This window comes from Syngnathoides biaculeatus, chromosome 14 (genome assembly GCF_019802595.1).
Source record: "Syngnathoides biaculeatus isolate LvHL_M chromosome 14, ASM1980259v1, whole genome shotgun sequence".
Taxonomy (NCBI): Eukaryota; Metazoa; Chordata; class Actinopteri; order Syngnathiformes; family Syngnathidae; genus Syngnathoides; species Syngnathoides biaculeatus.
This window is the reverse complement of record NC_084653.1, coordinates 9094604-9232279: the sequence shown is the minus strand read 5'-3', so window position 1 is coordinate 9232279 and position 137676 is coordinate 9094604. Positions and strand designations below refer to the sequence as shown.

Genomic DNA, 137676 nt, shown 5'->3' with positions numbered 1-137676 from the left:
ACTGTAAGTGGCTGTGGTTTTAGAACTTTGAGAGTGACTTAAAACCTCACTGGCAACCAACACTGTTGAGCCTGCAAGAATTTACCAGAAGGACAGGAATACTGTAAATAGTTCTCCACATTTCAGTTATGCCATAAGGTTAATTTTACGTCAATATGTTTTTACTCTAATATCTTAACTATTTGTGATCATTTTGACAGACTTATTACACAAGGGAGTAATTCTTTTAATTTTTTCTCGTGTTTTTTGAAGGTGCAATACTAACAATTTTCCTCAGATAGTGGATTCCTCTCAAATAGTATATAATAATAATCATCATCATCATCATCATCACCATTACCATCATCATAATACAATTGAAGAAAGTATTTTGCAGTCCGATTATATTATGGTGTCATCTTTCCGAACCAGAAGAAAAAGATCAATTTAGGTCCTTGAGCCAGAACACCATGTACATTGTTTTCAGTGTCAGTAAAACAATGTTCATCTGTTCCCAATGAAAGTCATTGTTCATCATCCTCTTCTCACGGTAAACATTTACACTCTGGACTCAAATAGGCACCATGTATACAGAAGTGTCATAATCAGAGGATGTTCTGTTGATGCATCCCTGTCAACATGTTGACATGTGACTTATGTGTGCTCAGCCTATGTTGTATTGACCTGCCATTGATTGTTAGCTGTGATTGGTTTAATTTGTTCCTCAGTTTAGACAGCAACTATAACTTTCTTCACAAGACATCTGCAGCATTCCAGTGATGTGTGTGTGTGTGTTTATCCCAATATGTGGTTGGTTAGAGATTAACATGATCGCAGGAATCTGGATGGGCCTTGAGCAAAGTCAATGCGGATTCCTGGCAGTCTGTGTGTTTTGAATACTTCACCATCAGAGCTCCAATAAATCATGCTAAATTCAATATGGTAATGAAAAACAACTCATTTGTTAGTCTCAACATATGCATTTGATGCCTTCAGCAAGCAGAATAAAAAATGAATCACAGCAGATTCCAGATGAATATTTAGCAATAATTGCATGGACATTATTGTATAATGAAGAAAAATTTTTTATTTCAAATGGGTTTTTTTCCAATCAAAAAGAAATCACACACAGTAAACTTTCTTCCTCATTCCATGATATGAGATGGCTTTTGCAACTTTACCTTTATCCTTAAGTAGACTGCAAGCAATAAAGCTGCCCTTACAACTTCACTGACAAATAGCATAATCCTGAACTGTATGATCAGGAATGCAATTAATTGCTTTAAAAGCTTCCTCCCTTTTAGAACAAAATGACAGACTGTTAGAATGCTGTATCTGGCGTGACAAAAGAGGGCAACCTTGCTTGAGAGAATGAGGAGGATGATGTTGGCAGAGAAGAAGAAAGGGAGGGATGGCGTTTCAGAGTGAGTTGTCAGACTTGCAACTGAGTTCTTTGACCTGGCAGCCCTAGAATGGCTCCAAAGTAGCCAGAAGTGAGGGAGGGATATTGAAGAGGAATGAGAGAGCGAGAGAGAGAGTGAGAGAGAGAGTGAGAGAGAGAGAGAGAGAGAGAGAGAGAGAGAGAGAGAGAGAGAGAGAGAGAGACAGAGAGAGACAGAGAGACAGAGACACAGAGACAGAGGTCATATCAGGAAGAAAAACAAGAGATGCTTCCAACTTTTATTCAACTGAAAAAGTGAATGGAATATTTTTGTCCATATACTGTGATTCAGACATGGTGCATTTTTTCCCCTCAAAAGGTGAATACAAGAAGCTGCTGGACTGCTCTGACAGTGCAGCAATTTTAAATCACATTCAGTTAAGGTCCAAGTCACTAACCACCAAATTGCACCAGTCTCGCACCCTCTTTATGCATTCCTAATTTTTTCGTTGTTATTGTTTTGTAATCACTGTTAGCATGCAAAAGACACACACAAATATCAACATCGGTGATTATCATGCCATGAATCGGACCCCTCTAACTGAAATAAATTTAAAGAAAACTCAAAAATCCCTGTAAAAAATGTAACTCAAAGTTTTAGTCAGGGTTGCAATTAGTTGAACATTGGTGATTAAAAATATACACCTAAAAGTCACTGAAACTGGCAAAGAAGTTGCCAAATTGTTACTGTCAAAAATATATTTCACTGTTATTTTAAAAAAATTGATAGTGTACTGTAATCTAATATTCCAATTCCCACTCAGTGATGCTGTGGATATTGGTGTGAAAGGTTATCGGTCTCTTGATGCCCTGTGTAGCGAGTACTTAGAATGTACTTTACCTTTCTCCAGAAATCTTTATTGTGAAGCTTTCTGTAAATCTCACTAGCAGCTATACATCCCAGACTAGGGATGATGCTTGCAAATCCCTTTTATGAGCCTGAATAATTCCCAATTTCACTATGTGGGGCAACCAGCAGGAGGCAAACTTGCAAACTGCCTAAATAGCTTTTTTCTGCAGAAATCAAAACAGAAAGTAAACAGGATGGCAAAGGTTTGCCGGAGGACTACTTTTAACAATAACGAGGAGGAAACAAAGTATGATGTAAATTTTGCAATAGCATACATCCCTTTTGGTGGAACGTGTATCAGGTGATTTTCCCCATCTTGACCTCAACTTCGGGACATTCACTGAGCTTTTTTTAGCTGCTCCGCAGACAACTTAATGACTTTCACATGTTGACATATTTATATTGTATTTCTGAACAAGAATCTATAGGTTGGAGTTCTGTATTTTTTAGTTTGCCTGTACATAAAGTGGGGTGTAAACGAATTAGGAGGATGGAGGGTTCACGAACAAATTTAAGTCACTAGTGTTTTTTCACCAGTTTATTTTGTATTTAATAAGGGCACCCACTAACGTTCATTCCATTTCTCTTACACTTATAGAAACCTTTCCATCTGAAACTATTGTGCAAGTTTTAAGGGAATGAGAGGAGCTGCTTTGATTAGACTTAGATTTAAGTCACTTGTGGTGACAACCAGACCAGTGCAGACATCCCATTTTAAACGCACTGGGAGTACGCCAGTCCACAAAATTACCAAAAACTGGGTCAAACCCACCTCCTTGCAGATTTATGTCACCCGCACTGTTGGATTTGCACTATTTGACTTTTCTTTTATATGGACATTTAATGCTTGATTGTCAAGACAATTGTTGGAATACAGTTCATTTTTCTTTTCTGTAGTATTTTGATTAAGACATACTGTATCAAAAACAAACCACTAATGTAGTTCAGATCATTGTCATTTTCCTGACCATCAATTAGGCAAATTTGTTTTAACGCTGATCCATAATTAAAAAAAAACATTCTGCAAATGATAAACATTCGGTCTGTCTTTTGCAAACTTTTTTTGTGACGGATAGGCTAAAGTGAGCAAAGAAGTAAAGTGTCTTTATGTGTGAGTGCCAGTCCTAATTAGACACTCCACTGACCTGAAATAATAACTTGAGAAAGGCAACAATAATTTTGTTCATTTTTGTGCAGAATAGTGAAGAAGAACGAGGGTGCTTTGCTGAAGTCGTCCATCGATCAACAAATAACTTTAACACATTAGATTAATATTAGACATTTCATCTCTCACTTGTGTCAATTTTTTATGTACAGTACCAAAGTTTTTAGTAACACTAAAGCCAATAAATAAAAGGAAAAAAAAACATCATCTAGGTAAAGGATGGCGTGATGCTACGTGTGTGTGTCAGTGAAATTGTGCCACTGGGCCTGTGTCACAATGTTTTAGAGTTTGGATAGTCTAACGAGCACACGCATGTATATTGGTTGGATGTACACGCAAGCCCTGCTCCCTAAGGCCAGTTTGATATATTGTTGACGTACATTTATTATGATTAAACAAGAATTTCTGACTGTATGTTTGTGTTTCATTCTCAGTTACGATAGTCTGTGTCACCAATGATGGAACATTACACTCTCAAATCAACGACTAAGCTAGCTAATACTACCAGTCGATACCATCTTTTAAGTTCCTTTCCTCTCCTTGATTGAAAAATTTATTTTAATAATGGTGGTGGAATATGTTTAAATAATGCTTTTGACCACATTGTAACTGATGCAGAGCAGTAATAGTTTAATTGATTATTGAATTTTGAGAGGCAGCAGTCCAACTACACACATGTATATGAACAACATAGGATCGGAAAATTCCAACCCCTCACTCTGAAATGAACGCTCTGAACTCTTCTTGTACTGCTGGATGCCTACGCATGCGGCTTATCAACCACAGACGCGCAACAAAGCGATGCAAAAATATCCATTAATTGGGCACAGTTGCAGGAATATTTGTGTTTGTTTGTGCCTAGCAATTAGCCACATTTCAACTGCCGGTTGCACTCTATTATGAGGAGTACACACAGAATTTCACTTGCAGTCTATCGAAATCTATTTGTTACCATGGATCAGATGTCAAACATCTCCTCATTGGCAGATGATATATGAAAAGAAGTATTTTATACTTTATCTAAAATGTGATAACATACCTGTCATAAGATGGATTATGTATCATTAGTGGAGCAAAGATGCTGACAATGCAAAACCTTGATGTTACAATTATTCTGAATGTGATGGAAAGCCAACTGGCTATCCATAGTTGTTAGATGAGAGTTGTTTCCTCTGTATTTTAAACATACAATATGCATGCACAAGATAACGGGAAGCTGCTTAGGAGTCAAGGCGATGTTCACCCCTTTATGACCGAACCACGCACATTCATCACTCTATAGATTCCTTCAGTGATTTAGGGATATTTTAGCATATCAGCACTTTCCCACACCGGCTCCAGCAAAAAGATTGTTAGCTACATGCTAATGAAGACCAATGCAGGTAATCCCTCTGTGCACAGGATAAATCCAGCATCAGAAAGAAAGAGACTATAATAAAAATGTTGATTAAAGACAGTGACAGGTCTGTACGAGTTTTTATTTTTCAACCACACAACACACATTTTGCACCAATCAAACAATACAAAGGCCAAACGGCAACACAAAAGATCGCAGCTCATGATGCTAACTCCCTTTGCAGACAGTTAAGCTGCTCTCTCTTTATTAACCCGGAGACAAGACAGGAAGAGCACGAGACAGACATTCCTCACATGGAAGATGTGATGACGGAAAAGGCTTTTGACTGCTCACTTGCTGCTGATTGTGATGGAAACGTGCTCACATTCTAAAATTGAACAAAATAGAAAAGGTTCAGGGATCATTATGGATTTTTATTAGAGTCAAACTTGAATAATTAAAAGCTGGTGGTCATCATAATGATAGTCGAAGTCTAAAAGTATCAGTTGAAAACTAATTCTTCCACTGTACTTGATCCTTATTTATTGCCAGGCTTCATGTGCACAGTATATAAACAAACAAAAAAAGTTGTTTTTTTCGTTAACTCCCGCTGAATTCTGTACCTCTCTTACTTTGACATGACAGCATATTATTTTGAATGGACAAGGTTATTTACGACTGCGTACACGTAACACAGCTTCCAAGAAGTACACATCATTGTTTGATTGCTCAGATCTTAGCCCTCACCAATGTAGCATTTGTATTTTGAGTTTATTGGTCAAGTTCATTGTGCTTGGCATTAGCCAGGTCAACTAAACTTTCTGTATCTATAAATCTTTCTAATTGTCGTTTAGTGTGATGTAAAGATGTGTCACTGCGCTTGAAACTCACAATATTACTAATATGAAATCAGTGTTTATTTTTCCCCAGTTTTTTAATTAATTTCAGCGTTTACAACTATAACCACAACACTTTTTTTTTAACATCGCAAATTAAGTGGCGGCACAGTGAAGCAACGCTTAGAGCACTGGTCGAACAGTTCTGAAGACTGGGGTTCAAATCCTATCCCTGTTTGTGTGGAGTTTGCATGTTCTCCCCGTTCCTGGATGGGTTTTCTCAGGGCAATCCCCAAAACATGCATTCTAAATTGCCCCTAGGTGTGATTGTTAGTGCAACTGTTGTCTGTCTCCATGTGCCCTACGATTGGCTGGCAACTGTCACGAACCATCGGAACGGAGGTAGGACCCAAATGCAGGAGTACATGGGAGCCGCAGAGGGAATTCGGGAAAAACGTTTTGTTGTTCCACGGTCGGGGATCAGGCAGGCATTCAGGTGCAGCAGCGGTAGTCGGGACGTCGGGCGTAGAGAGCAGGTCAGCGGGCAGGCAGGAGTTGGTACACGGGAGATCGATCAAGGAAGGCAGAAGTGTCAAAGGAGTCAGGCTTACGGGGTCAGTCGGAGAACAGGCAGAGGTCGGTACACACAGGAAAACGATCAGAGATACGGGAGTGCGGGAACAGGGCATGAACCGCAATGATCTGGCACCGGACCAGTCGTCCCCATGGTCCTATATACACCGGGGCCAATCAGCCAGCATGAGGCGCAGGTGTGTGCCTCCCAATCAGCGCGACCGTGCAGGCACCCTCGCAGACAGGGCTGGACCTGCAAGATCATGACAGCAACCGGTTCAGGGTGTACCCTGCCTCCTGCCCAATGTCAGCTAGGATTGGCTCCAGCACTCCCGTGACCCTCGTGAGGATAAGCGGCTCAGAAAATGGCTGGATGGATGGAAATGTTAAGTCTAATTATCTAACTTTATATTAAAGACTTGACTAATCAAAAATACTTATTGACAGTGTTCTCTAGTTAGCAGAAGCTTTGATGTCTCATGGGTAGAAAGCTTTGTCAAGTAACGTTTGCCTTATAAACTCTTTATATATTGTGACACAATGTTTACTTTTAATTTGCATAATTGCATGTAAGCACATTGGAGAGTGCTTCCACAAACTTCTTTCAAAAGACAAGGGACTCTCACAGCTAAAACAAATTGACTGTCCATAATATATTTCATTTTTGATAAACCCACACTAACAATTGAAATATTATCCTACACTTCTTCTTAAAAGCCTTTAAAAGTTGTTTTAACTAAATAGACTGATCAATACAAATGTAACTTTGCTACTACAATTCAAGAAGATTTAGTGGTATCTTCTTAATTGTGGTGATATACAGCAAACTTTATGTTTTGAAGAAATGTTGACCCAAACCCAGAAATAGATTGATATGTACAAATGTATTGATACACCACTAGTCGCACAGCTTTAAATGTACACAAAGTCAACTTGCCTCATGTTACCTTTAGTGTTTAATCCTCTACTTCAGATGACAACAGTTTTGGGGGTCACGGGTAGGGGTTAGGGGTTAGAGGTGAGGTTTAGGGTGCACTCTTGCTTGAAATAAGTTGTGAAAAAGGTCACAAACATTCAAAGAAAACCAAGACAAGGTGAGTTCTCCTGAAGGTTGTACACATCTCACAAACTGTTTTGCACAAGCTGAATATTAATTATAGTAATATTAATTTGTGAACGTTATCCATGTAGCGTAGATTAGCAAGACCGATTCATTGACTGCTTTATAGTTATATAGTGCTGGTTTGCATTTTTTGTTGTTTTTTTAGTCTTCCTCGTTCATTTTACTGTTTGTTTCTCCTTTTCAAATAGAGTTTGTGCAGTCCAGACGGAATTGATTTGACTTCGCACTTATTACACCACTTGTAGTAGTTATTAACTATCTTGCCTTTGTACATTATACATCACATAAATACTCCAAAAATGTGTTTTCCAGCAGACCCTAAATACTGCATGTGTGGCTTTCAAAGGACATTCCCAAACTATTCATAGCTCCACAGGCAAGACCGAAACCGGAGAGAAAAGTTTACAACTGTAGGAAAAGTATATAACAATTAAAATATTTGTTTGAGGTACAGTTCTGTTCCTGATCTAGTTTCTTAAAGTTGTCATTATTACTTGTTTTAACACTTTCTCGCTTGTTTAACGTCATCTGTCAGCTGAACGCATTAATCTTAATGTTGTGTGTTTGCATCATAGCCATATGTTTCTCATTCACAAATAAATCAACCCCGTACCCCTAATGAGAACACTCTGTCTAGGTCTAGAGAGCACAACTGCATAGGTAGGTGTTGAAATGATCATATTAATGTAATATCATAAGTAGTTGGTCATTTGCGCGAGAGTTGGGAGGCATGTGATGCTTCAGCTGCACGATTGCTCGACTGTATGTTGCTCACGTAACAGCTATGATTAATGGATTTTGCGACCCCACATTAATAGCTTTGGCAGAGAGCAGGCAACAAGTGTTTGTTGTGAGTGCTTATGTACAGAATGTTTCCTGACTCTGGTGTCATTCTGTTTATCCAAGAGCATAACATAAAAGTCGCTATCAAAGTGCCAAACTTAGTTTCAGAGCACGTTTAAATGGGCTCGTGAAAGTGAGCATGTACAAATCTTAGTCATGCAATGAAATGAAAAGGTTAACACTTGTGTTCCTACGTAGGTGTAAGTCTGAAGATAAAAAAGTCTGGACAACAGTGATGTACTAGATTTGACTCATTTAGAATCATTCTTTCACACCTATGTTCTGTTCATGCATTAACACACGTGCACAGAAAGACAGCACTATAGCGCCAACTCTCCATCATGTTTATAATCAGTATGCTCTTCTCCTGAAAATTTGACTTCAGAGTCACTGCAACAGTGTAGCAACGGAACTAATGAGTGAAAGCAATTTAAACGTATCCCGGCACGCGAACCGATCTTCTCACACAGACTGTTGACTGTATGTAATTATCCAATAGTATTTGACTTGACTTTTACAGGATGCGTGTAGCTTTGAAGTCCAATTGAATTAGGAGAAAGAAAAGGAGAACATTGAGCATTTATGAATGACTGTGTGTTGGACTTTTTGTGCAACTCCTCAAGACATAACCAAGACATAAAAAAGAAAAAAATGTTTTTTCCTCCCCAAATAAACATTTTTGTGGTTTACTTTTGTTTAGTCAGCCTCCACAAAATAAGTGCTCTTACAATTGTTTGGTGGGTTTTTTAAATCAAAATTCATATCCTGCCACCTTGTTGATCCCATCAGGTAATAGAAATAGTAAAATTGTACTTGTAAGTAAAATAAAAATAAAAACTATGGCCAGAATTGGGTTTGTATGGCCGTGTGTCACTGATCAGACAATTTTCTTGTTCATGAAGAAGTGATTGTTAAACATAAAATGTTCTAACATTTTGTGGCACAGAACAGTTCTTTCCTGACCTTGATGACAAAACAAGAATCTTTTATCTGCATTTTTAAGATGTGAATTTGCGCCACAATTTCTGAACAGATACCGCTACTTCATAAAATGTACTGAAAATCAATAATGTACTTATGTAAACTAAAAATATAGCACAAAGAGAAAATAAATAAAATACACCCAACTTGGGAATGGTGATCCAAATAATAGATATCCCTTTACTCGAGGAAATGTATTATGCATATTCCTAGAAGAATACAAAGGTAAACCACATCAAGATGTAACTGTTATATATTGGGAACAGTGCTAACTTTTTTCCCATTTTGTAAAAATAATCCTCAAACAGCTCACCTCCTTTCACCTAACATTCATCCATCCAATTTCTGAGCCACTTATCCTCACAAGGGTCACGGGTGGGACCGTGAGGGCCTGTCTCAGCTATTATTGGGCAGGAGGCAGGGTACACCCTCAACTGGTCGCCAGGCAATCGCTGGGCACATAGAGACAAACAACACTCGCACTCACAATCACAGGACAATTTAGATTCTTCAATTAATGTCACATGTTTTTGGGACGTGTGAGGAAGCCACAGTCCACTGAGAAAACCTACACAGGCACTCCTCGAACATGCCATACCTTCTTGTTATTATTATTCCCACCAGCCACCTCCCACCGCTCCATATGATTGACACAACGCTAACTGGACGTAGAACGACAGTGATTTGTTTGTCAGGGGATCAAGCCCTGAATCTGTGTGTTGTCAAAGATTAGTCCTTCAGCACAATACTCTACGTGAAGTGTAAACCAATTAATCAGTGCTATAACCAGAGGGGCTTTTGGTTCTTTTGTGTAAACGACAGAAAATCAAACACACTCTTCAAAGATAAGAAAACATGTACCTCATATGACAGTGACATTCCGAGTCCTGCAGTAAAAGTTCTGTTGGGAAGCAACTATTTCAAAAAGCGGCACCAACGTTCACTGCTTTGACACTTGGTTATGTTGTGGGACTCCTCTTGGGAAATAAATTCTATTGTCTGGAATACACATCATAGCTTGCAAGTGTATTTGGTTGTAATTTGTTCTACTTGCTTCCTAGGAAAGTCCAATACAATCATAGTATTGCTTCTTTTGAGGAGAAAGGGTTGCAGAAATATTAATACATTTACTATTTTGAGGATTATGATTTTATTGAAGACCCATAATCATGGTAATATTTGGGCCATTTATTTATATACATCTTCAAAGGGACACTATTTATAAATGGCTATTTTCATAGAATGGTGAGGTAATCAGAATTTACAATCTAAATTTCCAGTGGAATTTTGGAAGAAAATGAAAGGACTGAAGTATTGGCAACAATAAAAGCCATGAAAAGCGTCACTAGTGAGATGTTTGGTATCGTGGGATTGTGTTCCATGCCAGCAGCCTGCGAGGCTTTCCTCCCTCAGTATGCTAGGAGTATGAAGGAATGTGCTGCCCGAGAACCACAGGGAGGAAGAAAGCACTGACGGCGAGCAGGAAACCCGGCCAGCTCGTCTTTGTTTGTTGGCGTGTTACCGTGTAACACTGTCAGGCTTTGGCTGCTTCGAAGCCGTTCGAAGCACTCTATAGCTGCGGCAAGACACATAGGGATTTACATCGCGGCTCTGAATCAATATTTGCTTCCATTTAAGACTGGATTGTTCCACTGGCAAAAGTTCAAGTGTGGTCAGTATTTGTGGAGAAAAGGTGGGGAAAATGGAGGTCATTGGACGAAAAAAAAATTGCAAATCTCTGTGGTCGCCATTTATCTTTCGACTGCTGTGGGTCCTCATTCCAGTTAAAGTGAACATTAATTACAAACACTTACACATTGAATGTTGTCCAAGAAAATGATGGAATCAGATCTGACTGAAACCACCAATCTTCCATCTATGTTGTCACAAATATCTGTCATGAGCAAGCGGCACAGGGCGGACGCAAATGCAGAACTCTGAGGCAAGGGCATGATATTAAAATGTAACACAACTGTGTGACAGCTGTCAGAGGTGGCACCGCCCAGGGCAGTGGCCTGGCCATTGCCCACACAAGGAAGCACTGCCCACGCAGAAAAAAAAAAAAAAAAAAAACAGGACCAGTGGAGGGCGGAAGGGGGCACAAACTCCCCACCCCTGTCTATTTGGTGGCCATCCAGGCCATCCAGGCCACCCAAATCGAGGAGTCTGCCCAAGCAGGTTTAGAGGTGACTCAGGTGGACGTCTTCGAGGAGGAACACAAAGGCATAGGAGGAACCAGACAGGAGCAGTTGACCTAAGACGCTGGTAGAGGATCGCCATGGCTTGGGCGAAAGGCTGCCGTGGGTTGGTCGCCGCTGAGACACGGACGTGAGGCAGCCGAGGATCGGTCACCATCGAGGCATAGTCCTCAGGCTGCCGAGGATCGGTCGCCGCCGAAGCTTGGTCATCAGGCGGCCGTGGATGGGTCGCTGGCAAATCAGGACCAGAAGGTTCCCAAGGGTCAGTTGCCATCAAGGCGTGGTCCTCAGGGTGCCGAGGATCGGTTGCCATCGAGGCGTGGTCCTCAGGGTGGTAAGAATAGGTCGCCGCCGAGGCGGGGTGGTGAGGCGTCGATGCGTTGCCGATGAAACAGGAGGAGGAGGCAGCTGTGGATCATTCACGGAGGGTGGCCGAGAAACCGGCTTGGTTCCCACAAATGCATGGATGAGCATCAGTTGCGAATCTGTCGCCGGAGAAAAAACAAGGGGACTCAGCCAGTACTCTAATTCATGCTAACCTGGTCCATGAGGACTGCAGTTTCAGCACTCCTCCACTCCAATTGATCCTGTATATGGCGGAAGAAGGCATTATAGACCTTGGTCCGCTACACCTCAAGGGCTGTGGAATCATTGTCCCTCTGGGCCAGAAGCTTCGAAATCGACTCAGTGTCTGCTGGATTTGTTGTCGGCGAAGCGTTAGCCCAAGTCGGCTGAGGCTCGGTCACCGATGAGACGTGGATGGACGCATGCAGCTTGGCCGTCGCTGGAGTGGAAGCGGGATTCCGCTGTGGCTCGGTTGCTAGCGAGACGTGTATGGACTTCAGCTGTGGCTTGGTCGCCACTTGGGCGGAAGCGATAGTCCGCTGCGTCTTGGTTGCCGGTGAGGCGTGGGTGGAAATCAACTTCGGTTCGGTCGCCGGTAAGGCGTGGACGGATATCGCCTGTGGCTTGGTCATTGCTGGGGCAAAAACGATAGTCCACTGCGGCTTGGTCGCCGCTGAGGCATGGGGGGAAATCAGCTGTGGGTTGGTCGCTGGCAAGGTGTGGATGGACGTCAGCTGCGGCTTGGTCAGAGAGCAGTGGGAGGCACAAGGCAGCACCCGACTTGGGGTCTCCTTTTGCCGCTACGCGGAGGGCCGGGCTAAATGGCCACACAAGTCCCCCAGAAAGGATCGTAGGAAGAGGACTTGGACGCACAGGGCAAAGGTAATCGGGGGCTGGAAGCATAGTGCGGAAAAATAAACTGACCTGGACTGAACACCGGGAGGGAAAAACTGTAAGGTTCACCAACCAGACATTCATTAAACAGGACAAAAAAGGAAGCAAACACACCAGTTCAAGTCTCGCGAGGAAAGAGGAGAGAAACTGTGTTGTACAATTCACCACTGCACTCTCTGATTATCCTTTCCTCAGCACCTTATTTAGTTTTAAGATGCCCCTTATTTACATGAATGTTACAAAAAGAAGAGGACAAGCAAAACAGTTGGAAACAAGATGTACATGTTTGTTCATGTGTGTGTGCATGTGTGGAAGATTGTTGAATACATGCATGGTCATCATTTCTTTAACAGGCAGCAGTTCCAACAGTTCTGATGATTAGATGATTTTGTTCTTGCTATCTCCTGCTAGGAGGCTGCCACGTTATCTAGAGCAGAGCAAAGCATTTCTTTATTGGAAGCAGGTGTATGATAATTATGATCACAATTATTCCTACATTTCCCCCCTGTTTAACTGACATTTGCTACCACATTTTCTAGAGCAGAGCAAAGCATTCTTCATTGCAGGCAGAGCAAAGCATTCTTCATTGCTGACAGAGCAGTAACTAAATTGTAGCAGAGCAAAGCATTTCTTCATTGCTGTCAGAAGCTGTTACTTAATACTATTTGCAATTATTTCTACATTATCCTCCTGTTTATCCTACATTTGCTCAAATCCTTAAATCATCTAATAGATCACCCGTTCGGCTTACACTCGGAGGAACATATAGCACTAATTACTTGTAATCGTCTGGATCAGAGAACAGTCATAACGTCATCATCGTGGTCAACAATATCACTGTCATTACTCTGTTGTGCCAATATTGGATATATTTTTGCCAATTTTGAATTTGTCGGGGCAATAGCAGTGGTTATAAGTTGGTTAAGTGATGTTTTTATTCAGGGAATACAACAACATCCACACAATGCAAGAATAGCTGCAAACACCTATAGAAACCAGGACAGAGAACACCAAATTTTTAGATTTGCTAAACATTTTTTCCCCACCACTCAGACCTGGCTGATGTGTGTGAGGTTGCAGCTGGTTGTTCCCTTATGGCAATAAAGCCTCCTTCCGTATAATTACCCAGTTTCTGTACATTGTAATGTATGTAGTTGATTCTTTCAACGTTTTTATTCAGAGTTATCCATAACAAGATGGCTTCCCATCCTGCAGCAATCTCGTTAACCAACTTATACTCATCTGGTATGCAGTTGGGATGCCATTTGCATCAATGTATGTCAGATCTCCATCTTTCCAAGAGGACCTCCGCCTTCGGGAGAACCCAAGGGGAGGTCCAAAGATGGATGCGGCCAATTGTATATACTCTGCTTTGGATGGAAATACAGTCATAGATAAAAGCAGTGATACCAGTGTACACGTTCCTGCTGCATTTATCAGTGTGTCATACAACTTTTGACCAACACACCACCACAACAAATCGCTGCATGGGAGCAGTGGGGCAGTTTGCAGATGGATATCATGACACCATGTTTTGTTGAGACTTCCCACCTTAAAATATGTCCCTGTAAAGCTAACACAGGCGAAATTAGCCAATGCAACATTAGTACAAAATATCAGTTTATCATTTACTGCCTTAGTTGTTGGATAAACATTTTTCCATTTCTGACAAGTGGTGTTAGGAGTTGTTTTAGTCATTACCTCCAGGGTACATTGTGTTGGGATTTCTGTTGGAATGACGCGCATTAGTGGCCCAGGGCCCATGCATGTGATGTAACTATAGTTTACCTTGTTAGCTGCATTCTACATTAATAACAACCAGTTTTGTTTCCTATTTGTAAAAAAGATAATCATAATAATGAAAAAATTTTCCTCAGGCTTTTTCGGTTAAAATACTCCCCCATAGTATACGTACTCTTTTGTATGGCATTCGGGTTTAAGGTAGCATTAAATTGGCAAATGGTGAGAAGAAAGTGGGGATAAGCCCAAAGATGGAATCCCCAGCAATTAGAGTCTGCCAAGGAATTGAAAAAGTGCTGAACTGATTCACTGGGAGGCACACATGGAGTCCTCCTCTCATGCCTTGGTGACTCCCGCATAGTTGTTTACCAATGTTATTTGAAATGAGAAGTCTTTATCTTATGTGTGGTAGGCATAGTTGACTGAGTATAATTATTGGTTCTGTTGTTATGTATTTTTATCAGCTTTACCGGTGTCCAAAAGTAGCATATGAACAAAAATATCATTACGGCTGTCAACGTTGCAGCCCAACATGCTATCATATTATTTAGCCATTTTGAAGTCATGTCGACCAAGTCACCCCTAAATGAGTCAAGTGTCTTTTAAATCTTCACCAGCCTTCAGGTATTTTCAGATACTATAAATATGCACCCACCGTATGCTGGACTTTGCTCACCTTTCCCCTTGAGTGACTCAGCTGAGATGACCTTTTACAGTGTGTAAGGTGTATCTACGTGTTTCTTCCTGGTGTTATGTCCATGTCATTCAGCTCTTGCTCAGTCTATGCCAGTGTTTGGGTAAAACTGCATGTACAGTAGATGTTAATTCATAAACAGACATAGGATGAATAGACAAATGGCAGTAATAATGTTATTAAAGCACAGTAATTTGTTACATTTTTTTTTCTGATGGTGTAGTGCAGGGATGTCAAACTCATCTCTCTTGCGGGCCGCGTTGTAGTTCGCGTTTCTCTCAGAGGGACATTTCGAGTGAAGGCAGCATGGGATCGATTCCCGCTAAGTGATGGTGTCAACATCTGCACTGCGACTGGCTGGCGACCAGTTCAGGGTGTAGTCTGCTGATGCGCGAAGTTAGCTGGGATTGGCTCCAGCTCTCTCTCCGAATAAATGCAAAAGGGTTGCATCAGGAAAGGTATCCGGCATAAAAAAATCAAAAAGTACCACCATGTCAATGGCACAAAAATGGCTTCTGTTTGTTTGTTTCTAGTCCTATCAAATTGATGCATGTGAAATTTCCTAGTGACACGCCAATAGAAAACAATGTTTTTTTTTTGTTTTTCAAAAGAAGTTAATGGATACACAGAATCCCCCAACTTTTTTTTTTTTTTTTTGCATTCATTATCAATTAATAGCATTGGTATTATCTCTGGATCTGTGCAAACAACACACTCTTTTGGACACGTTTTTTGTATGTAGTTATCCAATTTGTTTTGTTTTTATTTTATTTTATTTATTTTTTTGGGGTGGGACCTTGAGTGGTTCCCACAGGTACCACTCAAACAGAAAAATGAAAATAACGGGTAGCGTTTTCATCCAACACCCAACAACAAAATTTAACTGTTTAGTCACCATTATGACAGCAGTCTCACTCCCATGTATAAGCGACCTTGGCAGTGGGAACGAGAACAGCTATCTTACAAGTGGCCAATAAAAACAAAATAGTTTTGTTTGTGTTAACAATGGTTTCAAAAGCAATAACTTTCCTACAATCAACAAATGAACTCAAGTACCCCTTTTTGCATTTTTTTAAACTGTTTGGGGTTGTTAATAACTCCTGAAAGGGACCCACTTGTGAGTTTTTGTTTTTTTCCCTTCATCATTCATCTTTCTCTCATTGTGTGGAAATTATTGGTAATTTGTATGGTCTCCCAAACAGTGTTTTGAATGGAATGAGATCCTTACGTGGTTGTAATGTATGTATAGTTAGACTAAATCTATCATTGTGTCCAAATTGCCCCGACGTGTGATTGTGAGTGTGGCTGTTTGTCTCCATGTGACCTGCAATTGGCTGGCAACCGGGTCAGGGTGTACCTTGCCTCCTGCCCGTTGACAGCTGGGATAGGCTCCAGCCCTCACCGCAACCCTTGTGAGGATAAGCGGCTAAGAAAATGGGTGGAGGGATGATTGGATGTGTAGCTTGAGGAAACTGACCACGTTTTGGATTCACATTCCCTTGTGGATTATGTTGCACACAGATCAAACAAGCCCTACAAAAAAAAGTTTTTTTGCATAGAAGTTAAATCCATGGATCATGTAATGCCTTTGTACCAGGGCTACCATTCCCCCTGTTGAGACCTGAGACTTCCCATGGCTCAAGATTGCCGCCCACTTAAATAAAATTATCTGTAAATGTTATTTAAATAGGGGGCAAGCTGGATCTGCTGTAAAGTGTTGGCCTCACAATTGTGTGGAGTTTGCATATTCGCCCCTGGCCTGTGTGGGTTTTCTCCGGGCACTCCGGTTTCCTCCCAAATCACAAACACATGCATTAATTGGACACACTAAATTGCCCATTGGTGTGATTATAAGTGCAACTGTTGTCTGTCTCCATGTGCCATGTGATTGGCTGGCAACCACTTCAAGGTGTACTCTGCCTCCTGCCCGATGACAGCTGGGACAGGCTCCAGCACTCCTGTGACGGTGAGGTGGATGGATGGATGTTAAACACATAACTGTATTGGATTTGGTCTGAGGGCAGTAGGAGGAGGTTCTGTATTAATAGTCTTTCCTTGTGCACAGTATACAGTAGTTTTTGTTTATCCATTCATAGCATTAGCCTGACCTTATCCAAGCTGACTTTGGGCAAGTGGTAGAGTACATGCCAAACCAGTCGCCAATTGATTGGCAGTGTAACTGTTAGAACGGCAGTATGTTTCACTTTCAAATGCAAAGCATGTTTTCATGATGGCGACTAAATACAATGTGACTATAAGACAATAGAAGGTAATTAAAGGAAGACTCTCCCAAAAATTCATATGTACAATAAAATAAATAATAATGTGAAGTAATATTATTACATGTTTTGGACATTAATTGAAAAAAAATGAAAATAAAGAACATTTTTGAAATCCAAGTAAAATCTGAATATGTGCCAGCTTTCACAGACAGACGCAGGAGAAACGTCCGTGACCTCGCCCCTGACGTCACTAGTGCTTAGCATTACAGACCATTTGTTCTAGCTAGGCCAAGATGCTGACGTGTTGTGCACCTGATTGCAACAAAACTTAGAAAACTCACCCAAATGTGTCCTTCTTCAACCTCTCGTGGGGTCACCATGACAGAATAAAGCTGTTGCTGTCACAGTTGAGGCTCTTTCATCAGCCGGGGAAATTTGCACGCAACAAACCATTACTGGTTATTAGCCACTTACTGTACAGAATCTATAGCCTCTCGTGCCGGTACTCTATAAGTAACAACATACTTAACGAGGCGGCATGGTGGAGTGGCGGTAAAGCGTTGACCTCACAGTTATGAGGATTCGGGTTCACGGACCTCCCTGTGTGGAGTTTGCGTGTTCTACCCATGTCTGCGTGGTTGTAACCTGCCTCCTGCCTGTTCACAGCTGGGATAAGCTCCAGCACTCCCGGATCCTCGTGGAGCTAAGCGGCTAAGAAAATGGATGGATGGATATATACATGTAATCACTTTAGGGAAGTCACATTTTTTTTGCATTTTATATTCCAAATATACTGTAAATAAACCAACAAACAAGTTTGTATCTATTATCTAGTATGTAGTATATATGTTATGCAGTAATATCTATGTTATGCAGACATGACACACACTCACGACAACACTGGCACAGTTGACATTAGGTCACAAAGAGAACACAAACACCAGTCTTTTGAAACGAGCGTGTCTGGAACATCTCTGAGGTCCATGTTATGTGAGAGTTGTGCTCCTTTGTCAGCGTCATGCCACCTCTCCAACATGTCAAGTTCCGCCTATGTGTATTCTGGTTCAAATGTTAGAACAGTGTACATTGTTATTTTTGTACTGTTTGTTCAATGGCGGGAGTAGTAATAACACGCAACATCGACTTGCTGTTATACTCGCTTTATTGGCTCTTAGCACACAACACTTCCCGGCTCCTATTTACAGCAATGCACGCGCGCACCGTCCCCCCACACCCCGCAGCCAGTCGTAAAAAAGTCTGCCCACCCCTGCTGTATATTCTGTCCACTTAAACCAAGTCCTCAGAAAAGCCGTTGTTTGTTTATAATTATGTTTCACAAAAATCGGTGACAAAAAGCCAGATAGTGGATGTTCTCATGAGCAATGGGGGGTCAGAACAGAAAGCACTGCAGGTGTAGCAAACGCTGATTGGCTGTTAGTTTTCCAGATGGGCTCATTGGAATGTCTGAGTGAGAGAGGAATTTTGATAATACTTTTCCAATTTAGAGATGTTTCTTGGTCAAATCCGTTGATAACTCTGGCATTAAAAGAAACACTCATCTACTAACGTTTAACGTGTACTCCCATTCCTATTACTTTGACAAAGTCTTCCTTTAAGTTTGTTATAACTTCTGAAATGTCCTACACAAAATGTTTGTACTATGTATAAAAACTGTTGCGAAGATGTTTTATTGTGAAGGTGGATGGTCACATGAACCTGGTTTAGTTCAAAGCAGTGTGGAACTGAAGGTAAGAAGCAGGGAGACATTAACGACAGGTGTGGAAGCAAGAACCTTGTACTATACATTTAGACTGTGTTCAGGATGTCCACACGGTAATTGTACCTTTGCTTGTTTGTTCGAAATATGGTCTAGGCATAAAGAACATTTTATGTTTCATTAATTTAATGTGTACTATTTTAACATTAGCCTCATTCGGATTTTTGTTTACCCATAGTTTTCACGTTGTTCCATAATTTTGAGACATCATCGATGAAGGAGAAGTAATTGAGAAAATCTGTCAGTATGAAGCATGTAGCTACAGGCAGAATGAATGAAATAATCAAAATAAACTCTACTTTCAAAACTACCAAAAAAGTCACATGTGTTTCCATTGAATCTTCTTCCATTAAATCTGAAGAGTTGCCCTTTGACACCATCAATCCTAACTACTCAGCAGCCTCCTCCACCTGTTTATGTATAAAGGGTCTGCCTACAAGACAAAAAAAAACAACTATCCAAACTCCATTCCATTTTCTTCGCCGATTATCCTCACAAGGGACACGGGGAGAGCTGGAGCCTATCCCGGCTGTCAAAGGACAGGAGGCGGCGTACACCCTGAACTGGTTACTAGTCAATCGCAGGGCACATGGAGACAAACAGCCGCACTCACAATCACACCTAGTGGCAATTTAAAGTGTCCAATTAATGTTGCATATTTTTAGGATGTGGGAAGAAACCGGAGTGCCCGGAGGAAACCCACATAGGCATGGGGAGAACAGGAAAACTCCACACAGGTGGGTCCGGGATTGAACCCTGGACCTCAGAACTGTGAGGCCAACGCTTTACCAGCTGAACCACCTGTTGCCTCCAAACAACTCATAATAGATATTTGTAACCTTCTTGTATGTTTTGAATATCATGCGACGATGATATCATCACAACTCTCATTTATACGTTTATACACTCTATTATTAATATGTATTTATTTTTAAGCAAAAGACCCATGTGCCTTGCCTCAACATGGTGCAACCCTGGGCACATTTTCTACAAACAGTGTTGTGTTATAGTCCATTACTTGTTTGTAAGTTCTTTCTTGAAAATCTACATCGATATGCCCACACCACTGTTGCATACAAAACAAAATTTTTGGTTCCCCTTTATTGGTAACCTCACATATGAATGTTTTTATACATGGTTTGTACAAAACAGTTGGTTGGTGCTCAACAAGTATGGAGCAATCCCAAGACGTGACGCCATGTTGGTGAGTTTTAATCAAAAAATAAACCTTGGTCTATTTGATTCGGATGACACTTCCGTGACATGTTTATTTTAATGTTGTTTAATGTTTTAAAGAATTATTTACAATGATGACTGATACTTGCTGATACTCGCATTCAAATCTGCTGTAAGTCTACATGCCAAAATTATAATGTGGCAAGAGACTCCTTCACATTGCTCCTCATTGTTTCAATCGACAGCCCAAAACTCATAGATACCTTTACAGAATGCAGTGTACTCTCCATCCATCCATCCATCCATCTATTTTCGTTGCTGCTTATCCTCACGAGGGTTATGGGGAGTGCTGGAGCCTATCCTAGTTGTCAATGGGCAGGAGGCAGGGTACACCCTGAACTGGTTGCCAGCCAATGGCTGGGCACATAGAGACAAACAGCCACACTCACAATCACACCTCGGGGCAATTTAGAGTGTCCAATTAACGTTACATGTTTTTGGGATGTGGGAGGAAACCGGAGTGCCCGGAGAAAACCCACACAGGCACAGGGAGAACAATCAAACTCTACACAGGCCAGGATCGAACCCTGGGTCCTCAGAACTGTGAGGCCAATGCTTTACCAGCTGACCCACCGTGCCGCCTGCAGTATACTACTAGTCCTGTATTCAAAACACGTTTTAACACAATAAACCACATAACTCATTCATTTTTATGATCTGAAAACAGGTTCTGTCTCCTCTTCAATGGCAGGAGATGTACCAACAATGTTATGATTTACAGTACAAAAAGGAAAATAATAAGCGGAACTTTACACTGTAAAACACTGGATTTGAACAAAGTTTCTCTCCCTATTCCGAACTGGGAAGAAAAAAAAAGTTTCTCATCTGTCATAGTAATGTGAGTCAATATCAGATATGACATGCTGATGAAAACAGGGATTGAACTGTGAATGCAGCAGAGCCCACTGTTAGCAGAGTCACACCATCAGGAGAGGCAAAGCAGGCCCTCCCTGAAAAAGAAATGTCATGTGAGGAGCCCCTAATAGCATACATATGCATATACAGTCCCCTGTATATGTATAAAAAAAATGCTGTTAAATTAAACACATTCCAAAAAATGAAAGCATCATATTCAAATACCATTCATTCCGGCCAGTCCAGAAATTTCAAGAATTTACTTGACATCCTCATGACATCAACATAACTTCAAAGACTGCCTGTGAGAAATCACAAACACAGACTAATGTGCAACATGTTTGTTTTGATTTAACCAATATTTTTGTTAAATGGTGACTTTGAGACATTGTATGAGGTCTGGATCAAGGAATAAAGCTATTTAGATGCAGAAACCGTTTCCAAGAATCCGACAGAGCAGCTACGTTGTTAGTTGCTGTCTCCTCTAACTTTCCTCACGCGTCAAATGCCTTTGCAGCCTTCAACCCCCACCACAACAGCTGGTGTCTCAGCACGGACCCCGACGTTACACTGTCAGTGCAGCCTCTTGCTGCGGATCAAGTCTGTTAGTGTCAGGGGCCCCTAATGGCCCTCGGAGAAACATCCACACAAGCAGGATAAAATATCCCTCAATGGCCAACGAGTTGGCCTTCAATTGTAAATTGGATGTGTCCTCTTCAACCACCAATGTTTGCTCCAACTCACTAAATTTGATTTGCAATGTGTTAAACCAATGAAATGTTTCAATATCCCTTTCTGTCTCTTGCCGTGAAACTACCCAATCGGAATCTTTTAGTCCTGAAGTTCGAGTGCCTCTTTTTTTTAACGTGATAACACTTTGTAATGCCAAAGGAAGATTCAAGACTAAGACAAATCATACAAAACCGCAACATGACAAACTTACATGGCTTTTCCATATTTTTGGGTGTGTTATGTTTATTGCTTGAGGTCCAAATCAATTCAAGACTGATGCTTATGTTGCCCATTTTCAACTCAATCAACTTCAATTCGAACATTTGAACTTCGGAAATAAAAACTGTCAAATACAGGAATATTCATCGACTACAGACAGGAAGACTGGTAATTTTTCTCTTAACATCATACATGTGTCGTTAAGCCAATTTAACCTTCTGATTGCTGTTTATTGTTTTTGTTAACCTTACTATAATGCGACTCAATATTATTCCTTAAGTTACCCTTATTGCTATTTGTGCCTTCAATGGATTGCAGTCAACCAGCCTTATTTGCGTTTAGTATTTGATCCAAGAAACAAGCATAACCCCATGTTCACCAAAAAAAACGTTTTCTTTTTTACATAGGCCGACATTTTTCTCTATGGTTTGTCCAATTGCAACAGGTCACTTTAGTCACTGAAAGTTTCAGAAACCCGAACAGACTGTTGAGAAAACACCACTCAGGCTGAAAACTCCAGTTTTTACTTTTGGTATTGAAGGGAAAGAAAAACTGGATTTTTTTTTTCAGAGTAAGATCTTTGTACATACACAGACACACACACACACACATGCACGCAAACATGTTGTAAATAGTGTCATGTGTATATACATAAACATTTACATATCTTGTAAAGGAGAAAGAAAACTTGTAAGTCAAAAATATAAATATAAATATATACACATCTAATGAATGTGGTCTGGGCAAAAATGAGCCAACTCAATATTTTATTGTTCATTCATTTGAGACAATCACTGCCCATTGTGATTTTTGTAACTCCAGGACTCTTCTGCAGTTATTTTGATCCACTCCTTGAGAGCAAAGTGCCCTAGCTATACTGGGTTTGAAGGATGTCTTCTCCTGACTCCATGTTTCAGTGCTTTCCACAGATGTTCAGTATGATTTGGATTGGGGCTGCTTGAGTTCTCTCTGTATAAACTTGTTCCTCTCCCTTTTGGAGCATTTTTACCTACTGGAGTACCAATGATACATATCTGATACCAAGCTTTTGGACACTGGGCCGCATATTTTGCTCCAGAATGCCTAGGTCGTCTGACATTTTATTGTCGCATGCATGCCCTAATTCAAGAAACACCCCCGGAACATAGCCCGGTTTTCTTAGGGGTTACAATTTTCTTTGTACTTCATTTTTCGTAAATGTAGTGCTTATGTAACCTGCAGAAAAAACTTAGATATTGTTTCATTTGTCCAAAAGTCATTCTCACAAAAGCTTTGGGGCTTATCAATACAGGCAAACACACAAACAAACAGACAAATAGAACAAACCATATCCTCGATGAACGAATGTTTGATCCCTCCATTGAGGAACTGCGGGAACAAGAAAACGCCCGCTGCAACCAGCGAGTGTTAACTGCCCATGACTGGATAACATCTGCTGAGTACGAGAACTTGTTGGTGATAGTACAAGCGTGGCTTTGTGGTCTTTAAGGATTCCCTGTACAGTATACCCTCTTCCCTTTCTTCCCTTTTCAGATATTGTTGTTTACTGTGTAACGCACGCCATGGTTTATGTTCACCATGGTTACCATTAACCTAAAATGGCCACCACAACGTAGTTTGTAAAGCGTACACTACTTTATGTGTGTGTTGTACAGTGATTTGCAAGTGTGTGGTGTAAAGTCTTCAAAATCAACTGTTTTCACTTCCCTCTATTTTTAACTGTATACTGTATACACCTGAATGGATTGCTTACATTTCCATTCATCTCAATGGGAACCGTGACCACAATTGATAAACGGTTTTGTTTACGATCTGAGTAACAAAATGGGGTCCATTTGTGAACAGAGGTTGCACTGTATTAATTGCACAGGTGGCGGAAACATCTTCTTCGGCTTCATTTTTAATTTTTTTTTAATTTTTTGTCTGATGACGTTTTGAAACGTGCATAACTGCCATCTGTTGGAGCAATATGTTCAACTGTAAGCTCTCAAGTTGCGGATTTTTCTGTACAACGAATAAACCTTCAGCCTAACTTTACAACAAATGCAAATAAAACAATGCTGTGTGACATATAAATGAGAAAAAAAATCTTGTAAAATTTCAGTTCAAGACACCGTGAGGAAAATTACAACAAAAAGCAACAATTTCAACGACAATAGTTTTGAATTCTGTCTTGCCATACTTTGGAATATTTTGCTTTTACTGCATAACTGATGAGTTTAATTTGTGTATCGTTTCTTTTTGCTCTTTGCAATAAAATCCCAACAATCGTCTCTCTTGCAGTACAATAGTTTGATAAATGCAAATGAGATATGTGATTTTTGGTTCGGTGTCAACCTTTATTATTGAGTTAGGGTTAGCATATACGTTAGCATATAGGCACATATGTTTTTGCATATTTCCACGACAATAAACTCTTACGAAGGTTGCAGACCCCTTGATCTAGACTGGTGAATTAGAGCAGCCCTTTTCTCTCCTCTCCTCCTCCCTCTCGCTTTTATTTCTGACTCTGTAGGACCCAGCGGAAAAGCGGCTGAGCTAGCGGAGTGGGAGAGAGCTGCGCTCATAGAAGAAGCTCTCAGACCAGTCAGTGTCTTCATGGAGTTATGCACCTCTGATGCGCCGCTATGGATTGCAATTCGCGATCGCAGCTTTTCGTTTTGACTCTTTTGCTGTGTCTCGTGCTTCCAGCTTTCGCCATTGTCTACCCACCGAATGAAGGTAAGCAAAGTCTGCCTCGTTTTATGTGCGTCCACGTGCTCGCAAGTGTGTGCGTGCGTGCGTTTGATCCGCCGGTTTTGTGCGCTCGTGTCCGAATTACTCAAATAATTGTATTTCAGAGCAAAAAAAAAAAAAAACACTTCCATATTGACATGAGTAAACTCCACGTATGTCATATAGAATGTTACAAATTATATATTTTGATCCAGTTTGAGACCACACAAAAACATGACAATAGACACAAGCACGCCAGACTGGAGTTCCGTGATTTCGGATTATCGCTCAAATAAGGATTAAGTGTTTGAATGGAGAAAGAATGTTTGGATTGACGACTAGACATGCCAGACACGTCCCCAAAAACATCGCACAGTTGTACCGTGGTGGGGAAAAAAAACCCTCCAAAGTTACTATAGAAGGTTCGCCGTTCTGTGGTGGACCACAAAAATCCGATTTTTGAGTCGCTGACATTTTTAGGCAGGAACAATCCAAGCGGGGGCACGTGCGTAAACGGAAAATCTGTTGTACAGGTTTTGACAAGGATCACTCGAAATGTTTGCTTGGTGGTTTTGGAACGCCTTGCCGAGTCTTAAAATATGAGTTGCAACTCAGTGCATGAAAAAATGACGTCGCATATGCTTCTAAATGAGGCGCTTGTTATTATTATTATTTTATTTTTGTTTTTACACCCAATCTTTGGCGTTGATTTGTGGGGTGGTTGTAAGGCTACAGGAGGAGAATACACCAGTAGACATAAAGTCACCTGTTTAAACACTTGAAACTGCCCTGGAATGAAAAAAAAAAAAAGTGAAAGTCGCACATGTCCTTCATACACAACGTATTTTAAAAGCTTGTTTTTTTTTCGTAGTGGACGCCACGGGCAGCTATTGTTTGACAAAGTGTTTTACAAATAGCTCAACATAACCAAACGAGTGCGCATGCTGGATTTCATCTGTCACTGTATGTGTGCGTCGAGCCTTCAAAGTTCACAAATTTGCATGGAATCGTGTCAGGGTGTCTACTGTACCATGATTTTGGATCACAATTCCCCTTTTTTATCTTTAGTATTGCCGATCATGTCCTGCTGTGTCTGCGTTTAGTCTCCTTTTTTGAATGTATTTGAAACGGGGCGGTCAACCGTTGCTTGTGAGAGTTATTAACAGCCGTCTGCAGTTTCATATTTTAAGATCATTTCTAACAATATGCTTTAAAAAAAAAACAAGTACAGCAACTTTGTCGATCAGGAAGAAGACTAACGCGACTTGCTGAAAGTTGTAAACGTTGACAATTTGAACAATGTCTTTTATCCAAATGAGGGCAAATATATATAAATAAAATAAAACATAAACGCGAATCAAGACGTTCTTCTAGCAGACATACCTCCTGAGAAATAGCACTTTTGGTAACTTTTGATAGTTTTTATTTTATTGTTAGTGTGACACCGAAACTGTGGTTAACAACTGTAGAGACAAAACAAAACTTTCAAAACTTTTTTTTTTCTTTTTTCTGAATGTCTGGTTAGTGTTTAGAGTGGATTATTTTATTTACAGTGTGATCTGTCACTGTTAAAAGGTTGTAATACATTTAAAATAAATGTGGAAAAGATGGTGAATATACAAAATTATATTTTATAGATTTTATTTCCAATACAAGACACAGCCAAGCTAAATAAGAGGCACATGATGGATACACTGAGAAACGATCTTTTAGAATAGGTCATTGTAATATGCCGTGTATCTGTAATGCGTGTGTGTTTGTGTGTATGAGACTGTGTGCGTGCGCGTGCGCGTGCTTGAGAGTGTGTATCGGGGTGGGTGTGTTCGAACGCGCGGCACGCTTGTGTGTGCGTGTTCCAAAACTGAACAGGAATTTGGAGGCCCCCCAAAAATAAATAAATAAATACATAAAAAATAAACAAATAATCACTTTGTTGTGACAAAAGAGTTCGCTGTGTGAAGGCTGCGTGTCAAGCAGTTTATGAAGTTAATGATTCGCAACACATAATAGTTAAACTTGTATTTTTCTACCTCTCCCATAGTTAATGATATGATATACCAGTATGATCTTTAGGAATATTTATTAGTGATATACAGATAGAGGGGAGTTGTAAATGTCCTAGCATGGTTGAGAACGCGTGGAACTCCTAAATACGAAGCAAAATATTACTTTTATTTATTTTATTGGATTTTTTCTATCGTGACATCAAACAATAATCGCTGCCAATCTAGTTGTATGCATGAAAAACTCAAATCTCTTTATTACCATAAGGATGCCTAACAAGCTATTCATTCTGATTTGTTTTAGTTTTAACCAACCTTTTAAAAGAAAAATTCAAAGTGTAGCACTTGTTTGATTCCTCCTTAAAATGTTTGGAATGAGTGGAATTAAGAGCAAAGCGCTGTATTTTGGATTATATTTGTATTTACTTATTTGAATATTTTCTTGAACACCGAGTCATATTATTGGGTACAGTGAATATATTGGAGCAGTGCGATATTGGGACCTCCGCTGCTGGGTGGCGCGAGGCCTGGGGCCAGCTATTTTTAGGCGGCCGGTGGGAAGCTTTGGCCCCGCGAGCCCCGGGAACGTTCTCCACTGGGGAGGATCAAGGTTTATGATCGATTGTACCTTTTTGAGAGATGCTGAAAACGGGCACAAACATACCTCTTTGAAAAATATATTTTCCCCCAAAACACGCAACACCACGTGTGACAACCAATCACTGACCTGTGTATAGATACAGTATATATTTGGTGAACGTATAGGTGTATAATAAGTAAAGGGCGAGTGACTATAAAATAAAAAAAGGAAAGAAAGAAGAACGGGGCCAGAGGGGTTGTGCACGCAGCAGCAACATCAGACAGAGCGACTCCGCACTTGAATTATTCATAATGGGAGGTGAACACTTCATCCTTTAACACAGACACAAGTCACATTGCCTTGCCTGCACTGCAGCCTGCCAACCTTCACATGCACGCAGGCATGGCAAGACAAAGCCCTTTGACTTTGAGTGCATACCATTCATATTCTATTCTATTCTATTCTATTCTATTCTATTCTATTCTATTCTATTCTATTCTATTCTATTCTTCTTCCATCAATTTTTTGAACCGTTTATGCTCACAAGGGACACAGGAGAGCTGGAGTTTATACCAGCTATTCTATTCTATTCTATTCTATTCTATTCTATTCTATTCTATTCTATTCTATTCTTCTTCCATCAATTTTCTGAGCCACCTATGCTCACAAGGGACGCAGGAGAGCTGGAGTTATACCAGCAATTCTATTCTATTCTATTCTATTCTATTCTATTCTATTCTATTCTATTCTGACCTAAAACCAGCTCTGTTCATTATTTTGTTAGGTGGCACAAAATGAGGGACAGTTTTGAGACAGGCACATTAGAATTGCTGCTAAGGTTATTAACTTAAAAATGTACACACGTAGATGTACATAGATTACAATGATTTCTGCTCAAAAAGCATTGACCATTTCAAAATAAAACGTGTGTTTGTGGGGTCGGGATGGGGGGGGATAGTTTGATTGCCAGTGGCATTGATGATTTCATGATCACACTCAACCTATCTGGAATATCGATTTACCTTTTTCCAACTCTGGCACATTTGACATCCAGTCTGGCTCAGTTTTCTAAAAATACTACCATTACCCTCCCTCACACGGGCAGGGGGCTATGCTGCTATTGCTAGCATGCCTAATGTTGTGTACATCAACGAGGGGCCTGTACTCTGTATGCTCACGTCGAGGTCTTTGTTTGTCTTTTTTACATTGTCGAGTGTTTTTCGCCGGCGGAATACATGATATAAACAAATATGTTTTGAAGTGAGTCTACTTTGATGAGGACTTTAGTGCGAAAATGTGTATTTTTCTAGACCTCTGCTTCAGTTGAGTGTTTATATGTGTGTGAGTATTGGGGCTGAATTCTCGACAGAGTGCAGCTGGAGTGAGCTTTTTTTCCCCCGCTCGCGATATGAGAGCTGTTTAATTTTCTGCTCTCAAATTCCCCCGCTTGGCTCAATTTGAGTGGTGGGCTCGCCTCATTGAGAAATGTAAATTGGAAGCAATGGCCCTGGATGCTGAGCTCCTATTATCTGACATGAACAGATAGCTTCATTAGACTCTAATAGGAATGTGTCTGCCGCCACTCAAGCGGCTGATTGGGCCAAGGAGGCGACAGTTCAGGTGGACCCAAATTCAGTTTTGTACACCTTGAGACAGATTTATCTTTCACCTATTGTGAAACAACAAAATGAGCTCATAGGGAGTTATAGGGTTTTTTATAGCGCTGCATAGGGGAAATCTTTTTTGGACTAAATTTGACAAATCCTGTACCACCTTTAGCAAAAATTTCAATTTCATACAAAAGTTTTGAATTGTCTAGGTCTGGCCTCAATTCTTTATTTGTATTTTTTGTTCATGCTCAGTCATATGTGCAAAGTTATTCCAATTGTTCATGTGTTACGAAATAATAGATATGTTATGTTGAAATTAAACAATTTTCATGTGCCAATGTCGGCCCCCTACATACAGACAAAAACCCACAGCGAGGCATCCACACAAATGGTTGAGTCTGGCAGAAACACACTTTGTCAACACAGCAGACATGCTGTGCTGACAAGATATCTTGGAGCAAAAAGCATAATCTTTTGCCATTTTTTCGAAAGTGTTGCAATTAGGGAATTAGGGTTAGAATACATTCAAAAGAAAAAGGACAGCATATATCAACATCTCATCAGGGACATTTTCCCTTCACGTTTGGGTTTGGAGCGACTAAGGCAAAATATTTTTTCCCCTCACTTTAGTTGCTCATGCATTATTTACATTATTTGTCATTTATTTGATTGTGAATGATCAGAAAAATTAGATGAATCCAAAGTGAGTCTTGCAACAACACACAACTTTTTCTGTTATCAAACAGGAACTAAATAACATCATTTACCTCAATAGATTCAAGTTTCAGGTACAACTACAAGTGATTTTATCCATCAGCTCAAAGGCAGAGTTTCTGGATAGTACTGCTTCCGACTGCTTTTACTGGCACTCATCAATACCGAAATTAAAATTATACCGCACACTATGATGACAGCTCTAGTATAGAACTTGTGTCAGGTTTTGTCGGAATACCTCCAGCCAACACATTTTAAAAATGCATACCCTTGAAATGGCATATATGTCAAGATTGTCTACTTTATTCAAATCATGTCTGAGAAACCTGAGAAAACACTGACGCTGCGTCAATGCAAATTTATTTCCCTGGCTCACTTGAACATTTTTCCATTTGTGTAAATACAAATTAGAAAGAAAATGCTTGCTACATAATCACTGCAAATGAAAATTGGTCTGCAGGCAGGTTTGATCCACCCCACTTTGCCAATAGTGCTGACAGCACTGACTGTTTTCCAGCCAAGAAACTGCTAGTCACATCTCTCCGTCAACATGGGATGAATAATCAAAATCAAAGTTCTGGAACTGAAACTCACCCACACTATTTTTTTCCCATGTGCTTGCTTTGTCAAGTAGAGTGCATGTCCTTCTGGGAAGAGAACCCTCAATGCCAACTTACTTACTTTGGGAAATTATTCATTATCTGTTTTGTAACAATAGATGTTCTTCACCTTTAGGACTTTGTTCTTTTTTCACCACTGCTAAACAGAATCTTGCTACTAAGACTGTGTCAGTGTATCTCAACTGAAATACCTTTGCATTCTTTACCCTACTTGTTGCGGGTGGCAGTGGCAGTTGATTTACAACACACCAATGCTTTACTTCAAAATGGAGTTTTTCATAGATTTTGCATTCCGACCTAAATCGAGCCAATAAACGAAGCTAGCACAATACATGATGTAGATTTAGATTTATATTTCCTGTTGTGTGGCCTTGTCATTACCTGAAACTAGCAATTGTAGAGTTGTGACTCTGCAAGTTTGCCCCTTTTCCTTTCAAAATGTGTAACATTCTTGGTGTTGGCTTGAAGACAGCCAAAAAGGTCACAATCTCTCATCAGGGAAAATGGGCTTTTTTTTTCTTTGGCAGATGTTTTCTTTTCTGATATCTACGCCTAGCAACTTTTGCATGTATGCTCTATGCGACACTAGGAACTCTGTCGTTACTGTTGCCAAGCATAGAATATGTGTATTGTGTGGCAGCTGAGTAAACAGTGGCCTGATCAGCGCTAGAGTCCTTGAGGTCGGGCTCTCTCCTGTGGGATTAGATAAGAGCTAATTGGGGCTAACAAGGACTAGACACTCATATGTTCTTTGTTTTCTCTCTTTCCCCCAACAGTGAACCTGTTAGATTCTAAGGCAAGCCAAGGAGAGTTAGGATGGATTTCCTACCCGTCACATGGGGTGAGTATCCACTGTCTGTAGTTAAAGTAGGCATGTGATCTTATTGACATTGCGGCGCTACTGTCATTTTCTCCATGACGATATTTCATGTCGAGTGTTATTGGTTTATCATTGTCGATGGACTCTCTCTGGCTTTGTAATGTCAGACAAATAAGCCAAGTAGATTAACCCACTTCTCTTTTGGTCCATTCTCCATATCAAAGGTTAAAGGTTAAACATTCAGCACTCGCCATATGGTTGAGATGGTTAAGAGAAAACATTTGTATTGGCGTTTATTTGTTTGTGTGTGTGTGGTAAAGGACAGATTAGGGCATTAAAGGATTTCAGGTGGTTTGGACAAAAGCATCCTTGCCTGAATTTTGAATAAGCTTAACCTCTTTTCATCAGAATACACATTTAAAATTGAGCCGATGTTTCGGCTCTATTTTATGAAAACACTATACTGTAATTAAATTGTCATGGTTATTCTTGGTAAACCATGCTCGAGGATATTCCAAAATTCTTTCCTACCATATTTTTGCACAGGGTTCTGAAGCATATTCTCTAACCCAGAAAAATTAATTATAAAAAACTCTTTGTCATTATGACTTATGATAAAAGCTCATGTGTTTCTTTTCAGCATTGAAATAAAAAGAGACACAAGATTAAAAACAAAAGTTCAGTAAAAGAATGTACCTGTTCAATAATTATGTCCTGCTCCTTTTTGCTTGAAAATTACTCAAGAATTTGATCATTTTTACTTAATCTTGGATAGCATACAATGTGTCACACGTTGATGGACCCTCAAGGATTGTAAGGGACAAAACTAAATCGTGTGTCTATTCCTACAACATCGCCAAAACGGATAAACAATGATGGTTGCATGTGTCCAATGAAAACTTTTTTTTTTAAACCACAACAAAAAATTAAAAATTTTCATTATGCTAATTTCACACTTTAGTGTGCTTTTTAAAACGAACTGGCACAACAACGTTTTGGGGAAAGAAACAATTCTGCTTGCTCATCTTTCAGCCTTTTCCACTACAAAGTCAATGCAGTGGGTTCTCGCTCAGAGTTTATTTGGGTAACTGGTTAGACTACTGTGCCTCAGGGCTGGCCAGCACACACACACACACACACACACACACACACATACACACACATACACGCACACACACACACACACACACATACACACGAGCATTACCTTTTTTTTTTATTCTTTCTTTTCAGCTTTGACCAAAAATAATTATCATTTGCGCACATATGGAACTGGCACCATCTAAAACCTTTTAACTTTGTTATGTATTGATTACATTAAACATGTACCAATATAGCATGAGGTGAAAAAAAACACGCGAGGCAAAAAGGAGTAAGGTGGGAAAGTGGCATGTTCCACAGAGGTGATCTAACTGGCCTTTTGGTTGATAACATTAAAACAGAATCAAAGTTAGTAAACAACCCAGGCTCCAGACAAATACTGTACGTCCCATAGATATTCTTACAGTGGATAGATACACTTGGGTAGGTAAAAAAATAAAAACAAGGGAACTGGGAATAAACTTTCAGACGTAAAATTATATATCAATTCAGTTTCGGTGTTGTTTATCCTCACGAGGGTCGCAAGCATGCCCAACAGTATCCCAACTGTCAACGGACAGGACGCAGGGTACACCCAAAACTGGTTGCCAGCCAATCGCAGGGCACATAGAGACAGACAACAGTCGCACTCACAATCACACCTAGGGGAAATTTAGAATGTCCAATTAATGTTGCAGGTTTTTGGAATGTGGGAGGAAACCGGAGTGCCCAGAAAAAACCCACACAAGCACGGGGAAGCAAACTCTACACAGGCGGGGCTGGATTTGAACCGCGGTCTACAGAACTGTGAGGCCATTGCTCTATAGCTGTTCCACCGTGGTTCCTAAAAAAATACATTTTGGGTCTTTTTTTTAATTGATAGCACACGCTTTATCAATGACAGGGGGAAAAAGACCTAATGGAAATCATTTGAATTTATTCCAGTTATGTTTTTGTCAATTTCAATGTCCCCTTATTTCCTTTGATGGGAACGTCAACCTCCCCAAGCATGAACGCACAGAGGCACATTACACTGATGTGGTGTGTTGGCATATCTAGTCAACATATCTATAATACATCTAACTTACTTTTTAACAGGCCATATAGGGATGACTATTTTGCTTTGTTCTCCCCATTTCAGGCATTTACATCAACAAACGAAACAACACATTTCTTTGGATTTCTCTTTGTTGTGACCAGTAGCTAAGATGATTTGGGAAAATGTATCAATGGATACATTTTACAGAAGAAATATAGTGGAGTACAAGTGAAAGAAAAATATGAGAAAATTCTACTTAAGCTCAGTTTTTAAGTATTTGTACTATGTTATAATACAAAAGTAGTACTGACACAATTTAGAGATTAAATAAGAGGCAGAGGTGCAAATGCTGGAATGTCCATATTTAATGTGACAAACAAAAGACAGGAATTGATCGATACGAGATGCCAAAAAAAGTAAAAAAAAAAAGAGAATGACAGGATGAGAGACAGATTGAGAGGGGAAAGAATGCTGATGATGAAGTCCTCAAGGTGAATCATCTGTAATTACTCACGTCATCTAGTGACTTGCTCCGATAAGCAACCTGCCCTGGGACACCGCTGTGCACAAATGATTTTTCATAATGTGGCACCGAGCCCTGACACACACACGCACACGCAATCACATTGATGAGGAGGCTGTAGCTATTGGCCCACTGAGACACAACCAAGTCCGGTCGGAGCAAATTAAAGAGTTCAACCTCCCAGGATGTTCACTGTGTAGACAGGCTGAAATGATGAGTGTCTGTGTGTTAGGATACGCCAGTGTGTGCGATCCAGATATACTCTTATCTGTTTGGGAGGCAAGCTGATGGCTGAGCAGTGTCCTGGGAGCTTAGCTGCCCACAAGACTAAAGAGAGTTACAGATTACATTCTTGAGTGCTCTGAAAGCATTCTTCAGCAACAAACCAACACCCCAGACCCTCTCAGGACATGCAAATAAAATTAATGGGCACACGCAACGTTAAGTCTATTTTTCATTGGAAGCACTGGAGAATACAATTGCATTGTGGCGTTGGCTCAAAACTTCCTGTGATTATAAACTTGAGCAAAGGATTATGAACAAAATGTAAACTATAGGAAAAAAAATCCAAATGATTAACTTTAAAAGTTAATGGGAATGTGTCAGTACACATGTGCAGCCTGTGTGACTCGGTGAGTGAATGTGAGTGTGTATTATGTTTGTCTTGATGTGTGACTGAGCAGCCGAACAGTCCTGGGTGCAAAGATACGCTGAGGCTTCCCTCTAACCCTGAATAGGATAAGCGGGAGAAACAAGTGATAATGCAAATTTTACATTGAGAATATGGAGAAAAGAAATTCCATGTAACTTGAAGGATTTTCTCTCTTCTTTATTTGCTGTAAACTGCTTTAGCACCCCCCCTCAAAAAAAAAATCAGTAATTGGAAAGATGTTCTGTTCTGATAAAATTAATCGAAAAAATATTTTAAAAAAAATTACATCATTACCTCACTGTATCGTGATTCATCTTTTGTATCCCCCCTCAATCACATTTTTAAAGTGATCTTTTTACAGGGTTTAACAGTATACATGTGTGTAAAATGTGCGGGAGGAGTAAAATTATTAAACGATACTTTTTACATAGTCTCCCTACTTCATAAACCTTCACCTATTGCAGGTGGGCCTGGAACCTATTCCCTGCGATAAACAGGTTCATGTATTGTAAACATCCTAGTTTGCTTAAATATGTAAAAAACATTTCAAAGTCTCTCATCAAAGTTTCCGTCAATGTTTTCTCTGCCCTGCAAACTATTTGGGAGGTTGGCATCAATATAAAGCAGTGCTGTGTCAATGTGACTGCTAAATAAAAAGAACATCCTTGTAATTGTGTCTATAGCTCCACAAGACTGCCAAAAAGTGCCATTTCCCATCACATCATAGAAGTTGCATACGGTAATAATTACCACGTGTATACAACCTTGCCTGAATTGACACTGGCATGGTTCTATTTACATCCGCTCATCTGTGTTGTGAACAATAAACACATTCACATCTTTCCTTGTTTAAAAATCACCCCGAAATCAGTTGGTTTTGTCATGTAGTTTTCATCAAGATCAGCAGGAAAGGCAAGTAGAGGAAGCATGAAATGCATGCACCTTTTGGATAATAGAGGCTGAAGAAATCCCCTTTGACTGATATGGAGCAGTTGTCGTGTCTGTGACCCCAGAGTCCCCCCGAGTGTAAGATGGCTCCACATGTGTTGTGGACAGCCTTGTCCTACTGTGTAGGCAAAACCATTCAGTGCACAAACCATTAACTGTTCGTGTACCACCATTAGTATATTCAAATGTTTGAAAGAAAAACATTGTTCATTTATGTAATTAATCAGTTTTTTTAAAAAAAAGAGTCATATTCAGAACGGGGCATCACAAGCTTTACAGTGACCCAGGAGGTTCATCCTTGATTATGGTTGAATTCATTCAGAATGCTCAAATTCCACCTTGTTTCTTACAGTCTTGGGCTAAAAGCATTGTTACCTTATACTGGCCTGTTAACTCTCATTGACCTTTCTTTGAAGCGGGTGGACCGGTGAACTGCTGAGACGCGCCCGTTGCCATAGTTGTAATTTCTTTAAGTGTTCATGTTACTGCACTCTCATTTTACTGTCCCTTAAGTTGCTTCACCTACAGCAAAGATCAGAGAAACTGGGACAAGATCACACCAAACAGTGGCCCAGCTGTGACCAAGGAGGTCGAGGGGGCAGAGGTCGCAAGGACTGGTGTAGCGTCCTAGTGTTGTTGTATGACAATTAGGAGCCAAGGGGAGGGTATTTTCACCCACTTGGTGATAAAAGACTTGTTCGCTTGTTGCTTTTAATTATTTAGACATGTTTGGGACACAAATGTCTGTATTCACAGTTGGAGCTTCCTCTGCTGTGGGATGAGCTTCAAAGTGACCATCTAAACCTTCAATTGTACATATTCAATCTTTTTTAGGTTATAAATCATTGGCCTTTTCTTATAATGAATACAGAAAAGACAGAAGGAAACTGTTTGATTAATTTGTATAATGGTGATAAAAGCACGAGTCCTACACACTTGGCTTTGTAACAGCAGTCCATTTATGTGCAAATCTATTTTATAGGTATCGTGAATTGACAAAATACTTATAAAGTAAAAAGTACAATTCCCTCAATGAAAGCAAGTGTTTTGATGCAAAAGACAGAACATATGTCCCAATGGATACAGTACCAAGCAAATGCAAAGTGAAGTCCATTTTTTTTTCACAGATAACGACAGGAACACTGACAAAAGGAGTGGACAATTGCACAAACAATAATGATCCGTAGCAACTGAACTACAAACAGGGAACTAAAGAGACTTATTACACAATGAGAAGCTGGGAGCTGATTGGCTTAAACAAGAGAAGCAAGCCAGGAACGATGTGGAAGTGAAACTAATAACGGCGGCACTGGCATCAGCCAACTATCCATTTTCTGTATGGATGATCTTCACTAGGGTCAAAGTAAAAATATAAAATGATAACATGTTTGAATTAAAAAAAAAAAAAATATATATATATATATATATATATGAACAAAGTCTGTCCATGTATGCAATCCCTACTTCGTATCTTGGTCGGCCTCACAGGTGAGTTGTAGCCTGCCCCATCTGATTTATGGAGAGTGTCTGACTGCATTCTGGACTTGTTGTTAATTAATCCATGGATACCGATACACAAATTCACTCCTATGGGTAATGTAGTCTTCAGTGCACCGACCATGCATGTTTTTGGCATGTGTGAGAAAACTGGAATACCTGGAGAAAACCCATGCAAGCAAGGGGAGGATAAGAAAACACCACAAAGGCGGGGCTCAATTTTTACTTGGGTCCACACAAATGTGAGGCAGCCAGCTAGCTGCCAGTATTTTAAACATTTTCATAAAATTAGATATTCTTATTTTAATGAGAAGGTTTTTTTTTTTTTTACCCCAGAGGTATTTAAGGGGCTGGGTTCGAAGGTCTGGGTTAGATGTGCTCACCAGGCATCCACAGGCACAATGGTAACAATTATTTTTACTTTTTCTTCTGTAAAACAAATCTAATTATACACTTTGCAACATTGTTATATTTCTAAGTCTCGCAATTAATATGAGAGTGATTTGTTTTATATATACTGTATGTTTATACACACACACAAGCTCGCACAAATGCACGTGGAGATCTGGAGAATGAGAATGTTCAATGTTAAATGTTCAACATGGTCACTTTTGGCAGGTCCCGTCCTCACCCTAATTTCTGCTAGCATGTCTGCCAAATATTTAATATTATGATGTAGAATACAGCGTTTAACGTTTGTGTTTAAAGTCTACAAAAATAGCCCAGAGCGAAGTTAAATGTTCACGTTATTTAGCCAGAGCACTCAAGTATGTACAGTTTTGCCTGTTTTTGTGAGACCTATGTAGAGCTTAGACTACACTGATGAATGAGGTGATGTTTTGAAACAGTGACAGTTGAAGATAAACACCAACGGAATTTCAAGGGGCCATTTTTTGTAGCTTATGATGCTCCCTCGTTCTTCCATCACGCTACTTATTTGTGCCATTTCCACTCAAGCTAAGGTTCTCTCCTCAGCCCTCCTGGCATTCACTCATGGTCTTTTACAAAAAAGATGAAAACCAAGTGGCCATCCTTGAGGCTGAGAGGTCCTCGAACACTGAAAAGATATGATTTGTACCCACACAATCGCAACAAAATTTGTAATGGAGAGCAGAAGCATTCATTTATCGTCATGCTGGGTTCACGCTTTAAAGCACCTGCTGGGGACCAAAATGTCACAGGAGCCACGTATATGTGAATGCACATACAGTACAGCATGTGTCCGGAGGGGTTTAAGTTTCAAGTAACACTTGTCCAAAAGTGCCAATAATTCCGTTTCCACTTATCAAGTCTGTGTCTCTCTCTTTGCCACTCAGAAGTGCTGCTCATCCAGGCCTCCATCCATTCTTTCTTTCACCAAAAGAGAACAAAGCAACCATTTAGACCCAATTATTCTAATTCCCGTCAATTTAGCCACAATGAACCCAATGTTTTCAGGTGTTTGTCCATTCATCATCTGATTCGCTGTTGATTTTCCTCAACTGCGAAGCCAAAGCGCATCATCAGTGAGTCTTCACACTGTGTTGAATTCAAAAGGAATGACCCCGCTTTCTTGTCTCCTTTCCTCTCTCATCGCTTTCTTCCAGTGGAGGGAAAATGTAAGATAGCCATGAACGTTACCGGTATACACTGAAATCTCTCCATACTTTGTAGCCTCTTTTTTTTTCGTAGTAGTGACCGCACGTTTCTATTCATAGCTTTACTATGACGTAGCTAGCCAACGACTGCAGTCCTCACTTGTAGATCAACTCTTAGTATAAAGGGGTGGAAAAATCACTACAAGATTTATTTACATCATTAATGAACAGCCCAAAAAGTCTAATCATTTAAATCCTACAGTTTTTTATTGTTGTTGTCATTTCTACAACATTTTATCTAATTCATTTCAATGCAGTGTTCTATTAGAGATCTGGTAGTGGCATTTTTCACCCTTAAGTGTTTAGATTTCAGCATGAATGTGTCTGAATCTAAATAACTTGACTGTAAATGCTTACAGAATGGAGATAACTTTATTTTTCCTCTCTATTATCCTTCCCTATTTTCCCTTACTTCTACTTCTCTGATGCTTTCCTTCTTTCTTCTTCTGTTTACCCAAAATACTTTTCTTGGAATATCTTATTCTGTCTCAACTGTCTCCTGATCTTTTTCTGGATTCTACCTGTAATTACTTTCCCTTTCTTACTTTCTCTGCCTTTCCTCCAAATTTTCTCCCATATTTACCTCTTGGGCTTTCCTATCTGTTGCTTCTGTCGTCTTTCCCTACTTCTGTCCTCTTTCCCTTTCCATTTTTTTCCCAGTGGGAGGAGATCAGTGGAGTGGATGAGCACTATACGCCCATCAGGACTTTCCAGGTGTGCAATGTGATGGAGTACAGCCAGAACAATTGGCTTCGCACCAACTGGATCCCTCGTCAGTCAGCCCAGAAGATCTATGTCGAACTGAAATTTACACTGAGGGACTGCAACTCCATCCCATTAGTCTTGGGGACTTGCAAAGAGACCTTCAACCTACTCTACCTGGAGACGGATGAAGACCAAGGTAGTCACTTCCGAGAACACCAGTTCTCCAAAATTGACACCATTGCTGCAGATGAAAGCTTCACTCAAATGGACCTTGGCGACCGCATTCTGAAACTTAACACTGAAGTTCGTGAAGTGGGCCCCATGACCAAGAAAGGCTTCTACCTGGCATTCCAGGACGTGGGTGCCTGTGTAGCTTTAGTCTCTGTGAGGGTTTATTTTAAAAAGTGCCCAAACACAGTGAGGAATCTGGCCTCCTTTCCTGATACAGTCCCCATCGACTCCCACTCACTGGTTGAGGTGAAAGGTTTATGTGTCAATAACTCGAAAGAGGAGGAGCCTCCGCGAATGTACTGCAGCACAGAGGGCGAGTGGCTTGTGCCTATTGGAAAATGTCTGTGCAATCCAGGCTATGAAGAAAGGAGCAACACCTGTCAAAGTAAGAATAAACATTTTTTTTAATCTTGCATGCATTCATCACTCATTGTTTCATTGCGTCTGTCAGTACTATTTATTTTCTTTTATAAATTCTTCAACCCATCTTTATGACACACACAGTGCCTTACCGGTATATCATGGAAATATTGAATGTCATTTGAGGGACTTTTACCACATATTCAGATGTGTTTGATGTGCATATTTTCACTCCCCACATCTGTCAACGTATAACCTTTATGACATAAAATGTGCAATCTTTGTTTTAAGTTGATCCATGTGCATCTTGTGTGTGTTGAGTCTTCAAAAGAACCCAAGAAAACCATAGTAGGGGTGGATGAATCAGAAGTCAGTCACATGCTTATTTTTCCATTAATGCATGATGTGTTATCCAGGTCTTGGCTGTAGTGTTCAGTGCACGGTAGTTTGATAGTAAGCCACTCTGTGTCACATCATTAACTTTGAGGAGATCTGAACCAGAAGACCAAGAATGGAAGTGATAATGCAGATGAGAGGAGAGGGTTGGAGTGTGGATGGTAAAATATGAAATAGCTGTGGTGGTGGTTGTGGGTGTCTGTGGGGACATGAGTGAGTCGGCATTAAATCAAGTCTGGAGATATTCACTTTTGCTGCGAAATATATTGACATCCTGGAATTGGTTACCAACTATCCTGCTGCATAATTTTTGGTCTAAGGTTTGCTTAGGTCATGATCATACACATTATGCAGAAGATTGATTGTTGTTGTCATTTGGTCGCAGTAGAAAAAGTACACAATGAGCCCTGGTAATTTTTTGTAATGGTTCTGTCTGTATATATTCATTTTAACCCAGTGTCTATTTCACATTTCCCCATCTTTCCAAACCCAGAACCTCTTTATATGATGCAGATATGCTAACCAACATTACATTTTACAAATACTGAAAATATGAATCTCTTTGTAATCGTCCCATCATGACCAAACAACCAAGAGAATTCAGTGGATCCGAAATGTACTGACGATGTTATGACATCTTATTCACCAACTTTAAATCTAATGTCTTGTCTCATTTTAAAGTACAATGTTAAAAAAAACCCATTGCCGAAAAAATATATCATAATAATGAACAGGAACACATGCATTTTGTCCAGAAACATGTACTATTGTATCAAGTTCAAACTACTGTGAGTACCATAATGCATGCATCTCTTATTTAGAGTCAGCTGCTCACAAGATATCCCTGATCTGACGTCTAAAACATTTAAACAACAGTTACTGGGTATTTTGACATCTTGAAACAAAATTAAAGCTTCATATCAATTAATGTCAATTTTTTCAGCGCTAACACAACGTTTGAAACCCAATGATGATCTTACGCCCATTCATCACTCGTGTCTCCAATCTCACTATTTACAAAGGCCTTGATATCTACTTTTCCCATAATAGTTTTGGAGATTTTGAGATTACACATATCTTGCAACTTCTTGTTTAATTCATGCTCCTCCGGTTGATGCATGTGTTTACATTTTTTTTTTTTTTTTTAATGAAAGCCAAAAGTGCTTGCAGATGCAGCATGCGCTATAAAACCCTAAGCTGTCTTCGATGTGGCTGGCAGCAGTGGTTTATGTCATTCTATATGTTCTGCTCCAGAATATTAATGTGTTCCAAGCAGATGCTTGTGCATTAGCTTGTCCTCCATGACTGTTAATGTTCATCTTGTACGGCGAGAAAATCACAGCTTTTTCATCATATCTGGTTGCAAATGCTTGCACATGTTTATGCACTTTCTGCTTACCAGAACCAGGCTCGTTGTTAATTAAAGATCAAAGACAGTGTCACGGGTTGAAACCCTGCTGGTGAGGCAGAGGGAACTTCTTTTCTGTGACGGCGGACTCAGTCCTCATGGTTTATTATCACTATCATTAGGGTATCCTGTATTAACAAAATGTCAAAAGATAAAGAAAACAAATGTATGCTTGTTCTCTTCTGATAAATGAAGATTATCTTGAGTTGCTGATGACGTTTAGAAAACAGACATTGACCCACCAAACACATTAATCTTTGACCTTGGTTATGACCTACGACTGCTGAAATATGATTAGAACACTTCTAATAGTATGCCTGCTCTAACAACATACATTGATGTACAGTAATAGCAAATGTTAATAGTGCAAGGTACATAACATGCTTAGGATACTTCGACTTTTTCCCATCTATATAAATGTGTATTTAAATGCTTTATGCTAACAAACACCGTCTTGTAGCCAAAGGCAACCCCTTGAGCCAATCAGCCTTCTTTCACTTCCGAACTCTCTGAGTTGTGTGAATGTTTGGATGTACTGGACAATCTCTTATTGAATTCAGAGTGCTCTAATGGACTCTAATAAGGTCTTATGTTACTCTGGAGTGGGACAGCTGCATCAACAGGCCCCTGCATCCCCCACGTGCAGCCACCACGGGCCCCAGAGCACAGCTCACTGCCCAGAACCTCTGTGTTAACAGACAGATGGGTGTATGGGGTTAGGTCACCTTACAGACTGATAACAGGGACGGAGGACACATATTTACCAATGCAGCAGAAAGCTAAAACTGATAAATCCAAGCATGTGTACACCATATATTATCCACAGACAGTATTAGTGCCAGTATCAAAAGCAAAGGCTGGAGCAACCAAACACTAGCAGCAAGTGGCTACAGCGAAAGACTGGCAAAGCCTCCCCAGGGAGGGAATGCCGATTTTGTCAGGCAGTCAGTGGTGAAACGATTTTTCACCCAAGTATTGATAATTAACTGTCAGTTAAAATTGTAAACCGATAACTTTTTCCAAGTATTTCGAGTATTTACACATCTTATAGATTGGAATTTAACACAACGTGACGGTAGTAATGCTAGTAATCTTTTTGTGAAACAACTTAAATCAAAACTGAAAGTCCACACTTGATTCATATTGATATTATCTTATTTCAAATCAATGTAGCAGTGTGTGAAGTCAGAATCCTGAAAAAACAAATTGAAATACTTTTGTAAACCTTCGTGCAGTCTTATCTTGCACCCGCACAAACAAAAGTTCAGCTAAGAGCTCAACTGTGTAACTGGGTCATTATTGAATTGTAAAGATTTCTGTCACAGACTGTTGCATGTGAATGGTTTTTTGTGTTGGTGAGTCAAACAACTCTTTTTTTGAATATTACATGTTTTGTTTTTCATCAGGGCTGTTGCATTAATGCAGTATCTTCCATCAACCAACACCTCTGGTGTGGTGAGAGAGGGGCCAAGTGAGAACATTAGAGGGGTTTTCTGTGTTTACACAGACACAAAAGTGTTTTAAGGGACTCAGTAGAGTATGCTTGTGTTATAATCTTGTATGTGTGTGCAAATTTCTATGGCTAGTGTGAACTGTTTATGGAAACAAGATTTTTTTTTCCTGCGGTGCCATTACAAATGAGCGTTATCCACTGAAATAGAACACCATGAGCAGTCTACAATTATCAGAATGTGTGCGCAAGCATGTTTCTCCATGTGTGACCAGTGGTACAGAATAGAGGCTGAATGGTGCGAGTGGATTTTGATATTTCATCATTCGTATCACAGATGACGATCTCTTGGGATCGTAGCATGTGAGCGGACGCGACGGTGGTCGTCAGATTACTGTATGTTTTGAGAATAGCCTTTCCATGGAGAATGTGGAGCCAGATCTAATCGACCTTAGTCAGTCTTTCATCTGTCATTAGAACAAAATGCAGCAGGTGAAGCGACTCCTGTCTACCATCACTGTGAAATTCCTCTGACTTTAATTTGATCCTAAAACAGCAAACGGATGTCTGTAAGTAGTGTGTGTGTGTGTGTGTGTGTCTGTGCATGCTCATGTATATGCACTTTGCAAATGCAAGCAGCTGCCCGGTCGCATGTTGATGAGAGGACAGAGTTTACGTTAAGATACATAATACCTAAACCAGGCAGCTCTGCTATTCAGGCTTATAACAAACAACATCAATACAGTAAAAATAAATCATTAAATAAAACAGAAAAGTTTGTAATACAACAATCAATTATTGACTTGGTAGAGTGAAGGTACACGTTTCGTTAGTATTCTGGTACGGTAAGTATAATGTTTATTTCTTGTTGTCACTACGATAATTTTCTGTTTCACGCTGTAATTTTAATCTAAAACCCAAAAATCGTAATCTTCACATTTTCCTGTTTTGATGTAGATCAGTGGGCTTGATCAAATTGTAGCGGCATTGGGGAAGCGACACATTTAGAGATTATTTTGCTCCACTTGGTTTATTAATGCTGCTGTCCGTTGACAGCTGGGATAGGCTCCAGCACTCCCCGCGACCCTCGTGAGGATAAGTGGCGAAGAAAATGGATGGATGAGTATATATATATATATATATATATATATATATATATATATATATATATATATATACATATATATAAAATCACATAGCATGGATATTTTCTCTCTGGTGACTCTATTATTAATAGTCATTGTGCTGCTTAAATGAAGGACATCAGAGCATTCTGATGAGTTTTATGGCCTGATTTATTCTACTAAGTTCCCAAACAGGAGGCGCTAAATTGGATGTGAGCTCACTCTACCATATTGGGTGCGCTGTTGGCAACAGGTGTAAAAGTGATGAAGATGGCTATATTTTAAAGAGGGTTTTGTGTTTTACCAAGGCAAATTTGGGAGAGTAACGCAAGCTCAAAATTAAGTTTGAAGAGATGGAATTGAAACTGGTAAAAACTCTGTTTTGTTTGATTTAACTTGTGCCCATCCTGCGTAGCATTGCATTTAAACTTGAAACAACTCACCTGAAAAAGCCCTCTGGGAGAGGCCAGTAGCAGAAAATTACTACAGAGCACTGAAATGACCCAGACACATGCAAATCCTGACTTGAAAATTTTCCAATCCAATTCAGCCCTCAGGGATACTCAACATTTTTTGGAACTGAGAGCTACTGCTCTGCTATTGATGAATATGAATGGGTACCAGTGTGATGCACACAAAGTAGTATATTGGTACAAATGGCCTTAAAATATTGTCCATCTGTCCATTTTTTGAGCCGCTTATCCTCACAAGGATCACTGGAGTGCTGGAGCCTTTCCCAGCTATGATCGGGCAGGAGCCGGGGTACACCCTGAACTACAGTAGTTGCCAGCTAATCGCAGGGCACTTAGAGACAGACAGCAGTCGCACTCAGAATAACACGTAGGGCCAATTTGGAATGTCAAATTAATTTTGCATGTTTTTGGGATGTAGGAGGAAACCGGAGTGCCCTGATAAAGCCCACGCAGGTACGGGTAGAACACACTAACTCCACACGGCCTGGGTGGGGATGTGAAATCCTGTCTTCAGAACTGTGAGGCCAACACTCTAACCAGTTGCATCCCCAAGCCGCACCTTAAACTATTATGTATATTATTCATATTATATGTAGTGAATAAATATAACCTGACATGACATTTATTTGCCTCTGATTTTCATGTGATAATCTCCAAATTTAAAAACAATTCTAATTATAATAACACCAATTCTACAAGAATAACCACAGCTACTACTACTAATACTACTACTAATACTAATAACATGTAAATTGAAACCCATGTCATCTTTATTTTTCCAAAACAGCTTGCCAGCTAAACAATTGTGTCTGGTTTCTATAAAATCACATTATTGTCCCTTCTTTATTCCCCTAGAAAGTCTGGCTTTGTTTGTATTGACCGTTATATAACCGCTCGCCCCTCGAGAACATGTCATCTCTGCTCACACATGAGTGTGCATCTGTAGAGTTACATATCTGTGTTGTAGCCTTTATTTTTATACCTTCGCTGAATAAACTGAGCAATTGTTCCCTGTTCCAGCAGCACTCAGCTACACATGATACTTTTACTACTGGTAATGTTTTTTTTACTGTTTGCTGACCAGGCTGAGCTGTTTTGCTCTATGTGGTTGAATGCAGCGTTATTTAATACTACCCGTTGACATCCAGCAGAGTGCATACATATTTTCAACATAGTCATTCATATCAAATCATCAAATTGCACTGTATATGGCTTTTTGTTTTTGTAAATGAAGTGCTATCCATGATATGGCTGTGTTCTAGGATCGTCTTCCATTGCATCCGTCTTCTCCTGCCCTGTCACTTTAGTTTAGGATGAAGGCTTTCTCTGGTGCAGCCTTTTGGCTGGTTACTCCCTGGAATGTAGCCACTTTGGAACTAAGAAAGCGAAGAAGAGGTGAGAAGAAAGGACATACTTGGTATTGTGTGCTCCAGTTAGAGAGGTTTTGTATCATGATGTTATCACTGCATTGTGAAACACTTAAAAAAATGTATAAAACAAAGCAGGAAAGTGAGCATGTAACGGATTGAGGATTATTTTTCATATGAAGCAAACACAAAGAAGAGTAAGCCGAAATAGATTCTCACGACTACAAACTTCTCGCTCTAACAGAGTGAACCCCTCCTGCTTTCATTTGACTTTTCAGGACTCCTACATAGGCTTGATGTATACAAAAAGCTAATTACAAAGCCTGGTGAGGGGCCTGCAGTAATCATACCACTCCATTTCACAGCAGCCTGGAGGAAAGTCTGACTGGGGAGGGGAAGCAAAAAAAAAAAAAAAAAAGCGAAGAAGGAAAAGAAGGGATTGTGGAAAACGTAAAAAGAGAGAAACAAGATGATGAGTGTGTAGTTAATTAGGGACACTATTAATTGAAAACAGCAATTGAATAAGCAAGGCAACTCAGCAATAATTGTGACCGCTGTAGCATGGACAGATATTTGTGCGTGTGTGTGTTCTTGTGTGTCTGCATGCATGCGAGCCTGCGTATTTGTGTGTGGTGGAGAACGAGAGGGCCAGAAAGTTAACATAAAACATACATTCATATGCTCATCGTTGGTGGAGTTAAACATTGCCTGATTATAAGAGTCCTTATAATATGGGAATGGACCCATACCATGTTCAGTGTTCTGCTATAACTAAGTTGATCATTCGCAAGACCGCTACACAGCGGAACAGAGTAGAGGGAATATATGCCTGTGTGTGTAGTTGTATCCTGTCTGTGTGCATCGCTGCTCAGTGTGTGTTCAAGTAGTAGATGTTTAAAGGTTTAAAATCACCACAGCTATGCTAGTTTCCGTTAGCCCATCTGTGGCTTCTCACATTCTATCTTCTTCTTCTATGTTAACATGAAGCTTAACATATTATGTTGTTATATGAAATTACATGGTTTGATTGAATATTTAACCTCTAATGTTTGATAGGCTATTTGTTTTATGTGTAGGGTTAGGTTAAGGGTTAGTGAGTTAGTGAGTGAAAAATAATTTGCTTGGAGCAAGTAGGTTTAATATTGGCTCGAGAGACTGAGAACAGGTTCTAAGGAATATTTTGAAAAGTATAATTTAATTAATTTATGTTTTGCTAAAATGTAAGTGTGTGATGGGGCAAATCTATGAAAAAAATACATAAATATGAACGATTTTTTAATATTTTGGGTTTTTTTTTTCCCTATTGCTGTTGGATCTGGAAAGTGTCCCCGTTTGTAAGGCGGCCAATGAGGAAGCCGTCGCCACGGATGCAAGGAGTGTTTGTCCATTTGTGGCATGATTGCCTGTTGTGGTCATCTTTATGGGGCTTCCACTGCAAGGAGGGGGTGACGGGTAAGCCTGTCACCCTGGGGCCCGAGTAATGTTGGGACTTCAAAGGTGCTGGTAACCACAGGTTCAGGAATTCAACTTAACTCACGGGAACAAACACACACAAATGGACACATGTTCGTATATACACGCACACACATACACATTGAAAGCACAGATACTGTTGATGTGGGGTGTTTATTTGTTGAAGAGGCCTGGCCGGTTAACAGGACCACTTCCCAGTGGTCATTCTTCGTGTGCAAGCGTGTGTGTACAAGGACTCGATGCATGTGGTTTGGTGTCTTTTGCAGATTCAAGAAAAGATACGAAATAAGACACTGTTTTGTGTATGAATGTTGGGATGTAAACCACATATGCAATTGATGGGTGTGGAACTTTTCCTGACTTGGATTTTAGAGTGTGTGTGAACAAATATCTTGTGTGTGTTTGCAGTATATCTGGGTGGCCTTGCAGTGACAGCAGGATGAGCAGCAGATTGTGGGAAATGTGTGTTTACTGACACTGGATGTTTGGAAACACATGTAATGTAACAGAGAAGTCAATCCATTACTTTGTGACAGTAATAAGGAAGGAGGGAGAGGGTGTCATATGGAGAGAAAGATCAATAGTTAAAAGACCACTAGTGAAACTCCCAAAAGCATGTTTTAACACTTCTGCTGTTAGGTCAGCAGATAGTGACATGCAGTATTATACTTTAAAATGATTGTTCCTTTGTTTTTCTCAAACACCCTATATTGTCTTTAGATGTAGATTTAATAAAATACAATACAATGAAATAAATATTCACCACGAAAGTCCCAGGATATTTTCCCCTCGAGATTAGGGTATGCTATTGTAGTTGCGCTGTATAGTATATTGCTTTTTGATGGTTCTATATAATAGATAATATAAAAAGATGAAATTAAATAGCTGCCTGAAGAGATATATATGGATAGATGAGATTACCCACTTGTTTGATAAAACATGTTATTTCTTCATCTATAGAATGCCATAGATTAAGCCAAAAAATGCCGCTGTGAATGCACTTCATTTTGTACCCAGTACACATAGAGTCTGTAAAAATAATGTTATCTTTGCCGCACTGGCAATATGTCATTATATTGCTTTCTACTACCATATAAATATGCTAGTTTTGTTTGATACTTTTCTGAAGAGATGTTTCTTTCACTTGCACTATTCCTTTAAATAATGTGACCAATATTTTAGAAAACAACATTCTCTACAACAGCTTGACAACTACACAACCACAATAACAAACATACTTGCCAAGTGATCAAATAATATCTGACTTCCTCAAAGCACATTTTGAAAAAAATAGTACTTGTGCTTAATCTCATTAGATTGTGTGGGTTTCCTATGCAGTGACCAGTGTGTACGTAGAAAAAACTCATTACTTAAATAGTCATCCTGTGTAAAGCACATTATCCTTCAGATTCATCTGGGTGCCGCATCTGTCAAGTATTTTACGAATCTAAACAGCTCCTTTCGACATATATGGTAACATTGTGAGTAAATGTCAGGAGCGCATGTCAGTGTACAGCTGCAATTCTGTGAAGGTAGCTGCCAGCCACATACCGTAAATGTCTGTTTGCACCAGACGTCTAATCTCACTGCGCTGCTTTGTCACAGATGCAAGCGTGACAAGAATTTCCACAAACTCTTCAATGACAGCCAAGCATCTGTTTTCACTGGAAATAATTGCTATTGCTCAGCTCCATCTCTTTCTCTTTTTCCCATATTAAAGCAAAAGAAATGACAACAGCTCTACTTATCTCTCCTGACGACTTACACCAGCAGTTTCAATACATTTCTTTATGATGTCACACTTTGTAACGCAGACTCTCGCTATCACAATGTCACAGCATGTCACTTGTCTGGGCCAAGTAGCATGCTTTCATTCTGGGAAGGCAGGAACAGTGTAGGAGTGTTTGGTCTGGCTGAAGTTTTTGCTTTATTCTTTCAGTCATGTTTGGTTTATTGAAGACTCTAAGTTGACCGTAGGTATGAATATGACCGGCGTCGCCACGCCTCTCGGTCCTCGTCAGCTGGGATAGGCTCCAGCAAACCTCCGCGCTCTCGTGAGGATAGGTGACACAGAAGATGGATCGGTGGTCGATCAGAACTCATTCTTGTCTTAGTCAGCTGCACGTCTTTCACTCATGTTATATGATTTCATTAGAGAAACAAAGTTGTTTTTATGGGATTTTTTTCCTCACTGATGTACTGAAGCAGGGCTGATGTAAATCAATCAAATATCATTGCCATTTATATACTGTATCAATTCTAATATTATACATGTACTATTGCACTTATTAAATCAGTTGTAGCACAGCTCACTCCATTTTGTGACCACAGGCTGCAACTTGCAACTTTTTGATGTATGCAAAATAGGAAAGTGTTTACATTGAACAGTTTATGAACAGCCAAATAGTCTTTTGGTTCCACTTTACCATTGCAAGTGTATCTGCTGTACCTGATATTTCACCCTTGCGTTTATTGTTTATGTTTCATTGATTAATTTGTGTCATCATCTTACACTCAGGGTGATCTGTATCTACATGGTATTGTACTACTGGTATGCATACTTCATGCATTTGCTCCCACGATGGGTTGTGCAGGACTACCTAATATTATGGTTTGTGATATACTCCTTTTACTGTGCGTATGTGAGCCAGAAGAGGGATCTCAGTACTGTTAGCCCTGGCAGAGCTAAATTTAACATCAATCTGGCATTTCCACCAATTTATCCTAGTTACTTGTGCCGTTCTTTGTGCCGGCACTGTCTCAATTTAGGGGCTAAAATTATCTTTTTGTTCTTTCAAGAAACTTTTTTTTTTCTCTCAACGATCAGCCTGTGGGATTGATGTAACATCCAAAAGACTGAAGATTGACTTAAATTGAGCCTGTACACTATCAGAAATCTTACTTGCTGATCAAATTCAAGTCTTAGCTTGGTCCATTGTCTCTCCAAAGTTTATGATCTTTTAAAAGCGCTTCTGCACTGTCATCCCTGAGCTGGACAGGATAATGTCTTCTATTTTATTTCTTTTTTTTAAACTTCTTTTTCATACTTTTTCAAGACAATCAGAATATTTACTGTTAAAACTGCTCAAAGGAAAATATTCCACCACTTATTTGTGTGGTCAAGCCGGTGAAAGACAGAGAGAGAGAATATAAAGGCACAGTTTAAGTGGAAGCGACACATCTGTCAATATACTGCATTCAAGTCATTAGTAAAGTAGTGGTGGTGAGGACAAGAAGACAATGTGCTTATCTCTCCACGAAGGAATTTGCAACACCTACATACACTGACACACACATTCTGTGGTTGTGTATTTTTTTTGACAGCAACAAGTGAGGGTGTTGTGCACATTTTCTTACCAATTTGTGATATCTGTTGGTTAGTGAGTGACACACAATTTCACAGACTCTTCTTGCAAAATAGCACGTGCTGGTTTTAACAGTTTTGAATGGGATTCCAGTTTGTTTTTAAGGGGCCTTTCAGACAACTTGACTGTTGTGGCACATTTTCAGTCAAGTTAACTGAAAACTGACACTTTGGAAATGAGTCACCGGTCTCTATACTATGTATACGTGAGAGATGTGCAGGGAGAACATTTGGGCTCAGTTAAGCTTTCTGGTTTGGGAAGTGACCCAAGTAGATCCTGGGGCATGAAATGTCTCAAAAGAACATACTGTGATTCAGAAACCTAATACCACCTAATACTGTGTTTGGATTTGAGAAAATGGTGAGTTAGGAACCATGTTGATCACATTTTAAGTTTTTTGTCTGCTCTGTTTTAATGCAATATTAGCTATTACTGCTATTATACCGGTCTAAAAGTAAAGAATAACCCTTACACTTGCCTTGTGTATTGCATTGCGCACGGCAAGAAGTTTTGGTCACACCTACTACAGTCGTTCTCTTTCTTGGGTTGAAAACAAGTTAGGTATTGTTAAATATGGTTTCATACCATAAAAAATGATGTGCTGATGGAGCAGTTTGTTACTAGAAGACATTTTGGGAGGAATACAGTGTGTTGTTTTTTTTTTTTTTTTTGCTATCAACAAAACCAACAATTAATTTTCTGTACAGCTTATCCTCATTTGGATCTTGTGAGTTGGAGCAAAAAAAAAGATGTATATATATATATATATATATATATATATATATATATATATATATATATATATATATATATATAGCTAATGAAGTCCTAATGCAGAAAAATTCTACTCAAGCTGAAAAGTGTCTAAATGATCCCTACGCTTTGCACTTACTAAAGATTGAAGGAAAAGCTCCCTGCCCACTGGTTTCTTACACACCTCACACGTCTCTGTCCACTTGTAAGAGGCTGAGCAGTGACATTTACCCTCAGCCGTAGCGCTTGACTTGGAAATGGTGTCTGATGGAATGACGTGCCCTCTAGTGTGTGTCTTTGCGTGCACAACTGTGGTAGTGGGTCACTTGCGTGCGAGCTACATCGTGCTCTATATGCATATAAGTCCATGTGAGTTTGTGTGTGCTGATTAAAAGCGGTCAGGCCTCAGCGATCAGGCCTTTAACTGCCCCGCAGTCTGAATGCCAAACACAACCGAGCATGCTCAGTGCAGCCAAGCATGGTGACTGGAACATGGACGACCTTAAAGGCCTGCAGCTGTGTGGATGTTTGGGTGTGCGTCTTTCCTCATCTCTGGCTTGGCCTTTAGTCTCCCCTTTGACCATGCACCGCATTCTTAAGCATTTATGTTTGTCTTGAAATTGCTCCTTACTGATTGCTATCAACTATACAAAACACACCAGTGACTGTAATGTTACCTAATGCACTTCCGGAATTATGAATAAATCAAAGCTCACTTAGATGTGTGCGCTTGCCAATATTTTGCAATGGAATGTATAGTTCAGGTACATGCATGAGCATTAGCATCAGATATGTGGGATATTAAGTGTTATATCTATCCATCCATCCTTTCATCAATCCATCATCCATCCATTTTCTGAGCCACCTATCCTCACAAATGTAACAAGGGTGCTGGAGCCAATCCTAGCTGTCAATGGGCAGGAGGCAGGGTACACCCTGATCTCGTTGCCAGCCAACCGCAGGGCACATGGAGACAGACAACAGTTGCACTCATAATCACATCTAGGGATGATTTAGAGTCTCCAATGAATGCCTCCTTTGGGGATGTGCCTGGAGAAAACCCACACATCTATGTTTCAATTCCACGTGATATACTCACACTACCTTTGCGATTGACCACTAGACCGTGATCAACGTATTGGGCACACCTGAATCAAATGACGGACGGGATGGTTGATAGGTTGATGTCTTTTTTCTTTTTTTTTACGCCGTCATGCAATCAACCAATACTCGCAATCGACACATTGAGCACCCCTGGTCTAGAGGTTCTGGGTTTGCATCTCGGCTGAGGATATTTGTAGGTGCAGTTTGCATGTTCACTCTCTCCTTATGTGGGTTTTCTCTGGATACTTTGTGTCAATGGTCTGCCAGTAAGTTCTCACCGCTCTCTCAATGGACAATGTATCTGGTTATAGAGCCACACACACAGATTTAGAATTCATATAACAAGAAATTAATTGACCACAAATTAGAGTTAAGTGGTGTGAATGTGAGTGTAAATTGTTGTTTTTTGATAGATGTGCACTGCAATTGAATGGCAACCAGTCCAGTGTGTATTCTACTACTACTACTACTTGTACTCTGAGGACAAGTGGTAACGAAAAGGAAAGTATAGATAGATCACTTTAAAGACTCAAATCAAGATGTGAATGGCTAACATCTTTTGAATTGTATCCATTTTGTTTTCAATTCATTGTCTCCGCAAACAAACTCTTTATAAGAGAGATCGTCATTCAAAGGGGTTTGTATTACTTGCAAATACCACCGTTACATGTCATCAAAGAATGTGTACAATCACAAATGCACAGCTGCTAACATTGCGCTGTCTTCTTCTTCTTCTTCTGCTAACATTGCGCTGTATTTGTGTGAATGCGCTTCCTGTCAGATAATAGTGCATTACTTATACCAGGACAAAAGATGTAACCTTTAAAGGTTCTGGGACACAGAGCAGATGAGCACTGACCTTTCTTACAAATTACACACACTCACGCACGTATTTTCCCTCCCAGAAACGCAGACACACACACACACATACTTGCATGGGAGAAATCTGGAGAAGAAAGGACAAAAAAGGCAGACAGCAGTGTCCAACAAAATTACTTTACTCATCATCCACAGATTTCCCACCTCCAATTCATTTCCACTCATTTCTCCCTGTTCAGATACATGGCAGCAGGTATTTGTCAAGGTGAAGGGAGCATGACCCACGGCCGTGATGCACGCGACCGGTTTTCCATTCCTTCCACTCTGCTTGTCTTTTTTTTTTTATGGTTCCAATTTCAACACAGGAAGGTAATGCCAAAGTGGAATTTTTTTTCCAAACTTTGGAGGCACTTCTCTTACTAATGATGATGATGATGATAATAAGAATTCTTCTTTTCCTTTTGGCTTGTCCCGTTCGGGATCGCCACAGCTTGTCATCTTAGATGAATGCATATTTTGTTTGGCACAGTTTTACACTGGATGCCCTTCCTGATGCAACCCCTGTGCATTTTAGCTGGGGAGAGAAGCTTACAGCACCCGGTATTCCCAGGCGGTCTCCCATCCAAGTACTATCCAGGGCCAAAGCCGCTTAGCTTCCGAGATCTGACATTCTCAGATGATGATGATAATAACCTTTGTAGGTTGCCAAGTCAATTCTATTTTAGATAAATAGATTTAAGGCGGTTGTGGCACAGTCACACGACTGAGGTTCAAATCATGAACCCGCCTGTGTAGAGTTTGCATGTTCTTCCCGTGCCTGCGTGGTTTTTCTCAGGGCACCCCAAGAAGGGTTGCGTCAGGAAAAGCATCCAGCGTAAAAACTGTGCCAAACAAATATGAGCGTTCATCTGAGATGTTACGCTGTGGCGACCCTGAACGGGACAAGCTGAAAGAAGCTTCACTCTGGTTTCCTCCCACATCCAAAAAACATGTGTGGTAGGTTGATGGAAGACTCTAAATTGCCCTTCGCTGTGATTGTGAGTTCAGATGGATTGGCTGGCAACCAGTTCCGGGTTCCACCTCCTGCCTGTAGACAGCTGGGAGAGCCTCCAGCACTCCCATGACCCTTGTGAGGACAAGCGGTCAGTTAACGGATGGACAGCATTTAAAAGTGTTAATTAAAATGATGATTATTATCATGAGTTCCACATTTCTGATGTAGCTGATGTGTGTTTTTGATGACATCCCAAATCTAATGAACTTTGGCCATTTAATCCATTGATTTACATGTAAATGGATCGTGAAAGATTACTATGACTTCCATGTGCATGTATTTACCATGCTAATGTTGCATGTAGTGACACACACACACACACGCAAACACACACACACACGCACACACACGAGTGATTTAGTGGTTGCTAGACGAGATGCATGTGAGATGAAGGGAGACATGGCTGTTTGCTGCCTCCTCGATTGCACTGCATTATTATCAGCATTTTATTATCAGCAAAACAAGGTGTTAATTACAATGCCCACGTGTTGATGAGGACGTAGAGACCTTTTGATTATCAGGTGGACATCTTGCATCTATTCTGTCAATCACACTTGTCGTAAGTCATATCTTTATTCTGATTCCATCCACCCCAAACTGTTATGCTCCTGACATCCTGCCCAGGCTGGACGTGGCATGCCAATTAGTCGGCACACACCTGCACCTTGTTTCGGCTGATTACACCCGGTACTTATAGGACCCGGTGACGACTGGTCCTCCGCCAGATCGTTGTGGTTCATGCCCCGTTCCAGCACTCCTGTATCTCTGATCATATTCCCGTGTGTACCGACCTCCGCCTGTCCTCCGACCAACCCCGTAAGCCTGACTCCTTTGACACTTCTGCCTTCCTTGATCGATCTCCCGTGTGCCGACTCCTTCCTGCCAGATGACCTGCTCTCCACGCTCAACGTCCTGACTACCGCTGCTGCATCTAACTGCCGACCCGATCCTCGACCTTGGAATAATAAACGTTTTTCCCAAATTACCTCTGCATCTCCCGTGTGCTCCTGCATTTGGGTCGTGACAAAAACTCAACTTATAAAGGGAGCCTGTTACAATTATTACAGTGTCATATTCATTCTTGGAAAAAGAATGACTTTTTTTTTTTGTCACAATAGGAAAATGTAACATTACAGGATTCTGCCATTGGTCTGTTAAATGACTGTGGTTAAGCGTTAATTTCTAACATGCTTTAGTTTTCCTAAGTTAAAATTGTCCCCATGTGGTGAAAGAATTGACTTCATTTTACTTTTCTGCGAGTCAACTAATTGTGTTTGCATGTATGAGATTGTGTCTCATTCAGATGAGAGGAGTCACATTTGTTACATTTTGTTACAGTTTGTTCCATTGGTGTTTTTGTTTTATTTGTGTGTGTAAATTTATTATACTGTAGATCCATACAATTCAATGTGCATGAACTTCTATGTTTTATTTTACCTTCTTGAGCACAGGTGTGTTAAAATGTCAAAACCTCGCCAAAATTTCCGTTAAGTGGGATATGCCACTCTATAATAGTGCCATCAATCATGACAATTTTGTCGACATCCCTCTCCATGTCTGTGGCCTCGTTCATTTAGCTTACCATTTACGAGTTTAAGAAAACGCTGAAGTGAAAAAAGAGGATGACGAAGCCTTAGGAGATGCTTGCAGTGCATGGGAATGATGAGGTCTGTGAAGTTCCATGCACCACACCACATCACTTTGAATTAATTGCACTGGATTCTTAACGTCTGGTTAACATTGAAATGTGTTTTCTTATACACAGTGTGTTTCTGGATATATCACAGATCGCCTGTTCAGTAATTAAGATCATAGGGGATTTTAAGGCAAGTCATGCTTACTGCTAATTAGGAATGAAGGAAACTAAATCTGTATGTCTTCTCAAATACAGACTGATTCAAACTTATGATGTATTCACACAGTAGAGGCAATGCCTTACCTCATAATATTTATAGTTAGGTGATAATGCATGTCTTACATTTTATATTCTATTCTAAAAGATTTAAAATTCAGAAAAAAAATGTAGCCTGTCTCATAACACTTATATTACCTTGCAGTTAAAATACATTCACGTTTGTTTAAACAACAAGATCAATACGGTGCATACACTGTGTAAGCTATTCCTTTATGGCCATATGTGATATGTTGGCTCGGAATGATGGTGAGATACACCAGCCCTCTAAGTTGACACTCAAATATTTCACATAAAGGGTCGGGTGAAGTTTTCGGGACAAATAATGATTTGGCTTCAAATGTTTGTTATTGTGGTTTCTAAAATACACTGTCAATTTGGATGAACGAAAAATAGCGGTTGCACACTGGAAATATTGCTTTCCCCCACTACTTTCAAAACCAGTTTTGACCCATTTAACATCTGTTATGGAAAAGACCACTGTGTTTACTGACACACTCTTGCTTTATAGCAACATTTGTATTTGTATATTTTATCTTGAGCTAATCATTGGCTAATGGAGACATTCAGAAAACAATAAGTAAGAAGAAATGGAGCTGTTTTGGCTATCCATCTCCTATCTCTAAAGGGTTTGAATATTATCTACATAAAAATAACAACTCAAGCATCAAGCATTAAGCAGGACATAAAGTGTGATATCTGAAGCTTACAAGCAAATACTGTATGTCAATCACAGCTATCTGCCTGTCTGTGGGGAAATGCAGTGTGACGCATATCAGAAGTGATGACATGAAATTATGTTGTGGTTGATTTTGGCTTTGGGGTGTAAAATGTGATTGTGGGAAAAAATAAAAAATAAAAAATATGGGTGCATAACAGCCAGGACTGTTTTGCTTTGATTTTGCTCTGACTTCTCATACTCTTTTGGCGTAGTAGCATGTTTTTTATTACATCAGACTCTGCCACAAAGGTGTTCATTAATCTAGATTAAAGTCTTGTAGCAGCCAAGATGGAGTATATAACACACACTATTGGATAAGCTTTATTAGGCTATAACATGTGCCTGTTGCCTTCTGTGTGGCTCAAAATGGAGGCCGCATGGCGCTTAGAGTGGTACTCAAGTGCACTTTGGGGCTGCTAATGTGTGTGTTTGAGAAGGATTATTTTTGCAGGTGAAAATGCCATATGACTATTCGCTGAACATAATCCTTGGCATTGATTGGTTTTAGAATTGAGCATTTTAAAAAGCATCCAGATGATTCATTCGTTCTAATTGCAAAAAGACAAATTACATAATCTTAGCATCTTGAAAAAGCTAAGATATAATAACTAATAAGCACTGTAATTTAAACAGTACAGTTTGGTTCAGTTGTAGTTAAAAGTTGGGGTGTTTCCATTATTAAAAGCTAAAACCAACATGATCATAGTATGAACATGAAAATTATACAACAGCTCTACCTTTCATTGGGGTACCAGCCACAGTTGTTAGGTTCTCCATTGTTAGTTGACAGGCCAAGGGTCCCGTGGTGCACATTGGTGCATCTTGCTCAACACACCAGATCAAAATTCTGCCATTCTAAATGCCAGCGTGGAGTCTTAAACTGATCTGCAGCACTCAGTGGAAATGTGGCTAAAGATTATAAACTCAAGCATCTCCTCTGTTTGCCAACATGATGTATTTGTCTGCAATCAGAACTCTTTGCCAGATTTGGTTTTAATGACAGAGTGTTCTTGGTGGAGGTTATCACCCTTCTGCAAAGCGAAATACCATGTGTGCACCCAGCGGGGGGACATTCCTACTAGCCCCATGATTTCCTCTGGTCATTCATGCGGGCTTCATCCCCACTGTAACAGTATTGTCTTGGGGCTCAGCCCGCCCTGACAGGCCCCCCCACACTTCAGGCTTTGGCCACCCTGACAACGTTGCCCTTCAACTTTGTGTCAACCACATTGACACTGAGACAGAGGATGGGACAGGGGCAGGTAACAAAGATAAGATTTTTGTTGGGGTTTATCCAGTGAATTATTTGAAATAAGAGGATTATACAGTATTTCCGGCTTTAGTCAATAATCTTTTTTTAAAAAGTAACAAACATGAACATCTTTTCTGAAGGGATCTTACTTGCTTTCAAACATTAGCTGCATATGTTTTCTGATATTTGTCAGTACTGACAGTAGACATCCACATACTAGGGAATATACATTTGAGGGTTCCATGAAATGTCGACAGTGACTTTGACGGTCACACAGCAAATCAAAAGGAAAACAAATCTTCTGTTTGCTAACTAAATTAGAGTTTCACCATTTCTTTCAAGCTTTTGCTCATTGGTAAAGAAATGTGAGAATACGGCTGTGTGAGCAAAGCAAGGGAAACACAATGCTTTCTACTAAGTCAATCAGCTACACTAACAATGTGGATCCATGCAGTGAAAGCCGAAAGCAGGACAGAGGGCATCTGCCTCGACTTGTGAACCCCACAAAGGGCATTCAGCTTTTCTTTCTTGGGCCTTCATCCTTTCCTTTCCTCACTCTCACTGCATTCTGCAAGTGTAAAAGGCGGCTGTACATCATCAATTAAGGAGGAAGCTGATTAAAGGTGATTAGGCCCTGCCCATCTATCACTCTCGCTTTTCAGCCTGTCACTGGCCCCAAATTAAGGCGGGAGCTATTGTATTTGTGTAGATGCGTGTGCTGAAAAGAGAAAGAATAAATGCTCACCTAGCTAGTTAAAGATTGCATCATTACACTTATTTTTGACAATTATTTTTAAAATAGAGAGCCGCATCAGATAAGATACAAAATATAAAAAAAACAATACAAAACTGTACTGGGATTACCTAAATGAGACACAGCGGTCCATTGTCTTCAGGACTGTTGCAACATTGTTTTTGGAAATCAAATGATTGATGCTCACAATTTGCCAGTGAAAGCCGTGTATTTCATTAGAAGTCTTTTATTGTGCAAGAAGCTGTATTCGGTTACACGTTATGGGAACCAAATGATATGTCCTGGTTTTGCACAAATAAACAAATCATTTCAAGGGTTATGTGCATATAATAAGATAAAACCATAAAATGAAAACTGGTAATGATTCAATAAAATATAAGAGGACAAACATAATCCTGCAATGCACTCCAGTACATTTTTGGAGATCAATTTCATTTAGTTTGTAAAAATATTTCAACATGGATTAAACACATGGTAAGGCTAAAAAGCCAACTAATAATATGAAATAAGACCGATTTTACTTGCATAATACTGTTATTCTAAATTAAACTCTTATGTCAACAGAAAGCACTGCACCCATCCAATTATGTCCCTGACATATTTTCAACAGTGGTGCTCTTCCAAGATTGAAACAGCATTTAAACTATCACATGACACTTAAACACACGAATGCATTTAATTGCACGTTTTACACAGTGTTGAGTTACATTTCACTAACTTGGGGTGTGCAGAGGAAACTGTGTAGGACGGACTGGCCACTGTCTGATTTCAATTAACAAGCCTAAACCAACTCCATGACATGAGTCAGCCTTGGTTTTTGCAGCACAGAGGCGGAGAAGTGGTTTGGGCTTGTGTCCCTGCGTGCGTAACTTGTGTATCATCATGGTTCAATGACAAACATTGTATCTTCAGCTTTCTGCTTGGAAAGATCATAGCAGTACTAATGAAAGCTCATACTTACAACAGTTCTGGTAAAAACCATTTAGGCTCTACAACAAATAAAGCAACAACGACAATACACTACTTTGGCCTCCATTGACTCACTATTTAAGAAACCTTTTTGCTCAAAATGCTCTTCTCTGAGGATCTCAACACTATCGCCACCAAACCCTGTGTTGCACTATACTCCTAGGACAAAGACTTTAGATGAAAATTTGGAATTCAATGACTGTACAAATGTACTTCATGAATGTGATTACCCAACGTATTTACCTGGTCAACGTCCTCTGAACATTTCAATCGTTCTATTTTTCAGCGTTCTTAAACGTGGATGACACATGTGGCGTGTGATTAACGTGTGTCTAACGCATGACTTAAAGTACGTCTAACACACGAAAAGGATGTAACAGCGACCAAATAAGATACCCCTAAAAACCATTAGCGTGTGCAAATGTGTCATTGGGGCGCGGCGAGCGATTTGTCAACGTAAGATGAGTGTGTTGAGCGTGTGACCAATGGGTGAATCATGACAGAAAAGCATTTTGCTAGTGTGTAATTTTTACAGTGGAACCGGCACGAAAACGTTGGAAAGTTCATTGTCACTTCAGTTGTTATCGTGAGTTAGAACAGTGAGCATCGTGCCGCCAAGAAGAAGAAAAGTTAGGGCGCGGACTTCAGCAACTAGCATTGCTAGTAAGAAAGCTAAGCCTCTTTCATCACGAGCAATGTGTTTGGAGGAAAAACAACAGCAGGAGGAAGAGCACGTCCCTGAAGTCACGCACCATGTGACACCCCCTGGGGACCCTAAACGCCTTGCAAACCCCAGTGAGGACGGTCCGACAAAGAGACAAAAGAAGCAGAGAAAGGATTGCAGGATCCTGGACCGGGATGTTGAGGATAGTCTGGTGGAGTTTTTCCGCGAAAACGAACTGCTGCTTTCTGGATCTTCCATAGTAGGTGCTCTCTACTGTAGCTTAATATTAAATGGACCTTGCTTACAAAGCATCGGTTTATATACCCATATCCATGGAAGTTCAGGAAACGCTCGAATGATGCTCAATGGACATTTTGGTTACACGCTGTGTGCACTAGGGGATTGTTCAGTGGGCGTTGGTAGGTTGCCAGTGAGTTGTTCACTGCAAAGCAAACGATTAAGTAACAACCAAGTAAAGCTAGAGTTACGACTGACTAACGATAGGAAAACGCGTGCAACGCTCGGCGAACCTTGGTAAAACGTTCCACGGATGTTCTTGAACATTCTGCTGCGTTTAAAATTAAATGTTGATGAACGCAGGTCTCGGTGAGAACTTTTATGCATGTTCAAAACTTTTTTTCCGGACCGGCGTTCTCCGACGATTCCCAGCGATCATTGACGTTCACTGGCGTGGAAACAGCGCTACTCTGGAGCTATCCCGGCGACCATGGGCGACAACCAATGTTTCCTCAAACGCTATAGGACGCTGGCCAGAACGTCATGGTGTGACGGGGCCATTAAGTACATTGGTAAAAAACAATTACCAAAAATGAAGTGGAACCAGTCTTTGCCATCCAACAGCAGTAACGTCTAAGATCACAACCGTTTTTCTGAATAAACTGATAAATCCCATTATGGATACACAAATGTTTTATAAAGTCGCTGTTGTGGGGACATAAAATAACCCCTAGGTGCAATTTTTAAGTGGCTGATACTTTTATTATGTCGATTGAAAGATAGCTTTTTATGAGCCTTCCTTGTGCCCTGGAACAAAGGTTGAAAAAGTCCAACACCTCAATGGCAAAGTGGGCCATAGTCATATGATATCTGTCGCGCATGGACCCTGAATGCTGCAGCCATCCTGCCATCCAGAATCCCGAGTTACTTTTGCGGAAGGTTGCAATCTCAAATGACATCCCGCAAGAGGCGGGCCACGTCTGGACAGCTCACCGGTTAAATCACATGGCTGTCATGTGCAGATAGACTATCCATTCACACTCACAGTCACAACCAACAAGTGGATTCTAAGTAACTATCGCCTGATCTCCTAATGTGTTTGCTTTATGAGAGGAAACAAGACCACCTGGAGGAAACTGATACCAGCGCGAGGGAAAGGCAACAAAGAAAGGCACCGGCAATATTTTATGTCCAACTCTCTTTCATCTATATATTATGCTCAGGAGTGTCCATCATAGTGGAAAAGTCTTTGGATCTTAATTGGACCCTGGAGAGTTGTTTCACTGAGCTCTTATGAATCACCACAGGATTCTTTGACAGTGTGATTTGTGTTTGTGTGAGATCCAAGTTTAGACCGAGGAGAGTGTTTGGAGAAGATCCTTACAAATACCGACCATTCTGGTGTCCATCAGCACTGGCACCATTGTGAGCCTGGGATCTTATGTTCTGTGTGTATACACGTGCCTTTGATTTACTTGGGGCAGGTGTGCATTTTTGCAAAGATATGTACGATTGTGTGCTAAAACATCACAAAATCGGCGTGAAACTCAAATTAGTTCTGTAATATAAAACACTCAAGTGACAAAGACTTAATTTTTATCAACCTTGGTGTGTGTGTCTGTGGGGATGATGATGTCTGGGTGCATGAAACGTGCAACAGGAGGAAAACGTGTGTAACAAAATGTACAGGTGAAAAGCCGTAGTAGTGTTTTGGTGAGAGGGGAGCAAGGGTAAGAGGAGAATATTGATGTTATCATAATGCAGTGACTGTACAGCCATTGATACTGTGCAAGAAAACCAATACTACCAACACACGTAACACTGTATCTACTGGAAGAAATTACATCACAGTCGACAGAGACAATCATTTTATTGTTAATAACACTCTCTCACAAAATAATACACATATACACACATATCTATCTTTTTTACATACATTTGAGAAAACAGAAAATTAAATTAAGAACACTATATGTAAAAATACACATTTCCATTGTGAGATTTCAAAGAGAATATTATGCCTGTATGATAGTTATGCTTTAACTAAATTAAATGTTATTAGAAACATTGGTACATGGATGGTGGCTGGGGCATCACAAGAGATGAAGGCAACTGCCATTCGATAGTGGCCACTGAGTCCACATGCACAAAAACACATTTGAGGGCATTGTGTTGTGCACACACATACTATACTGTACATACAAGCACACACACACACACACACACACACACACACACACACACACACAAACACACACACAAGAGTGTGTAAGAGCCACTCGGATCACAAGTTGCTGATATATGGAAAGGTTTATCCTTCTCTCTGTGACCCACTAACCACAGCCCCTGGGTGTCTCTCTCTGCTTGTGTCCAGCAACACATGGCGATGCACCCTGTGGTGAGCTATGTCAGTTGTGGAGTGATTTAGCGTTGCTCTGCCCCAACCAGCTGACACACCTGCCTCAATACATTCCAAGTGGACTCCCAGACACGCACATATAGTTTTATGACTCAGACTTGGGTTTGAAAGTGTGAAAAGGATTCACACTCAGGATTAATTAGACAACCGCACCACTGTACATGCAAAGCCATCTAGTTTTAAATGACTATTCTGTGCCCATAACCTACATGTTATTTTTTCAAAAGATGCCAGCAGGCCCTGAGTTTCTTGAGGCTAAATGCAACTTTTAGTAATCCTGCAGACAATACGTACATTTACTTAAAACTAATTTTTTTTGCGAGGGTTCCTGAAGCAATATATTCAAAACAGCTTAAGTTACACAAATATAACATTTTTTATCTTGAAATCTGACCTGGAACTACTTCCAAAGGCAGTTTCATTATTTCTAGTGTATGTTTCGATAACTATCCCAATAATAATCCCATCATTGGTGCTGCACCCTCCCCCCCCAAAAAACAAAAACAAAGCAACAATGATTTTTGCAAAGATGTGAACTTTGATAAGCTTGGGGAATGTGTTAGCTTCACTTGTCTTCTTTTACTGAAATTGTCCAGTATTACATTTTGGTAGTATTAGTATGGAACATTAGAAGGTCAAAGTAATGTGAGTCACTCAACAAGAAATGGAAAAAATGTAAGGTGAAGGATAACACCGCCATTGAATATCTAATGATGTTATTTGAAAAAATCTAATGTTTGTAATGTTATATGTTGCTCAAGACGAGATATTGACTGAAAAAGTTGGAAATATTAAAGTTTGGATTAGAGCAAATGAAATAAAAAGTACATGTATTATGGTCATTATTTTACAGGAACATCAAAACCGTTTATTGAGTCTCAAATATGTAAATGTTTCATTTCCACTTTTACAGTCCAGTGCACCGCTAGACATTTATATTGTACATCTTGTACAGGAGTTGTAGTGAATGCAACTCTGTTGAAGGGCCAAATAACATCTAATAAAGGAAATGAAACCTAGATAAAATTATGGATGGACTGGCTTTTTTCATGTATTTATTTATTTATTTATTATTTATTTATTTATTTATTGTTATTTCCCCATAGCTGATGCAAACCAGATGATAAAATATTAGAGCTATTTTAGCTTTTGAAACAATAAACCCCTGTACCCAAGAATAATTTAAAGACAGGAGCAGTTAAAACAAAAAGTTTTTTTTTTTTTTTTAGCAGTCTAAACGAAACTATATTTACACAGGAGATTGAAGGAGATCAGAGATTTCTGAAGAACATTAAATGATGTGGGCCATTGCTTATATATGCCATGTCATGTCATTATCAAAGCCACTTATCTCACAAGGGTTGCGGGAAAGCTGGAGTATATCCCAGCTAGCTTTGAACAAAAGGCAGACGACACCCTGAACTGGTCGCCAGCCAGTCGCAGGGAAGATATTGACATCAACACTGAGCATGAATCGATCCCACGCTGCCCACACCAAAGGCAGGCGTGTGTACCACTAAAACATCAGCGACTGTGCTTCTATATATTTTCTATTAAATAGCTAAACATGTACCTACAAAATTGAAATCTGCAAGCAATGAAGGAAGCAGTTGGAAGTTGTCCTGAACCTGATTAATCAAAACCTGGAGCACTGCAAACCAAGCTAACATTTTTCATGTGCTTATTCTCAACTGTACGAGTAAGTGTGCACCATGGTGACGAAGAGCTTGGTTTCTTTCATTGGTCCTGACATCCATTTTTGGTTTGCGCAGAGTACCACTGTGGGGAATAGGCTCATGCTGTCTGAAGTAAGGGGACTCTTGGGGCTCTTTAGCATATGGCGTTGGGCACTTACTGAGGAGTGTGTGTAGATGTCTGTCAGTGTGTCTTGGTGCATGGTGTATGTGTGTGCCCTTCAGTCGTCCTCAGGTGCTCCAGAAGTGAACATAGTATTCCCCGTTGGAGTTTTCTAGTTTTATGCAGGCAAAGGAGCATCTCCTTCACTGGGATTTAATGTCAGCAGCTATGTGGACCGCTATTTATCTGAAGTGTGATAAAGACTAGGAAGACTTTGACTCTTAAAGTAATCATCATGGGTGGAAAAAAAAATGATTAAGGGGTAATGACAGAGTTTTAAGCAGTCCGATAATGTGTGAAAACATCAAACTGTATCATATGTGAATCCAAACTTAGTTACTCATTTGTCCAGTCTTGCAAACTACTAGATACTGTAGTTGTCAGTGAGACAACTATTTGACTAGAAATTGTGATATGGTTGCTGTTGGCTACAATTGTGACTATCCCGATTTTACTACAATAGCGTGTCTCTCTAAATCACCAAGATGATGACAGCTAGTGTGTTTATGTGAGTTTGGTGTGCAAGGATGGCTACCAGTGTACAAAGAAGCAGAATAGTTTTCAAGACTGAATGAAGGCAAATCCCTTGAAATGTTTGACTGTGTGTTTCCAGGGAAAGGAATGCGGAATGTGTGATTGTGTGTATGGCCAAGTGTGAGGGCATTAAAGCGTTAGTGTCATACGACACAATTCACACTTAACCATGCTGATACAGAACCTGTGTGGTGGTTTACAAGCGTTGACTTGCTCCTGTGTGCTGGTTGTCCTGGATTTCCTCAGTGACCCGGTTAATCTCTAGAGTGTAGAGTGCTTATAAAACGGTTATTGCGTCCTTGATGGATACAGCGGGGACTTGATCCATACCTACCGGTGTGTGCGGTTTGTTGGACTTTTTCCCTTCTTTTTTGGCCTACTTATTGTCCTTCAAACAACAGTTGTTTTACATAAGCACACACACATACACACACATATGCATGCATATACAATTTAGAATATTTAAAACACAAGCGCAGTTCTTTTTGAAACAGAAGCGGTAAAGCTACTTCTACAGAGGGAGAACATTTGAACTTCAAACAGAAAATTTTGAGCCAATATTTGAACCAAGAATGCTTGCCTGTGTGACTGACATCCTAGCCTTATCCTTCAATGTGCCACTCAACATTTATGCCTTTGCAAAAATGAATCCGAGTATCACACGAACCTGTTCCATCAGTGAATGTGAGGGTGAATGGTTGTGTGTCTCGTTATGTGCCCAGTGATTGATTTACGAACTAGTCCAGGGCGCAGTCTGCCTTTTGCCCGATAATGGGACATATATGATGATGTATGTTGTGTGGACACTATTTAACGCATATGACTGTTCATGTCCTATGTTTTCAGATGAAACCTTATGCAAAAGTAAGTCATTTTTCCTTGTTGATTTGAGGCATTTACATTTAAAAGACACCCTATTCAAATCAACATGAGTGCAAAATATACACAGATATTGTATAAATAACAAAGAAGGGGAGTTCACAATGACCTCTGGTTATAATTAGCAGAGACACAATATACAATATGTGTTCAAAATTTGATTTCATTAACATAATTCAGGGTGTATATTTTGATTGGAATTAACATTTATTAACACCGTGTGCTTAATTAACGGAAAATAGTGAATTAATTAGAAAAGAGTAAATTAGGTTGACCTTATAATGAACACACACAAACACATCCACACCTACATGCACCACGTGAAACATCCTCAAACAAGTAAATAGTAAAATGACACTATGTGAGAAAATACGGAATGTTCGAAAATATATTCATTACACCCATAGCCACAATTACTAATGAGGACAATGAGGTCATGACCTTTGTATTTATTCCCACGTGGAAAAAAATTGTTTCCACACCAAGTAGAGTTGTTTGTCAGCAGTTATCACCTTCTGTCTAATTATCTCTGTGGGTCAGGAAATTTCTATGACAAAATACCTTGGATTCAGAAAAGTAGATGTACATGAATGATAGTACATGAAATATCAATTAATGGATTTTACATGGTAAACTCAAAATCACAGAATTAGAGAATGACAGGATAAGGTAGACCTGTGTATGAAGAGAGGTGAATGATTAGTACCAAGAGGAGGTTGCACCCTTTCTTCTTTTTTTTTTCCTTTTTTTTGTAGACAGGATGATAAATGTGCCAGAGATAGTATGCAAACAGGAAATCAATACCTGAGTTGTCGCAGTGCTCCACTGCTGTTGGTCGCCTGACTGGACTAATGTTTGAGTCGTGTGATTATCAAGAGAGGAATGATGACTTGGAATGCAGCTTGTATTTGGGCCATTGGGTCAAGGGTAGCGATACTTTCCCACATTCTCACTGGGACACCAATCAATGTGAAAGGAACGAAATGTAGATCAGAGTTGAACAGTAAAGGAAATGGAACAAGTTATTTGTTCCTTGTAATTTCTCAATACTCACTGTGTTTTCCAACCAGGGTTTATCCTAATGATGAGGAAAAGTTAATTTTTTTTAAATATAAAACAAAGATTTGATTAAAATACTGAAGAAAATGTAATGACAAACATCCAAACTAAAAAAAACAATGTATTACAAAGTGTAACGGTCTTTTCACTTGACTGTACTTTAGGTGTTTGAATACATCTGTACTTCACACAATCTACATTATGTGTATTTATCACGACAGCCTAAAGTGGAATTTTTTTATGGGACATATTGCACATTAAATGTCTCTGTAATTGACAGTTTTACCATATTGTACCTTTTAAAAAAAAATTAAACTCACTATTTATAAAAAACACCACACAATCCCAACTTGATTCAGGACAAATAAATCTCTCTTGAAATGTCCACCAAGATATAAATGCTTCTTTTTTTTCAAACTTCTTGTCAATGAAGGACTAGTATGGACCATCACTCAGAACCCATATTAATTATTGATGAGCCCTGACCTGGGCTATCGACTGAGCAAATTACAACCTTAGTTATTCATCCAAGCCACATATCCCATGTCAGCTGCAGCGTGCGTGTGCATCCTTACACGTGAAAGACGGGATTGTGTTTCAGGCGACATTTTGTCAACACCAGCCCGGCACTGTGATATACTCTCATGAGAGTAGTAGTTCCATGTTTTTTTTATAGTATTTGTTGATTTTTTTTACATAGATATTCAGACTTTATAAGAGACATTTCAAGAATCTTTCCAAAGGCTGTAGTATGGAGTTAATGAAAGACAATCAAGCTCTGCCTGCGATGTTGAGTTGGTCCAATCATCATTCTTATGCATGCAAAATCAAAAAAAAATTGGCTCTGTGGCCATTCCGGTGGCCAGCATATTAGCGGAATAGCTATTCCCTCCCTCTTTCAGAGTTGGTAACTTAGTCCATAAGATTTAAAATGGGTTCTGGCAGTTGAAGAGGTGCTGGGTTTGTAACTGCACATATGCTATCACAATCTGTGTGCACGCCCCACCACACACTGCTGGTGAACGTCAGTGGAACACATGTTGATTTTCTTCTCAATGAGGAGTTAGCTCCTTTGAGTGGAATCTGATTTTGCCATTGCCCTGTTTCAGAATCCGCCCCCACCACCCCCACTCCCCTTTCTGTCCTGGCAGACCCACAAAAAAACAGGACTTTTATTATTCAATTCCAGCTGTTAGGAAAATATTTCTACAGTTGGGGATAAGAAAACACAACACATTACCACTGTCACATGAAAACTTCATAAGTGTATGTCGAGATATTAATTCTCGCACTAAAAGTGTTATGAGACCCTCCCAGTGCTACAGTATATCCTTCTCATGGTAATGTCACAAGTATACTTTTGCGATAAAGCATTATGAAACAAGGTTGATGCATTTTTTTTCAAATCTTAACTTCAATATCAATATTCCCCATTAGAATATGTTCCAATATATACCAATATATACCAATATTGCACAAATTAACACGCTGTTCTGTGTTTAATTTGTCTGGAACACACTTGTTTTATATAAATACGAACACAGAATTTCAGAAATGCCATTTTTAATTCAATGCTGGAATTTATGCAATTAGGCCCAACCAGGATACCGTGAGATATTATCTGATTCTACTTAATTTATGTAGTTATAACTTTTAATTACATTTTTTTAGATTAATGCCAGAGTTGTTCAGTAAAAAAAGGGAGAAAATTAAATGCTCACCAATTATTCACACCAAGTACATCAATTTAAGAGTACATTTTGACTTAAAGCTTCATTTTTTCACTATTTTTGTTTAGTGGTCCGCAGTGAGATCATTATTTCAATTAAGGTTGGCTGGTTTAATGGCTTGGTTGGCTTTCGATTGAAGATACAGTGTGTGTACCACAGTAGGTTAAAATCCATGTTCATAGTATTATATTACAAGTTTGTATGTCCAGAAATGGTAACTGATCCAGTTGGACTCAAGCCAAGTGTTCAACTGCCCAATGAATGTAATAAAATCATCTTCCCTTGGTATCCAGATGTTAACTGTTCTGAGCATCAGTGCATCGACAAAGGGCAATTTATGGATAACAGGATCAGCTAAAGGCACCATGATGCAATTAATTTATTTTACCTGTTGTCTCTATATGGTTTATAGTCCTTGCTGGTTTCTGCTGAGCCAGCGATTATCCCAATGCTTCTTTTCAGTAAATGGTTGGGCCTTCTGGTTGTCAAGTCTAATTTCCTGGCGTATCATCCTGGAGGCGATGGGGAGGTTCTGTTTTCTGGGTGTGTCCGCAATAATTGGAGTTGTCATTCTTGTAGTAGGCTCATATTTGGTCATTGAAACCTGCATTTGACACACGTAACTACACATAAGCACCCACATGTACTGTCTAGATTGGATTTAGAGGTGTATTTACTGCAGCAGGGAGACCTTGATGTGCCAATGTTAGTGATGGATAAGGCAGTAGCAGCATGGGCTGTGTCATTGGCTTTTTTGTATGAGTGTGTTGTTCTGCTACGCCAAAATATTCTGCTACCTTTTCTGCAGTGGCTCTTACTGTTGTGCTTCTGACAGGTTTGTAGGTGTGTAATCGTGACAGTTTCAGTGTATTTCATTTGGACTGAATATTTTTGGGGGGTCTTACAATATTATTTTTGTATTTGGTATCATATTAAGACAAATTTGGGAACATGTAAAAGTGTAGGATGAATGCAATTTTCAACTCAATTTGTTATTATTGTATTGCTTTAAATAGGTTCAACATTACATAACTATTTCAACTGCACCGTTTTAAGAAGGGGCCAAATTGTACAACAATATTAAACAGTAGAACTCCAAACTTTGCAGCAGAAAAAGGCTGAATGCAGTTACATTGACACACTTGACAATGAACTTTACAGAAAACAACCTTTATTTCTTCTGAGTGTGCTTTTTGCTTTATTCATGCTGTGCTTTCTAAAAAACGAAGACACATTTAATTGAGGCAATGCAGGGATTATTTATTCCATGGAGTTTAATGGGTTACAGCTACATTAATAAAGGATTTATATTGTGCCTTAATGTGAATGCTCCGACTGTTTGTGAGTGTGCATGTGTGTTTTTGATGCCAGAAAACCTTCATGCATCACACTTCAGTTACTGTGAAGGAGACTGTATTTCTTAAATTGCTTGTAATACGCTCCTTCTGCATGTGACTAACGTCTCTGTCTCTTTATTTCATCCCCAGTGTGCAGGGCTGGCTTTTACAAATCCACACTTGGAAACATGGAGTGTTCCAAATGTCCGCCTTATAGTTATGCTCACCATGAAGGGTCATTGCATTGTGAATGTGAGAAAAACTATTTCCGTGCGGATGGAGACCCAGCCTCCATGGCCTGCACACGTAAGTATCCATGCTTGCAAATATTTTTTACGAGATGCAGGTTTTCATCATCTTATTATTAATTGGTCCCCCCCGAATATCTGACAGGAGAACAACTATGTTGCAGTGTGGGAGGAGTTTTTAGTTTGCAACAAAACTTAAGATAAAACAAGCTTCTTTTCGCCCCTAGGAGCTAATTATCCCCCTTTATTTCAGCTATCACTGCACTTTAGTGTTACATGATACCCTAAATGCTTCAAGATCTTTCTCACTGAGTTACGATGCATGATTTTTCAACATCCAATCATAGAAGGAGGAAAATTGCATGATTAATTTGTGAGAACAAAACATCATATGATAAATTGATTGAGAATCAGCAAAACTTGCAGGAGTTATCCAAAGATTTACAAACTAAACTAAAAATAACAGTTAAGGGCATTGTTACAAAGTTAACGGATTACATTTTAAAGGCGCATCAGAACACAGTGAAACTAAATTTGCCAGCCAATATGGAGTGACAGACTTGGCTTGACATTACATATTCAGACCCTGCATTTGCTTTTAAATAAATGCCAACATTGTGTTAAGATTAGATAAATATTCTTCCTCCAGATTTGGGGGAATTTTCTTCTTATTATGTATGTCATCAATGTGTAAATTCTCTCCAAGTCTGCTGAAAACATCGCTGGTAAACATTTACCTAACGTAAAAAAAAGAAAATTCAAGTTGATTGATTAAGAGCCATTGAGACAAAACCACATCAAGTAAACTTCTATGGCAGCTGTAATTCATTCACAAATCATTGACGTTCCGAATATTTATTGGTCTGATCCACCCTTTCTCATGCTGACATGATTCCGTTTGCCTTCCTCTGATGCAAATTGATTGCAGATTCGTCTTCCAAGCTTTCTAAAAGTCCCTGAAACTATACATCAGCCCCTTCCATGATGTCTGATTACGTAATAATTTATTAGCAAAGGACTAAGAGAGTAAAGTCATTTATCAAGTTTCACCAATTGCAGGAGAACAGTCGAACATGTAAATGGATGCCCTTAGTAATGGACAGAGTCTAAATTAGAAGAACTGTCATGACACGACCTCAAAACCATCTGGTCAGCTGGCCAGATTTCCTCTCTTTAGGGGCAGACGAAGATAAAAGAGCCACAACTAAAAATCAAAACAAAACAAAAAAAGAAACCCTAATAATTATTTAAAAAGGCGTGGTAGGGGAATTTTAGATTTGGCATTGGTATTTGAAAATATACATGCCAGAGATGAAAGGAGGCAAGAAGGCAAATGTTGCGTTTGACATGTAACCTCTCATAAATCCGCCACCCTTGTTCTTAATGGTCCTTTACTCAAATGGAATAATTAGAGGGGAAAGTTGAAACACAATAATCGATAATTGGCAAAATATCAGTCAGAATAATAATTGTTGTAAAGCGCTGCAACAGAAACCATGCTAGTCTTTTACACCAGGAATAAACATTAGGGATTATGACCTTTTCTGTTGTTGCCAACACAAACTGTAAAAATCCAAGCCTTGTAAAAGTAGAATTCAAAACTGCTGAGCTGATGTATTGGCTTACATCTCAGTCATAAAATGGCTGTGAGTGGATTTGCCATTAAATGTCATTTTCATTGCGCAGTTCCCCCTTTTTTCCCATCATTTCATGACTTCATTTTCCCTTCTACTTTTGCTTCCCTTTCTCATCCTGTTTATCCAATGTCCTAGTAGTCTTCCCACGTCCACCTCACGCCTTGTTCTCTGACCACCAGGCCCTCCCTCAGCTCCTCGTAACGTCATCTCCTCCATCAACGAGACCTCCGTTATCCTAGACTGGAGCTGGCCAGAGGACACGGGTGGCCGCAGGGACCTCACCTTTACTGTCCTCTGCAAGCGATGCCGCGTCGGAGCTGCAAACGGAAGCAATGGTGGCAGCCCCAGATGTGAGCCCTGCCGAAGCAACGTACGCTTTCTTCCAAGAGCCACGGGCCTCCAAAACACAACCGTGACAGTGGGAGACCTACTAGCTCACACCAACTACACGTTCGAGATTGAGGCACAGAATGGAGTCTCGTCACTGGCGCCAATGATGAGGCAGTATGCCGCTGTTACCATCACCACCAATCAAGCCGGTGAGATGTTACAACAGATGGTAGATAATATCAATCAAATATTCTGTCCCCACCACAGCCATGTGCGCTGGGGTGCATGTCACAAGCACACCAAATGTGCTTCCCTGTGCCTTTTAAAACACTTTAGAAGAAACATTTGCCCAAGCACATTAGACAGCTTTGTTTTTCAAAAACCCAAAAGGAGTCAATGTATGCAACATATGACTGCTTCACTTTACTGTCTTTACATGCAGTATCAGGTGTATTACATGCACTTGACTGTTGACAAACCAGTTTTCTTATAAAGTGTATTAAGAGCAGAAAATCACCCATACTAGTCAAAGACCACACGAGGCTGAGAAAAGGCAAAGAATTTGACACCAAGATCATAGCACAAAAGTAAAGTATGTGTCTAAAGAAAGCACTTCATCATGTGCGCCAGGAATACCAGAATCATACTTTACTTAAAGAGAATACATGAAACAAATGACAAAAGTAACCCTTGGTCAAAAAAAAAAAAAAAAAAACAGCAACGCAATGATATAAAGCAGGCATTAAAACTATTGCAATTTTTCCAGCTATTCACAGGATTTACTAAAGGTCTGGCAATCCTTCTTGAAGGCTTGTCTGGAATGACATTTTTTTACCCAAAGGAGCTGGACTTCACCAAAACAATTCCGTTTTAACTAACTCACTGGGAGAAGCAACATTTTACTTAGCACTATAGACAAATAAATGGTTGTACAGTATTTCACTTACATCCAAAAATTAGTTAGGGACACAACTGTCTATCTCGAAATTTTACCAAAACACCCACATGTACCATCACCGTCTCTGCTGTAGATGGTGGGTTGTGTGCGTTATTAGTCTTCCTGGATGTCATTTAGAAGTAGCAAGACGTATGAGAACATAAGCGTTGAAAATTTGAGGGGATATGGGTGCAACTTTCCCAATGATTCAAACAGGAAACTTGCTGCCCAATAGAAACACCAATTAAGACTCATTCAGAGAGAAGATACAGCAGTTTAATGATCGCAGCTCAAAGAGTACAAGGGTGGGCTAACTTAATCAGTTTACATTAGCTTATTTATTTTAAATTTGTGTCTATTCCTCCGAGTGTCAAAATTGGGTTTTAGTGGTGTTGGATCCAAAGCAGGTGTTTCAAAAAGTTATTTAAAAAAAAAAAAAAAAGCCCAACAAGGATAATTGAAACAAACTCCAAATACATACTAAATACAAACGAAGTGATGGGACAACCTGAAGCAACTGGACAAGATACACGTGTCTTGGAAGAGCTGATTGGTAGTCACTAGAAACAGGGTTGATGATAACAGGTCGAAACAAAAACCTAACAAGCAGGACAAGACAAAATAAAAACAAGGAATGTAAAGTGGAGCAGTGTTAATGACAACCCTAACATAAAATTTGATATAAATCTAATCAAAACAAAGTCCACAAATACACGGCTCATGACACGGAGACTCATAAGATATACATAAAGTGAAAGGGCACAAAGAGGGAGGAAGTAAAGGATGATGCTACCTCATAACAATGCACTGGCATTTCTTTGGGACTGTAAAATTATGATCTCAAAGAATGAGTGCAGTAGGAAAACTGCTGTTTTTAGTCAGGCATGCGTACCAAACATTGCTTTTTGATGTTTGTAGTTTTGGCTGCAACTGCTGTGGAGATGATATTGCTTAGCTATTACAGGGCCAGTTTAATTTCTTTTGCAAGATATTCTTTTTTTGTGGGACACAAATGGTGCCCATTGCTCTTTCATTTATTATTATTTTTGCTGTTGATTCAATTCTGAGACCAGGCAACCCAAAGGGGCTCCAGGATGGCCTGTCTAAACAAATATTTTATATTTACAGCAGTGTGACTTGATCCTTTTAAATATCATAGGTGCCAAAAAGTGTATACTGTACTCCCATCTTTCTCTGGTCCTCCAGAAATTCTCTCCTTACTTTGCGATGACACACTAGGATAGATATCTGGGTCAAGAGCAGCAGGGCACAGGAAGGATACTGCAAGGAGTCACGAGACACACAGGAACCTTAACAAACTGCACGCGATCTCAGTAGCGTGAGGACTGAACACTGTCTCGACTCAGCCCTTCTGGATATGGCACGACCTGGTTGACATTTGAAGTGATAACTTGTGACAGAGGAACAAAGAAAAATACTTAAGCGTGTTATCATCACAGCTGCTACACGGGACCGTATTTCTCTCCCATTTTATTTAATGCTTCAGCCTGCAATTTAATTTTCATATTCAAATATACTCACACGCATCATAAATGTGTTATATTTACAAGTCAAGCCCATGCTACAATGTAATCATGTTCACTGACGGGAGCCTGACATCTGAGAAATGAAAATGTCATCCGTTTTATGGGCAACCTTAGAAGAACAATGGGCTCCTAAAAATTGCCATCCATTTTAAAAAAAATATCTGACCGACAGCCCTCGCAAGATCAAGAAGGCAACGAGTGGTCATGCTTCCGTATCGCAAGTGTAAAATAGACAATACGAAAAGCAGGAATTTTGCTATTCATGCGCAAAGTTTGGCCTTTGATGTAACTGGGTTTCTTTATATTGTCTTAGACTAATGTGTCTTTTTTGATTACCTTACAATTTCATCTCTCACAGCTTTTGTCTCTCTCAAAAGGCTGTTTACAGGTTTAGGCGAGTCATTATACTTGCAATATATTTCCTGTGCACACTATGTGGACAAAAGTATTGGGACATTTGTTCTTTAAACCTGCAGGAACCCTCAGATTGAATTAGATATACATTTTATTTTCCCATGGCAGAAAAAGCAGCTTGAGTGCTCAACTCGAGTGTATCATGAAAATATTTGGCCTATTATCTGGGATATTTGTTTGGTCAATGGACACTGAGGTTTAAAAAAATGTTCGAGTTTAGCCCAGAGCTCAACGGGTTGAGGTTTGGGCTTTTAAGTTCTTGCAGACCACAGTCATCCAACCATGCGTTTATGAAGCCTACTATCTGATCATAGACTAGAGGCAGGCAACAACCTTGACTAATCCCTAGTCAATCTCATTGCACAAATAGACAATTTCTGGGTCTTCATTTAACCTAACATGCATTTTTTTGGGACAGTTTATGAATAATATTTAATTTACTTCTCTGCACCACATTGCTGGCGGACACAACCTACACCAACCCACATGAGGCAAACACATTGCGTGATTAAGGTTTATTCGTTCGTGTGGTAGCACTGAAATTGTGAGTGCAAAGCATTTGTATGAATGTTTGTTATAATTAGATTGCATGGTCCCAGCTGGCTTATAAACGAACCAGACGTACTCAATTTTAAATTAAAGGATTAGTGGCACATATAAGTTCTGCTTTTGTATGTTTCTTCATTTATGTATGACTTGAGTGAAAAGGAGTGAGCGACTGAAATTTACAACAGCACATTTTTGACTGTGTGGTTGAGCAGGGCTTTATTATTATAAGTATTACAATCTGTGTGGATAGGAGTATTTTTTATCTGAATATATATTTGACTTGAACATAGCTTATCAATGGTAAGGGTAAAGCGTGCACTGAATACTAAGAACTGTCTGTGAGTCATCGCCAGTTGAGATGGAGCTTTCAACATTGTTGATGATCATACAAAGATGCAGGCAGAGAGTCACACTTTGAAGCTAAAATACACAATGCACACTTCACTTGACTACACCCCCACATAGTGTATGTGCATGTCTCTGAGTCTGAAGAATATCTCCGCCTCCAGCTGTACACTCTCCGTTGGCCCTGGGAGTTAACAAGGATTAAGATGTCGGTACGCCAGCCCTACCTGATCTACTCGCACATAGAGATGCCAAAGCTGTTAAAAGATGGATTAAGTGTTTCCCTGGGTAGTAGCAGTGTGCCTGGGCGGTACTGTCAGAAAGATTTCCTCCTCTCATCTCTTTGCCCTCCAACTCATGGTCATCGCGATGTTGACTAAGTCTGCGATCTACAATTAAAGCAGTTTCCTCAAAAGTAACCTTCTGAACTCCTCCTGTGCTTGACAGAGGGAGAAATCACTTACTATACTTAATATACAGACAGTAAACATAGAGGCCACTTTCACTCATTTACGTCAGACATAAATAATCAATTTCTGTCAAGACTTTTTGCGTCGATTAAATCAGGGAAAGATTTAGCCTTTCATACAGATTTAAATGAGAGTATTTTCACATTGTGGGAAAATGAGGGCATTTGGACATGCTTGCTTCTTGGAAGGGCTGTGCAAAAAAAAAAAAAAAATCAAACTGATTTCTAGAGGGAGGGGTGGCACATTGTGCTGTTCGAGAACCCATTACAGTTTGCTGAGAGCCAAGTACAGGTGTAGATGCAATCATATATTTTCACTGGAATTGAGATCAAGTAGGGGAGTGACCAATCAGATCCAACAGATAGAGCAGTTTGTGTAATGCTTGATTGGAAGAGTATAGCCTGACGCATAGTGATTTTTCAATCAGAAAAGTCAAATGGACAACTTTTGTATTTTTTGACTGTTCAATATGTTCGATATTTGAGGTCTACTGTATTGAGGTTCACAAGTAGTGCAGTTTCTTTGCCATATAATAGAAAATGACAATGGTAATAATTGTGGTATATACTTTTAAATTATTATTTCAGTTTTTTATGAGGCTTTCATTTCTTTTTAGTAATGACTTACGCACATTAGGTATATACGAGTTACAATGTGCTCCCTGTCTAATGGTCCTACAGTGTGGTAAGTATTCCCTTAAGTTCTCCTTAAAAGACGTATTAATCACACCACACGGCCAGTTTTTAAACCATTATTGCCCTAGCTTGGAACCCAAGTCATAAAGTCACACTATCAGCAAAATCAAGAGACAACTAATTAAACATTTTGCAACAGACAAGTCTAAAGAGAGAGGTAACAATAAAAGGAGATCCAAAACAAAGACACAAGGAACTTGAAGTTGTCCTAAAGCTGCTCAAACAGACAAAATCATTACCGCCATAAACCACAGTGCCATTAAAAAAGCACGGCCTCACCCCGCTATCAGAACCAGGGGGCGAGGAGGACTGGGTGCTCTGGAAACAGATTCCCCCCATCTGGATTTGCTATAGAAAAAAAAAAAAGCAGAAATACACATGGGTATATGCATGGGAAGACAAAAACACACACCCATGCCCACAAAGGCACACTCTGTGGCTTTACAATACCAATCAACCAAACATTTCAAAGACAAACATGTTTTTTCCTGTGGTCTAATAAAATTAAAAGTCAATGCCTCAAATAGAGAGTGGGCCCCAAAGCTGCCTGGCAATTAGAGAGTAGTAAAAAAAAAAGAGAGAAATGAGTATCTAAGTGTAGAAAGACTGAAAAGGATGTGTGGAAGAAAGAAAATAACTATATTAGGTGAATGATGAATGGAGAATGGAGACAAAATTTAATTAAAAAAATAATATACGAGCTAACGAGCCAGAAAGTGAGTTGAATCATTGTCTTTCAAATTACTGCAACAGCAATGTTATGTAATCTACAAATCGTGTATAGGCACGGCAGCCTAGAGCTGGGGTACCTTTCAGACTTTACACTGTCGAGAGAAAAGACATAAATCTTTTGAGCACTTCATCAAAAGGATTGACTAGAACAACACCATCTTAAACTACAGTTGGTGTGACTAGAACTAAATAGATTATGATAATCAGAATCAGAATCAGCTTCATTAGCCAAGTGTGGAAAAACACAGAAGGATTTTTTTCTCAGGCAATCAGTGCTGCCCTGGTACGACATTCAGAACAAAGAACAACAAAGTAACAAGAACAATGAACACGAGACATTTCTGTTAATAGGAACTACTCCTTATAAGTGTCACAGATGTGCAAGATGTAAACTCTTCTTCATTTAGAACAGGTAAGAGATAAGAGTGTGTCAACGTCCCACATTGTGTTAAGTTTGTGCAGAGTGCCTTTTCCCATTTGCGGTTCCCGTTATAGACCAGTGCAATGACAATTCTGCAAAGGGAGCAGTTTAAAGTGACGGATCATGCGATAGTCTACAAAGTATATTACGAATACTAATATTGATTAGACCAGCAGGATGTGAGGGTGTGTCCCAACAATGGCACGAGGCGAAAAAAATAGGTTTGCTGAGCAAGTGATTTATTGAGTTAATTGCCAGAGGGAAAAAAAAAAAAAACAGTTCGAATGCCTGTGAGTTTTGACTTATATTGTTCGGTAGCGCTTTCCCGATGAAAGGAGTTGGAAGAGCTGGTGCGCAGGATGTGGAGGGTTCGAAAGGATCCTGCCCGCTCTGGACCTAGTTCATGTTGCGTGCAAGTCTTCAATAGTGGGTAGAGTGGTATCGACAACCCGTTCAGCGGTTTTGATTGTCCGTTGCAGTTGCAGTTTGTCCTTTTTTTGTGGTGCCCCCAAACCAGACTGTGATGGAACTACACAGTACTGATTTGATGTCCACTGTTTAGAACTGTTTCAGCAGCTCTTGTCACAGGCCTTGCTTCCTCAGAAGCTGCAAGAAGTACATCATTTGCTGGGCTTTTTTTTGAGGATGGAGTTGATGTTCATCTCCCACTTTAGGTCTTCTGAGACTGTAATTCCCAATAATTTAAGGTCTTGGTGGTTGTCACAAGACAGTTGGACAGCGTTAGGGGCAGCTTTGGTGAAGGATGCTTCCTTAAGTCCACAATCATCTCTACAGTCTTTAGAGTGTTCAACTCCAGGTTGTGTTGACCACACCAAAGTTTCAATCTCGCCACTTCCTGTCCATAAACAAACTCATCGCCATCTTTGATGAGGCCGATGACCGTGGAGTTTGACAATCGGATGCCTCAAGGTGCAGTCATTTGTGTAGAGGGGGAAGAGCAGAGGGGAGAGGACACAACTTTGGGGTGCCATGGTGCTGATAGTGCGCGTGGATGAGGTGGTGTCCCCGAGCCTCACCTGCTGTGTCCTGCCCATCAGGAAATTGTACATCCACCGGGAGATTATAAATTAGGCCCTCTCATCAGGATTACAAAACATTGACTTTACAAAGGTTAGTCTTGTTGAGTCAACCCAGACAATCAGTTACGACTCAACATCATTTCCCATTATCATTATCTGTCGGTGTAATGTCCAGGTATCCAACAGATATTTTTTGGTGATGTGTAGCTGGCCACAAGTATTTCTTGATGTTTTTTTTTTTTTTTTTTAAATACATGTTTCTATACAGGAAGCTGGTAAAATGTTGGCCTCACAGTTCTGAGGTCCCGGTTTCAGTCCCGGAACCGCTTATGTGGAGTTTGGATGTTCTGCCCGTGGCTGCGTGGGTTTTTCCGGGCACTCCTCCCACATTCCAAAAACATGTAACATTAATTGGACACTCTAAATTGCCCCTAGGTGTGATTGTGAGTGCAGCTGTTCGTCTCTATGTGCCCTGCGATTGGCTGGCAACCAATTCAGGGTGTACCTAACCTCCTGCCCGTTGACAGCTGGGATAGGCTCCAGCACTCCCCACGACCCTCATAAGGATAAGCAGTAAAGAAAATGGATGGATGGATGTTTCTATACATTGAACTTTTCAAATAATGGCCATATTTGTAAAGACAAAAGAAAACAAATAGTGAGAGAGGAGCCCCAGAGGAACATGATTTGAGCCGTTCAGGAGTGAGAATGAATTACTGATTGTCTGATACTCTGTTTTTGTCAGCCTTGGCTAAGTGATGACTTTTATGTAAATATGGAATATTAAGAGTAACAAAAATCTTGAGGACCACTGCCAGCTACTATTCACAGCTATGAGATGCTTCAAAAACATTATTCTTTCTCGTGCCCATACTCCTTGAGTGTGCTCAGGCACACATGATCTATGCTTAGAGGATTGGCAGAGGCATCGTATGTGTGTTTTGGGAGGGGGATATGTTAGTCGTATACACAAGTTGCATTGAATTATGATATCTTAGCAGTCTGCTCCAGTGACTATTTCCCTGCTTTTGCACGAGAATTCTGTGTTTGCATTTGTTACTTTGTGTAAATCATCTCCTGTATATGTTGTACAATTCCTCAATCCAAGCCTATTCGCTTTAATGTGGCTCCACAGGTCAGAAAACAGAATTAGCCTTACAGGAACTATAGACAATTACCAGGATGTAACACCAGCACCTGAACTTCCATTGAACCTCTAATAGAAGAGCTCACTGTCTCACGTGCACTATTTTTCTCTTGCTCTGTTTCCTATCCAGCTCCCTCTCCAGTAATAGTGATCAAAAAGGAGAAGACGTCACGGAACAGCGTTTCCTTGTCATGGTTGGAGCCGGAGCGACCGAATGGTATTATCCTCGACTACGAGATCAAATACTATGAAAAGGTTGGTACTTATTGGATCGCATGGTTGTGTTCTTGCTTCTGTACTAAGTGACCCCCCCCCCCCAAAAAAAAAAAAAAGACAATGCACAAACAGAGTTAATCCTTTGTAGCTGGCTAAACTGAGCTCTTGCAATTTATTGCGTCTGGTGTGCTATGAGACATGATGATGGTTCAACCCTCTGGATTAAATAGAACTTTAAAGGCAAAACTGTAAAGAAATTGCAGGGTTTAAAGTAAGACTCTATGACATTTTTTTAAATTTCACACTTTTGTGCAGTATACTCTTGACCCGGGTTAACCCCAACTCTTATACTAAAATGTGGAACAGTATTTATTTTTCTTTAAGTTATTTTTTCCATACAGTCTAAAATAGTAACTAAAAATTGTCGCTTGTCACATTATGAACATTAAATTACCATTTACTGTACATACCCATTGACGGATTGCAGGAAAATCCACCCTAACCCATCTGAAATTGGACGAGGGCTGGAGTTATCCTCATTAAATAGTTGGATTTATTAGTGCTATTAGTGCTTTTGTAAAAAATATTATTTTTGACAGAAGAGCGTCTGATCCATCAGAAACATCATTACTCCTAATAAAGAAAAGGGCACTTAAAATACCTGTGTAATCTGACTAAAAAGTAAGGTTCTTGGGTATCCTAGACAGGAGAATGAAAGTTAAATGTGATATGGAAACATGGTGAAGTACGATGGTATCTTAATGTAAACCATTAATACACATTTAAACGGTTCTTGTGTTTCGGAAAATTGCATGATTTTATCAAAGATATCCAATTAAAATGAGCCCCGAATTTATTCAACTTCCCCACCTGCTTTTGTCACCACCGAACCATTCGAATCAACTTTTCATTCCTCATCTTGTCATCTTTATCATGTTTGTCTTTGCCTTTTCACACCAGCTTGGTAATATCTCTCCCCTTTACTTATTCTCACCTTTTTCCCCTCATGTTTCATGCTCTGCCTCTCATCTTGTCCTCCCCTCTTCTTAATGGAGTTTTATATTTTATGGCAGACAGTAAACGGGGTCGTTCATTCCTCTGAGAGGGAAATTTGTGCAGGAAGAATTGCACCGGCTTTCAGCGCCAATGCTGCTCTGCGGCTTAAATTTGATGGTGAAATTAGCCGTAGATGTAAGTTTAGTCACTCTAGCAGATTCATTGCGTGTGGGAGAAAGAAAAAAGAAGAGAGAGGGGGGTGCAATGCTGTGTCTGAGAGCAAGGAAGAAAGTAAAATTCACACGTGTGTCCCCAGATCACAGTTTGCTTCAGTGCCAACCCTGGCCCCTAATCTCTTGATTAGTAGGCAGACAGAAGTCTCCTCTCTAAACTCCGTTCCCTGCTCAGCCACCCTTACCTAAGATGCTAATACACGTCTGGAAAACACCAAGGGGAAAAGTTAATGACTGATACTGGGCTTTTTCATACACACACACTTGCGCACACCACTAAAACACAACATGTTAATTCATTACAAGACGAGGAAATGAATAGGTGGGTTTTAAAACAGCGTAAAGCACAGGCCCTTTGCATAAATCCTTGTTAGTCATATCCAGGGACACTTAAGAACATCTACACAAACCCGAACAGGATCTACAGGATTCTACACAGCGACCAGTGAGTTGTAACTTCAGACACAGGGGTCTTCCATGCATGTGAGTGAACAAGGACACCAGTGGGAGACCCCCATAAAAACGCAATATTCAGGATCTGGCTTTTTCCGGTGGCTGGTTTAGGTGAAACAGAATGCTAAAGCTGAAGGCCACATTGGCACAAACAATTTTGTGAAAGACATAAGTACAAAGCCACACTTTCAAAAAAAAAAAAAAAAAATGACGGTGAGACAGGCAGACTGCCAGATAGACTAGGATGAAAAGGCAGATTTTTCAATAAGAAGATGATGAGCTGTGCTGGATAAAGCCTTGGTTCCCCTTCTTTGTTTTGTGGTTTTCTTCATCGTAAGACACATTAAAAAGAAACTCATATTGTATGTACCATCCCTGTAGCACAAGGATTTCACTTACTTTGACAGATGTGGACATACTAAGTTTAAGTTTTCCAATCCAATGCCCTGTCCTTAAATGACCCATTTATAATTTAATATTTTTTTCTTCTTTTAATATACATTTTAAGTAGATTTTTTTTCTGAAGCAATAAGTTATCATATACATGCAAAGTTCAACTCAGTTTTTGAAAGGGTTTTAGTGTTGTTTGTATTTAACAATGTTCTACAGAATATGAACAGTGCACAAGCCGGGAGAGCAAGCAGGCCAGCAAATAGTGACACTATTTTTATATTGAACCCACTTGACAGTAGTTATCTAGCTAAGTGTTATCTAGCTGGAATAAGCAGGGATAGCCATAAAAAGGCATCCTCTGGGTTGCAGCACATTGCTGGGAAAGCTGGAAGTGCTTTTCAGTATTAATGGTACTTTCGCAGATGTGCAAGTTGCCCAAGATGCCACGAGCACTAAGACACTCAATGTATCATCAAAGATTTTCAGCTTCAAGCTGGTAAAAAATCTGGATGTTCTTTTCCTCCTAGCCTGGAGGACACAATTGTCCATGATGTTCAAAGGCAGCGTGGAATGAAGGCTCATTACACATCAGCACATTTAAGGAGGATTCTGTTTGGTTGCTTACTCCTGGAATGGTTTAATCGGTATCATATAAGAAGATGCACTTTATCACATCTAAAGCTTTCCATAGATATATGGTTCGTATGGCACGTGAGCCTTTGAACAGACCCTTAATCAACTTTGACACAGAGATTCATATCTAGCCAAATGGTTCTTGTATGTTGGAATTCCCAAACTTTTAGCTACTAGGAGGTGGAGCCATGTTATATGTAGTAAAGAAAGAAGAACATGATGCAAGCTTCATCAAAACAAAAGTTGAACTAATTGTGAACCCCAGCTGTATGAAAGTGAAATAATATTAATGACACTGTCTTCATTTGTGTTATATGGTCCTTGTGAATTTAACCAGTGTGACTTTCATGATGCTCTATCAAAGGTGTCCTTCAAGTTGTTGAGTAGTTGATTCAAAATCTAACATCTATGATACATATTATACAATTAACCAAAAACAGCCTGCAATGGCCTTGACACATTTCCATGTTCTGTAAAAAGCACTTGTGACCCAACACTGTGCATTTCTTGCGTGTGTTATCAATGTCATCTGTCAAGTACATAGACCTTCACATGCACAAGTTGAGTGTTTATTTGGATTTACATGGAAGGAATCCTGTTTAGATTTGTGTGTGTAAGTGTACACAAGCATTCACTTTCAATCGCTTTGTTTGGATTGCCAAAGCAGCAATTCCGCTATGGTGGTGATCAAGAGTGTAGTTCTATGGTGAGACACACACATGGACAGGCCATAATCACACAGCTTGCCAATGCTATGCTTTGCCCTTTCACATACACACAGACACAGGTCATCTTACCACACCTGTGTGTGATTTTAAAAGGGATCCCATGCTGTCCTGACCATTGAATGGTGACAAGCCGTGAGTGGATTTATAGTCGCGATGAAGAGTTATCCTGATGCAGGCCTGCTGTATCAGTTACCTTCTCACACACATACCAGTTTAAAAAGCTTTGTGCTCTATAAAACTCTAATCCCCCCATTACCGGGCGTGAAGTCTTTTCATATTGCCCTGTGGATGTGTGTTGCCTTTTGCAATGAAGGTCTGTAAATAAACCAGACTTTAGAATGAGGATTCAACTCTGTCTTGACATGGTTTAGCCTTTTATGTGCTTGCCTTAGTTGAGAAAGACAAGGCTCATTTTCAGGATTGTAAAATTAATCCCAAATAGGTTGTTTAACCTTGTTTATCTCCGTTGTTCATCAGCCGTTTTTTTTTCCCCTTGGTAAATTGGTCCAATACTGCTTGTAAGAAAGTTTTAAGATGAGGGACAAGGATAGAGAAAATATATATAGGATCCATACTAACTCCTCTCAATGACATTTTATTACAACTGCTTGTGCGCGCTTGTGGGTAGGAGGAGGCAAACTGAGTATGGCTTCTGCATTCCATTGAGAAATCTCAAATGATTGATTAATTGATAAATGGTGAATAAAACCTAAAAATAATACAAGGACATTTATCATTGGCTTCCCGAATTACTATATAATGATATGTGTGCAGAGAGATTTGTGATTGTCTTGCAGTCCCCTCGTAGGCTCCCTCTAGTGCTACATGAATAAAACAGCCAAAGTTCAGTTCAATTGTATTTACCTTTGTTGCATTCAATCTTTAAGAATTGTTAGTTCATATTTAGGTACAATTTCTGTTTAACTTTTTTGTGCTTTGCATTATAATGAAATCATGATTTTCTTCTAAAGTTTAAATGCTGAAGTTCAAAGTGTCCATAGTGTTAATGTGGCTCTCAGTAATAAGACATATACCCTTTTGAAATGAAACCACTCTCATTTTGAAAACTTCTGCACTACTGAATTTTAATGTTAGTCTTTGTGGTTGTATTTGATCAGCAAAGTTGTATTTTTTACGTGTTACTCGCTGTAAAACATTTGGAAACCACTGTACTAGACCAATGTGTAGTAGGGCCAAATATATTAGATAAGGTTAGATTTTGCTGTATAGAGTGTGAAAACAAAGTTTTTAAAAAGTTATTTGAGTGAGTGAAATTTGAGTGGAGTTGCAACAACTTGAATGGACAAGCCGTAAGTTACAATTTGTTCATGAATATAAGCTTCTCCCCTCAACCTAATGACAATGTTAATATACTGGTAAAGCTATAGTATTGTCTGGAAATGTCACAGCACAGTACGAGGATTAAAGTGTGATTTTCTCTCATACAAGATTCCACATCTGGCTGCAAGGTGAAGACTCGGTTTTCTTGCATTTCTTTATCAGCATAGATCAGCAGGAGAGAAGTAGTAAAATTGAGAGGCCATAATTCATCAGATAAGGCAACACTGTCAAACTGTCTGCATTGTTTTGGTGTGTGTGCTTATATGACAGCCCACACTCTCTGGTGACACATTGCACATGTTGTATTCATTAATATAAAGACCCAAGGCTGTGTATTTAATTCCTCTGTATGTATTTCTGCTTCGTCTGCTAGGAGGAGCAGGAGACCAGCTACACAATCCTTCGGGCCCGGGGTTGTAATGTGACTCTGAACGGTCTCAAGCCCAACACTGCCTACCTGCTGCAGATCAGAGCCCGCACAGCAGCAGGATATGGAGCCAGCAGTCCCAGTTTCCAGTTTGAGACCAGTCCTGACTGTAAGTGGTGCACAAAATATAAAATGTGGTGTTAGTAATATAGTTTGTAAACCATCCACCGATCCATTTTCTGAGCCGTTTATCCTCATTGCGGTTGCCTATCCCATCTATCTTCGGGCAGGATGCCGGATACACTCTGAACTAGTTGCCAACCAATTGAAGGGCACATAGAAACAAAGAACCATTCACACTCAAAATCACAACTAAGTGCCATTTAGGGTCTCCAATTAATGCATGTTTTTGGGATGGGTGAGGAAACTGGAGAAAACCCACGCAGGCACAGGGAGAACATGGGAACTCCACAAAAGCTGGGCTAGGATTTGAACCCTGGGCCTCAGAACTGTGATGCAGATGGTCCAACGATTTTGCCGCTGTTTGTAAAATAACTATTCCAAAAGATGTTGTGTCCATTCTTTGGAAATAACTTTGTATCTATTGTATGATAGCTGGGATAGGCTCCAGCACTGCACGGACCATTGTGAGGATAAGTGGGTCAGAAAATGGATGGACGTATTGTAGAATTGCTGACAACCAACACAAAGCTCACAAAAATGTCGCCGTGTCTTTCAGCAGCCTTCTCCATCTCCAGTGAGAGTAGCCAGGTTGTTGTGATCGCCATTTCATCAGCAGTGGCCATCATCCTGCTCACTGTGCTGCTCTACGTCTTGATTGGCAGGTCTGTCCACATGTCGCAACGGCATGTTGTACATATCTTCTTTGGCACAATCCTCTTGCTCTCCTCCAACAACAAGATTCTGTAGATTTGACATTGCCATCACTAGAAACACCAGCCTTTTGTATTGATAACACTGGTCAACAACAAATTTGTTGTTTGTTGTTGTTGTTTTTTCCGATTTAACCCAATTGTGATGTGTTGAAACCAAATATTAGTTTTCCCCAATCAGATCAACTTTGTGAACTATGGCCACCTTTTTTATTTTATTCTTGCAGTTTTTTATTTATTTATTTATTTTGATTTTGCTGGAGACCCACACATAAAGATGAAAAATCTGACATCCAACAGTTTTGTTGTCATGTCTGCGTTGTTGTCAAAAAATTGCAGCACAGCGAAAAACACTCGTAAATATTCTGTTGTACTGCCAATCTCAAAGTCTTGCATGATTACGCGTGACCTCACAAAACTGAAGAAGAAACACTTCCTGCTGTTCCGAGACCCTAAAATGGCAATGTGCTCAATAAATTATTTTCTTTGGAAAATATTTCTTGCCATCTGAGGAACCCACGTTTTTACATGAAATGACATTGGGGAACATATATGTTCGTATTGGTCAATTTTGGCTGCTTTACTGTTTGGCTACATTCCATCTCACGTCAACATTCTCTGCATCATGACTTTGGAAAAGTTGGCCTTCCCCACACACATGCTGATTTTTTGTTGTTAATATTTAACATGTATATTATTTAAGATTGTTGGTGCTGACCCTAATATCAGAAAAAAATCCACTCTAACACTCGTCAGACCTAATACAATGTCATAGGCTAATTTTATAAGACGGCCGTTTTATGTGCTTGTTTGAGAAAGGGAACAATCAGCACAAAAACCAAGTTCATGGGGAAGGCATTAATGTTAGTATATAGCTGATATCGGCAGTCCATTTTGGTAAAAAAAAAAAAAAAAAAAAAAGATAAGTTTACAGATTATCCCGTCATTCATAAACACTGTTAATTTGCACTCATATATACTCCTACATCCACCCCACATGCACACATGCACCCCCACACACACACACACCGTACTGGGCCAATGGGTGAAGCCTTTTTTGACGTGGCGCAGCTTCTGACCTTCTGTATTTGGATTGGCAGGTTTTGTTGCCACAGCAAATCCAAACACCCTGATGAGAAAAGACTCCACTTTGGCAATGGCCACTGTAAGTACTGGATTGTTTTTCTTCTTCAATCTTTCCTGTCTCCACTTTACAGTCACTGAACTACAATTAGTTGGTTGAATTATAAATTGCTTGAATGTTTTATTCCTGTAGATATTTCTTTCTCACATTTTTTAAACAAGCAATTGATCCATAGGAAAATTACCAAAGCTTGGCATTTTTGCATTGTTCATTGCAGTCTTTCCCAACCCTCAAGGCTCATAATTTATATTTGAAAAAATTAACGGGACATCACCTTACAAAAATGCATACTGGAATAAGGATGACTTCCTGATAGTGCAAGGGCATTTTATTGTTTAGCCTGTCATACTTTGCTGGCATAGATATATGAACAAATATACATTGTTGACAGTAAAATCATTTTCAGACCAGGTCAAATTGGATAATATCCCACCACATACCGAATGATCGCTTACAACTGACAAATGTGCCATTGTACAGCGGTTGGGGAGAGGAAATCGCTTCATGTAATTTTAGTGAGTTGTGTGGGGAGAATTTGGGAAAGGGAATACCGTAATAAATGACTTATTTTTGCATGCTTTGAAGCAGAACTCATTTTCATTTTGGACTCTTTTAACCAATGCAAGCAAAGAGAGGTAATGCAGAGCAAATGATAAATGTCCTAACAGAAAAGAAAAACATGTACTGTGCATACTCAAAATTATTGGGACAGTGGATTGCAAAATATTTCCCCTTGAGTGTATGCCATTTCCTTCAGTGACTGTAAAGCAATAAAATGCAGTTTTTATTGCTGTTTTTGTTTTCTTCCTTTCCATTTTTGTCAGTCTAAAAGCAGCACTAAATGCTGTGAAACCTCTAGCCCTTGTCTTACTAAACCCTAGCATGAATTTTGGCTGTGGTTAAAGTACTAAGATTTCGTCTCACTAGGAATAACTGAGCCCTGATGGAACGCTAAATCTAAGCTTTTGCAATGTGAAAAATATGCGATAATTCTGTCATCCCTTCCTCTGTCTCCCACTGAAGCTCAGCTGACACAATGTAACACAAATGAACACCAGCAAAGTTATTTGCATCTGGTTCTGAATGGACCAAGGTTTTCCCTAAACTGATCAACTTAGTTTTTCATTATTTTTTCTTACTTGGATATATGCCATTCTTATCATCATTTAGAAACATCTGTAAGGCTCTTGTAACATGTGTTCAAGTATATTAACTGGCTTCTGCAGAGTATTCTCATGTATCCTGACATGTTGGAAACTCAGATTACATCACCTTTAAAGTTGAAAACGACAGATCGATTTTTTTTCTTTTGTTTTGATTAAATCAGGGCACTCCAAGGAATGAATGTTTAAATGTAGTAAGTGTTTATTTAAGAAGTGACAGCTCTTGAATGACCATGTGCTGGGACCTGCCTGCTCTCTCCTGCTCCAGTGCGTCTGCCCGGTATTAAGACCTATGTCGACCCCCACACATACGAGGACCCAAGCCAGGCTGTGCATGAGTTCGCTAAGGAGCTGGATGCTTCCTGTATAGCCATTGACAAAGTGGTGGGAGCAGGTAAGATACCCAAAACTGCCAATACAAGTATAAACCTAAATAGCAATTAATTAAATTAAGTATATTGCGCTGATTAAAAAAATAATATATATATATATATATATAAACATGTCTACATTAAATTAAACAAAGTGCACTTAAAAAAAATAAATATTGAGCACATGCAAAGCTCTTGGGTTTAAGTGCAACGGCAGGTTATGTTAAGTGTTTGCCATAAAATGTGCTACTGGGAATGATAATTCATTTTAATGGAGGACACCGAATGATAAATAAATGGCAAGGTCTTTGTAGTTGATTCATCTCATCTGATTTCCTCCTTCTGTAATGTTCCACTTCAAGTATACAGTCTTATGTTTGATAATTATGATAGTCAACATCTCTAAAACACATAGTTTGATCTGTTTCAGTTTGTTGAAGGCTTAAATCTGTACGATGTTCCCAAACTAAATATAAATATCTTGATTAAAAAAAAAAAGACCAATGGGGATGAAAATTTGGATGTGAACTTCTTCTCTTAACAGTACACAGTAGACAGTAAACAGTAACTCACAATAAAACACAATTTAGCAACTAATGCTGTAACTATGGTTTCATATCTTTAAAAATTGTTAGTTTGTCAATGTGTTAAGACTTGATCAAGCCATTTGTTAATGATGATTAATAGTGTGCTAAAATTTGCCCTGCTGTCACAGAAGCAATACCTTATTAATCATTAATAATGCTGTTATAGCTGTTATATCCTGTAAGTTATTTCCAACATTTGTTGACGAGAGTTAATGTCAGTTAAGTCTTAACTACACCCCATTTAACAATCTTACCATAATATATGGTAACATAATCTTATTGTATTCTTTTTTATCATGTTTGGAATGCACTCTATAAATGACCCCCAAATGATAATTGTAACAAGACAGTATATGGTATATACAGAATGTTTGATCAATGAATACTTTATATATACAATAAACAAAGTGTCATTTGTGGAGGGGCCCTTTAAATTTTCTTCCGTCTCAGTCAGGCGAACCAGACTGATCCTTCTGCAAACTGGTGGTGTGTTAAAAGGGAGAGCACTTTTTTTTTTTTTTTTTAAACATGGGACTTTCCCATCAAAGTGATACCCGGCTACACTTAAAACAGGAAGTGAACGAGTGTCCCTAATCAAGCCTTATTTAAAGGAGATCTCCACTCTCTGGGGGTGACCACAAAAAGAGCTCCTTTACCCTGTCTGGTCTGCTCACTGCTGGACAGAGCAGAGCAGGAAAGAACAGGCACGATGTTGGTATTTAGACACGTTGTAATTATTCCGGCCTAAATTCTTCCAGACCTCATTTCTTCACGTCCAGATTTTGACCCATGCTCTGTGTTCCAGAGTCACGCTGGAAAATTATAGTGTGGGCCAGAGGAAGCGCGAGCTCTACAAATGTCTTCGCTCTGACATCACCTTGCGCGCCATATGCATATACATTGTCAAGTACACATTCTTGATCCACTTGTCTAAAGCCGGGCCAAATCCCTGTAGCCAGCTGCAGCGTTGATGGTTGCATTTGAAGCATGCAGTCTGCCTGCACCACTTACCGTACATTGTGCAAAACACACACACACACACTGGCACAGGATGAAGTAAACACGCACACATCTCCTCACCAGCAAGGAATTCTAATCTGAGCATATTGAATCACCTTGCATCCAGTTGTACTAACAGACAATAAGACTGTGTCAGTGAGAATGGAATTTTCTCCATTAGGCTTTTTTAGTTGTATTAATCAAGGAAAATACTTCAGCGTTAGATCACCAGACATAAGTCACAGTTTCCATGCATTTAACTTTTTAAGCAAATGCCAAACACGTAATTATGTATTTATTTATTTATTGTTACTGGTTTAATCTGAGAGCTCTTTAAAAGACCACAGTACCTAAGAAGCACTCATTCATCTTCATGTTTGATAAGTACTGAAACCAGAGCCCGATATGTGCACGGTAAATTTCAACAAGTGTCATCTCTGCAAAACAATTAATGAATAAGACTAAGGAAGATATAAAAATAAAAAAACAATTCCTATTTGTGTTTCTATACAACTGTTATGATTTGACCTTCAGGTGAGTTTGGTGAGGTATGCAGCGGTCGTCTGAAGCTGCCCAGTAAGAAGGAGATCTGCGTGGCCATCAAAACTCTTAAAGGAGGATACACAGACAAACAGAGGCGGGACTTCCTTTCTGAAGCGTCAATCATGGGACAGTTTGACCATCCCAACATCATAAGGCTGGAGGGTGTGGTGACTCGCAGTAAGTCAACCGTGTTCTTCATGATACAAAGCCATTTTACATCTGTCGACTTGATCTCCATATCAAGACTTCATTTTCAAAGTAACATTTGTTTCTTGACAGGTTTATTAACATGTTTGATGCTGTTGAAGAATACACAAAGAAAGATCATATATATATAGATAGATAGATAGATAGATAGATAGATAGATAGATAGATAGATAGATAGATAGATAGATAGATAGATAGATAGATAGATAGATAGATAGATAGATAGATAGATAGATGATAGATAGATAGATAGATAGATAGATAGATAGATAGATATAGATATTTGGATTCACATTCCTGGAGAGTTCTGTCCTCCCTGGAGTCTTTTTACCGACTTGATCTTAAAATGTCTGACAAATGGCCATAAAGTGGCCGGCACCTTCGTGAAAATTGCTGCAGTTTTATCGTGTTGGCATAGTGTAAATCTCTGCAGATCAATGTACTCTGATCAAAGCTGTGTCCTTAGTGAGCATAAATCCATATTTCTTGCATGAGGCCCTCTGGGTCTCTTTATAGGACTATCATCGCAGCACAGGAGGAGTCTTTAAAAGGGAATGACGACAAAAAAACAAAATAATGAGTCTGAACTTTGTGGCTGAGAAACATGCCTGGCCTCTATCTTTCCCTGAGGCACCAACCTTGTTAAGAAGCACTGCAATATAGTGACTGAAACTCTGAGAGCCTCTGCTCACTTAATTGTCCTCAATTTTTGCTTTCCCTCGTTTAATCTCCCTCATTCGAATTCTCTTATTCTCTTGTGTGATCTCACTGTCTAAATTGCTCCATGCCCCTTTTTAATTCACTTCATCTGGATGCTTTACTTAATTCCTCAAGAAGTCAATGTCAGGCCTAAACCCAACAAATACAAATTCATTATATGAACAGAGTTCAGTTTTTTTTGTTCATGTTTATGCCACGCTTGATTTTTATATATTGTGATTTATATTATTTGAAATGGTAAACCAAGTCTTTGATGAACATGCCCATAAACATGTCCATAAACCACCGTAGGAGAATGTATGTACTTTATGTTGATAAATCACTCCGTTCTTCTAGCTGCCTGCGTGCCCATTATTGCTCGTATGTGCAAGAAACATAGTGTGAACATTTGGAGGGATACCCTGAACATATGTTTGTGCATAAACTGAAGCAGCCCAGGAGCAGGGCACAGTTTTGGGTTCACACGCTGTGCGTACGTACATACCACACACACACACGCACATCCACATGCACACCGATGTGGGTGATTTATTAAACTGCTCCTGTTAATTCTTAATCCTGAGACTTTCACACCCCATTTACCTTGCTGCTTTGGGGTGATCCACAGGCTGCATATTTTCAGACACACACATGCATGTTTGACGCTCACACACACACCACACACACACACACACACACATTCAGTCAACCACATGAGCAGAGTAACACAACAAAGGGACTACAGGGCCTTTATCTTTGCTTCCAATGCGAACGGAGAGAAGGATAGAAGTGAAGAGGCTTGAAGACACAAGGGAGGAAGCAGTGTGTGTGTTCCACTCAGTTGCAATAAAATCGTTCTCTAATGAACTCAGCCATCCATCACCAGGCTGTAGGAGTTTAAGCAGAGATGTATAAACTTTACTTGTAAAAGGAAGATTTGTGATTTTTTTCGAGACAAGCTATGTTGAATTTGACCATTTTTTGAGACGACTCAAGAGAACCGAAAACAGAAAATGTTTAATAAAAAGGGCGATTACGTTCCTGTCTGGCCCTGTTCTTCATTGTAATGCACTTCTTTCAAACTTTTTTTGTGTCAATGTACAAAAATCCTCCCGGTATGCTTTAAGACTTATCTTTGATTCCTGTTGCTGAATGGGTTTACTTTCATCCTTAAAATACCATTTTAGCTCAAACCATCTTTCTCTTTCCATAAGTACCCGAAATACTACTGACAGGATATATAACATGGACAACAAAATGCTCGCATAAATCACAATGAATTTGTAATAGTAACGTTCATGTCTTCTTGTGCCTAAACCTAACTGAAAGTACTCTCAAGATGTGTAAAATGTCCGTTTCTATCAATATACATTGATTTGTAGATAAACACATCACAAAATTAAAAGCAGCCAATGTTGTGTGGTTTATATGGTTTAGGGTGAAATATTAGATGGCATGCTGCTCAAACAGTAATTGATATCATCTATTTGGTTGCAGCCTGGTTTGACTTAATTAAAGTGATCAATCCTGACTGGGATGGGAATGTTATTTCTTTCATCGGGGGTGATAGATTTGTTACACTTAAGATATAGTACTATCACTGGTGCCACATCCAATCCAGATGTGAGGACACTTTGTTCACACATGATGTGGAAAGGGAGGAGGGGCATATTCATCAGGATAAAATGGAGATTGAGCATATGGCTGGTGGCAAGTCAAGAGTGAAGCAGTGACAACAAAGCCATCTGGGCCACAACAAGTCTCGACGCCAGGCCTGTTGACTTAACAATACCTGGTTTCAAAGTTGCATAAAGTGATTTTGTCCCCCTCCCCTTGTGTAATAAACCGCATGCTGCCTGCAGTTTGAAACTAAGATGTTACTCTTGATTGCTGACCTTCTGGAGCCACTAAACTAAGTTTTGGGAACTGAAAACTTCTTTAATGGTTTGAATTGATTGCAATTTAGTTCTTATTTTAGCTGCGGGGAAAGACATAGAAATCATGGTATAAAGAAAATATCATCCTCTTTTTCAGGTAAGCCTGTTATGATTGTGACAGAATACATGGAGAATGGCTCACTGGACAGCTTTTTAAGGGTGAGTGCTCTCATATGCGAAACCGCCCTCATAGATGGAAAGATTACATGCTGCTTGCTACCAAAGGTCACTGTCATAATTTTTCAGAAAAAGGGGATTACCACAATTTAAGCAGTAAGTTATCTTAACTTTAGTGGTGTTGTAAAGCTACAATCTGGTGTTTTGATTGAATGAGTTTGTTACTAATACGTTTTGTATGTACTCCCTACAGCCATAAATATTTTTAGGTGCTCAGAATGTTATATAATTGTCTTTTAACAAATATCAGGGTCGCGCAGCTAAAATATTGCCTGATAAGTGCGTGAGGAATCCCAAAAGGTCAGTCATCTTATGACAAGTTCCACGTTAAGAAACATACTATACTCATATAAGCCTCTTTAACCTCAGCATTTGTCTCTGTCAAATAAATCTTTTAACTTTTACTCTTTATTTGGATGTATCTCAGCATCTACAAATAAAATTTTACATTGCAAGAATGAGGGGAGCCATGGAACAAAAAGAAAAACAAATCGTATAATTTTGTGCTCATACTTCTCACATCTGTCAATTCAAACTATGAGTCAGACTACACAATGCCTTTTTTAGTCAAAGTGAAATGGTCCGCGCACAATAAAAAGAATCGCAGTCATGGTGTCATAGCAACCTATAACGACAGTAACCACATGACAATTGCAGCCTCTCCAGGCACCGGTAACTTTGCTTATGGAACGGCTCATAAGCTATGCGGCTCCCTTTCATAATTCAGGAAGCACGCACAAACAGTGATGCTGACATGATTATCCCTTTTCCAGAAATACTGGAAATTCTGCTGAATACAAAATAAATATTCCACGCCCCCTTTTGGCTTTTCCCATCTAAAGTTACCACAGTGACAGAAAGAGATTTTTCTGTTGAAACCCATCTAATTGGCACTGGCCAATGGCAGGAGGTCACACCTGGAAAGATATGTTGTAATCAGTGTTATTGTCAACGAGCTTGTTTTTCCGGTTCTGGTTCAGGTTCAGTTCTCTAGATTGTGTACCCATGACATACTCACAATAATCATGCTGGGAGGGACTTTTTTATTTTCTTATATTTTTACCATGTCTCTGCTGCTTAAAAAGGAGTGACCCGCCTCACTGAAATTAGTCAAAGCATGAGAGCCAAGTCATAACACTGACATCAAAGCATGCAGACTCATGTTTTAACCCTTTTCCAGTCTGCACTGCATCAAAGTTCATCCTGGAGGAGTAGCTGTTTGTTGGCATGTTGCCCCGGGCCTGCACTTCATCTCTGTAGATGTGTCATATGCGCGCACACAAACACACCCAAACTCATAGTGTATGCATTATAGCATATGTCAGATTCGGAAAGGCTTTGAAGAGACAATTCCAGGTGGTCTGGCCACTAACTGCTGCTGTCGAAATGAGATGGTCAAGTCGGGTTCATAAACAAAGTAAAACAACAAAAATGACTCATCCTGAAAATGATGTGATGTGAAGAGATCCCATTTCCGCTGACATAATCGCCGTTTAGTCACTTGTGTTAAATTGACTCACAGGCTGCTTTACATCCTGCATTTGTATTCCTCCCCTATCAGTAGCATATGACGGAGAAGCATAGAACTGCTCATAAACCACTTTAAACACTTCACCCTGCAACGCCAAGCCAGTGAACGTGTATTTATTTTGTCCATTTATTGTGCTGCCTTTGCAAAGGTTGTATAGACTATGTGCCTCGGAACGCTCAATCAATTAAACTGGATAAATCCCCAGTGTTCCACCTGAATCTCATGAGAACATACAAATATATTTTGGACAAGTACAACTTCCTGGGAGCTGTTTATGGAATGACCATTTCTATTTCAACTGGCAATGTCACAGTACACAGAGACGGTTCAGTGAAGTGTTTTTGAATGAGTTTCATGTAGAGAAACTCAAGAGCCTCAACTCCATCAACCACTCTTGGGGTGAACTAGAATAGAATTTGTGATGACTGACTTCACAGATCAGAATTCTCTCCAAATGCATCATATATTGTACAAAGTCTCCCGTTTCATTATATTCTCGTATTTTTTTTATTAAAGGTACAATAAGTGTTCATGCTGAATATATTGTTTATTTTTTATTACACAAAGAACGGTCACTTGGTTAAACTACATTTAGATACTGATTAGAAAGTATCAATAAGTATGAGTATAGAGATCTTGTCCTTGCTATTTATGTTTGGAGCGCTATGGGACGTCCAAGATCTCACCTTTGACTTTAAATGTGGACCAAAAATGTCGCAGGTGCTCCTTAAAAGATAAATTATAAAGCGGTGGTCATTTTTTTCTCTATAAGATTCATTTTACGCAAATAACCTGTAAGGGCAGGGTTGTGATTCCAATCAGAACAAATTTAGTGTGTGACATTAACTTGTACATGTGTTGAAATTCCTTACATTTTTTTTTTTTTTTTTTAGAAACACGACGCCCAGTTCACCGGAATTCAGTTGGTTGGTATGCTTCGTGGCATCGCCTCAGGCATGAAGTATCTGTCAGACATGGGCTACGTTCACAGAGACCTTGCTGCTCGAAACATCTTAGTCAACAGCAACCTGGTGTGTAAAGTGTCAGACTTCGGCTTGTCAAGGGTCCTGGAGGATGACCCCGAAGCTGCTTACACAACAAGGGTGAGCTGAAACACAAACCTGACAATGCAATAATTATTCAGTAAAACTTTCTGGGACTAACAATTCTAATTGCACATTTTATCAAGGAATCTTGCAAAGATCTATCTTTTAATATCGGCAAACTGAAGATAAATAATTCTCCATGCTGCAAAATGTCAAAGGATTGTTAAGATTTTTAGTGTAGCTTGAAATAATTCTATGCCAAGCACCGGCTGACTGAGTGGCATTCCACTTACAGTAACAGGCAGCCTGCATGCTGCGGAATTACAAATGCGTTATTTTGCAGAATGTGTGTGGTCATTCACAGGATAAAACGGTCTAGACTATGCACCCAGCTCCTTTAAACATGCTGCAATTGGCTGACCAAAGATTGCTTGTCAAATAAACAGCCTGGCTGCCATTTGCCTGTCTCCCAGAAATACTGTATGAAATGTGGAATGACAAAACACAATAATAAACACACTCATGTTGCAGCAATCAACAATAGTTGACCTAGGAATTTTCTTTCCTGATTAGGCAAAATATTTGTAGTCCATATGTTGTTTTTAGGGACAACATATGAACAAGGGAAGGAGGTTGTCACATACACGTAGACGAGTCATTTTTTTTTATCTGTGTCCCAAGTCTGTTTGCATTGCAATTCTGTCTACACCTCAGTCAAACATCAAATATTATAAAGCACACATGTATGCATTTTTTTTTCTGTAATATACATCTCTGTGTTTCCCTGAAACTGTGAGAGTGTGTTGTTGTAGAGGGGCGTGTGTGACTGCACACCACCATGCATGAACTGATGAGACTTGGCCGAAAACTTTTGTTAGTTTTGGCTGCCATCAGTATCCCTCCCTCAGCATCATGTCTCTCATTTGTCCAGTTTCGCAGCTAAAATGACAAATGGAGATGCTCCAGTAAGAAATGTTGCTGGAAATTTTGGGTTAGATTTGAAAGATATGTTATTTTTGGAAAATGTCTCTTTTGTTTTTGTAATGAATAAATGCCAATGTGGGGAATCCAATTAATCTAGAATGTTCTTTTAAATGTCAACATATAATAGCTTAATATTTAATAGCTTCTTGGGGGCCCACATTGGTTTCATTGCAAGTCTAAACTATCTTTCTATATGGACCAGGGTGTCAATTGTCACACATCACTTAATGCAAAATTGGGGGGACTCAGGACTCAAGAGTTTCCCAATCTTTATTAATTATTATATAAATACACATAGACACGTTTATGAGTTCAGCTTTTTGGAATAAGTTTGAGGTAGGACCTTCTTTTTTAAATGTGCTATGTTCATAAAGCAAGGTCCATTAAATCCATGGTTACATGAGTCTCATGTGGAAGAGCTTGACGGGCCCCAACAGAACCTCAGTACCCTTCAATCAATTTTTTTCAATTTTTATCTCTTCATTTATTTATTTCATTTTGCATTTTCAGTTCCCCTACGATGGTCCAAGTCCAAAAACATTTTGTGTGACCATGCCATATCCAATCCATCCAGACATAATTCAGCTAGCTCTAACGTCCTCTTGAACTTCATTGTCATTGTTTAAGTTGTTTTCTTTTTTATTTCATGGATTTAGCCACGAGCTCAATTGACAAACCTCTGTCTTTTGATTTATTTTTCCCTTACTACCGGTCTCTCAGGGAGGTAAGATCCCTATTCGGTGGACAGCTCCAGAAGCAATTGCATACAGGAAGTTTACATCATCAAGTGATGCTTGGAGTTATGGCATCGTGCTCTGGGAAGTAATGTCATATGGGGAACGGCCTTACTGGGAGATGTCCAATCAAGATGTGAGTACATTCAGTAAAAGTCTATTTGCAGGCACACAGATACTTGATTGGCAACAAACATCTATTGCAGTAATATCAATCTTTAATCAATACTTCCATTTTTCTTCTTATATCAAGGTAATAAAGGCTGTAGATGAGGGTTACCGCCTTCCCCCACCCATGGACTGCCCAGCTACACTTTACCAGCTGATGCTGGACTGCTGGCAGAAAGAAAGGAACAACCGGCCCAAGTTTGAACAGATAGTCAGCATCCTGGACAAACTTATACGCAACCCTGGTAGTCTGAAAATTACAGCCAACACCACATCAAGGTAGAGATATACTGCATATGGATTTTTAACAACTCCATGTGTGTGTTCTATTTTGTGTTCAGTTCCATAATTTTACACCCTTGAGATTTCTAGAAGCACCTCTTTCTAAACAAAACAAAACAAAAGACACTTTATATATCGTATTTACAGAAATAAATTGACCTCTATTGTGACATACTTTTGCTCATTAGTAATTTCACAGCCCTAGATGACGGATGACCATTCTAGCTCATGAACAAACATCTAACATTGTCTCCAGAAAGGACAGGAAAAGGTGAAAAGTATATTTAGATGGGAAAATAACTTTTGAACTGGGTTCATTATTGATTTTCAAAGACTACTTTCTTTGCTCTAGGTGCTTGATATTATGCCTTTCTTCATTTAGTCACCAAAAGTGTCCGTTGCATTATTTTTGTCTGATTCCATTCATGTGTCTATCCTTTTGTCCTGGAGAGCCCTTGCACAATTGTCATTTTAGGCAGGAAGCAAGACTGGCAATGGGGTCTGGAGCAGCCGCATGTGGTATTATAGAGACGTCAAAGCTCATAACATTGACTAATGATTTCTTAAGAAAGTGAAAATAGGTCCCTTGGAGTTTGCATGTAATTTTCCTGATTGGCTTTTAACACTGGGTGAGCACTGGCTTGCCGACAGAGTCTAGCGTGCTGATTTATGGGAAGTTTGTGTGTGTGTGTGTGTGTGTGTGTGTGTGTGTGTGTGTGTGTGTGTGTGTGTGTGTGTGTGTGTGGCGGCAGTTCCGCAGTGGGAGCAGCTGCACTCAACTCTGCACACCTCGTTTGTCACAAAGCTGTCCCGGCTAGCTAATGGAGCACCCCCTCTTCTCCACACCCAGACAAGAGCCTGAGACCAGAGTATAGCATCTGGAGGGTTCAGGGGTGGGACCCAACCAGAGTTTTACTGTCTCTGCATGGCGAGGTTCTGGGGTCAGAGGGTCAAGGTTGCTGTCAGAGACTAATTATAGGCCAACAACAGTCCAAGCAGGGCTGGAGGGTATTGTCTATCATGCTGGCTATACAGTGGTACCAACGTAGAGATTTCAGAATTATATCACTGAATAATGGATGTGTGTGCTCCACAAATTATGTTAATTAGCCAAACCAAGCTATTTTGTCGATCGGCGCTAGCATTCTAGATACTATATCGTTACACATGTACAGTATTTGGGCATTTGCACATGACATACCAAATTTATAATAAAAAAAAATATTTTATGTTTTTAAAAGATTTTTTTGTATACCGTTGATGAAAATAATAGATATAACAAAAAACTAAAATGAATAAATCAATATAAAATAAATAATAATAAATAATACATAATAATAAATGGATTAGAATCTTTCCAATAACCCACTGTCTGATAGATCTCCTAGTAACAAAGAGTCCAAATAATCAAACGGACATCAAGTGACTTTGCTTTTTATGAAAAGGACCACGTGCAAATTTTTGTTCCATTCTGATCACGTTTCTGTTCAGTGGTGGAAATAATTAATGATTAATAGTGTTGGGTGGAAACTACATTTGCATCATTAGCTTTATGTAGTTTAAATTCTTCAATATAGTTAACCAAAGACAAAATTAAAATGTGTACCTGTGGACTTTCCGTCATGATGGAATTTTGACAACATGCATTAAAATAAGACAAAAGTGATTTATGTTATCATCTGTAGAACCATTGTACTTCGGAGCAAAATATTTAGAGTTGTTCATTCAAAGGCTCATAATTAAATACATCAATATTAGTAAAGTAAGTAAAAATATCATATACGTCCAATCTTCTTACAGCACATAATATTAATCAAATATTTAGTGCAACAATCTTGCATGCAAAAAAAAAATCAAAATGTCACACCTGAAGTATTTCAGGTTAATGGCTTCCCTCAGACCACCTGAGTAGTACTGATTAACGCTACACCACATCCATCAAATCCAACAGCAGCAGATCAGAAATTCAATTTAAAGGGCCAACGCTGACTCTCTGGATCAGCCTCTCCTCTCTGAGAGACTCCATGGGTATTGTCCCAGTTGGACCGCAAGAGATGAATTGCTCGGTCACTGTCTTGCCCTCATGTGTCTGCACAAGTTCTTGTATCTGCCTCCTCTTCTCCCTTAAGCTCACAAAAAAAAGAAAAAAAAGTGTTACACAGCTTTGGTTATCTGAAGGTCAATAGAATGACAAATATTATGGAAGGGAGGGAAATAAAAATGTGAAGGAGGCATCATGTTTATTGTTGGAAAACAGAACTTTTACATCTGTCTAGTGTTTTCTTTACTTTGACAGTGTTAAGATCTGCAAAGGGGATTTAAAATTCCCTTTGCCGTCTTGCTCAGATCGCCCTGTTTCTTCACTCGTAATCCTGCTTTGGGTTTCTGTGAGATGCAGCTGAAAATGCAACAAGAGAGCAAACAAAGACAATGATAAGGCACGGAAAACAAGGTCATTCGCAGTTTACATCTCAGAGGAAAGTCAAGGAGAAGGCAGATGATGAAGAGAAAAAGAGATCAGAGAAGAAAGAGAGCGAGTGAAACGCGCAAATATACTGGGATGATCAATACGCCATTAAAACAAACATTTCCAAACAGCCAGCACTTTTAATTATTTGGCATTTTTTAATTGGTTTTAAGTAATGCCTGATGTAAAAGTGACCATATCTGCCTCTGTGAAGCCCCAGTACAAATAATTTTTTTGTCTTTCTACTTCCTCCTTTGGGCCGTTTGCTATTTTGACATGCCTTTGCTCTGGCAGGAAAAGATTATTTTAATGTGCCAACCACTCACAGCCTTAAACACATTTTCCTCTTTTCCCTTCTCCATTTGAGATGTCATTTCCCCTGTCCTCTCAGTTTAGCTTCTTTTTTTTCATCAATAATGCTGGATAACATCTTAATCGTTTCTTTTGTGGTAATATTTAGGTGATGTTCAAACGTATTTTACAACCCACTAAAATAGCCAACACTTTGCAGAATAATTGCATGCATTTACAAATTTACAGTGTAATCTCCAAAGTTATTCATTAAAATACACATAATATGTATTACTCATACGTGTGACTGTGATGAATAATACATCCTCCAACTTGTTAAAAATTCATTAAATATGATACAAAACTTGACATCCAATATAAAGTTACTTATTTTCTATTGCTGACACTATTCCTTTTGTTATGCCAACATCTTACATAACAGCACAAGAAGGCACTGAGATTGAATTTTGATTTAGCAGAAGTCTACGTTTTTTTTTTTCATCTTCAGTTTCTCTAGAAGAACAGAGGACATTCAGTTGGAGAAACACACATTCACTCTTGTTATATCATATCTGCAGTCACCATATCACCATAAGCTTTACCTTTGGTCCCTGTGTAATTTAAACCCACCAGAGCCGTTTCATTCTCCTTAACAACTATAAATCAAGGCTTTTCAAATAGTTCAAGGATGGTTTGAAAAAAAAAATATGGAGGTACTGTGCATAGAAACAGATTGTAGAGGGTTTTCTAAGCTAAAGCTTTTGAGACAGCAGTCTCTTCTCAACATTTCCTATTGTTTGTCTGTTCTTTCTTCTTCTCTGTTCTCTCCAAAAAAGCAAAGTACTTGTTGGGAGTTGATAGATAAGAGGCAAGCTTCGAATATCAATTTTGTTTATAGTTACACCTGAGAAAGGAGCCGTTTTGAAAAGCATTTGGAAGCTGCAATAATGAGTAAAGTAAAATAAAGAAAGAGTTTGGATTGACAAGGAAAAAAAACACAAAGCTCTCTCCTGAATTCAAGCATTGTCATACTCGAGAATTTATCTATTCATATTTGTATATTTCAGGAAGTAGGGTTAAATGCAATAAAGCATGTCTCCATGAATGTTATATTGATCTCAAAACAAAAGGCAGGCACTTTCAAGAGGTTAGCATTTATAACAAGAAATATTTGATGCTTATCCAAGTAAATATTTTTCCTATGCATTCTTAGTGTCATTCTATTTATGATCATTGTTAATGGTAAGAGCACCAGTCTTTAGTGGGAGGTTTCCCAGCAGGGCCCCTTTGCTTACTCCAATCCCCCTTTAATGTCGCTGTCCCTCTCTTTGAACTTTTTATCCATTTTCAAAATTAGAATAAAAATAAAAAAAAAACACATTTATTGTACCTACTTATTTTTGCATATAAAGTTCCTCAAGTACATTTTCCCTTCTGTCTTTTTTTTTTTTTTTGCTTCCACTCTCTCTCGCAGGCCGGCCAACTTGTTGTTGGATAGAAGTAGTTCAGAGGTTCCCTCAATGGGGACGATGGGTGACTGGATGGATGGAATGAGGACCTTGCCCTGCAATGAGGCCTTCTCTGGGGTCAGCTACAGCTCTTGTGATACCCTGGCTAAGGCTTCCACAGAGTAAGACACAAACACACTAGGCTACTCTGCCTATTCATGTCAACAGTCTTTACATGGCCCAAATTGTGAGGCAAGCATACTGGGAATTCATAGTCCTTTGATAAAGAACACACAATCCATCTCTCTTTTTCATGAAAAGATGAAAAAAGCTATGGAGCCATTCCTAAAGGTCTAATGGTAACTCATCATGACAGGCATTTCGCCATGCTCTCACTGTATCTAGTATGACTGTGAAGGTAGACGATGAGGGTGTGAAAAGAAGTGATAAATAGAGAAACAGAACTCGAGATTGAGGGATATACAACCGTGGGGAATTGTGAGCTCCAATAGGGGGATTTTGGAAAAAAAAAAAATTCATGGATGGAAGGATGTGGAAAAAAAGCACCAATGGAGGCCTTTGCGAGAGAAAATGCAGGCATGGTTGTCAGATTGGTATGCAATCCACATTTTGTATAATCTGTATTATGATAAAATCCAAATAAAACATCAAGAATTTTTTTGTGTAAAAGTTACATGGAGACCAAACTAAAGGAGATTTTTTAATTGTGCACCACTAGGAATATAATACTGAATTATATTGCCTCAATGACCAATAAGTTCATTTAAAAACAGAACGCAACATATGGTTAAATAAAAGCCCTCACTCCCATTTACTGTCTGCTAGATATTGCACAAAATATGTACTGTATATATTCTATGCATTTCATCAACCAGATATTTATCATGTCTTTTCTATAAATAGGTACACTATGATTAATCAATGAAAAGTTATCTCCAGTCGACAACCCAAGGAAGAGCTTACTCTGCAGACTCGTGGATGACAAAACACACCACACAAGACTAATCTCACACAAACTAAATCCCATTGCCCTACACTTTTTCCCCCTGTGGCTAGATGCTAAATTGGATCATTTCAGTATTAATCCTCTGAAAGATGAGGCTATAGCAACCAAGGCCAACACCACCATAGCTACAAGACTAGCAGCCTTGACTGGGACCATGCATTCCTCTATATAGATTACTCTATTGATTCGTACAGACTTAATCTAGTTCTTGATAGTCAGCACAAGTGTTTGCAAGGCCCTGACCTCCAACAAACAGTAATCGTAATGGGCTACAGAGTGCTGACTCATCTGCTGGTGTAATTTAAGTCCAGTATGGAGGGATTGGTGGCCCCATTTTAAAATCAAAGAAATCTTAAACTGGCACTAAGATCGCCCAAAAAATGGCATGCAAATTGGACACACCACAAAGAAGAGTTATGTTAATAAGCCTGTCAAATTTGAACGAACAAAACAAATCGTATATAAAGTATAAAAAAAAATCGGGTTTCAAAACTTGAATAATAAGGGCCACCTCTCAACTCTCAGATGGTGTTGGTGTTTCAAACAGCTTTCCCGAAAGGAGTCAACCATGCTGAGGGGGTTGCTATATTGTAAAATCATGATAGAAGGCTCAACTTCAAAACTGAATGATTGTTCTGGACAGTAATCATATATGTGAGCACACAACTTCATTTGCCCTCCTTGTTGGTGCCATAATGTAAATGTTGAACATGGCACCCGACAACAGCGGAACAGTTGGAGGAAGCCCAAATAGTTTTGACAGTTGGCAGTGCCCCGTTCTCATGCATCAAGTTACCCACAAAGCCTTGTTGTCTCTGATGGAAGTTTGTCAAACTATCTGTTGTAAAACGTACACTACAGAGTCGTGTTGATAGTCAGCTCGCCATTCGTGTATTTTTAAAAAGTCAATCCATCGCATTTGTTGAAATTGTTGACAACTTTAGAATGTCACATTTCTTGCTTTGATTCCATGCGAGTGGACGGATATATTTTAGAAAATGAAGTTGGGAAAATACATGTCTACATATGGATAGTCTTATGTCCAAGTTTCCTGCCACACATGCTTTGTGCAAATCTGGAAAAGCCTTCAAACCCTCCAAGGACAAATGATAATAGCTCTAATCTAGCGTAGCCTTTAGATCAGTTGTCCCCAACCACCGGGGCCACGGACCCATATATTACTGGGCCAACCCTACCAAAAAAAAAAAGAAAGAAAACTGCCCACCTCGCCAATGATTAATATCCAATCCACACACTCTGTTTCCCTCTCCCAAAGATGATTAAATTCTGACTCAGTTGCCAACACGTCAATCAGTTTTCAATGGAGAAGGTCCATCAACACAAAAGTGGCCCTCTCTTGTAAAGTTTGGCTTTCTTATCTGAAAAGTACAATCAGGTTTATAGACAGCAGTCGGTGGACTACACATTATGCTGTTGTCAAATTTAATTATTTGAAACAAAAATGCCCTAAAGAGGTATTATACTGGGGTCAAGGAATGACTGCACCAACACTTCAGAACGAAACATTTGACAGCTATTTTCTTCGAGATACTAATCTCAGAATGTGTAATCCAACCCCTAAGGTTTATACATTTTCTGATCATCACATTGTTCTGGCAATGCTGCCTGTTTTTGAGCTCATTCCGTTTGGCTATACTGACAAGAAAATAACAAACAGGCCTGGCTAATTAAGATGAGGTGGAGGGAAAGGTAACATGTGGCTCTTGAGATCACCATTTTGGATTTAAAGAAAAAAATAGACCACATACATTAACTCACAAGGCAACACATGATCCTTATTGGTAAGGTTTGGTGTTTCAGATATCCTATATTCTGAATGAATTGTCTTAAAATGCTCGTGTGAGTTTATCTTTTCTGTTGAGTGATATATGACAGTTTAACCATGTTGGAGCGTTGTTTCATGTGTACGTACAAAAATGTGTGTCATATTGTACATGTCTTAGATTACCTTTCAGTATAAAACGATATTGAAAATAAAAAGAAAACAGGCAGGACATGACAAATATTCCATTTGTTAACATTGCTGGGCGTGGCTGTGTCTCAGTAGAGTGATTCTGACAGAGGTCCACGTCACACCAGCTACTTGCCCAGAATGGGAGCCGTCCATGGGGATCACCACTCTCTAACACGCAGTTCCTCTCCTTTTGATTCCTTGGACTCTGGATGGTGGGTGGTGCAGCACAGCCAAGGCCCTCCTCGGGAGCTGAACATGAACTGTAGAACTTCTCATTGGCCTTCCCTTCTGGGTTACAAGGGGATAGTTAGTGATAATGTGATAGCTATGTTTCTATTCCACAATACATGCATCACATATAGCCTGTTCCCATTAAAAACATGCATGTCCACTTTATTAAAAACTTCACAATATTTTAGCTATGCTAACTGATGCTGATCCATGCTAACGGAGGTATCGATTTGTCTTGTTCAAGCACACAAATGGGCGGCTACATTTGGCTTTAACTTTTCAATCTAAAAGAGAATATAATTTCTTGAAGAGGAAACTTGTATAAGGAACCTAAACAGGTGATTTTGTAAGTATTTACTGACACAGATAAAATTGATTTAATCTGTCTAATAGTCATTTTTTTTAGTGGTTGGGCATGCATGTTTTTGGTTAGATGATAATGATTTAAATTTTAAAAATTGGAGCAAAATTTGTGATAAATGCCAATACAAATTTACATATTTCAATGTTAAATATTGTGACTCAGTATTTCCATCATGTGGATGGAAACTAAGCTATCATCTCCTTTTTGCAAACTAATGCTGCTTGTTCCTGCAAGTCCTTTATTTGTATTGTTTGTTTGTTTTTTACTACAATTCTGATACACTTAACATGTAACCTGCCCCTTTGTGTTGAAGCACGGATTGAACCAATGTCTTCTCTTAAAGTCTGCTGCTTTGCAAAACCGATCTCCTGTTTCCATAATGAACTATTTCTCGTTACACTTACCAAACTAAAAAAAAAGAAAAAAGCTAAAAGAGGTTTTGTAGTGTCATCACTTGGACTGCTACTTATCAGCTTCTACTAATATTTTATTAAAATGTATGCACCTGATTAGTGAGTTCTCAAATGAGTTTGTAATTTCACAGACACCATTGTATCTGCGCTGCTGATGCATACCCAAGGTTGAACTGAAGCGGTAGCTCTTAACGTGCAATTTTTCTTCCCAATTGAATAGTCTTTTTTTAATTGCATGTTTAATTATAAATCATGTACCAGTTGTGCTCCTTTCCCAATACCCCTACCTGTCTGTTGGATAAAATTCAGTGCAGGGAACCAGACCATTGCATGTGATTGTTTCTTCCAATGGCAGGTCATAACTGCAACTGTCAGTGTATTGCCAAAGGCTTATGTTTTTGATTATTAGTGATGGCGAGTCGAGGCATATCCTCATTCAGAGCAGTGGCAGCTGACTGGCCTTCTGGGAAATGCAGTTCAGTATGAATGGCAGCTGCATGGGAAAGTGAAGGGAGCCGTGCTGGGAGCATGTCATTAAATGTCACAAAGATGTCACATCCTTCATCACTAATACACACTTTCTATCTCTTTTTCTCCCAATCTTTTCCTCTGTCATGTCCTGGCCCGTCATTGTGTCTGGTAAATGACCCCTTCTGTCCTTTTTTCTCTCTTCCCCGTTTCTTTCTTTTTCTCTTACATTTCCTCCTCACTAGGGATTTGAAAAAGGTTGGAGTGACAATTGCAGGACCACAGAAGAAGATCGTGAGCAGCCTCAAAGCCCTAGAATCTCACACCAAGAACATCCCTGTACCTGTTTAAAAGCTGAAGTCAACAGAGGAAAATCACCAGGAGCATGGCAGCATATTACTTGCTAATACACACAGTGTATACAAAGTGATAATGGCAGATAACTGATAGGGAATTTAAAAATTATGGGCTTTTGTTGAACACATTAAGTCCTGCCAGAGAAATAGAAAGAGCCCAGTGCAACAAACCAGTTAACTGGCTGACTCTTGACTTTGATCCATTCTCAAATTGAGATGCCTTATAGACACAAAGAGTGGCGCTGGGTTGGGTTTAAAGATGCACATTGTGAACTAACACAGCCGAACAGAACTGGTCAGGGATAAAGCCATGTTGGCTGGACTGGATTGCGAGGAGGAACAGAGGCCAAAGCTGCAGCCCTCAGTACCAATGAACGTGGATGGCATTTCTCTCTGTTTATTGCCAGCCTGGCATGCTTGGTGGCTTCTCCCTTTACACCCGGTCAGCAACATGTGTCAAAGAAGATGGTTGGCATGGCAGCATGGACGACAGCAGCAGCAACTGATCCAGTCTGGACCCTTCCTGGACTGATGAAGATTTTTTTTTTTTTTTTGCAACTACCTACATATTAACCCAATCTGTTCTTATCTTTAGCATTCTGTAGGCTTCTCACATCAAAGCAATAATGATGATTAATGTATAGGACTGCTTTGTTCAGAAGCCATGATCATGCTACACTCGCAGTGGATTGAACAGCAAGCTTTGGACGTATAGGAGCAATAACACACTTCACACTCTTTGTTTTACAAATGTAAGTTAAATGTGATACAAGCAGATGTTGTAACGTTATAGTGCGGTTTCGACCTTTGTGTGAAATCTCAGGATGCACACGTTATTTGATCTGTATTTTCTCTAACAAGCGGAAACGGATGAAGTGAACAGAGCAAACCGGAGCGGGGAATTGAGAGTGCACGGTAAGAGAGATGCGACTGAGAAATTGTGTTGGAAATGGGGCATAAAAGATAAAGCAGTTTTTCCACACCTCTCCTTCAGATATTCTTTTGTGCAATGGAATTCATTTTCAACTCCAAGTGTAGTTGTACTTGATTTTATTTTCCTGGGAAAAAACCTCTTATTCAGCAACCATAATTAGATTTTCCTCAGTTAGGCCGGACATACACTGAAGACTGAAAATGTAAGACTTTTTCCAACCTGAGTCCTTGTCAGGCAACTTACTTTTAAATATGGCACAATTTAAAGTCAGGTTGGGCCTCACTGTGGGATGATCTGATGACCTGTGACAAAAATGTGTCAGAAATTTGCTCTACCCTCATAGTTTTCTGAGACAGTTGAAATTTCAACTACATTTCCAAAGCTTTGAAACTTTTTCTTCCTATGCCAGGACAAAGTAGATGAAAACTATCTTAGAAGCATAATGATAAGGGAAGTGACCCCATCACCGTTGGCTTTGTTTTTCAGCATTACCATAGATGGAAAAAAAACTCTTCTTCATGGTTTGTGTTGACAGTCTGCAACACTTTAAAATGCACTGGAACAGCAATGACCCAAATGTGCCGATAAAGAAGTTGTAGCCTTTGGTGGAATTGAACAACACAACTAAATCGTGCAGACTATGCCCAGCACAAAAAAAAATTGCCGGTGATATGAAAATGATAGTCTGCTATTCTTCGTCTAAAGAACATGATAAACAAAAGCTGAGGGAAAACAGGTGTTATATTTTCTTGAACAAATTGTTGATGAGGGACATGAGAGTTACAGTCTTCTATCCTTAGTTTGAAAACATGTCTAACAAGAGCCAAGGGAATACATGTTTTCTATTTTCTGGAATGAAGTGTTGATGGGGTTAATGCAAAACATTGACTGCCTTATTATGTTTGGGTTGGACCCTGTTGGTTGTTCACCATGCAAACCTCCTGTTATGTTTAAACTGTATAAGATTTAGCACCATTACCATTTACGAAGTATGATGTTTTCCTTAAAACTGCTAATATAAGATCAAAATACATATGTCCATAAAGGGATTCCATGAATGCACCTTTCCATTTGGATGATCCACAATATAGAGGGACATCAGCATGGATTCTGGTGAATGACACAGTATTATGAACTGGTGCCGCTTTATACTTTTGGATGAGAAACATTCAACGACAGTACAAGGGTGCACTCCAAATGCACTTAATACACAATGTGTGAGCACTTTCCTTTACGTAGGAATTGTATCGGCTTGGCTGGAGATTACATTTACCCTGTGAACAGAGATGATGTCGGTGCTTTTGGAGAACTCCAGCTCTGTTCACAATATCAGTATATCCGGTGTTTTACCTGTGGATGCTGGTGTTGCTGCTATGTGATCATGCTGGTGTTGCTGCTATGTGATCTGATTAGCATGTACATAATGTGAACCATGATAACTATATAGCAACTAGCCCGACAGATCCTGCAATATGTACATGCCATTCTTCTTTGTACAAATTTTTGTATGTATAAAAAGAATACAAATTGTGCAACAATTTTAATTAAAAAAAGAGACAAAAAGCATCTGTATTATACTTTATCTTGTTTTGAATTATATTTGTCAACCTGTTTTTATTTTCTACAATAAAAACACAATTGTGGTTACATAATTATTTATTTGTTAACATTACACAGCACAGTGTTTGTTATTTTTTTGGTTGTTTTTTTTTCAAATTTTACAGTAAATTATCTGTCAGTGTTAATCTATGTTTTGTTTTTTTGACTTATTTTATCAACCTGGGAAATCTGAGAGAGCAATACTTGTTATGCACCCCATATCCAGAAAACCTTCCTTTCTGTCTCAAAACTGACCCGTGTGTTTGTGTGAGAGTTTACGTCTTGAAACGTAGCTGGCCTTGTCAACTAATGTAAGAGGATTTGTAGTGGAAACATTTATATTTTTATAATAAATATTCTCAAAATATTTTCCAAAAAAGCTACATTGATAGACCTGGTTCTGTGTATTATTTTCAACATTTGTTTTCCCACAAAAAGGTAATGGAGCAATATAAAGTACATAGTGAAAAAAAAAATCAATTATTGCACTTTCAGGGGGGCACCAGACATTTTTTTTTCTCCTCTGTGCTATTGTTAAGCACAGTACCATTCACTGTGATGATATAAATAAATAAATCATAGCAGTGCCGCTGGGGGTGGAAAAATTGAAGAAAATGGATGTATGGATGGATGGATGGGGTGCTATTAGTAGTACAGTACCACCTCTGGTGCCGAATCTGTGCACCTTTCTGTCTTCAAATTCTGGAGATGCTAAACTATACTCAAGAATGGCATAATATTCCGTAACAACATAATGAATACAGTAGTCATAGGGATAGGGATAATTGTGGAAAGAAAACAAAAACCACAAAATAAAGGCCCTTACATTTCCAAATTGGTAATACAGTCAAAAAATGTTGATTAGATTTCCAATTAGCATGTGACACGCTCTTTAGGCTTTATCGGCCACTGATGGATTTAGTACACATTTTAAGTCTTGATGCAACATACAATGTACCAACTGAGTGATGATACAGTATGGAATTCACAGTTAAAGCAGATTTCAGTTGTAGTACTAATAAGGAAAATAATAATTCGGACAGACGTTCTAAATCAGCAAATACTTATTCCTTCTTTTGTTGAAAGTACTTTTCTACCCTAGTGACATATGGTAAGGTCTATAAAACCATGGTTTAATGACTTTGGTGTAGAAGAGCTCGAATTTCCTGACACTATCATCATCAAACAACATTGTGACTAAGAAAAGAAATTGTGAGCAAAACCATCTCGACCATTAATAGTGTTGGATGACTAATATATTCCACACATCTGGATCGTCCTGTCCAAATCCTTTGTCATTTGGCTCTGATGCACCTGATAACAGGTAATTTTCCTCAAACCTTTCATTTTTGTCTCTGAGCTCGACATCTGCTCCCTCTACCCAACATCCCTGCTGCCGTGTTTTATAACTCCATCACAAATAATGAAATATTTTCTCTTATGATAATGGTGTCTCTACGGTAAAATATTTAAAAAAAATGTCTTCTCTTTTTAGAAGTGTAAAAGGGGTAAGTCCACAGTAATTCCAAGTAAGTCCACAAGTAATTGTTGCTTTGCTGAGTGAGGTAACATCGACTCTGTCCAGATGTTTCCAGGCAGATGTGCAAGGAGAGAAAACAGGATGCTGCAGTCTCTATGTCAAGAAACAATTAACCCAGTGTGTCTCACAATTCCACCAATTTTGTCCTGTTTTTTTTTTTTTTTTTTAAATCTCTGAAGCTTCCCCGGTGCTTAAACCATCAGGGTGTTGCGGCAGGAATAAAAAGATCCAGGTTGGAAGTGGGAACGGCAGGGAGATCATTGAGGCGAGGTGAAACAAGAGAGAATAAAATTGGGCAAGGTATGCACAAGTGTCACTTGTCCAAGTCTGGAAAAGTATGTGAACAATGGCATGTACTATTGCAGTATCGCAGGTGAAGGTTAACCAGTACCATTCATCATCTCTCCTGGCAGCAGCCTATTGTAATGCATTCTCTGTGTAGCGGCGCATATGTGTTCCACTTGGAGAGCAATGATAATGACAAGACAACATCATGAAAAGGAGAATTTATCTTCCTCTACTGAAGGTTCAAAATATGCACCTGAAGAACACATTCCTGTCAGAAAGCCTCTTTTTTGGGAGCTTGTACGACCATCATTGCTTGTATAAAGCATATATGCTCCGCTTGTCATAGAACACACATTTAACTGAATTAATTTTACCTTCTTTAATGATCAAAACTTGGTGACCACCCCTAATACTACACATTTTACATTTTAAACTAAATATTTTACCCCATTATTTTTCCCATTTTATTTTATTTTATTTTTTGTGGCACTTTAAGGTCAATTACACATAATTTGTGTTGTTGCTATTAGGTATTATTATCAGCAGCAGTAGTAGTATCGAGGAAGGCAAAGATATCCCAATGGGGATCAGCGGCAAAGGGCTTTAAAGACAGCAAACTTCTTCATTAAAGGGAATAAAAAAAAATAAAGTCAGTCTGCTATTAAAAAAACACCTTTTGTCATATTTGTTACAACTGTCAGTCTGACCTGACATCAGTAAAATGAACTGTAAAAAAAAAAATCTGCCTTCTCCAGCCGCTCTAACCATGACCAAACATAAAAAGAGAGAGCGGACATCAGGCAACTGATGAAGTTAGTTTTTGATACAGGTCACAAAAGTCCTTTTGTGGCCTCAAGCTCGATCTCTGCAGTCTTTCCTTCAGTTCCCATTGAACCTTGAGTCTCCAGCAGCGTGCAGCTGCCTGACACCATGTAAAAAACTCATAACACTCCACTGAGTTCCTTGCCGGGCTGCGGTGTGGATCTAACTTTAGAAGTCCGCTCCAAGGGGTGGTTAAAGTGCACAACCCTAATATCATGTTTTAATTATCCCTGTTTGACAACTTGTTCCTCTGTTTACTGGCATTGTTGGACAATACACAAACACCCGCACAAAGAGAATTCTCCATGTTCTCATGTACATGTGCTGCAATGATGCTCCCTGTGGTGCGCTGTTCCCCTAAGCTGTCAAAATGCGGTCTTCATCACACACACACACACACACACACACACTCACACACACAAAGATGAATGTTAGCTTTGTACTGTCGGTGCTCTCGAAGGAACCTAAGCACACACTGGCTCCTCGATCATTTTATCACCAAAGTAACATAAAGTGCTGCCCTTACAGCTCACACACTTACAGAGGTCCCAGGACTGCCATGCTCACACCACCTTCTGTCAACTTAATAAATGATGGTGGCACCAAAATAAGTGGAAATATAATCACAACGAATTCCTCTGCATCCTTGGTGGTACAAGGAGGAAATGATGTTTGCTCTTGAAAAGTGAAGAGCAAGTCGATCAGTATTTTATCAGCAACTTAGACGGGATCAACACTGAGGTGTGTTGCTTAATTATCTCCACCAAGTGTAAATTGCTTGTTCTTAGCAAGACAACTTAGACAATCTTCTATCTAACAATATTAACACTATCCAAAAATATTCTTAATTTTTTCAGTTCATGATCGTCTGATTTATTTGATGGACGACATATTGTAAACTGGTGGTGGCACAGTAGTGTAGCTGTAAAGCGTAGGCCTCACAGTTTGAAGACCAGGATTCGATCCTGGCCTTCCCTGTGTGGAGTTTGCATGTTCTCCAAGGGCCTGCGTGGGTTTTCTCCAGGCACTCCGGTTTCCTCACACATCCCAAAAACACGCAACATTAATTTGACAATTGATTGTGATGTGTGATGTGATGGGATGTGTGAGTGCAGCTGTTTGTGTCGATGTTCCCTGCAATTGGCTGGCAACCAGTTCAGAGCGTTGACAGCTGGGATAGGCTCCAGCACGGTCTGCAACCCTTGTGTGGATAAGCGGCTAACAAAATGGATGGATAAATACTGTAAACTGGATATTCATTCAATGCAGATCATTGATCATTAGGCTGTAACCCTGGAAGCATGGGTATTAGTAATTCTTGTTCACTACCAAAGGACTCACTTTTAGTTCCATAAAACTCAAATACACTTAAACATCCTCATATTAATAGAGTATTCAATAATTCAACAATAATGAAATTGTAGAGTTGCTGACCTTCCACTACATCGACAAAATGTTGCAATTACATCATCAGTTGTACAAATGGGTCCAGAAAACAGTGCATCAGCTAATTTGAAGATCAAGGTGAAGATCTGTCTTTGTGCTGCTATTACCTCTCCGTCTGCTCATGTTAATGGCGATGGAAGCAAACCTGCTGTTAACACCGTTGTGCCTTTCAGAGAGAATCGATTTTTTCAGTGAAAGCTGAATGATGCGTCGCTCTGATGTCAGCACTTTGCCACCCCTGAAATTTTCGCACTTCATTTTTTCCCATCTCACTTCACCTAGCCTCTCCTCTTCCCAACGTCCATCTTTAATTTAACAGCTAAACCCCCCACCACATGTCCAACCCGCCATTGCTCATTGCTCTTGCATTGCATTGCTTGTCTTTCACTTTTATTCTGCTTTTGCATTAGCAAGGATATTGATTCCAAGGTTGTGATCCTCAATACCAGAACACTCACTTGAAATTATTGCGTTAATCTTAATGCAGTATTTATTCACACTCAGTTACGTTTTAACTGTGTGCTGCATGCATGATTTTCCTCTTGTTTTCCATCACATCCCCCCATTTCTGTCACTCCATATTTCTTTCTCATTCCTCGGTTTCTCCATCCTCTCATGCACATATTAAAGTCGTACATCACAAGGATCAATCCCCACATGTGAGAACCAGATACGGGCTGATATATTGCCGGGTTTCCTCTGTGTCTCAGAGTTTTTAGATTAGGGTCAAGTGCCAGGGATACAGGGACACACTTCTGACAAGGCCTGTCTGTCAACTACCGGTGACTTGCACCTTTTTGCCACCTCCATCGGCTTGACCTCTGAGAATTGCAAGGTTACCTGTTAATGTTTCTTTTGACCCAAATTTCTGAGTTGTAGAGTATCCCATAAACAGCTTCCGAGCTGCTACATGGTTTAAAAAAATAGTCATTCTGGACCATGTTAGAATGAAAAAAAAAAAAAAACCCTGCCAGGCATTAAACGCATTGTCCTTTGTATAATACTTGGCTAGGTGAGCTTTTGATTCATAACTCTACTCAAAATATGGCCGTTTCACCTCTCAGATGAATTTCTCATTTGTTTTTGAACAATTCGCATGGTGGACTACGATGTGACAGTTCCCATTTCTTCCCGTCAGTTTCTATTTAATCCGATTCATCCCATTTAGTTTAAATTGCATGAACACATTACACTTAAGTTTCCAAATTAAAGCCCTTTTACTTTTTTCTGCCCTATATTTTTCTATTTGGTATTTTTGTTAAGACTCCAGTTTCTAAACAGCAATGGAAATTTGCTCCCAAATGTATGATTTCTTTTGTTGTGTATTTTCACATCCCATTTGCAAAATCTGATGTGTTATTTTGAATTATTATTATTATTATTATTGAATAACCCTAACCCTGTCTATGTGAAAATTAGAACAAAAGCATTGTGAGTTTAAACAACCGACTCCTCTCTATATTAGTCAAAAAACTTTGTGTGTAACTCGCTCTTCCCAGAAGAACCATGAACTAATCCACATCCATTCAGATTAACAGTATTTGGGCCGGAAGCCATAACTCAACCCCAACACTGACCACAACACCCGATCAGAGCACTGGGCAACTAAGACAACAGAGAAATCAACAAATGACACAATACCACGTGTTGCTGAGGCTCCAGGGCAGTGCATGCATGAAGGCCTGCACATAGTACATGAAGCAAGATTTCTATCTCTTCTTTTCTTTCTACACAGCCCAACCCTCCATCTCCCCTCCTTCGTGTGTTTTCATGTCTGTAAAGGAGACATGACAAGCTCTTTCCGGCCTTTCCCCAAAGCGAGCCAGTTCATTTACCACAGTCTTTCTGTCAGCCATCCAATCAGTCAATCAGCTGTACCGCACTAGCCCTGCAGGAATGTCGAGGATGAGCCCAGCCCCCGGTTCGAACCTTGCTCTGTTTAGTTGCAATAAAACCCTGCTTAGAAAAGAGAATGTGGATGACTCGAGAAGTACTGTAAATACAATATGTCAGGGGTAGAGTTACATTGTTTTTCTGCAGAACTTTACAATAGGCTTCAATCTGTTTATACTTTTTTTAATTATTATGGGTCATGTTTCCTTTAATACAAAACTTATGGCAAACAAACTGTGCATGTTGTCTGTAGGCCTCTGTTTGTTGGCACGCCCTTTCCGTGTAATGCATTTTATGTGTATATACGAGGAGAATTGAAGCTATTTACTTTCATGCTAATTCTGCCTGACATGTACAATTACTGCTGTGTTTGGTTACAGCAAGGCAAACCTTTACGGTCCTGTTGACTGTCAAATTTAGTTAAGTCTTTTTTAAGCCTCCTCTTTCCTTTCTTGGGAACCATCTTGTTTGCTTATTTTTGTGTATGTATGCGTGTTTGTTTGTGTGTATCGAGGGATGATCCCCATTATTATTTGTGTTTAAATGTGCAAAGTATGATGATAACTTTACATGACAGATTACAACAAAAATTAATCATTGTCTTCAAAAGTTTAGATGAATTATATACCAGTTTAAAATTCCATTGCATTCAAACCAAATATTTCTTTTACTTTTCTATGTTGATTTGCTGGGAGAAAGCATGGGGTTCTTATTCATCCAATCACTTTTTTTAGACTGCTTGTCAACACTCTCGTGGGTGACCTCAGCTTACTTTATAGGTACAAACCCTGTAGAGGCCCCGTCACACCATGACGTTCTGGTCAGCATTCTATAGCATTTGAGGAAACGTTGGTAGTCGCCCATGGTCACCGGGATAACACCAGAAGAGTGTTGTTTGAACGCTAGTGAATGTCAATGATCGCTGGGAATCGGCGGAGAACGCCGGTCCAGAAAAAAAGTTTTTAACATGCACAAAAGTTCTCACCGAGACCAGCGTTCACCAACGTTTAATTTTAAACACTGCAGAACGTTCAAGAACGTTTATTGAACGTTTTACTATGTTCGCCGAGCATTGCAAGCGTTTGACTATCGTTAGTCAGTCGTAACTCTAGCTTTACTTGGTTGTTACTAAATCGTTTGCTTTGCAGTGAACGACTTACTGGCCACCTGTCAACGCCCACTGAACAATCCCCTAGCGCACACAACGTATAACTAAAGTCAAACGAACGTCGTTTGGTGTCCATTGAGCGTCATTCGAGCGTTTCCCGAACTTCCATGCATATGGGTATATAAACCGATGCTTTGTAAGCAAGGACCATTTAATATTAAACTACAGTAAAGAGCACCTACTCTGGAAGATCCAAAAAGACTAAGGAAGCTATATATTATTGCTATAGCCCAGCATGAAGTAGATGTACTGAACTTGAACATAGCTGAGCACATTGAGGGACCTCGCCCGCAGAGAAGAAGACCCTGACGAAGACGACAGTGCTGGATTAAATCGTGGATATTAAAGCATCAAGATTTTCGTCTGTACGACCAATTTATGGTTGAGCTTTGTCGGGAAGATATGAGTTCTTTCACGAACTTCATGTGCATACCACCTGATATGTTTGATGACATTCTTGGACGTGTCAGAGGCAAATTGACGAACTATACTGACATGAAGTTTGGGTGGCGCGTTCCATCAAACACAATCTCCGTCCTTGTCCATGAAGTGTGCCGGGCGATAATTGATGAGTATCTGGATGAGATGATGACCCCCCCAAGCACTCCTGAAGCCTGGCGTGAGATTGCCAACCACTTCATGACAAGGTGGAACTTCCCTCATTGTTGTGGTGCCCTTGACGGCAAACATGTTGCCTGCAGATGCCCTAAGTCTTCCAGATCAACCTACTACAAATACAAGGGATTCTATTCTGTGGTGATTCTGGCCTTAGTGAACGTAGATTACAAGTTCATCTGGGCAGATGTTGGTGGTAAGTGTTCTTTCACATAATGTCTTTAGTGGAGATTGAATTACATTATTCTTGGTGTTACTATTTGTACTGTATGTTTGGGTTGATGTAATTTGTGTTTTTCAAGGAAAGGAGGAGCGTCCGATGCACAAATCTATAACGGGTCCGAACTGAAAGAATGCATTGATGATAGCTCCATTGGCTTCCCGCCATCTGAACCCCTGCCCAACGACAACGATGTGCCGTACTACCTAATCGGTGACGACACGTTCGCCTTGAGGTCTAACATGATGATGAAGCCGTATTTGCACCGTGGTACGATCGACGACGAGAGGGTTTTCAACTAAAGGGCTTTCAAGGGCATGTCATGTGGTCGAGAATGTATTTGGCATCCTTACCGATAGGTTCCAGGTTCTCCTGACCACTATAAGCCATTCTCCAGCTACCATAAGGCTCATTGTTACTACGTGCCTGTTTGCACAATCTCATGCATATTAGATATCCACGTCAACAGAACATTCGCATGGACTGGGAGGACGATAATCATCAAGTAATTCGTGGACAATGGAGAAAACAGCGCAATCTGGAGGACACAATCAATGCCAGAGGGCCTAACGTGAACAACAGGGAGGGGAAGCATCAGAGGAACCTTTTGATACACTGGTGCAACTCAGAGGCTGGTTCTGTTCCATGGCAATTGGATATGATACGAAAAATGTAGTGACATGAACGATGTGTGTTGATGTGTGTATGTTCTCTAATGATAAGTACGAAAAGAAACAAACATTCAGTGTCAGTTTTAGATCATTTATTTAAAGAACATACCCCCCCCCCCGCGAAAATAATCACCCATATAACATGTGTTATTTCGTAAATCACAGAAATAATGCCAGAAAATAAACCTGATATAAAACAATTAAAGGAAATGATAATCATAATTACACCTTAATACAAATGCTCGAACTCATCCAGCACCCCTGAGTTTTAACCTAGATCACCTTCAACTGCATTTAAACAAAAATAAGAGGAAATTAACAATTGCCTTTCACTTGGTATTCAAAATATCGTAATATAGTCAGTATTTCCGATTATTTGACTCACAGCTCTTGAATTATAGACATGTAAGCAGAGTCCGCGGAGTTGAACAGTGAAATGGCTTGGGGGATTGGTGTTCCCCACTCACTGGGAGGTGGCTGCCAACCTCCTTGCTGTGACTGGCACTCGTCCCGACACTGAAACGACTTCTTGGTCGAGGGGGGTTGCGACGAGGGTGTGTCACCAGTGAAACTGAAAATATATTAAAAATCAAAATGGTCAGATGACTTTCTAGAGTGGGGATGAGTGATTTTCATCAAAGTTTGAACCGATCTAACTCTTTTGACTAACTTTCGTGACAGCTATTGGCCAATTTTAGTAATGATGCAAGTCTGGATATATGAGGGGTTGCCTAATGCACCAATTGTAGTTATAATTAACAATAATAGCAATAATTAAGCTCACCGTGACTAAATTGAATCCTGTCTGGAGGGGGGTCTATTGGACCTTCAGGGCCTTGTTGATGCCTTTTCGGGCCTGGCGAAGGTCCTTTGAACTCAGCCCCAGCAGCACACTTTTGACGTAAGCGGGGTAGGTGGTCCTTTCGGTGACTGGCTCGGGAGGCGGGAGTTGTCCACACAGCATTGTCAGCATGTCGCCGCTCTCCTTGGACTTCCTCTGGAAGGTCGCAATTTCGGAGGAAACCGACAAGGCTTGGGTGGGTTGACGTTCTGTGACGTTGTCATCAAACTCATCAACTTCAACCCTCTCCTCCGCCGCGGCCCGCTCAGCCTTATCCAGGTCGCCCTGACTTTCGGCTATGATCGCCTTCAACTAGAAATACATGAATTGACAGGTAAACACAGCGGGTTTGGAAATTTACAATAAACAATTGTACAGACATTCATCTTTTACTTATTAATCAATATTGAAGTATAATTATAGATATAGGATTAGTTCAATATCTGTATCAGCACTTACACTCTTGACGGGCTTTGACCGGTGGTTGATAGCTTGGTGGAAAAATCCAAATTTCTCTTTTATCCATGTCTCCCTTTCCGTCAATTGTTTCTGGACATCCCCACTCTTCTTCTTGTCCATCCTGGTAGATATTATAAGCATACAGTCAGAATATACTAAGTACATACGTATATGGTAGGTATATGTTAAGTATATAAATTCCATTATTATTACATTCAGGGCAATTAATTGAAGAATTTTCCCAAATTTAAATGTAAATACTAACTTTGTGAACATGTCCCTGAGGGACTTGAACCAAGTCCACAAGTGGTCGACGCTGATCTGTAGTACTGTGGCTTTGGTCTCGAGTATCCGTTGCCTCTTCACCTTGTTCCTTAATCTGTTTCAGTGAGTTCCACCGCAGTTCGTTTTCGCGGAAAACTCCACCAGACTATCCTCAACAGCCCGGTCCAGGATCCTGCAATCCTTTCTCTGCTTCTTTTGTCTCTTTGTTGGACCGTCCTCACTGGGGTTTGCAAGGTGTTTAGGGTACCCAGGGGGTGTCACATGGTGCGAGACTTCCCGAACGTGCTCTTCCTCTTGCTGTTGTTTTTCCTCCATACACAATGCTCGTGATGAAAGAGGCTTAGCTTTACTAGCAGCGATAGTTGCTGAAGTCCGCGCCCTAACTTTTTTTCTTCTCGGCGGCTCGATGCTGACTGTTCAAACTCACGACAACAACTGCACACGCTAATGGTTTTTAGGGGTATCTTATTTGGTCGCTGTTACACGCTTCTCATGCGTTAGACACACGTTAAGTCATGCGTTAGACACACGTTAATCACACGCCAGATATGTCATCCGCGTTTGACAACGCTGAAAAATAGAACGATTGAAATGTTCAGAGGACGTTGACCAGAACGTCATGGTGTGACGGAGCCTTAAGAGAATGTAAACAATCGTTCACACTTATGGACAATTTCGAGTCTTTAATTAAGCTAGCGTGCCCTTTTGTGGAATACGGGAAGAAACCAGCGTACCCCAAGAAAGAAAGTCTGCACCGAGATTTGAAACTAAAAGCTCCTGATTTCATGTGGTGCAAACGAGGTGGCCACATGGTTCTAATGGACTTAGAGTTTAAATGTGGGAAGGTCTGTGGTGTGTTTGTCAGTTACCAAAACAATTTGACCACAAAAAAAGCAGCTGATGTTGAAATGAAAGTTCTGCTCTATGTTTTAAGAGAAAACATGACAACATTTGGGAGGGAACATCATGATGTATGTGAAGCTGCATAACGCCATGGCTCAAAGACGTATGGAACAATTAAAACAGAATGGTTTTAGCAACTTGTCTCAACATAATCTAAATAATGGTCTTTTTTCTCATAACGTTCACATCAGGGTTAAGGGTAAAAACAACAACAACATAGAAATGAGGTTATGGGTAGCTTGAGAATTCCATAAAGTCTTCATATTTTGAAAAGGTTAGAGAACGTTGTGACATGGGTCAGCGTTACGACAACGTCAACATTCAACTTTTGGCTCAGAGTGACGCAACTCAGCGAAACAACCTCCCCGGCTTGCAATGGTCCAAATTGATTTATTAGTTAAAGCTTGAAAACATCTGTCATTTGAAGATAAATCTTACGTTTCTGACACCAGTCACCTTTACCACAATGAAAACATCCAGCTCACTTTTGGATTTTATGACATTACATTCCAACACTTTCCAAATGTTGATGAACTTTTCCTTCGAGTAAGCTGTCTGTAGTCATCAGACCAAGAAACAGATTTATAATATTTGCCTCCTAAATGGAGGCGTTCATCCTCATGGAGGTTCAACACCAATAGCAGCATGTCTATGTATATAAATTTTTTCAGGAATTTACAGGCCTGGTGAGCCTTACAGGAACAGTATCAGTCTTCTTTCTACAAACACAAATGCTTGAGTTATTCACCCGCAAATATTATCATAAGGGGGTAAATGACATTAACAAGCCATATCATCAGGCTTTTTATGCATTCGGAATCCCATCCGCGCTCCAATTACAGCCAGCCAAACGGTTCAGGGAAGTGGCTGCTGAAATGTACTAATGGCATGAAGAGTATGCAGGGGACACACAGAATAGACAGACAGAGAAAGTCACGAGGACTGTCAGACATGTCACTATTGATTTTGTAAGATGAGACTATTTCCTAATGGAGGCATTATGTTGTTAATTGGGAATTATAGCAGGCCATTGTACAATGAAAGCTAATATTTAAGGAATATGAAATTATTTTTGCCTGGCTTGATGGCATATATACAGTACCTGTAAAGCACATCCTAGTATTGTAGCTGTAAATATTGTACATGAGGTGGAATCAAATATAGTACATATTGAGTTTGTTCCAATGATTTATAATGCAGTCTATTTTATGTGAAATATGTTGCAAAAACTAATAATAAATGTTGGTTTTCTGCGGGTATTTTGTTGTTATTTGTTGGTTTTACCCACACTCTCAAAATATGCTTCTCTGGTCTCCTGAGGCCTCTCTGGATGAATGGAAATGCATGGATGGATAATTTTCCAATAATTAAGCATTCCATTTAAGAATCAAAGAAACCTGCAGCAGTTCAAAATCTAAACACATCACATATGTAAATCAATTTTAAATTTACAAAATTACAAGCCATAAAGCCCGGGGGATGAAAGGCTTTGCATCTTATGGTCGACTGAACAAAAGACAAGTGTTCAGAGGAAGAGAGAGCTGAGGGGCCATACGTTATATGTTGATGTTACATTCCAGCTTGGATCAAATCCTGGCACGCTCACATGGCACATTGCCCACGTTCTCATCGTAGAGAGGTATAGCTATCAAAGGCCTGATAATGATGTGATGGTCTACTAGTCCTTCAGCGTCGATGGATGGAAAATGTGAGGCGAGATCAGAGTAAAGGTTCAGTGTGATCAAACGCAATCCTCCAAAATGCTCCAAATCCTCCACTTTCCCCTTCCTTCCGCAGAAGGTGGAGAGATCAGGAGGATTTTTTTTCCGTTTTTTTTCTTTTTTTTTTTAAAGGTTTAACAGCTTCATTTGGATCCCTCGGTTACTGTCAAATGTATAAGTTATAGGAATTGAATACCAAAAGAGATGAGCATTTCATCCTACTCGGAAAGTTTTCGCCACGTGTATGGAGGTCGCACAGTTCTCCAACTGACATCATAAATTGGAACAAAAGTTGTGCATATGAGGAATGGAGGTAGGTGTTGTGAGGGTCAAGGGAGCTGCTGGTTGTTAGTCATGCAAAGTCTGTTCCAAAAATATTGAATCAAATAAAATCATCAGTATGTGCAAACAAGCCTGCTGTGCGATGTACAGTATTTGCACCTGTTAATGCTTTGTGCATTTTCATCCTGTAAGCAAATAAATAGTGAGAAAACACATTAATTGAGCCTGTTTTTGTCTGGTTGGATATTTTACCTGTGTATTTATTTTATAAATTACCCTGAGATGTGTTTTGCCTATGCTGAGATGCTGACATTAACTTGAGATTAAAGTAAAAATTGTCACCCTTTTCTTTTCCTTTTCACTTCGCCACTGTTGAGTATTGTGGGAGAGGAAAGCTAGCTTGTGCACATACATTCAGGGTTGATGATTGCGGTTTGTGAAAGAGGACCATAAAATCAGAAATATGACGTGTGTATGGACAATTTTAGATTTCTGTGCATGGATGTGGTGTATAATATATCTGGACTCTGGACTTTGGAAACATGCATAATTTGCAAGGTGGGAAAGATTATTCTATGTCATATGGTATGTCTAAAGTCAGACCCTTTGATCATGGAAATTAGTTATAGTCATGCATCATGGTTGTACGTCAGACTTAAAAAATCTGCCTAAATAGTTTACAAGCAGAAGCTCAACTTCAGACACATTTAGGGTTAGGGTTGTACTAACCCTAACTCAAAAAAATTTGAAATTAAATCCTATGTATTCAATCCTATTAGTGTCCAAAGTAAACAGTATATAAAAAGATATCCTTTCAATTCTTAAAATAAAGATTTACAGAGTAGTAGTCCTGTGGGTACTACAGTCTATTTCTGTTCTTTCATATTTGACTGCAGCTTTTGTAAATTAACATTTAAAGTTTTATCTCTAAAGATGGTTCTTTTTGGGTTAATATTTTGTGGAGATTGGCACGATTTACAAAGACCTGGCCACCAGCGTATAAACATAGTTCGGATGCAAACATCTAAATAGAACTCCTAGCAGAATGTTTGACTTGGGGCTAAAATTAACGCTCATATTTGAAACTGTTTCGGTCATTTCACTTCTGCTGGGTATGAAAATATCACCTGACAGTCAAAATCACAATCTGGATGAGATCAGCGAGTGCTCATTAGAGACAAGACCATCTGTTTACACCGAGGAGGGCCACATTGCTCCAAGTCATGGTCATCCAACACTGACAACCGGTCAGAAAGAGTCCGACCATCGTCAGAACAGAAATGACTGTTTTGGGAGCTATTCCTGGGCAGTTAGAATGTCACAATGCAATGAATTAATTCCAGTTTAAGGACTAGTAATCATTTGTATGTGTTGATGCATGTGAAGAGTAGCACACCCGCTAGAAAAGGTCGAACCACTAATGGCTTTGCAAGTGTTGCTCGGCTGCCCGTCAAGCCCTGAGAGTGTGTCACATCGGAAGAATGATTGTTCTCTTTCTTGTTGGGTCGCAACCATTGGTGCTGTGGGATATTCTGCAAATCAACTTAATGTAACTTACAAAGAAAGATGTTCCTAAAGGGTATTCCCCAAAAGGAATGTAGTAGAAAGTATTCTTATTCTCATTTAACGCAGACTGTTGCTACTTTTTCAAATTCTTTTCTTCTTGATAAGTCACTAAGTGTTGAAACGTTCTGAAAATGTGAAAACTTTTATAATTAATGTGGTTATTAATATTACCATGACATTGAAAAAGTAAATGTAAGGAAACAAAAAATGATTTTGATTTGTTAATTAGATGTATAGCTATTTGATTTCAATTTTGACGTAATTTCACATCCCCAATCATATTTAGGTAGAATGGGTGTGATACGTCCCAATCAAGCTGTGACTCTCGCAAGGATTTAAAAGACTCCATATGACAAATGGAATTATTGTTTGTTTTTTTTGTTTTATATATGAATAATCAAGATTTACTAGAGTCCGTCTGAATCTGAAATCTTATTTCCAGTCTGTAAGCCGAATACAGCACACATTAAGCAGGCAGTTATCTCATTCCCTTACTGCATTATTCCCAAAACACAGTGAATTCTCCCTTTGGCGTAATTGCATGTAAAATCCATTATCATCAGAGTCCATGCTAATCATATTGAGAGATGTGGCTAACGGGTGATTGTTGAACTTTCTGGTCAATATGTGGCGATGCAATCCTGCCACTACCATGGCTGCAGCTGCTTCCCCTTCTCCTGTGTGACACCCCCCGCCCCCAACCCACTACAGATTGCTTTTCACTCAGCCCTGGAGTGGAATATAGAGCAGAGTTAAGTTCTTTTAGATTACATAGAATTTTATTCTTGTTACCGTACCTGGAGAGTTGGCAGTTCACTCTTGGAGATGAAAAATTGACTTCGGCATGCCTCGTACAGAGAGAAAAAGAGAGAAATCCAAGCCAGTGGATTCAGGGGAAAGGGAGGGAAAAGAAGAAAGTGGAGTGAAAGTGGGATGTAGACTTTGGTGTTTAAGAGTCAGTGTGGAGACAGCTGTCATGGAGCAGCTTGCACTTTGGAAACAGACTCATCAGTCAAGCAGAGCTGCACCTGCACCAATGTTTGTGCTTGTGCAAATGCAAGCTTGCGTCATTTCAAGTGTGTACCGTCACATTTGCGAGAGATAAATGGAAGCACAGAGTGGACTTTGTTTACATTAGTAAGTGTTCAATTTAGACCTCTTGCGTGTCTTTTATTGTGTTTTAAATTCCCAGGAACTCAATGTTTTTTTTCCAAAATGACCCCCCGATTTAGCAGACTCATGGATAGACTTACTTTATTAAAGGTACATGCAAACCCTGACAAAAAAAGTGGTCAGAATGGGATGAAAATGGCTCTTGGGTGAACTATATTTATCCTGATTAATCCAAAAATGCATTTAAATATATTCATGACCACTTTTGAAAAATTCATCGGGAGGGGGAAGATAGGCAAGTGTAACTCTGGTGCCAAATTCCTTATGAAAATATATGTATCCTAATAATTATGCCAACAAGCTGATAGGATTTCTATGCTATGCTTGTGTAGTAATTCATCATTTTTTCCCCCTGCCATTTCATGGCATACCACTTTGATTTACAGCAGCTGTTGTTTTGTTGATTCATGAGTTTGATACACGGACACACACACACACACACATATATATATATATATATATAAAGCAAATATACATTTGTAATTAATAATATGTATATGTAATAAATAAGAACATTTGATAAATTAAGAGAAATTTTGTAAGTTATCACAGCACCCCTGATGATCTCTTATGGTGCACTAGCTTATGGAAACTATGAATTAAAGTAATATGACATGGTTCAACTGTCAGATTTATTTTTTTTTTATGTGATGTATAAGGGTCAAACTGCAGAAGAATAAAGATAGCAGGTAGATGCTGGTGAAGTAGTCTGCTTCCTGACTAGGTGCTTGTGAGCAAGGCACCTACACCTCAGAAGTAATCCAATGAAGTAATCCTGCTGCTGCGTGGCCCTTGACTCTGATATTTCTCCATCCATGCCTGCATGAGGTCAACCTTAATACTTCCCTGCTGCGTAGTGTCATGCGTTCAATGAAACACATACAGCAGAGTCAAAATGACATTTCCCTTCAGGGATTACATTTAATTAAAAAAAATGTTGTTGGCAAACTGTGCAAAAGTAATTTATTTTTCATTATTTGTGTAGATGGGGTGTTATTTTACTGTAATTCAATTTACTGACGGAATAAGTTATCCTAATAAAGAAAAAAAAAACACTAAGATTAATATTTTTTGAAAGAGCAACAAATCTCAAAAGTCAACAAACCATAAAGTGAACATCCAAGTTTAGAGTTCAGTAAGTTTGGGACAACATCTTCATCAACCCTATCTTTACAATCATACAAAAAAAGAAAAACTCTTTGGTAGCTCTAAATAAAATGTAAAACAAATTAAGTCTCCCATCTGCTCCTGATAAAGTACATCAACTAGCTTTCGATTAATAGCAGAGTTGAACTACAAACCACTAAACACAGCAATGTATTTCCTTGCTCAAACCAGGTCCAGGTCTGTGATATGTGTGGGCAGTTCCGTTCAACATTAATAAAATGCTTTTACGCTACAATAAAACAATCACTTCTTATCTTCTGCAACTGTTTGCATGTACAATAAACTAACTGAAACAGTCCTGTTTCATCCAGATTCATTATTTTTTTTCAAATAAGAATATAAATAATATTTAGTAACATTTGTCCATTCATCCATTTCCTATGCCACTTAGGTTGGTCAGGGTCGCAGGAACCAAAAGCCCAGATCAATTACAGGACAAATCGAGACAAATATTCCCATCAATCAGTAGAACTGAACCCGTGGTACCAGGAGGCAAGTTTACTCCTACACTAGCAATAACTCACAGTCACAAAAAAAATTGGTGTATTATATTGTACATTCTGTGGCACGTATATACAAAAGAACAGAATGACTTGTGATGTAGACTACCACATTCGCTAACAATGCACAATCGTTTCATGGTTTTAAGATACAAAAGCTACAAGAGCGTGATGCAGAAGCTAAATCATTTCTGTCGGAAGATGAAATTGAACCTTTTAAATATGTGGACTCAGAATCTTCACACATTTGTCCATCCATCCATTTTCTATGCCACTTAGGTTGGTCAGGGTCGCAGGAACCAAAAGCCCAGATCAATTACAGGACAAATCGAGACAAACATTCCAATGAATCAGTAGAACTGAACCCGTGGTACCAGGAGGCAAGTTTACTCCTACACTAGCAATGACTCACAGTCACAAAAAAAATATGGTGTATTATATTGTACATTCTGTGCCACGTATATACAAAAGAACAGAATGACTTGCGACGTAGACTACCACATTCGCTAACAATGCACAATCGTTTCATGGTTTTAAGATACAAAAGCTACAAGAGCGTGATGCAGAAGCTAAATCATTTCTGTAGGAAGATGAAACTGAGCTTTTAAATATGTGGTCTCAGAATCTTCACACAAAATAATATCGATGCAGTTCTTTGATGCAGTTTACCATTCGTAAAGTATTGGCGGCTGGAGTAAAAGACTGAATATGTCCTGTTTCGTCCACTTCTCATAATTTACAATGTGATTTGGCACATTTGAAGAGTTACTAAACCAGAATGACAGCCTGAAACGGTCAGGAAACAATTTTGGAAAAGCGGAAAAATTCAAAAAGAAAGAGGTCACTCGCAGAGGGATTTCATCTTCACCCAGGCAACGATCATATGTCTTCTGCTGTAGTGTAGCTAGACGTTATGCAAACCCTCACATGTGATCACTGATGTCGTGAGGAAAAATCAGCGGAAAACAGACCTGCTACTAGAGTGCTTGCATGAACACATGACCTTTGAAACCAAGTACTTCCAAGATCGTGGATCAGGAAATGCTGAAACAATTGATTTGACCTGTGTTGCCTCAATCACCTCTTCCTTGCTCTCACGTATCCTGTGAAATTACCAGGGTTTGCTTTTGTGCTATTATGTGTCGCAACAACATAAAAGACATGGGAAAATGTTATTGTTACAGAAATATGAGTGAGTTCAACAGAAGAATACTTGTTATTTCAAGTTTCTTGAGTTTGATTAAAATTTGTTTTCTTGCATAAACATTAAAAAATATGCTTCAAAGTTGAGAAATAAGACCAAACAAATGCCACAAAAAAACACTCGTACATTTGTCCCTTTCTTTTTTTAACGACAAAACAAAATATTGTCTATAGAGTGTCACGGGTTAATAGATGAAGTTTTGGTTGAAACTGCATTCATGCTTTCTTATTGGGAAGAAACTAAAGTGTTTTTATAATATATTGCAAAGAATTGGGTTAAGGCTGGTTGAATTGTCCCCTTGGCTCACATGAAGGGATCGCACGCTGGATTAAAGGGCTCTATAGACCTAGTGTTAATGTTTAATGCATGCCACACGGCCGACTATGCTTATTACAGATGGGTCAAACCAACTGTTGGGTTTCAAACGGAGCAGTGTTTGAATGGCTCTCAAACTGTACTTATTGATGTAAAGTTATACGAGTTTTGCCAACAGTGGTATCTGATGCGGCTGGTGTGATGTCTCATGTGCGAAGATTTGGCTTGCTATGGTCATTTAGAGGATTTGCCAATACGTGTTTGATGTTTCAGGCACAACACGTGCACTGGTTGATATGCGAGACAGAGATGAGGTCTGTTGCAAATGGGTGACACGATAGGAACAATACCAAGAGAGGTTTTTGCATCACACACAAAATTAAATGCAGCTCATACTAAAAACTTAAGGCAATAAAATGTAAGCAAATATCATATTTACCCAGCCGACAAACCGATTGATAGGATCGACACACACAAACCCACGTTGTTTAAGAGTGACTTGACCATAAAGGTAATAGACATTACCTTAATTAATTTAATTAATGATAATTATATAACTATTAATTAATTAATTATTAAATACTGAAAGAGGACTTGGATCAGCAAAGGGGTTATTCGAACAATTCCAGTATTTTTAGTTTTAGCATCAAAACATTTTATCTTGATGTTTTACTCAAGTCCCAAACTAACTTACCACCATAGTCATTAGTTTTTCCAATCTCTTCCCTCTCTAAATTATTTCATGAAAAACAGTCATGAGCATCCACAAAGAGTCTGTCACATATAATCAATTAACCGCTAATATGTTAAATTTTCTGGCCACAAATGACTAGAGTGATTTGCTTCACAAAATAAATCCAATTTAAATTTGCCTTTGTGAAGTGAGCAATAAATGTGTCTACAGCCGGGGCGTCAAACTCATTTTAGTCGTGGGCCACATTGTAGTTACGGTTTCCCTCAGAGAGGCATTATGACTTCTTTTCCTTTCGGCTTGTCCCGTTAGGGGTCACCACAGCATGTCATCTTTTTCCATCTAAGTCTATCTGGTGCATCTTCCTCTCTACAACCCACTGTCCTCATGTCCTCCCTCACAACATCCATCAACCTTTTCTTTGGTCTTCCTCTCACTTGTTTGCCTGGCAGCTCCATTCTCAGCACCCTTCTCCCACCATACTCTCTCTCTTGCCTCTGGACAAGTCCAAACCATCGAAATCCGCACTCTCGACCCTTGTCTCCAAAACATCCAATTTTGGCTGTCCCTCTAATAAGCTAATTTTTAATCCTATCTAACCTGTTCAGTCCAAGCGAGAACATCAGCATCTTCATTTCTGCTACCTCGAGTTCTGCTTCCTGTTGTTTCTTCAGCGCCACCGTCTCTCATCCGTACATCATGGCTGTCCTCACCGCTGTTTTAAAAATTTTGCTCTTCATCCGATCAGAGACTCTTCTGTCACAAAGAACACCAGACACCTTCTGCCAACTGTTCCACCCTGCATGGTTTCGTTTCTTCACTTCCTTACCACACTCTCCATTGCTCTGTGTTGTTGACCCCAAGTATTTGAAGTCGTCCACCCTCGCTATCTCTTCTCCCTATAGTCTCACACTTCCCCCTCCACCCCTCTCATTCACACACATAAACCACAAAAACCTTTAATCGCCTTATCATATTTACACATTAAATTTATGAACTACTTTTGGAATCAGAAACCAACAGTAATGGGTTTTTCAACTATTGTTGATGTTTGGTAAGCCAAAATGCTTCCAATATCTCAATGTTATCGTTTATGATATAACAATGTGAATTTTTTTTACAGATTTTTAACAAGAGTTTTGGAAGTTGACACATGATTTGCCTTCGCTGGCCTCATAAAATCATGTGGCGTGCCAGATCTGGCCCCCTGGCCCCCTGGCCCTTAGTTTAAAACCTGTGATCTACAGGAACTGTTGAGTGTTAAAACTTACATTTTGCAACCATGTAAAATGTGAACTCAACTCAGTCTTAGTTTTACTGTGAAAAGAAGTTGACCAGACAGTTGCTTGGTGAGTAAATTGAGTAAGTGTTCACATTTACTGTGATCACACTTCAGTTGTTAAATGACTCATATTAGAATAATAAACAACAGGAATTATGCAAATGTGGAATTTTCTGATCATATGTCATGTACAGTAGTATTTTCTGATACAATAATATCACAGTGAAAGCAAAATAAATTCAATAAATTCCTGACTATAACACTGTTATATAAATGTTGTTAATTTTAGCTATAATCAAAAGAAACCTTTGGTTTGAATATGTTTTGTATTTTTTACTTGTGAAGTAGTGTTTCATCACACTGTAGCTAAAGTACATCATTGAAGATAGCCTATAATGCAAATGTTGTTCAATTCTTCAAATGTCATTTTCCAAACTTTTTTCCTTATTTTCCAAACTATTCTCCCTAAATGGAAAAGGAAAACAATGCATTAGCGAATTGACGTTAATGATGTTTGTCTGAGCAAAGCCCAGAAGAAGAACGCAATAGAAAACATTCCATCTACAGAGCTGTATGTTTAGTGCGAAGTGCCATTAGCTGATTCAACATTGCTCCCATAATGTCAGAAACGGCTTGTGTTTGTTGTGGGACAAATCTTTGGCTTAACAGATGTCTGCTAATATTGGAAGGACCACCAAGCCAGAAACTAGAAAGAGGCTTCATTCAGTGTTGATATTCATGGAAGTTGTTCTCACAATCTCCTGGTCATTAATTTGGAGAACTTTTTGTTTCCCTATGAAAACATATATATGAATTCAAACCCTACATTTGAATTGCTTAATATAAAGATGAACTGAATCTACTCTGTCATTAGTTCTATTTTGACCGATTGACTACTTTTTGAGGCACACCTTCACAATCTGTCAAAACTTCAATATTTACACGTATAATATTGCTGCATTTTGATTTACAGTGTCAGGTCAATCTGTTCACATTGTTGTAGAAGTATTCTAAACTGTTTTATAATTATTTTATTACATAAGATGGTCAAACAATTGGAAGTAATCCTTAGTGTGATGCAGTATGCACAGTATGTATGCCAGTGCAAACTATAGCCTTATATATTTGTCATTTTTGCCATTGATTTTTGTCCATCCATCCATCTATCCATCCATTTTCTTAGTCGCTTATCCTCACACTGGTTGCGGGAGTGCTTGAGCCTATCCAAGCTGTCAACGAGGAGGAGGGAGGGTACACCTCGAAACTGGTTGCCAGCCAATCGCCAGGCACATGGAGACAGACTAGAGTCGCACTCACAATCACACCTACGGGGTAATTTATATTGTGCAATTCATGTTGTATGTTTTGGGGATGTGGGAAGAAACCGGAGTGCACGGAGAAAACCCACGCAGGCACAGGAAGAACATGCACACTCCACACAGAGGGAGGCCGGGATTTGAACCCCGGTCCTCAGTATTGTGAGACCAACGCTCTACAGCTGTTCCACTGTGACGCCCCATTGATTTTTGTTGCCACTTATTTCTATATTTGTTTGTCTTTACCAGGCAGAGTATACATACAATACATTTGTTCTTTACTCTTATTTAGAATAACAGCACTTTGACTTTGGTGAAGTGTTGTGTTCTCTTCCCACCATATGAAATGGGTACAGTAAAAAAAATCAAAATTGGTGGGAGCCAAACTATTGCAAACAAAAATGAAAGGACTGAAACAAGGGACTAAAGCATCCAAACCACCAGAGGAGAGACAGCTGAAAAGGAACTGATTGCCCGATGCATGAAATGCGTAACAAACAACACCAGGTGAACCACACAATCATCAAGCAACATAAAGAAAAGCATAGAGCAAAATCCAACCAGAAACAAAACAAAACAAGTTAGCAAACTGAGAATGGTCCAACACAAATCAGCATTTAATACAGTTGATCAGATAAGCCTGTTAAACAGACTATCAAACATTTGACAATGCACGGGAGGTATGCTGAATGTCAAGTTAATCCTTTTCGGTTGGACTGTAAATCCACCAACACTATTGTCTGTTCTGTTGTGTATTACCGTCCGTGACTGTGGCTTCTGTAGGTACAAAGACAAGTCAACCATGGATATTGGCACTGGCTCATATCAGCATCACCTACAATTTTTTCTACAAATTCTTATTGCCTTCACATAAACGAGGGACAGTTGTTGTCCTGCAGTCATACATAAATCATTTGCACGTAAATACCTTAACGATAAAACCGTATTATATGGGAAAACTCATCATATTATTTCATCAATTTGCCATACTGTATCTTGTTTTTTTGTGAAAAAAAAATCCTTTTAAAATATTTTGGTAAGAATTTGAGCCAATAAAAAAGTATATATATATGTATATACAGTATATGTAATCTCAACACAGCAAATCTGTTATCTGAAAAGTATAACATTTTGAACCGGAAAGTAAAACGATGTTTATTTGTGTTAAATATTTAAAAGACAGATAAAGAACATGATCTTTGATGATGTCAGTGACATAGATACACTGAAACACATTTTTTTCCCCCACTTGCATGCCTCCCACAATGTCCTCTTACGTTACCCCTAAGATCCAGAACGCCCTATCACTAAATCATGGCTAATCCAAAGTACAGGACTCGTTGGTGGGATAGTGAGGCAATGTGAGCCCCCGCTGACCTCTCTGGAGCTGCGTCGTCCTGTGTATCAGTAAATCAGTCCGCCAACGCTTTCCCAAGGCTGCTGTGAGTCTGAAGGTCAGAAACGGGAGGATGTGACCTCAGAGGTAATATAGGCCACAGGGAAAGGAGTTTAGGGTCCAGAATCCCACTGAGAAAGAAAGAGTGTGAGAGAGAGAGAGAGAGAGAGAGAGAGAGAGAGAGAGAGAGAGAGAGAGAGAGAGAGCTACAAGACATATGATGACTGACATATGAGCCAAGGACAAAAGATGAGTGCTTGATGCCGAACCCAACTTGTGAAAAAAAGATATTCCACTGTGGGTCCAGCACAAAAATATGCAAAAACATGATTTCTGGGTTGGTCATCATTTTACTAGCCAAAGGCCATGTTTATACCAACACAGATGTCGTTTGGCTAATTCTACACACACAAACTGTGTTGAAGTTCATTCAAGACTGTTTTTTTGCAAAAAAAAAAAAAAAAAAGACGAAGAAATAATACTTTTTTTTCTTTTATCACGTTTATGAGATTACAGTATGTGCAGAGGTCCTTTCTTTAAATAATGGTATTTGTTTATTTATTTAGTTTTTTTATTTATTCACATTATTATTGTAGTGCAAAGTTGTATTCAAGAACTTGCGACAGATAATACAGATACTGTGGTCTTGTACAAAGGTTAATGTTTATTCAACACCGCCTTAACCCACACTTGAGTTTATAAATGCAAAGTTCCCATTTGTCCATCTTCTTTTTTTGTTTCTAAGGCAACTTCGACAGTGGAGTAGTTAAACCAGATCTACCCGCTTAGCACCGGCAAAGAGAACAGATGTGTTCCCAGATCTCAGAGTCATGTCTCATACGAAATAAATCATCTCCTGAGTTGTCTGCCTGCCATTTCAATGTCAGCATTTCCAGAAGATATGCTGCCTAAGATCCTGTCCTGGTTGAGTATTTATTTCCAATACGACCATGGAACTGTGTCCGAATGAATAAACAATTGCTAAAAACAGCAATGTGTCTCTCCAAAGACAAAACAGCCTTGCCAGGGGAAAAAAAGAGACATTTTTGTTTGAAGGAAACTAATCTTTTTCTATTTAAGTTGCACAGTTCAAAATACTGACGAAACCTATGAAGGTTTGAGTTTCTACTCTCTTGGTGTTCTCTTCAGTGCATTCATAAAAATAACACCATCCCTGTAGATGGGCTCGTTCGTGATCAATAATATTCTACTGTACTTGTAGAACTTTCATTGAAAAGTTGAATTTTATCATCATATAATCCAAATCTTGTTTTGGTAAATGGTACTGACCTTAAATGTGCCCCAATCTGAATCCTTCCAAGGTCATGGGTATGCCTATGCCAGATGTAACAACATTTCCCACAGGCATTCCTATAATATCAAGTTTCTATGAACCAGGCATCCTACAGGCGAAAAAGCTGAAAACTGAAAACTTCTGGCAATAGATGTTGCTGGCATGGAGGCATAAATGCTTTGTTTAATGACTATTTGCTGAAATGTCTCCTCTCAACACAAGTACACAAAATTAGGCAAACACATACAGTGTAAATCTGATGCATAAAAAAAAAACACTCCATCTGTGATTTGTTTTTCAATTGCTGTTAAAATTTTTCTTCAATCATGTGGTGGGGAAAAATGTGGCAGATTTTTTTATAGAAATAACTAATGAACTAGTAGTTACAAGTTCTTCGAAGAAAGTAGCGTTGAAAATAAAAGACCAACACACACAAACCACACAGATATTTCATAGTAAGGAAACTTCTGGCTCAAGATGAAGGTGAAAATAGCATTTTCTTCTCATCTGAGATTTCATCGAAGGTTAGTGGAGTGAGAAAGAGTTTACCACATCATATGTTATTACTCTGCCCCACTGTTATGTATTTGACAAAGGTGGAATATTGAGCTCGCTACCTTTCTTTCTTTTACTCGGGAGTTTTGATACCCTACAATAGAGAAACCATTGTGCAGAGTACAATGTGATGAGAGAAGAAATTCCTCATAGTTTTCATAGTGAGGCTGTTCATTTTCCCCCTTTTAATTATTCTGAATAACACTTTCTGCCTAGGGTTTAACAATACAATTACTTACTGCACGGAATACACACAAAGTGAATACTCT

At 39.4% G+C, this 137676-nt stretch overlaps 1 protein-coding gene across 9 annotated transcripts; it reads left to right on the top strand.

Moving 5' to 3' along the window:
- The first annotated feature begins 24588 nt into the window (after positions 1–24588).
- epha3 (eph receptor A3) lies at positions 24589–112177 on the top strand. 9 transcript variants are annotated; one of them, XR_009798063.1, is made up of 18 exons: positions 24589–24760; positions 31058–31122; positions 39138–39798; positions 71034–71189; positions 72948–73307; positions 81526–81650; positions 86762–86924; positions 87495–87600; positions 88749–88813; positions 90224–90349; positions 92447–92713; positions 95397–95458; positions 97901–98110; positions 99758–99907; positions 100025–100218; positions 104454–104609; positions 107520–109076; positions 109151–112177. XR_009798063.1 is itself a non-coding variant. In XM_061840986.1 (18 exons), the coding sequence occupies exons 1-17, from the start codon at positions 24667–24669 to the stop codon at positions 107599–107601; spliced, it is 3039 nt and encodes a 1012-aa protein (XP_061696970.1). In that variant the 5' UTR covers positions 24589–24666; the 3' UTR covers positions 107602–107641; positions 109151–112177. The 9 variants fall into 9 exon arrangements, 8 of the variants coding, with proteins under 8 accessions (XP_061696970.1, XP_061696968.1, XP_061696972.1 ...); XM_061840986.1 differs by having other exon boundaries at positions 107523–107641; XM_061840984.1 differs by having other exon boundaries at positions 107520–107641.
- Positions 112178–137676: the final 25499 nt, after the last annotated feature.

Excerpts from the sequence above, each read along its gene's own strand:
- epha3 (XM_061840982.1), top strand. The coding sequence starts at position 24,667 with ATGGATTGCAATTCGCGATCGCAGCTTTTCGTTTTGACTCTTTTGCTG. Across the intron at positions 24,761-31,057 it reads TGTCTACCCACCGAATGAAG|TGAACCTGTTAGATTCTAAG; the intron begins GTAAGCAAAGTC and ends TTCCCCCAACAG. Across the intron at positions 88,814-90,223 it reads CCACTTTGGCAATGGCCACT|TGCGTCTGCCCGGTATTAAG; the intron begins GTAAGTACTGGA and ends CTCCTGCTCCAG.